At 43.1% G+C, this 120,736-nt stretch overlaps 1 protein-coding gene across 1 annotated transcript; it reads right to left on the bottom strand.

Annotated features, from left to right (window-relative positions):
• Window positions 1–22,958: 22,958 nt before the first annotated feature.
• Window positions 22,959–113,364, bottom strand: PAH (phenylalanine hydroxylase). Its single transcript, XM_005898615.3, has 13 exons — window positions 113,192–113,364; window positions 105,399–105,503; window positions 87,946–88,129; window positions 66,875–66,963; window positions 53,779–53,846; window positions 42,326–42,522; window positions 38,690–38,825; window positions 37,518–37,587; window positions 33,979–34,035; window positions 30,500–30,595; window positions 29,847–29,980; window positions 25,599–25,714; window positions 22,959–23,508 (listed from the first exon to the last, which is right to left on the bottom strand). The coding sequence occupies exons 1-13, from the start codon at window positions 113,249–113,251 to the stop codon at window positions 23,465–23,467; spliced, it is 1,356 nt and encodes a 451-aa protein (XP_005898677.1). The 5' UTR covers window positions 113,252–113,364; the 3' UTR covers window positions 22,959–23,464.
• Window positions 113,365–120,736: the final 7,372 nt, after the last annotated feature.

Genomic DNA, 120,736 nt, shown 5'->3' with positions numbered 1-120,736 from the left:
TACTATGGGGGATACTTTCTGTGAATTCTAAATTAATCCTCAAAACAATCTATGCTGTAATGTCTACCATTGCCCCTCCTATATTGTACAGATTATGTAACTAAGGTTCGAAAGTGTTAAGTGATTTTCCCAAAGTCACATAAGCCCATGAATAGACTCAGAATTTGACGTGGGCAGCCTGATCTCAGACAGTAAAGCGTCTGCCTGCAATGCGGGAGACCCAGGTTCGATTCCTGGGTTGGGAAGATTCCCCTGGAGAAGGAAATGGCAATCCACTCCAGCAATCTTGCCTGGAAAATCCCATGAATGGAGGACTCTGATAGGCTACAGTCCATGGGGTCGCAAAGAGTCGGACACGACTGAGCAACTTCACTTTCACTTTCACAGCCTGATCTCAGAGCCCCCCCTCCTAACCCTTTTGTTGAGCGGCCTCAGTATTTGGCTGTAAGACACAGCAAGGCAGATCCACATTCCAGGATGTCTACTTGAGTTGAACTGATGAGTTAATTAGCAAAGCAAGCGATCTGATTGATTTAGGCATATCGCATCCACCAGAGATGTAAGTATCCTGTAGACCAGAGCTTCTCAACCCCTGGAGAGTGTTATAATCACTTAGAGAACTTTTCAAAAAATACCAATTCCTGGGCCCCACTGAAAGATTCTTATTTAATTGCTCTAGGGTGGAGTCTGGGTGTAGAAAAATTTTAAAGCTACCTAGGTTATTCTAATGCACAGCCAGTGTTGAGAATCACTGATGTAGGGTTTTTAATGGACACTTGATGTTGCCACTAAGTCTTGGAGTCCCTTCGGGATTGGGTCTGTTTATCTTGACATTTAGTTCTGAATTAATTAGCTGATCCTCATACATTAGGCAATAATACGTTGTGTAAATTCTGACTTAGGGTACTGCTTTGCATTGAAATATGAGACTTTCCAAGGAGACTTATTTTTCTCTATTACCAAGTGTAGTCAAGTTTCCTTTGGAAAATGGCAACATCGAAATCCTTTCCTACTAATCATGTATTACAAACAAAAAAATTGCTTTGAAACATTGCAAGGCAGCCAACACCATTCAGTAAATTACACCATGTAACTGGCTTAGGCCTCATTAGGCTTGCCCTCTCTGGCTTTATCAAGGGAACAGCCACTTCTCTTTGCAATCCCTTATGGGAATGGATTTCTTCACTTTTCTCTGAAAGGTCAGTACGTCCCCCTTTCCTGTATTCCTCATCAACTAGTGGCAGCTCAGCCTTTTGTTATCTTCTGGTGCAGCTCCCTTATTTACTTCCAAATAAGAGATGTCTGCAATTTTAAACAATCTATGGTTATTTTGAATAAGGATCATTCTAGTGAATCCTGTTAGCTATCTAGCCAGCATTTCCCTTGCTCTTTCCCAGCAGGTCATGGTTTTTGCTGAGTGATCATTGCCCTCCCCTTCATGGTCTGAGTGTGCTCAGTATTCCTTTGTGCTCCCTCTTCCATTTGCTCCTCCAAATCCGTCTTTATCCTTCTCCATTCTGACCTGGGCATGCATTGGTGGGATTAATGGATCTCTGGCCCTGTGAATTTCAGCAACCGGAAGAAGAGTAAGGTTGCAGTATTTACTCTGTTGGCTTTCTCCATGGCTAAGTAATTGCAGGCTGACAGCATCCCTTTATGAATGGACAAAGATCCTCTTGGGTCGCCCTCACCATCCAATGCCCTGGGCGTGTGTTCTAATAAGAGCTTTGGACTGCTCAGGCTGAGGGGCAATGGTGGCTCTCTGTTGTTGTCAGCCCCTGGGCACTGCACTAGCCATTGCTGAGTTTCTTCAGCTTTGCCCACAACCTCATAAATGACCACTTGATTAAATTTTCCTCATCTAACCGGTTCTAATATGCCACCTACTTCCTGCTGTAACCCTAAGATGTCACATGACTCACATCTCCAGTTTTAAGGGCTGGATCCTGACTACTTTAGTCACAGCATCCCATTTACCAGCAATCAATTCAGACACCCCAGATGAAGGCACTCAGTGCATGGTACTTCCTTAACAAATGTTTCTGATCCAGAGATGGGCACCTAATTTACTTAGGCAGGCTAATTAGATGGAAGGTGTTTCCTATTCCATCCAGGCTGCCATAAGAAAACACCACAGACTGGGTAGCTTATAAACAACAGAGGAACTTCCCTGGTGATCCAGTGGTTAAGACTGCCTTCCAATGCAGGGACTGTGGGTTTGATCCCTGGTTGGGGAGCTGAGATCCCACATACCTCAAAGTCAAAAAACCAAAACAGAAACAATATTGTAACAAATTCAATGAAGACTTTAAAAAATAGTGCATATCAAAAAAAATCTGTAAAATAAATAACAGAAGTATATTTCTAACAGTTATGGAGGCTGCAGAGTCCAAGATCAAGGCACCAGAGTTCTGGTGAGAGGGCTCCAGTGAAAGCCTGCTTTCTGATTCTTAGCCAGTGTTTTCTAGCTGTTTCCTCTAGCTGTCTCCCTTTCCATGATCTCTGTGAGGTCTCTTTGAAAAAGTGGAAGTGTTAGTCATTCAGTCGTGTCCAACTCTTTGTGACCCCATGGACGGTAGCCCACCAGGATCCTCTGCCCATGGAATTCTCCAGGCAAGAATAAAGTGGATTAGGCATGCCCTCCTACAGGGGATCTTCCCGACCCAGGGATTTCACCTGGGTCTCCTGCCTTGCAGGCAATTTCTTTACTATTTGAGCCACTGAAGATCTCTGTAAGGTCTCTTTAAGGAATGCTGACCCCACTCATGAGGGCTCCATCCTCATGACCCAAGCAGCTCCCAAGGGTCCCATCTTGCCGGGGTCCAGCCCCGGCTGATCCAGGGTATTCGAAGCGGGGACGGCGTCGGCGAGGATCAGGATACAATAGCTTCAATTAGATATTAGTTAAAGATGTAAGGAGTAATAGAATGAGGATAGCTCAGTAGGAAAATTCAGTGGAGAAAAGAGGCTGAGTAGCTTGGTTTACGCGGGAGACCAATAAAACTTCAAGACAAGAAGTTTGCACCACTTACGTAGGCCGCAGGCGTCCTTCCGTTCTCCCAAAGGAAAGGAGACACTGAGGCCTCCCTGGTCGGATCTTAGAAGCCCAGGCAAAATTAGTAAGCATGGCGGGTTCCACACTCCAGATGGAGACTCAGCCAGAGTGAGAGAGAGAGCGACATGGGGAGACCAGTACTTTGAGAAACTGATCCCAATTCTTTATTTTCAATGGTCTACTTTTATACACTGAGATGTTATGTAAAAGTCACGCGGGGTCAGCAGTCCTGACTTTTATCAAAGTCAGGTGCTTCATACAAATGTATACAGAGGTCTTAGGGGTGTTACATCATCTTCTGGCCAGGGGGCCTGCTGACAATTTATGACCCTCTCCTTGTGACAGCGGTCAGTCAACCAGGACACTTATTTCTCCAGGGGTGATTATTCTTAAAACAGATGCCACCCAAATAAAGTTACATTCCTATAGGGTGAGGGTGTAGTGGGTTTTAGTTAAGGAAAGAATTTAGCCTAAGGTCTAACATGATTAATATCAAAAGTTAATACTTATTTCTTCTATATATTCATTAATGTGTGTAAGGGCAGGGGATGTGGAGACTTAGCAACAAACATTGGCTCAACAAATGAAAAACCCTTCACCAACACAATTTCTAATCAGCCCATTATACTTATACTAATAGTTTTCTAACTTTTCTAAGGAACCTGTTTTTAGAAGGTTTAAAGCATCTCGTGCCTCTCACGGTTGGGAGGCTGTGAGCAATCACATGTGCCGGAACAAGCCTGTCAGGCAGGCCAGAGAACCTTCAGAGGAGTTTGTAGGTTAAAACACTCTTGTTACGCCCAGGAGTTTTTATTAACTGGAGCTCTAGGTTAACTCCTTCTCTGAAAGAGGTGGTGGGGGACAGCCCCCCATAAAGTCAGAGGTGTAGGTGAGAGCACAAAGTAGTAAAGTAGGCAGGCTCTGGTTATGGGGGTAGATGCTTGAGGATTTCCAGGGGGACTCCTGAGGCTCGATCCCGCCTTTGCGTATGTCGAGCCTCCTTCCTCATGACCTTTGCCACGGGCCGAGTGCCTCACTCTGGCCCCCAACACCATCTTCTAAATATATCATCTTTGGGGTTGAGGGTTTCATTGTATGAATTTAGGGAAAATGAAAGTGAAAGTCACTCAGTTGTGCCCAAATCTTTGTAACCCCCCATGTCGCAAGTCCATGGAATTCTCCAGACCAGAATACTGGAGTGGGTAGTCGTTTCCTTCTCCTGGGGATCTTCCCAACCCAGGGATCGAACCCAGGTCTCCTACATTGCAGGTGGATTCTTTTCCAGCTGAGCCACCAGGGAAGCCCAGGAATACTGGAGTGGGTAGACTACCCCTTCTGCAGTGGATCTTCCCGACCCAGGAGTCAAACTGGGGTCTCCTGCATTGCAGGCAGATTCTTTACCAGCTGAGCTACCAGGGAAGACTCCATGAATTTGGGGGTAGGACATAAACATTCAGACCATTGCAGACGGGAAGAACAAGGCTTCAGCTTCTGTCAGTGGCCATCCTGTGTGAGCATAAGGGATGTCATTGTAAAAGACCAAGCAAACTCATGGACAGGGCTGGAGTAATAGCACCAGAATCCCGACTGTCACATCTGTGGAGCTAGTGTTATGGGAAATTAGAAATCCTCTCACAGGTGACTCAGTGTTATGGGAAATTAGAAATCCTCTCACAGGTTAAGCCAGTTTTAGTAGGTTTTGCTTTGTAATTGCTGCTGACAGCACCACAGCCAATACAGTTTTATCGGTATTTCTTTTATCTTTGTAGCAGCCAGAGGACTCAAAGCACTTCCTGTGCATTGTCCCATTTGATTTTCTCAATAAACATGTGAATGATTATCATGATAGTAATAACTAAGATAATATGTAAAAATAATATCTTTGTGCCAGAGTTATTCAAAGCACTTTATAATTATTAACTTGGTTAATTATCACAGCAACTCTACTCAGTAGGCACTATTATTGATCCTATTCCATTTTTTATTAGATGACACAAGGCACAGAGGTATAAAAAAACATGCATCAAGTCACCCAGCTGGTAAGCGGCAAAGCTGGATTTAAACCTAGGCAGTCAGATCCAAGGGTCTGTGTTCTTCATCGCTATGTTCTAGCACGCTGTGGATTAGGAGGAGCAGGTTTTGTGTCCATATTTCAAATGGGGAAACAATGGATCAGAGAGCCTAAGAGCTAGTTACAAGCAGACTCAACTTATGTTAGATCCAGTGCTATTTGTACTATGCGGCATTTCCCTCCCAGTGAACTTTCCATCCAGGGCATTTTAATAATTTATGGAACAATCAGTGCAAATGAGTGTTCTCCATCCTTCCAAACTGTCCTTGAGTGGAACTGGGAAGAGACTCCCTCTAGGGGCCATGGAATATAATGCAGCCTACGGATTACAGTCTTTATTCAAACTTTTATCTCAACACACTCCCTACAAAAATTTCACATACAGATGGCTAACAAACACATGAAAAGATGCTCAACATCACTCATTATCAGAGAAATGCAAATCAAAACCACTATGAGGTATCATTTCACTCCAGTCAGAATGGCTGCAATCCATAAGTCTACAAGCAATAAATGCTGGAGAGGGTGTGGAGAAAAGGGAACTCTCTTACACTGTTGGTGGGAATGCAAACTAGTACAGCCACTATGGAGAACAGTGTGGAGATTCCATAAAAAACTGGAAATAGAACTGCCTTATGATCCAGCAATCCCACTGCTGGGCATACACACTGAGGAAACCAGAAGGGAAAGAGACACGTGTACCCCAATGTTCATCGCAGCACTGTTTATAATAGCCAGGACATGGAAGCAACCTAGATGCCCATCAGCAGATGAATGGATAAGAAAGCTGTGGTACATATACACAATGGAGTATTACTCAGCCATTAAAAAGAATACATTTGAATCAGTTCTAATGAGATGGATGAAACTGGAACCTATTATACAGAGTGAAGTAAGCCAGAAATAAAAACACCAATACAGTATACTAATGCATATATATGGAATTTAGAAAGATAGTAACAATAACCCTGTGTACGAGACAGCAAAAGAGACACTGATGTATAGATCAGTCTTATGGACTCTGTGGGAGAGGGAGAGGGTGGGGAGATTTGGGAGAATAGCATTGAAACATGTATAATATCATGTATGAAATGAGTCGCCAGTCCAGGTTCGATGCACGATACTGGATGCTTGGGGCTGGTGCACTGGGACGACCCAGAGGGAGGGTATGGGGAGGGAGGAGGGAGGAGGGTTCAGGATGGGGAACACAGGTATACCTGTGGCGGATTCAATTTGATATTTGGCAAAACTAATACAATATTGTAAAGTTTAAAAATAAAATTTAAAAAGAAAAAAAATTTCATAAAACCATATACCCCTTATGGGGCTTCCCTGGTGGCCTAGATGGTAAAGAATCTGCCTGCAATGCAGGAGACCCAAGTTCGATCCCTGAGTTGGGATGATCCCCTGGAGAAGGGAATGGCAACCCACTCCAGTATTCTTGCCTGGAGAATTCCATGGACAGAGGGGCCTGGTGAGCAACAGTCCATGGGGTTGCAAAGAGTCAGACATGACTGAGCAACTAACACACACACCCCTTGTATATTTTGAAGTTATTATTTTATCATGTGTTGCCAAGAATATTAATTCCTCGTGTATTAAAATATTGACATTTAAAATAAAACTAAGAAAATAAAAAACAATAAAATAAAACCATAGACCATACTTCTATAGGTATCCAATGAAATCTGAATTCCATTCAAATGGTGAGTACCAAACTCACCATAATCAACTCAAAATATGTGAATAAACACTTTGCTTATAGTTAGAAAATTTGTTTCTTCCTGTTTAAAAAAAGTCATATTTCCATTCCATATTGCATACAGAGTTTTATCCCAATGATATACATGCTTCATTTTTTAAAGCATTTTGTTGATCTTTGCAATAAAAATATGAATATAAGTTAAAGGTGAGTGTATTTTTAAAAACTTTCTTGTTACTATAAGATCCTAAGCATTAAAATATTTCTTTTAGATTGAGTAAAATGTACAAATATTATTTGTAAATTTATAAATTATTAAAAAACTATAAAAGTTCACTTTAATTGGAAATGTGTTTATTAATTAGGTAAATTAAGATTTTTCTAACCTCCATTAGTTCATACAGAACTAATTTACTTATTGCTAGAATGAGTCAGGAACCAGTATTGCTTCTACTTGTGTGTTTAAAATTTTTTTTTAAATTTAGGTATTTATTGATATAAGTAGGCAAATGAGAATATAAGGTTTATTATAGTAATGTCTTTGATTTATTTGAACACCTTCAGATTATTTGCCAAAAGTATATAGTGACCTATCATCAGAACTTATTTTCATTAACAATTACATGTTTATTGTCTTTATAGCCCTTATCACACAAAATGATTACATTCTTTACTTCATGTCTCGCCTCCTGTGTCCTTATATGTCAGGATGCAGATGCCACAAGACTTTCTCATATTCTTTGGAATTGTGTCTGCCACATGGTAGGTAATTAACAAGTATTTGTTGAACAAATGAATGAGGCAGCTTGTTCCCTAAGAGAAGGCAATCCTAGTGATTCTGTTAGGACGGGGATGAGGGAAGAGTGGATGTATAGGTAACTGGGTTCTCCATGAGCCCAACTATCGACGCTTCCTTCTCCATACATAATCTCTTAAGTACACTGTTGCTTCAGTACAACAGAGATTCTCCTCCCATCCTCAGTGTGCAGCAGGGGCAGTGCTCCGATTCTCCTGTGCCTCTGGCTCCAGGGACCCTGGCAGTCACCCCCTGTCCTCTCCTCAATAGGTTTTCTTAATACACTTCCCCATAGACTAAATGGTCATCTGTGGTGTCCTCGGGTAATTCGAGGGTGTCTGGTGCGTCCACCAAACTTTCTTCATTTTCCAGCTGTGTGCCACATAGGGGAAAGATTCTAGAAAGCTCTAGTGGTACCTTAACTTTTATTTCCATGCCATTTGAAGGCCTATAAGTTACATTGTCATATTTGATTTTTATTCTTATCCCAACTTTGTGAAGTGGACAGGACAGGTTTTTTCATCCTGAATTTAAAGATGAGAAAACTGAAGCCCAGAGAGATAGAGAAACATGTTTAATTCTACAACATTAGCAGATGGCTGAGTATGGTTTGAATGACTAGTCTAGAAGTAGTATAGATTTGAATTTAAATCCACTTTGCTTTAGCAATTTATTAATGTGACTATTAGGGAAGTAACTTAGCTTCTCTGAACTTCAGTTGAGGAAATTAATTTAGTTATAGCTTTACCATTCACTAGCACATAGCATTGGAGAAGGCAATGGCACCCCACTCCAGTACTCTTGCCTGGAAACTCCCATGGATGGAGGAGCCTGGTGGGCTGCAGTCCATGGGGTCACTAAGAGTCGGACATGACTAAGCAGCAGCAGCACATAGCATTCCTTGCCATGAGGAGGTATTACTATTATCCCCATTTTAAAGATCAAAAAAACTGAGGCATATCATAGCAGAAGAGAATAGCCTCCAAGAGTGTGGGCTTTGGAGCCAAGTCACCTGAGCTCAGGTCCTATCTCTATCACTGAGGAGCTAAGTTACCTTGGGCAAGTTACTTAATACCTGCCTGGTACAAGGTAAAAATCAATGTATGTCAACTAATATTATTAGGCAACTTGTCCAAGGCTATAAACAAACAATGGCAGTGCTAAGATTCAAAGCTAGCCAATCTGATTCCAGAGACTATGCTTTGAACCATGACACTGTGTTATCTTTAGAGCCAGAAAGTCAGAAGTAGATAGGAAGGTAAATACAGAAGAGAGAAAGATAAGCTTCATAGGTTGTATGTTGGAGAGATATTAAGTACAGGAGAAAGAAAGGAGAGAAATTGTGGAGTATCAGGATGTTTTGCTATAAGAAAAGAAATAGAATTACCTTTAGGTGCACTTTACAAAGATTCCAGTAAGGAATTAAATTGTTCAACCATGCCCCTTTGCCACAAGAATGATGTTTCCTTAGAAAGCAATACTGTGTCACTTCCCTGGTGGCTCAGTGATCAAGAATCCACTGCCAATGCAGGAGACATGTGTTTGATCCCTGGTCCAGGAAGATCCCACATGTGGAGCAACTAAGCCCCTGAACAACCACTGAGCCTGTGCTCTGGAGCCTGGGAACTACAACTACTTACTGAAGCCCATGTGCCTAGAGCCCATGCTCAGCAACAAACAAATCCACTGCAATAAGAAGCCATGCACTGCAACTAGAAAGTGGCCCCATTCGCCACAACTAGAAAAACACCCGTGCAGCAATGCAGACCCAGCACCGCTAAAAGATTAAATTAAAATAAAGCAGTAGTGTGATAAGATAGGATGTAAGAGTTCACTCTGAATAGGGTCTCCAATATGGGGCTTTGGAGATAAGGGACAGAAATTTCTAGGGTAAATGTTACCTGTGTTCCACCAGCAGCAATGGGACCCGCATATATGGATGCTCATTGTATCCTGGGGACTGATCACCTAGCCAATCAAGGTATTTACCCTGTGAGTGCACCTAGGAGGCAACCAGGCTCCTTCTCTGTCTCAATGTACTTCCAGCTCAGTGCCACACTAATGCAACCCACCCCTGCCTCTGGCAGACTGCACCCAGGAATCCCTGCCTTCCTTTCCAAGGTAATCAGGGCCCTGCGCATACTCTTGGCCTGGAGAAGAGAGATGGTCTCCTTTCTCAGTTGGTGTTAGATGTTACCTGTGGCCACCTGTGGGTTACACTCGTGGCTCAGTAGTAAAGCATCTGCCTGCATAGGAGACAAGATTTCAATCCCTGGCTCAGGAAGATCCCCTGGAGAAGGAAATGGCAACCCACTCCAGTATTCCTGCCTGGGAAATCCCATAGACAGAGGAGCCTGGTAAGGCTACAGTCCACGGTGTCCCAAAAGAGTCAGACATGACTTAGCGACTAAACAACAAATGGCCACCTGCCAGGTGACAGTGAATAGGCTCTGTACTGACCTGTAGCCTTATGTCTTTCAACAGCTAGCTCTACCATTTGCCTGTAGTTTCAACAGCAACACCAACAATCATATCTAACATGTGCTGAACAATGTCTACATTTGTTTGTTGAAGCCAATTGTGTAGACTGTAAAATGTTACCTCCCCTTACCTCAGTTAGGATTGTTGTGCTGTAGGATGTCAACAATCTTCTTCCAGTGTCCAGATGGTATAAATTCATTGTATACTATATGGTATTCTATGATTCCTCTACAAGATGTTGTTGTTATTATTATTATTAGTTAAAATGAGGACTGACATTTCTTAGACATATGCCATTGTGTTAAGTACTTAATATGTACTTGCTGTTTAGTTACTAAGTCATGTCTGCAACCCCATGGACTGCAGCCTGCCAGGCTTCTTTGTCTTTGGGATTTGCCCAGCAAGAATACTGGAATGGGTTGTCACTTCCTCCTCCAGGGAATGTTCCTGACCCAGGAATTAAACCCACATGTCCTGCATTGGCGGGTCAATTTCTTTACCACTGAGCCACTGGGGAAGTCCTTAATATGTATTAGCATATTTAATTGCTAAGAAACCTTGTGAGGTATGTATATATGTATTATTATCCTGAATTTGCAAATGAGGAGAATCAGAGTTTAGAAAGATAAACTTCTCAAGGTTGCATAGCTAGTTGTGAAAGAGCTGGGATGAAACCCTAACCTATGTGGCTTCAGGCTACCAGCTCTACTGTGTGCAATTGTTCCTTCTAAGATACTCATGAACAAAAGAGTCCAATTTCCCTTTGTCTATATGCCTGGGGTCAGAGATTGTGCAGTACCTACACACTGGTCTAAATCCAGGTTCATATTTCCAGCCATATTATTAGGAAAGATCAGGGTCTGCCTGTCAGATTCCTGCCTGAGAGTGATTGTATTCTCAGTGCAGATGAGAAGCCTGTCTGGAGTCCCATTTTAGAACTTTGGAGAGTACACACTGTAAGCTACGAAACATTCCAGACACACAAAGTGATAATGGTCCAAATTGTGTCCATGCTTGATCACCAGGTAGTGGCAATTGTCAAGAGCTTATATATTTCCTTGGAATCAAAGCAAATTTAAGAAAGAGAAATGAAGACATCTGAGCAAAAAAAGAGAGCAATTATGTGATAGAATAAGGCTTAAGAATGGCCATCGTGGAACAAAACAATGTAGAAGCTTGTAGGAGAAACTCAAGTCACCACTATAATCATTACTGAAACATTATGTGCCTCTGTCTTACTTTGGGTTCTTCCAGAAGGTGAACCCGAGAAAAGGATTCCAGTACAAATAGTTTATTTAGGAACTGAAGATGGAAAAATTAGGAAAGAGACACAGGGAAGGAAAGGCAATGACTAAAGGGCGTGTGATCAACAGCTCTTACTTTGGGCAGCTGAGCTTCATCTCACTGAGGAAACTCTGGGAGCCAGTGTCTATATACATTAAAAAAAAAAACACTACCAACTCTCATTGGTCATTGGAAGAAAGCTGATGGTAAGTTATTAATTTCCAGGCACTCTTTTTTACCATAGGGCAGGCAAAGTGCCTTAGAATCCAGATAAAACTTTCAGGAAGAGAAATGCAGGAGCTGGTAGCTGGGAGTCAAGCTTTTCTGAACTGAAGTGGAGAGGATAGAGGGATATGAGTGGGTAACGGACAGTGTCTAAGAAATTTTGCCTTAGAGGACAAGAAACAGGTAGAAGCTACCACTTACTGAATGCTTAGATTCACTTAATGATCACAGCCACTATATAAAGTGGGCACTGTTATTGCTGTCATTTTGTAATTAACCAAAAGTACTGAGAGGTAACATAATTGCTCACATGCAAATAGCTGATAAATGCTAAAGCCAGGAATTGAATCCAGGGCATCTGACTCTAAAAATCATTATCTTTTCCCATCTATGTAGGTTCCTTAATCAATTCCCATTTGTCTAGCTCCATTCTTCATGGTTATGCTGGATATTTTTATCCAGAAAAAAAAAATCCAAGTTGCTTCTAACTGATTTCCGTTGCCCCTTGATTTAGCATTTTGTAGGTAGGGTTGTTGATAATTGATGCTGACACTTAGCACTCTCCTAAACTCTTTAAAGGGTTTATCTTAATAAATCTACGAGGTATTTACTATTATATTCCCAACTTACTGATGAGGGAGCAGAAACACAAGTGGTAATAATTTGTTAGAGGCCATATATTCAGTGAATGGGAAAACCCAAGGTTCAATCTGACTTCAGTGCCCTTGCTTAATCACTATGTTCTGCTGTCTTCTTAGTCAGCAAGATTTATAAGAACAAAGTTTTGAGTAGATGTAGCACTTGGCAATTCCAGGAACTACCTTTAAAAGGAGACAAAATTAGCGAGCATAGCTAATCCAAGGAAATGGCATCTCCACTCAGTTTTGATTCAGAAAGTATAAACACAAAAATTTAATGATAAACCTCTGGGTGAACATGCATATTTTTGAGCTCTTGTTTTAAGTCATCAATAGACAGGCTGACACTGGACTTAGAAATGTCATATTCATATAAATTTCCAGCTGGGACAAAGCTCCCTTAGCCTTGGGAGTAAATTTTGATTCTAGACAGAGGGGTTTTGTTTCCAAGGACTAAAAGGGAGAGATGTATCAGTAATTGACATCTTTGTGTGCTTGTTTCTTTCTCATTTCAGTGGTATTTATTTATTACAAAAAATACTGAAATAATGAGAATAAAAACAACAGAAAAAAATTGAAATTGTCTTTAATCACACCATTTTTTTTCTTTTCTTAAAACCACTATATAAGGTAAAGAACGAGAGCAGTCTCTGACCCCTATCCCAGTCTCTGTAATAACTCTAACCACTGGCAACATTCTGGTGCTCGAAAGTCTTTTCCCTCTGTGAGTATAAAAAATATACCTGTAGACTAAATATAGGCATACACAGTACTGACAGCTTTTTATTTTAATTAAAACATGATCATGCTTTTATTTTTTTCACTTAACCACACCTCCTAGGATTCCCTGATAGTTTTTACAGATTCACCTCATTTTCTTTTGAGGTGCTCCCCCAACAATCTTCCTTAAGAAGAGTATTCTCCTTTTTATGATTACAAGAAAAAAAAAAAAAAACTTGTAAGCACCAGAATGTCACCAGTGGTTAGGGTTACTACTGCGGCTGGGATAGAGGTCAGAGACTGCTCTCATTCTTTAGCTTATATACTGGTTTTAAGAACACAAACAAACAAACAAAAAGAATGTGATTAACTTTACTAACCCACTTCAGTATTCTTGCCTGGGAAATTCCATGGACAGAGGAAACTGGCGGGGTACAGTCCATGGGGTCACAAGAGTCTGACATGATGGAGTGACTAAACCACCACCCCCACCAATACAATATTCCAGTATATAGGTTATAATTTGTCTAAACAATCTCTTATTGTTGGACATTTGGCTTACTTCAAAATATTTGTTAATACAAAAAGTGCGATAGAAATCAAGTTGACATACTTTTTTACACTGCCCAATTCATCTTTTTAGCTCATTTAGCACTTGCCTGAAGGTGTCAGGTGGTTGGAATGCCCTCCAACCCCCAACCACCCAGATAAAACATAACCGAATATTTACTTTTCAGAGTCCCAGACCCCCTTCCACAAATAATTCCTGCTTCTGATTCTAGTTGAGATACCCACAACTAATAGTAGCAATAATTTAAATTATAAATCCCCAAAGGCAATATTGTGTATCTGCATCCCCATTCTGATACCAGGGGCATCTTCTCTCCCCCCTCCTCCATCGTTTCTCCCCGCCCCCTCAACCTTGTCATAGGTCCAGCCTTCAATCCCGACTTGTCTCCTGGGTCAGCCCTGAGCCCTTTGGGGATTCACAGAGACCAAAACCTTAGAAGATGCTGCTCAGTTGGATTGAAATATGCCTCTTGTGCTTTCTGCCACACACTCACCAACCACACACACACAAAGCAAGCTCCGGCTCCTTAACAAAGACAGTATCTGTGGAAAGCTTCCTTAGTCTTGGATGGAGAAGAAGAATTTTCTCCTTGAGCTCTGCCTCTGCACTTACAATGGAAGCCAGCAAAGAAGACCAATCTGAAGCAGAAGGATCTCAAATTCCCTCCCTACCTTCCTACAAAAAGCAAGGACCTCCAGACCTCAACCCCCAGCTGGCCCTGGTAACCCGACCTTACTCTCAGCTCTTTCTACAGGACCTGGGGATGGTGAGATCTGGAAAGACAGGAGGGAGGGAATGTGGAGACCACCCAGTGATTGGTGAAATGGGGACACTGAGATGCAAGACTAATATGGAGAGAATTCCACATCTAGCAACACCTCCCCACAAAGAGCCACATTTCCAGGGGCTAGAGACTGGAAGTGGAGGGGGAAATGGGGAGATTGAACTTACCGTCCTGGGAAATCTCAGCTCCACTGTGCAGAGACGCTTCTAACACATCTCTCTCCCTTCCCTCCCTTGGAAGCCCCTAGAGGGCTTGGGCAGTCTTTGACAAACCAGCCGCCCTCCGGAGAAAAGCAAGATCACCTCCGCCCTGAGGTCTCCTGGGTCCCGTGGCCGCCTTCTCCTCTGTCATCTCCCTGGGTGATGCCTCTCGGGTGCGGAAGCTGAACTTCCTGCACTGCAGACTTGGGTACTCAGCGGGGCATCCCCTTCTTGGCCCTCTGGCTCGGACTTTTCCTAGGGCTCTTAGCTCAAGGCCTGACTCCAGGCTCCCAGAAGTCGCAGGGGTGGGTGGGGAGGGCAGAGCAAGAGGAAGTCGATTCGGACAGCCACAGTCCTGGTCCTCCCGGGTGAAACTGGAGACTGCCCAGGGCTGGGAGGACAGAAGGACCTACGGATGGCAGCTATCCATGGTCCTGGCCGACATCAAAGCGTGGATGTCTAAGGCCAACAGCAGCCCAGCCGTATTACAGTAAAACGGGTAAAGCAGTAAAACGGAGCTATGGTATTGGAATTGGTTTTAATTAACCCAGTTGCAGGCAGGCTAATTAAGGTCTGAGTGCCGCGTTTCCGCACCTTCCCAACCATGTGCCAATTGTCAGGGTGAATCTGAAAGTCTTTCCACTTCCTGCTAGTACTATCTCCCCTTGTGAATTAAAAAGATGTTGATGCCTCCCACTCTCTTAGCCTGCCTCCTCCGATTCCTCCTCCAGCACCATTCCCAGTTCAGGCAGAAAAGCCACATGGCCCTTTCCTGCTTTACTCGCAATCCCCAAGCCCCTGAAACTGGTCCTGAAAGTTTCAGGGTGGAATGAATTTGGGATTGGCTTAAAATTCACTGCCCTGGCCTGTAAGTCCAGGGGATGAAGCTTTAATTTTGTCAAATAAAAACCGGATCTTTGGGTCAGTGAGGTTTGAACCCCTTAAAGTGACATATATACACTGCTGCTGCTGCTAAGTCACTTTAGTCATGTCCGACTCTGTGCCACCCCATAGACGGCAGCCCACCAGGCTCCCCTGTCCCTGGGATTCTCCGGGCAAGAACACTGGAGTGGGTTGCCATAAGTATAAAATAGATAGCTAGTGGGAAGCTGCTATGTAGCAATGAGAGTTCAGTTCGATGCTCTGTGATGACCTAGAGGGGTGGGAGGGGAGGCTCAAGAGGGAGGGGATATATATATATATATATATATACACACATACATACACATACACATACAGCTGGTTCGTGTTGTTATACAGCAGAAACTAATGCAACATTGTAAAGCAATTATACTCCAATTAAAAAGGTAAAAGTGGAGCTTGTGTTTTGGTTCCATCTGAACAGAGTCTGAGCTAGGACTGAAGCATGGAAAGTGATATCTTTCAGCTCAGTGAGCTCCTGAGAGGAAAGAGAAAAGGAGGTCAGGAAAAGGGATGGTACAGAGGTGGAAACATACCAGCTAAACCAACACTCCAGTGGAGGGCTCATGGAGGCAGGCACTGCCTAACTGCCCTCCCAGTAATCTTTTTAATGAGCCTGGTCCAGGGCTGAGCAGGAAGTAGACAGCCAAATAAACTACTTGTTGAATTAAACCCAGAAAGTGCAATAAATTTTGTGTTTTTAAGCTTTGTATACTGGTATACTGGTTGGGTCTCTCTTCTCTCTATCAAAGTATATAGCTCATGACAAATTTTGGAGGCATTTATTCTATAATCCTTTTATAAGGATACCTTCTTATAACATCCACATCTTTGAGGGACTCATTCTATTCTGCAAGAATTGTTATTTCCACCTGGTCTTCTACGTTGGCTGCTCCTTGGGTTGACTTTGGAGCAAAATGTTCAGAGGGGGAAATGGCTTGATCATAGTACCAGCTACTTTTATTTTTTTTTTTAATGATCTCTACTTCCTGCCCCTGGAAAGATAAAAAGCCTGCCCAAGGTGACCTTAAACTGGGCAGCAGAGTGAAGCTAAATTCTCTTGTGTTGGTTCCGCAGTAAAACAACATATCAAGAGAATGATGATTTCAATTCAATTTTGTTTATGTTAACAATCTTGTAGAATGAGCACAACATGATATTCCTAGCAGAAGGAAGTGTCATTAGTAGAAGAGTGAATGCTGGCTTTTGGAGGTTATGGTTTTAAACAGTGCTGGTAATGCCATAGCTCCAGAAGGAAAAAGAAAACAGGCAATGATGTGGGAATTGCAGAAATGGGATTAAAGGAGTGAAAGTCTATTGCTTTGAACTTCAAACAGGAAACTTCCATTTCAATCTGCAAAGTTATCTTTTACAAGATAGAGCTTTAGCTTTGAGTTGATGTACATTTCTTTATTTTATAGCTCACAACTTTTATGTATATGTGTACATAAATTTGGACTGTGTTGAAAGGTTTATATTCTGATTTAGTCAAACTCCTTTCTCAAGTGTAAACAAAATAGTCTTTATTGTAGGGCACTTCCACAATTATCCATCTCTTTGGAAAAAAATGGGCCAATTGGGATCTTGTTATTTGACCAAAACAACCACAATAATAATAATAACCAAATTTCATGGGAGTTCATTTGTGCTTTATGTCAGCATAATAATCTGGGGGAAATTGAGGGCAAACAGAGAAGGGGATGGCAGAGGATGAGATGATTAGCTAGCATCACTGACTCAATGGATGTGAATTTGAGCAAACTCTAGGAGATAGTGAAGGAGAAGGGAGCCTGGAGTGCTGCAGTCCATGGGGTCACAAAGAGTCAACGTAGAGACTGAACAATAGCAATAAATGAACATTTAAAATTGTTAGAATGTTACTAAAAATGATTGAGAGGTGTATATACACACATAATATGTTATTTGATTTATGTGGCAATCTTATAAGGTGAGCGTACCTCTTCCCCATTTTACAGAGGAGGAAACTGTAACTCAGGGAGATTAAGTGTCTGTCAAAGTAGGTTCAACCTGATGGAAAAACTGGCATTTGAATCAGGGTCATCAGAGCAGTGCTACTAAAAGATGCTATGTCTTCCGATCTCAAATGTGGGTGTGTACCGTTAACAAAAATATAATACCTGACTTTCATCTGTATAATGCATTGTTACCAGTGGGACCATGACCCACTGGTCCATCCTGCTTTGCCTTTACCCAGTCAAAATTTATTCAGCCTGTAGTGAGCAAGACAGTTTGCCGCTTCATCTGTGTACTTACTCCTCTACTTTTTTCCCCCCTTCTCCTTACTTTTGCTTAGTGAAATGATAGCCTTAAGGTTTCCCATCCTCTTCCAGGTCATGGCACCCCACTGCAGTACTCTTGCCTGGAAAATCCCATGGATGGAGGAGCCTGGAAGGCTGCAGTCCCTGGGGTCGCTGAGGGTCGGACACAACTGAGCGACTTCACTTTCACGCATTGGAGAAGGAAATGGCAACCCACTCCAACGTTCTTCCCTGGAGAATCCCAGGGACGGGGGAGCCTTGTGGGCTGCTGTCGATGGGGTCACACAGAGTCGGACACGACTGAAGTGACTTAGCAGCAGCAGCAGCAGCCAGGTCAGTGATTCCCCGTGCTGGGAGTGGGTGCTGTCCGCGGTGCTGAGACACTCACCTTCGGGAGGCTTAGATAAGTAGGGCCCTTTCCCTTCACTTACACCTTCTTCCCAGGTGGCGCTAGTGGTAAAGAACCTGCCTGCCAATGCAGAAGACAAAAGAGACTAGAGTTCAATCCCTGGGTCAGGAAAATCCCCTGGAGGAGGAAATGGCAACCTGCTCCAGTATTCTTGCCTGGAAAATTCCAAGGACAGAGGAGCCTGGTGGGCTACAGTCCATAGGATTGCAGAATCAGAGACAACTGAGTGACTTAGCATGCACTCCTCCACTCCAACCTCAGGCACATTTTCTCTTATCTGGCACTTCATGTTCATAACACCACCATTCTGTAATCTGCTGTTTTGTAATCCCAGACTTCCCTGTGCACTGGGGAATTATTTTCTCCCCCAAATGACACTCTTACAGGAGCCTCTTGTCTCCCTCCCTTTCCAAAGGACATTCTGAGGATGGGAAGTTTGGGAAAGGTTCAGCTTCCTCATTTGGAAATTTGATTTTTTGTTAGGCCAAAGAAATGGAACTTAGCAGTCTCCACAGCTTTAGTGCTGGTGGGCGCAAGGAGTATTTGGATGCTAGAGACAATTGAAAGCCTTACTAAGCCAACAGTTACCCTTTGCAAGTACTGCTGTTGTTCCAAGCTGATTCTCTCCTTCTGGGTGGTGTCAATGGCTGGAGGCTTTCAAAAAAATGCTTTAAAACATGCTCCCCCCACCCCCAAGTATGTCCTATGTGTCTTTATCTGTAGAGACCTTAACTCAGCCCCCAACTCATCTTTTGTAAAGACTCTTAGAGGTCAAAGGAATGGGGTGTGTGTGTGTATGATAGGATGAATTTCTTTTCAAAGAAACCCAAGGGCCACATATTTGAAGAGAGCCATAAGGGAAAAACTGAAAACAAAGGAATGTACATTCCTTATCGTTTCTTTCTAAGTCTAAACTCTATTCTCCCCTGACAACTCACAAGGAACAATGACAGTAAGCCTTTCGCCAGCACTCTCTCCATCTGAAAGGTGACTGCAGAAAAAGACAGGATGCAGCTGACATTTTTTGAAAACCTGTAGGAATAAAGAAGCCTCAGAGAAGACTTAAGTTTATTTCTTCTTGAATAGATAGTCTTTAATTTGCTTCTGGGAAGAATAAACTATAGACATCCAAAGCATGTACTAATTTTAATAACCTCTATGAAAGAAACTGATTTTGGGGCATCACCTCTCTCCTAAGAATGATCTGAGAAAAAATACACACTGCAGTTCATGTGAATCACCATTCACGTTTTACCCATTTAGACAGACCTGAAAACAAGCAGGTATTATTCTTCTTGCAGTTTCATCTCCTTTTGGGTCCATCTCTCAGTGAGGTACATTTTGTCTCTTTATTTTTCATAGGTGTTCTATTACTCAGAGATTGTTGTCATAAATGAAACAGTGTGTAAGACACATACAAAACAAATATTGTTAAAGAGTAACCCTGAACAATGATAACGTTATAGATGACTTGTATAGACCCTGGAGAGCTAGAATCAATTTTCTCTGCAATTGCTTCTCATTCTGAACTTATTCTTTTAAAATAATTGTGCTTCCTACAGGTGAAAAGGTAAACTGTGCCTTGAAGCTAGCAAAGTTAAAAGTAAGACTATAAATGAGGTAAAAATTCAAGGCACAGAAACTACTAGTTTCATTTCTAACATGTATCAAATCTACTATGGCTTATAGTTTTTGAAACTGAATGGGAAAGCTATTAAAAGGCAGTGATCATGTGTGTGTGTGTGTGTGTGTGTGTGTGCAGACTTCATTGAGAGGCGAAAGTTTTGATCACCTTTTTTTCCTTCTTATTTTGAACAGTCCATATTTTACTAAGCTTTCTTATTTTGTCTCCTGTGATTTTTTGCAATCTTTAGACAAGTCACTTATTGCTTTCTGACCATTTCAGCCCCACTGTGGATAACTCTGAAGTTTCACCAATGCATTTTTGTCCCCTTTATTAATTGACATTTATTAAGACCTTCCACGGTCTTCCCTGGTGGCATAGACAGTAAAGAATCCATCTGCTAAGCAGGAGACGCAGGCTCAGTCGCTGGGTGGGGAAGATCCCCTGGAGAAGGAAATGGCAAACCATTCCAGTATTCTTGCCTGGGAAATCTCTTGGACAAGGGAGCCAGGCAGGCTACAGTACAGGGGGTTGCAAAAGAGTTGGACATGACTTAGCAACTAAGCAACAACAAGCATTTCTAAATGTCAGTTTTTGAAGCAGTGTAAGATACAAACTACCTAGCCATAACCCAGCTTAAACAGGAGATAATATTTTTCTTTTAAAAAGTCATAGCCTAGAATAATATTTTTCAATAGATTTTAAATGGGAAAATCACAAGTTTAGTTGTTCTCAAATTTTTCTCGCAAAATAGTTTATTTGTGAGAGACAATCTCACGACACTCCTTGTGATTAAACTCAGAAAAAGTTTTAAAGATTGAAGAGTATTGTGCATCTACCATGTGTAACATGCCAAGGCTTTCCAGTGGTGAAAAAGATAATAAAGGTTCTTGACTTCATGAAGATGATATTTTAGTGGTAGATTCTCTGAAGCACAACTAAATGATATAACTTAGAAATTTAGAATTAAAATTTAGTTTCCTCCTTTCAGAAATTCACTGAACACTAATACTACACAGTTTTAATATTCTTCCATATATTTATTTTTTTGGACATAGCAAGATTAGCTGTCAGTAAAACATTACTATTGTTTCCTTAAAAACTGTTTACTGTGTATTGAACAAATAATAATACTAACACATGGAAATATATTGAATCCAATTGCTGTACCTTTTATATCCAGATGAAAAAAGCTAAGTACTGAGTAACACATGAAAATTTCAGAGACTAGCTTCCATCCAATACATAATTTCTTCCTGCCTAAGCTTTCACTTAGAACACACTAAATTATCTTCAGTAGGACTAAAAATCACTACAAAATAAAATAGCCAGTATAAAATACTTTATAATATTTCAGTACCAAAATCAAGAACTGTTCTAACTTACCTTTAATGTGAAGTAAAGAAACAGCTTGGAGAAGGAAAAGGCAACCCACTCCAGTATTCTTGCCTGGAAAATCCCATGAACAGAGTAACCTGTGCTACAGTCCTTGGGGTTGCAAACAGTTGGACACAACTTAGCAACTGAGCAGAGCAAAAAAATAGTTATCAAAATAGTTCCTTTGCAGGGTATTTGAACCCTAGATGAACACCAGAGAAAAAGTCCACTTCCAGTTTTAGAATCATAGCTTGTCAATGAGTTCTTCAAAGGCATGAGGAAATAGAGGAAAGAAAATCCCCCTTTCAAAGCAATGAAACCGCAGACACATTCAGACCAAATTCTTCTTTCCACCCGCCTGGCATACTTGGGCGGGTATTATTACACCCATTAATAGATTAGTGACAGCTGTTTAAAGACACGTTAGCATTTGAATTATATTTCAAGGCTGGAAGGGATCTTGATTCATCCAGTTTAACTCCTCATTGTCAGAGTAAAACCAACGTCCAAAGAAGAGAAGAGACTTATGCAAGATGACATTATTAGCAAGTGGCAGAACTGACCACCAGAAATCAGGGCTTCTCAAACTTGAGGTAGCTTGGCTGGGCATAAGAGAATAAACTGTAGTGCTTTAAAACACAAGTCTCTGTCCCATCCCCAGATATTTTATTTGGGTAAAGACCCTAACACTGGGAAAAAGTGAGGGAAGGAGAAGAAGGCGGGGGCAGAGGATGAGATAGTTGAATGGTATCACTGACTCGCAATGGACATGAGTTTGAGCAAACTCAGGGAGACTGTGAAGGAGAGGGTAGCCTGGCATGCTTCAGTCCATGGGGTTGCAAAGAGTCAGATGTGACTGAACAACAACAAGGCTCAGATTGTGCCTAGGATTTACTGTTGATAATGATACAACTGGTCTGAGAATCACACTTGCAGAAGTATTATAAAAATCATTGATGATTTAACTATTTCCATGATAAAATGATAAAGTGGGGTGAGAATTTCAAACCAAAGCTTTTAAGACACTGCTTTTGTCCCCACTGTTTCTTATATTTGTGTAGTCACATAAAATGCACAAGCAACAAAAGTCAAAATCTGTCAACTGCCCAGACTTGACTTAGATTATCACAATGATCCCCTGCAATGGATGGGAAATCTGAAACTCTGATCATTCTTTCGCGTTATAAGTTTATCCAGCTAATATATTTCTAAGGCAATGAGAGGATTATTTCATTCCAAGAAACTACAAAATTGAGAAAACTCTAAAGTTTTTCTTAATGAATTTAAAATTCTCAAATTTGTCGAAGATTTGCTATTTAATAATGTATTAATTCAATGAATATTTACTGAAAATCTACCAGTTGGGATTTTAATTAACATCTACTGCATCTTAAAGGGGCTTCTTGGGTAGTGCTAGTGGTAAAGAACCCACCTGCGAATGGAGGAAACTTAAGAGACTTGGATTCTATCCCTGGGTTAGGAAGATCCCCTGGAGGAAGAAATGGCAACCCACTCCAGTATTCTTGCTTGAAGAAACCCATGAACAGAGGAACCTGGTGGGCTACAGTCCATGGGGTTGCAAAAAGTCAGACATGACTGAAGTGACTTAGCATGTATGCATTGCATCTTAAATGTCTTCAAAATGTCTCCCCAAACAGACTTGACAATTGATTGATTGGAAAATGATACTGCAAGTTGAATCAGATGGAAAGTTCTACCACCTTCCATACCAGTGTTTATGATGATAATAAAACATACAGAAATATTTTGATATTACATTATGAATTTTAATATTTGTATTGATTTTAATAGGCTTCTGAATTAAAGAAAATCTACATAGGCAAAATAACAAAGCAGTAAGTAGAATCATAGTTCCCTGAAACAGAAAAAGACTTTTGTAGGTTAAAATTTATATTAAATCCAGAAATTCAATTCTGATAGGCTTGTGTTTCACAGTGAGGGATAGATCCCTTTAGGAATTCTCTACAGCAAATGAAAGTATTTAGGAAGGTTGAATAAAACAGGTCCCAAATTTTCATTAACTTTGATGAAATGTGACAGGTTATTGATTTTTAATTCAATTCAGAGTATGAGATTATCATCTCTAAATCACAGATGATCCCAAAAGATCTACCATTATGCTTTTGGGTATTATTAATATGCTGTCATTTCATATGATTTTATTTGTTGACCCGCCAACTTGCTCTCGAAAGGATTTAAGGCTGTCATTTTGAATTAAGACTTGTTTTTTACACTTTTTAAGATGAAATAAAAGAAGTAGGTGGATTTCCATTGAGAGATTCTCAGTTTAGGTTCTGTCCGTGACTTCACTTTAATTTCTGGAGGGCACTGCAAAGGATCTCAACTTCACCTACAAAGAAAAACAAAGGAGCCACTTATACTGTAAACAAACACCCTTCAAGTATCTGCAGTGTGTAAAAGGCTAGGGAATCAGTGGGGTGTGTGGATACACTAGGTACTACCCCAATCTTCAAGGAGCTGACAGCTTAGTTAGGGTGATAAAATCTGAGCCATTACAGATGATTCCAAGTTGTAGGAAGTGCTTAAGAGCTATTAATGTAATTAAGATTCTTCTTTCCATAGTCTATTTCTCAGGGAAGGAGTTAATAGTTTTCTCCCCAGGGAAATCACTAGCTTTTAAGTTTCCTTTTCACATGACCATCCACAGATGCTCGCAAGGGGCTAAGCCACAGAACCTAAAAGTAGGGTTCACATAGCCCCCCATCCCCACTCCATGTCAGGATTCACTGGGGCTTCATTACAAATACAAATCCCTGACTCATATCACACATTCAGGGATAGTCTTGGAGTACAACTCAGGACTATCCATTTCTAACTAGCTCTCCAAGTGATTCTGAGACACACGAGGTTGGAGAAGGCATGGTCCAAGCAGATAACTCAGCCTAGATCGCCAGACCACCAGACTAAGTAAGGTATGATGGAGTCACTTTCATTCATGCAGGTTCTCACATGCCATGGGGCCACAAGGACACAGACTCTTCATAGAAGTGGAAGGGGACTTGGAGACAGACCAGCCTTATTCCTGCCTAGGTCCTGAGGACAGTATAGAGATGATGGGGCCTTATATAAGGTCACAAAACTCTAAGGACCCTCCAGTTCCTAAATCTGTCATTCAGTGATTTTTAGAAACCTCTTATAAATAATAGTCTTTTAAAGTATTTTCGCTTTCTCAGGGGAAATGAGAAAGAGAGAAGAAAAAACAGCTATGGCCTAACCCTTCTCTCTCACACCCCAGCCTCCAGAGCCCTTGGCTGGCCTCTTCGGTGAACAGGTTATTCCAGCTGAGTGTTCAAGATGGCATCTATGGGAGGGAATCAGCCTTGGACTTTATCAAAATGGCTCATTATGGGAGGGAGGCCATACCTGATGTGAATGAGTATAATGGGCTAGTTCTACATATTAGCAGTGGTCTCAGGCAACATCACAGGGGTAGAGAGGGATACGCCAAGCCCACCAGCCCTTCTGGCCTTTGTTAGAACATTTTTACAGATAGAAACTCCCCACCCCTCGGACTAGAACTTCTCCCTTTAAGCTTGATCCTTTGGTGGTTTTTTCCATTCATTCAATAGCTCTTGAGTACTTAATATGATCTTTAGGAATATGGATAACTGCTGTGGATTTGACAGCAAACCTGACATGGCCCTCTGCTAAAGTCTAGTTTGAGAGACAGACAAGCAAACAATTATAAAATAAAAATAAAATAAAAAACCTATGATAAGTGCTCTGAGAGAGGGATCTATGGGAAGGCCAAAACGTAGGAGGGACACCCAAACCAGGCTTACCCTAAGAAGAGACATGTATGAAGATTAAAAGATAAACTGGGATGGGGTCCCTAAATGGGAGTGGTAAAGAGAGTATTTTAAACAAAAACTGTATAGGCAAAGGCCAGGGGAAAGCATGGGAACTAAGAGCTGGTCAGTGTTGCTCGAGGGGAATTTGAAGGCTAGAAAGAATCAGGAGATGAACACAATAGCACAATGACTTTTTAAGAACAACTATTATAATATTCTTGTTGTCCAGAAAAAATAAAAGGTCAATGGATGAACTACTCTGTGGCTGATAAAGTAGATAAAAATTTATCCTTAGGAGCTGGTATTCCAGGCAGAGTAAGGTCCAGTGGACACTTAGAGGGAAAGGAGTGAAAATGCAAAGGAGAAAGAGGAACGTGGCAGCAACAAGCCAGGGTGGAAAGGTGGTGGGTCATCAGAGGTGGCATGGGGTCCAGGAAGGTCAAAGCAGAAAGGACACTCAAGGCAATTCTGGCTTTTTATTGCTAAGTTTTTCTCTCTCAATAAGTCAGTGGCTTCCCTGGAAATGCTTTTCTTAAATATTTAATACATTTCTTACTGTTCCTCTGACGAAGGTAAGAAAACACAATCCTCTATGAGAGAATGGCCTCGAAGGGCATATGTTACTTACTACTGATGGAGTCAGCCAAAATCTTAAGTTGCTGGGTGTTGTCCAAGACCTCAATCCGTTGAGTGTATGGGTCATAATGAACTGAGAAGGGCCGTGGAATTGTGGCAGCAAAGTTCCTGAAACCAAAATCATAGGTCTGAATGAAGGCTACCATTTGGGGAAAAATAATTTTAAAAGATTTTTCATTGGCATTCACTTGGTTATTAGTAGCATTGAAACCTCACCAGGGGCTTTAGTACTGGGCTGAGAAGTGAAATGGAGTTTTAGGTCTTCTTTGGGAAGCCTTTGTATGTGGTAGGTGTGTCTGTGTGTATACAAACACACTTATGCACATGCCTCCAAAATGTCAGAAGTAGCTTACAATAAAAGCACAGTATACAATAAGACCAAATTCTTATCATTAAACAAAATAAAAGGAGTAAGTAAAACCTAGCCAAAGAATGTTATAGAAGAAAAAAAAAATCTCTGAGATGCTTGACCATCAATGCAAAGAAAGAAACATGGTTCCCAAAGTTGAAGACAACACTATGAATGAAACTCAACATGGATTGAGGGCCTCCTATGTTTGAGAACCATAGCAAGTTTCAACTGTTTTATACTCTTAACAACTATTATCACTAAATTAGTCTTCATAAAAACCTTAAGAGGAAGGTACCATTTTACTATTCCCATTTTATGATGAGGAAACCGAGGCTTGAGGAAGCTAAATAACTACTAAGGCCATGCTGGCAATACATTATAAAGAAGGGAAAGGACACGGGTAGTCTGAATCTGGCCTGGCCCTCCCTGGCGCATCACTCCTGGGCCTGGGAGGAATCTTTTATTAGTGACTATGGATGCATGAAGAATAAGTGGTTAAGTATCCTTCCCCATCTCTTCTTTGGAAAAAGCTTTCTCAGTGCAGCTGGTGACATGAACCAGAATAGTAGTAGACGCCTGTGGCTCTGCCTGCTCTTCCTCTCTTCCCTCTTATTCCCAGGCGCCCCTTATTTTTTCTGTGGGGAATCGACCTCCCCCACTGCGGGTATATGAATTGAACTATCAGTCTGAGGCCCACTCAGCCCTCCTCAGATCAAGCAGCCAGGTGTGTGAACAAACTCAGACCCATCTCTGCTAGAACTTGAATACCGAAATTGAAAATGGTTGGCATGGTTTCTTTTAGTCGGGATGCTCTGAGGGTATCCCAGAGATGCTCAGATCCCTTCCTTTTTTGAACTGTGTTCTTTAGAATTCTCTTTCATTCTGTGAGCCAGCTCTCAGCAGATGAGAGCTTTTGTGTCTCCTCTGGGCTCTAGACACTAGCAGTGAGTGAGTGCGCTCCGTCATGTCCAACTCTCTGCCACCCCATGGACTATATAGCCCACCAGGCTCCTCCACCCATGGGATTTTCCAGGCAAGAATACTGGAGTGGGTTGCCATTTCCTCCTCCAGGGGATCTTCCTGACCCAGGGAATGGACCCGTGTCTCCTGCATTACAGGCAGGTTCTTTACCACCGAGTCACCAGGGGAAGTGAACACTAGCAGAGCTGGTGGGATTTCAAAGAGAGGCCCATGTCCTGGCAAGGTCTTCCCTGTTGGCCTGGGGCTGAGAACTTCCTGAAGGGCCTGTCCATATGGGAATCTCAGTGCAACTCAGCAGTTAAGAGTACTGGCTCTGAGTTCCACTGCCTGAGTCCACACCCTGGGCCAGCCACTTACTAGCTGTATGACTCTGAGTGAGTTACTTACCCCTTCAATGTTTCTGTACCCCTATCTGCAATTTGTGATCTTATTTAATGACTAAATGAATTAATATCTGAAAAGCACCGAGAACAGTGTTTGGTACAAAATAGCTACCAGGCATCTAGAAAAGTTAAAGTGTTAGTCTCTCACATGTGTCCGACACCATGGCATGTAGCCCACCAGGCTCCTTGGTCCATGGGACTCTCCTGGCAAGAATACTGGAGTGGCTAGTCATTCCCTTCTCCAGGGGATCTTCCCGACCCCAGGGGTCAAACCCCTGTCTCATTCATTGCAGGTGGATTCTTTACTGTCTGAACCACCTTACCTGTGACTATAATTACCTTGGTGGATTAATGCATGAACTCACAAAAATCCATAACCCTAAAGGAGTCCCAGGAATGGCAAAGTGGAACCTTTAGGGCTACAGGAAGACTAGGTTCCCAGTAAGGGTGAAAATTTAGGAGAAAAATGGGAAAGAATGGCAGGAAGGACCTAAGGGCCCTGGAGAAAAGAGTAAAGGGAATCATTTGGGGTCAAAGAAAGTACATTTGTGGGCTACCATTTTACTGTTGGTTACCTAAGTCTGGTGCATTCAAAGCTGACATGCCCAGCTTCATGGGATCCCAGAAGCCTGTAAGACTTATATTTATTATGCATCACTGCTAAGATATAGCAAAAGAAGTGGTAAAAATGGATTCATGGTTGCCCTGTCTAAGTAGACCTTCTGCCCAGACTATCTCCTGCTGGGAGCAGTGTGGCTCTAGCAGGTTGATGGCAGAGCCATCTTCTTGGAGGGCTGAGAGTCTCAGAGTCTTGGTACCACTCCACCAGTCTGGTGCTGAATTGCCTCTGCGATTGGCACATTTGCCAATTACTCACTAATTCAGAGGATGAGATGGTTGGATGGCATCACGACCCAATAGACATGAGTTTGAGCAAACTCCAGGAGACAGTGAAGGACAAGCAAGTCTGGTGTGCTGCAGTCTGTGCGGTCGCAAAGAGCCTGACATGACTTAGCAACTGGACAATAGCAATACCGAGTGCTTGCTATGTGTCTGGCACTGTTCCTGAAGTGGAAGGAAAGAACAGAAAGGACAAAACTCCCTATCCTCATAGACCTTAAATCATACAAGATTTTAGACATTAATAAGTACTAGGGATAAAAGTAAATCACAGCGTGGGTAAGGACTACTTGGGGGGAGAGGGCTGGGTAGTGATTTTAAGGAAGTTGGTTAGAGAAAGACACACAAAAAAGGGTAAGTGTGGGTAAAGGCGTCAAGGCTGTAGAATCAAGATTTCCAGGAGAAATATCAATAACCTCAGACATGCAGATGACACCACCCTCATGGCAGAAAGTGAAGAGGAACTAAAAAGCCTCTTGATGAAAGTGAAAGAGGAGTCAAAAAGTTGCCTTAAAGCTCAACATTCAGAAAACGAAGATCATGGCATCTGGCCCCATCACTTCATGGGAAATAGACGGGGAAACAGTGGAAACAGTGTCAGACTTTATTTTGGGGGGATCCAAAATCACTGCAGATGGTGACCACAGCCATGAAATTAAAAGATGCTTACTCCTTGGAAGAAAAGTTATGACCAACCTAGATAGCATATTGAAAAGCAGAGACATTACTTTGCCAACAAAGGTTCGTCTAGTCAAGGCTATGGTTTTTCCAGTGGTCATGTATGGATGCGAGAGTTGGACTGTGAAGAAGGCTGAGCACCGAAGAATTGATGCTTTTGAACTGTGGTATTGGAGAAGACTCTTGAGAGTCCCTTGGACTGCAAGGAGATCCAACCAGTCCATTCTGAAGGAGATCAGCCCTGGGATTTCTTTGGAAGGAATGATGCTGAAGCTGAAACTGCAGTACTTTGGCCACCTCATGCGAAGAGTTGACTCATTGGAAAAGACTCTGATGCTGGGCGGGATTGGGGGCAGGAGGAGAAGGGGATGACAGAGGATGAGATGGCTGGATGGCATCACTGACTCGATGGACATGAGTCTGAGTGAACTCCGGGAGTTGGTGATGGACAGGGAGACCTGGCGTGCTGCGATTCATGGGGTGGCAAAGAGTTGGACACGACTGAGCAACTGAACTGAACTGAACTGAAAGGCTGAAGGGGTGGGGGGTGAGTTATGCACATACGTGGGAGATTAAAGTGACAAGGGACTTTGTGGGGTGAGAAGACACCTAGGGCTGTTTGACGGGGGTACCTCTGTGGCCACTCTGAACATAGCAGAGTTCAGGGGTGGACCTGGTGGCCGCACTGAGCAAGGATAAGGTGGTAGGCCTGTCTGCAGGGATCATCATGTTTGGCTAACAAGCTATGAAATGGGGTCCTGCAAAGGAAGGCACTTCTCTCAACAGGGAGTGGAAAGAGAGAGGGTGGGGAGAGAATACTGTCCGATGCACGCCGCTGCTGTAGGCACTGGAGTCCATTCTCCTGCCCAACCTCCCACAGGCCGGCGGCACCAGGTCAAGTCAGGAGGTCCCAAGGGCTGCTGGCCCACCGTGGTTACCATCTCACCTCACTTTCTCCTTGGCATCATTAAAACTCTCAGCCACATAATACAGAGGCTGGAACTCTGTGATCGTATACTCCTGGACAGCGGTCTTCTCCAGTTCCAGAGGAAGGAGCTTTGGCTTGTCTGATAGGCAATACTGCGGGTCCCAAATGGAAAGTCGTCATGGTTACGTCAGGGCTGCTGGTCCCTGCCGCGTCCCCTAGGCTATTTGTGCATCCCCTCCCACCTTATCCTGATTCCTTCCATACCCTAGTCCCAATGCAGATGAACTAAATTATTTGCACATACTAGACAGTAATCAGGATCAAAAGGAATATTTTACCCCAACCATTTTCAGGTAAGGTTGATCAACAGAGGGTGTGGGAGCAGCCACATTTTCTAGCATGTGTTTGTCTATGTCCCAATGCACAGTTCAATCCTAGATTCAGGAGGCCCCTCTGGTTTGGAGACCTATGTATCTGCAGTTCAATTTCAATTTCTAAATCCCACAGTCATGACCAAATCATAGCTGCTAAGAGGTCAATCACTTGAGGAGAAACTCCAAGGTTCAGTTTCAAAGTGGATATAAGAGGGTTTTGACAGCATAAAGGGAAAATGAATGGTCTGCTGTACCTACCACTCTCAAATCCATCCATAGTTCCTGTTCAGTTCATACCTGTAATTCACCAAAGGATGACAGGAGCCCAGCACCATATGCCTTTATGGAGTCTCCTTGCTTGCAGAGCCCAAACTCCACAGTAAACCAGTAAATCTGAAATGGAAAGTCAAGTTGAAAGCATACACAAGGAAGCAGCAGGTGACCCAGGGCCAGAGACAAGGTGCCCAGGTGTGAGTTTGTGCAGGTCTATGCTCTGAATCAGCCTGATCTGGGGTCATGGTTTTGTGTGCTATGCCTTACCCTATCCAGTTACCTGTTGAATTAAGAGTTGGCTGAATGCAAGATGCTGAAGCTGAAACTCCAGTACTTTGGCCACTTGATATGAAGAATTGACTCCTTGGAAAAGACCCTGATGCTGGGAGGGATTGGGGGCAGGAGGAGAAGGGGATGACAGAGGATGAGATGGCTGGATGGCACCAACTCAATGGACATGAGTTTGAGCAGGCTCCAGGGATGACAGGGAGGCTGCTGTGCTGCAGTCCATGGGGTTGCAAAGAGTCAGACACGACTGAGTGATTGAACTGAACTGAACTGAATGCAAGATATGATGGGAAGTTGTGGGAGAGCATTAAGGAAGCCCCCAAAGGATACTCCCAACAAGCCACTCTCTATGACAGGAACTCCTCCACCCCTTCCGCTTTCTTCTCTGTGGCATCAGCTAGAGGGAGTTGCTCCCCCAAGTTGGTTGGAGTTACCAGACAATCCCATCAGGCTCAGTGGGAGGTAGGGAATTGGGTCATGATAGAATCAGTGAGGGAGTATCCTGTCATCTGTGTGGCTGAACCACGCCAACTCCATTTTGTCAGCTCCATCTAAGCCTGAAGTCCTAACCCTATCCTTTTCTGCATGGTTGAACTTTAGTCTACTCACAAGGACTGCACCAAATAAGTTCCTCATCAACTTTTATCCTTCTTATCTGATATAAAAACTTCATCTGATATATAAAAACTTTTGCTGAGGCAGATGGGTAATGCTTCTCAAGAAATAATGGTCATGAGACCTTCCGGGGGAGGAAAAAACCCCTACTCCTGACAGTGTGAACCTGCTTCTCTCTTAGTAATCAGATTCTACCCTTAGCTTTGGCCCCTTTAATTAATTAATAAATTTAATTTGGCTGCACTTGATCTTGTAGCGTTGGCCCCTTTAATCCCCCGTACCCTTTTTGTGGCATAGAGTGTGGTTGCCAAAGCCTCTGGCTGCTGTCTACCCACCCTTTCCTGCATGTAAGTTACCCACAATACAGAAGGTAGTAGTTCTGGAAAAGCTACCAGGGATGAGACAGGTGCTAAAGTTAAACGAGCTGATGGATACGAGCCACTAATCCAAGAATCGGTTTAAAATGCAGACTCTTAATGGTGACAAATAAAAGATCTTATTTGTGGTAAAAAAAAAAAAAGTTACCCACAATAAACTTCATCACTGCATTTTATTGAGTTATCTGCTTCCTTATTTGGCCTCAGAGTTCTAAGGTTATTATTCAATATCCCCACCATCCAAAAATCTGTGTTAAAACCCTGTCAGTCACTGCACTCAGCCTCCCAAAAAACCAAGTCTTTTTCTTTCAATAGCTCCCAGTGCAACATGTCCCAGATAAATGGCTTGGGAAATAAGGTCCTAGAATTGATTCCTGGGTCAGGAACATCCGCTGCAGAAGGGATAGGCTACCCACTCCAGGATTCTCAGGCTTCCCTTGTGGCTCAGCTGGTAAAGAATCCACCTGCAATGTGGGAGACCTAGGTTTGATCCCTGTTGGGAAGATCCCCTGGAGAAGAGAAAGGCTACCCACTCCTGTATTCTGGCCTGGAGAATTCCATGGATTGTATAGTCCATGGGATCGCAGAGAGTCAGACACGACTGAGTGACTTTCACTTTCTTTCCTACTATACGGCCAAGAGAAAGCCAAGGCCCAGGGTTTCAAGGGAAGTCTGTTTATTGCACTAGAGAATGTGAATGGCAACTCACTCCAGTACTCTTGCCTGGAAAATCCCATGGACAGAGGAGCCTGGTAGGCTGCAGTCCATGGGGTCGCAAAGAGTCGGACACGACTGAGTGACTTCACTTTCACTTTTCCCTTTCATGCATTGGAGAAGGAAATGGCAACCCACTCCAGTGTTCTTGCCTGGAGAATCCCAGGGACGGCAGGGCCTGGTGGGCTGCCATCTATGGGGTCGCACAGAGTCGGACACGACTGAAGCGACTTAGCAGCAGCAGCAACTGCAGAGAATGTGAAACCTGGGAAGGCTGTCAGAACAGAGTCAGTCTGAGCTCCTCACATACAGATGAGACATCTTTAACCCAGAGAGGTCAAGTTACATACATACAGTGACACAGCATCTCAAGGGCAGACCAAGGGGCCCAAGATTATTCCCAGATCAGTATATTAATAATAAGATTATTTTTGAGAAGCTAGGTTGGTAATGAATACTTTTATCATAATTACAGCAGGTAACTTAATGCTCTGTGTTTGAGTTTATTTTTTTCTTACAAATGAGAGGTTCGATCAAGTTCTGCAGTTTCCTTGAAAGTTGCTTTTTGTATCACCACAGCATCTGGCGTTTAAAAACTTACATCCACACAAATTTAACTCTTTTGATCCTCAAGATCCTCATGATGTACTTTTGAGATGGAAATGATATAAAAAATTGTATCCATTTTTAGAGGTGAGGGTGCAAAAGCTACTTGCCCAAGGTCTCAGAGCAGCTGGGCAGTGAGAAAGGATCTGGGAGGTTTCAACCTTCTCTTAAATTAAATTCACAAACTTCTAAACAGATATATCATAATGGCAGGGAAGCCTGGAGTGCTGCAGTCCATGGAATGGCAAAGAGTCAGACACAACTGAGCAACTGAACTGAACTGAACTGAATGATATGTGTGCATTAATCTGTAGTCCCTAGTTCCGTTATATAGTTTTATTTCTTTTCTTCCAAGCTGAGCATATTATTTAAAAATGTGGCCTAGAGGTTAGGGAGGGAATCACTCAAGTTGGAAAGGGGTCTACAGGAAGGAAAGCCCCTGCTGTGGTGCTCATCCATGGTGTCTATGGATGACAGTCATCATACTCCTGGGGAAGAGAGTGTTTGGTTAGAAGGGAAAAGCCAGTTCCCACTTCTACCTTGGATCTGAGAAAGGAAAGATCCAATGCTGGCTCCAGTGTTAGGTAGAAAGTAAATATTTTGTTTTCAAAGATGTGAATCTAGACGACTACCTACCCACTCAAGGGGGTTCTCAACGACTATCATTATAGCCTGTTGGTGCTTTCAAGACATACTGTTTAAAGTTACATGTAAACATCTGCATGTAGTTGATTTCAAAATCAAACCACTAAGAAGAAGTCAAAATGTGAAATGTCACTTGTGCAAATGTAAGCAAGGCATTCAGATTTTTTCTTTTTTCAAATGATCTGGCTTTCAGGAAAGCAGCAAAGTTTCAAAGGCCCAAGACATTCCCACCATCCACCAGGGAGAGAGGGTACTTACTGTTGCAAGTTTTTCAATGTACTCATCAGGTGCACCCAGGGAGGCAAGGCCAATCTCCTGTAACGGCAGAGAAACCGGCACTGACATGGCTGGGGTCTGCTGACCTTCAACCTTGACTCTCAGATCCAACCTCGTATTTGACCACAGGAAGGGGATGGGTGGCTAGATACATTCAGAAGGGCCCAGGTAGACTCTCAACTGTTCTGTCAAGGCTTCCCTGACCACACTTCACAGAATCACAGATCTCAAGGATGGAGGAAGCCTTTCTCCATCACTTGGTCCTCTATTCACTTTACAAAAGAGAAAACCAAGGCACAGAGAAAAGAGATGACCTGCTCAAGGTCACACGGTAGGTTGTGTCTAACGTTTCAAGTCCTGATTATCCTTCCACAGTTCAAGTGGAATATTCCTGGTGCACCAGATGGGACTTCATCAAGCCCCCTGAAGATACCATAGGAGACTTGCTGTGAAGTGCTTGACATCTGTCCAGGTATATGCATAGCTGGAGAGTCTGAGATGTCACGGGCCACCTCTTATTACAGGTCCCAACTCAGAAGCCCCTAGTGGTCTCTGACTCTTTTACAGCATTTGCTCCAGACTGATTTGCAGCAGACAAAGCACATACATATATATACAAATATATATATGTGTGTGTGCATATATATTATATTTCTTTCCTACTAATATGCATTCATTCATTCCAAAAATATTTATTGAATGCCTTCTATGTGACGGGCAATGTACAAAATTGATAAAGATTCCTGACTTTTACATTTAAGTGGATAAACAGTAAATAATAAGCATGTCATAAGGTGATAAGTTCTTCGGAAAGAAGAACTTTCTCTTGGAGAAAGGGACAAGGGGGATCCAGCGTGCCAGAGAAGCAGGGGTGGGGTCGGGGGCTTTGATTGCCCTATCCTTCATCTTCTGTTTTTGGCTGTACCGGGTCTTTGTTGCAGCTTGCAGGCTCAGTAAGTGCAGCATGCAGCTTCTCTAGGCATGCGGGATTAGTTGCTCTGCAGCATATGGCATCTTAGTTCCCCAACCAGGGATAGAATCGAACCTTCGAATGCCTGCATTGGAAGGCAGATTCTTAATCTCTGAACCATCAGAGAAGTCCCGAGGCTGTGATTTTAAATAAGGCTCCAGAATGGTTTTAAAAAATCACTGTGTTGCTGTTGTTCAATCTCGAAGTCATGTCAACTCTTTGCAACCCCATGGACTGAGGCATTCCAGGCTTCCTGTGCTTCACTCAATTTGCTCAAACTCATATCCATTGAATCGGTGATGCCATCCAACCATCTCATTCTCTGTCACCTCCTTTTCTTCTTGCCCTCAATCTTTCCCAGCATCAGGGCCTCTTCTAATGAGTCAGTCATCACATGAGGTGGCCAAAGTACTGGAGCTTCAGCTTTAGCGTCAGTCCTTCCAATGAACATTCAGGGTTGATTTCTTTTAGGATCGACTGGTTTGATCTCCCTATAGTCCAAGGGACTCTCAAAAGTCTTCTCAAGCACCACAATTTGAAAGCGTCATTGGAAAGGTGATATTTGAGCAAAGACTTGATGAAAGTGAGGCTGTTATTGGCTCTGATGATAGCGGAGGAAAGAGCATTGTACAGGCCAAATGCACAGCCCGTGAAAAATCCCTTTAAGGAGAGGCAATGTCCTCCTCCAGGGGATCTTCCCGACTCAGAGGCTGAACCCACGTCTCTTACGTCTCTTGAACTGGCAGGCGCGTTCTTTACCACTAGCACCACCCGGGAAGCCCAAGTCTAACAGAAGTCATCATCAATAAATGCAGGTTGAAAGGGTTCCCTGTTCTCATAGCCACTATTCTTTGTGAGCCCAGATCTTGCCTAAAACAAGGAACCCAAAGTGGTTCATCCCCAGTCCATTCTGCACTCCAGTGGGAAACTAGTCCTGCTTTTAGATCAAAAAAGAATATGCTCAGGGAACTCAAAATAACTCTCTGCTTTGGAACTGCCCAGGTCAAAATTGGAACCAGGAACATGGATGAGCCAGAAGCTCCTGTCTGCTGACTCAGGTAACTTCCAACCCCTCTGTGGGGATCCCCAAATTGGAAATGGCTTAAGGAGGATGGCCATTTAGCCTCTGACTGGGAAGTAAAACTTTTAGTAATGAGAATAAAAACTTCCAGTCCTAGTTTGATAGCAATCTATGACATCTTGGCAGCAGGAACCACACTTCTGAAAGTCAGCTACTCCTGTGGTGACACTTGCACAGCAAAGGTTCACCTAATTTCTAAACACTCCCACTTCTAAAAGTCCAACAATCTCTGAACTTCGCAATTCCCCCAAGCCCACATAAGGTGGCTCAGTGGCAAAGAATCTGCCTGCCAATGCAGGAGGCACAGGAGACAGGGGTTCAATCCCTCGGTTTGTTAGATCCCCTGGAGGAGGAAATGGCAACCCACTCTGGTATTCCTGCCTGGAGAATACCATGGACAGAGGAGCCTGGTGGGCTACAATCCATGGGGTCGCAAAGAGTCAGACATGACTGAGCATCTAACACACATAAAAGCAGTTGTTTTCTTTGTTTAGAGAGGCTGTGTCTAAAAAGTACAGTTTTTCCTTGTTCAGTAAGCAGTTAATTTTGCTCTCTGTTTATTTCAGCTGCCATGTAGCAGCCTCCTCATTCAAGAGTAGAAATAGTTCTTTCTTTCTGGCTAAAGGAATATGCTTAAGTGATTCACATACAATCCCATTACTATGAAACTCATCCTTGGCCCAGCATTTGCTCATAGGTCATTCTATTTGATCGTTATTCCTCCTTGTGAGGAAGGAGACTATCAGGAAGGGCTCTTTATTGATCCACTTCTGTGGTGACTGGCAACTTGCTCCGGGCTACTCAGCACTACCATTCCACTCTCCCACCATCCCAGTTGCCCAGCCATGGTTTGGGGCTGCCTCTCAGTGCCAGAAGAGAATTTGTAGGATTCTTTCACTCATCCAAAAAGCATTTTTGAGCCTGCTTACCACTGTAATAGATGAATCAAAGCTTAGCTTGCTGCCTTGATGATGGTGAGAAGGCAGCTGGCTCTTTATTTTTTGCCATGAGTCAGCCTATTGGCACTAGAGTCTTGGCAAATGCCATCTTACTTACTTAAAACATATACAAAAATGATTGCCTGATAAGGTAGAAAGTGGCAAAGACCCAAAATATGAGGGGAAAGATCCACGAGAACTTGGAAGAAGACAAGGTTACTTCTGCATGGGGATCTGGGAGGTTTTCACAGATGAAAAGGCTCTTAAACTACATCCAGTAGGACAGGTGAAATTAGCTAAGTCAATAACACACAATTCCTAGGACAACCAAATCACCAGCTCCATGCTGTGGTCCCTGAAACTGGTAATTAGCCAGCCCCATGGGACCACATTCCCACCTGTGATGGGGTCACAGAACTATACCTGGATTCCACCCTCGCAGAGGACATGGGAGCCCCTCCATGGGTTCAATTTATCTGAGCAATCCAGGTCTCACCCTGTAACTAGAAGTCTAGAGAAATTAACTGCTCACCTGGGAAAACTGGGCAAAGCTGCGATCCGAAAACAAGGGTACATGTCCCAAGAGCTCGTGGCATATGTCCCTGAAAAACAAAAAGCACAGAGCTTGGAGGGGAGGAGGGCTATAAGCTATGCAGGACTCAGTCTTTCTACACAAGGAATGGGCAGAAAGCAACAAGCAACTCATTCAGTCTTATAACCTCATTCCTAAGAATAAGGGGTATGTAAGGCTTGGTATCAGTTGAAACAAGATACAAGAGAAAAAGAAGAAGGGAAAAGAAATGTAAGGGACAGGACAGAACACAGTAGCCAGGGGATTTTGAGCGTATGCCCAGTGGGATGCAGAACAAAAGAGCCAGTACACCTATGGGCAGCCATACACCTGAATGAACTGTGGATCACAAACACTTCCCATCCCAAGTCTTCTCCTTGGTATTGACATCCCTGGGCAGATACAATATGCTCAGTTATTCTCCATGAGAACTAAATAATAATAGTAGAAGTAATAATAACAGTAACAACAACAATAATAATATTAATGATGCTCCTGTCTTATCCTGGAGGGGGCTGACACTGGTTACAGGAGGAAACTTACATTTATTTAACACTCTAGGTGCCAGATTTACTAGTAATAGGTCTTTTCTGATTTCTAGTAATGAATTTTGTAGGCTGGGAAAGATCATTTGGGGTATCCTGCTGACTGATCACATAAACTACTTCAGTTCTAGCTGTCTAAGGAGATGGCTACATGCAAAAATAAGAAGCATAGTGGCCAGACATTCTGTATCTTCAGCTGAGACCCAACCTAGGCAAAGAGATGAGAATCATCTAGATGTGATCCAGGAATCAGGAAGTGTTGAGACCACCTGGCTGTCATTTGTTCCTATTCCCATTTGGCATTTCATAGCTTTGACTTTTCTACAGTCTCTTTGGAATTTGAATGTGAACTCTCATTCTCTCATCTGAACCTTTGATTCAGAAGATGCCTAAATCTCCAATCAGTACAGTCTATTTGGATGGGGAAAATCCCCAGAAGAGATGAAATTCCCTTGTTGCACTATCATCAAACAATGCAGGCAATGAGTCCTGTGGACCAGCCCACAGTGAGTCCCAGCCTTGTTCCTGGAGCCGGGTGAGATGCAACTCACTGTGGCTAGAAACTGATAGCAAAAGGACAGTACTCACGGTTCTGGTGTATACATGGGCTTAGACCCATGTCTGATGTACTGAGTGCAGTGGAAGACTCGGAAAGCCAGGCCACCCAAGAAATCCCGAGAAGAGAGCAGGCCAGCCACTGGTCGGAGGCGGAAACCAGTGCAACCTGGGAAGCAGAGGAGAAAGAAAACTCAGAGCCCATCACAGGGAGCCAGAGGGGCCTGAAGACCACTGGGGAGGAAAGCAGTACATTCAACTGTCCAAGAGCACGGACATGGACGCCAAGCAGAACTGACTTCAAATCTATGCTTTAGTACTTTCTAGCTGGGTGATCTGGGTCAGGCCACTTCACCTCTCTGAGCCTGTTTTCTCATGGGCAAAATGTGGGGAAATATTTCTTAAGATTATTCTGAGAATCAGAAGAGCTAATAAGTATAAAAGACTTAGAGCCTAGCACATGGAAACTTCCAGTAAATTTAAACTTTCATTACTGTTTGTTAGGGTGGAACACTTATTCCTTACTTCTCATGTTTCCAGAGTAGCAGGGAATTTTCATTCTGCTTCCCAGGAGGGAAGAATATGAAAGGAGCACTTCTAGCTTTTCTGTAGTGCTTTCCATATAGCTCATATAGGTATACCCCATGAGGAACAGTGACTTCTCTGACTGAGAGTTTGCGAAGAGGAAATGAATATTCTCAACTTCACCCTCTCTGCCCTTTCTCTCTTGACTGTCCACACAGGAACACATTCTAGTCTGCTTTTAGCCAGCCAATGACTAGATACTGTGCCACTGAATTAATTGGCAAGTTAGTTTACCTAAGCCAGGGGTGAAACATTAGAAAGTCCATTTTGCCTACACATCTATACCACATTCTTGAAGCAGCTTCTATTGGTAATAAAATACCAATACCATTTTGATCACCCATCCTCTGGCTCTTGTATCTGTCTCTCAATCTCCCTAATTTCAGACTTGGAAGGAGAATGGTAACGACCATGATCATGATAGTAATAGCTGCTGCTGCTGCTGCTAAGTCGCTTCAGTCGTGTGCAACTCTGTGTGACCCCATAGACGGCAGCCCACCAGGCTCCTCCGTCCATAGGATTTTCCAGGCAAGAGTACTGGAGTGGGGTGCCATCGCCTTCTCCATAGTAATAGCTAACACTGTATCATACCCACCATGTGTCAGACACAGGTTTAAGCACTTTATATACACGAATTAATCCTCATCGTAACTCTAGGAAGTAGAGCTCCTATTCTCTGCACTTTACAGATGGGGGACCTGAGAAGATGCAGCGATTAAAGCTCTGCCCAAGGTCACAGCTACCAGCACTCTGGCTTCAGAGTCTGTTTCTATAATCGCTACTTGATGCTTCTCTTCTACTGCTCATGGGGTTCTCAAGGCAAGAATTCTGAAGTGGTTTGCCCTTGCCTTCTCCAATGGGCATCTGGTCCCATCACTTCATGGCAAATAGATGGGGAAACGATGGAAACAGTTAGACATTTTATTTTCTTGGGCTCCAAAATCACTGCAGATGGTGACTGCAGCCATGAAATTAAAAGAAGCTTGCTCCTTGGAATAAAAGCTATGATCAACCTAGACAGCATATTAAAAAGCAGAGACACTACTTTGCCAACAAAGGCCTGTCTAGTCAAAGTTATGGTTTTTCCAGTACTCGTGTATGGATGTGAGAGCTGGACTATAAAAAAGGCTGAGCACTGAAGAATTGATGCTTTTGAACTGGGGTGTTAGAGAAGACTCTTGAGAGTCCCTTGGACTGCGAGGAGATCCAACCAGTCCATCCTAAAGGAAATCAGTCCTGGATATTCATTGGAAGGACTGATGCTGAAGCTGAAACTCCAATACACTGGCCACCTGATGTGAAGAGCTGACTCATTGGAAAAGACCCTAATGCTGGGAAAGATTGAAGGCAGGAGGAGAAGGGGACAAAAGAGGATGAGATGGTTGGATGGCTTCACTGACTCAATGGACAGGAGTTTGAGCAAGCCTGGGAGTTCATGATGGACAGGGAAGACTGGCATACTGTAGTCCACGGGGTTGCAAAGAGTCAGACACAACTGGGCAACTGAACTGAACTGTACTTCTCTCCTAGGCACTGGTGCAGTATATAGTCCACTGGCTTCCCTGGTTGCTCAGATGGTAAAGAATTTATGTGTAGCACTGAAGACCCAGGTTCGATCCCTGGGTTGGGAAGATCCCCTGGAGGAGGGCATGGCAACCCACTCCAGTATTCTTGCCTGGAGAATCCCTGTGGACAGAGGAGCCTGGAGGGCTATAGCCCATGGGGTTGTAAAGACTCGGACACAACTGGAATGACTTAGCACATACTTCTTTCCCACCCCCACCTGCCACCCCACAAATTGGTGGCACAATGGTAAAGAATCCAGCTGCCAATGCAGGAGACATGGGTTCAATCCCGGAGTCAGGAAGACCCCCTGGAGGAGGAAATGGCAACCCACTCCAGTATTCTTGCCTGGAAAATTCCATGGACAGAGGAGCCTGATGGGCTACAGTCTTTGGGGTTGCAAAACAGTCAGACATGACTGAGCACACACACACACAACTGCTAGCATTGCTGTTGTATTCTTCTTGTTATTGGCCATAGCAACACAGGTAATTAGCCAGAGAATATCTTTAAGACTCCTTTGTCCCTTGGCTTATGTGTCTTAGACCCTCAGGTTGAAGTTCATTTTGCTTGAGCCCTGCTCTTCTCTTTATCTGAATAGTAAAGACTCTAAATAGAAGGGATTCAAAAGGTCATCCAACTCACTCCCCATCTAGTCCAGCTCCCACTTCCCTCCCTACTAGGTAGCTTCCCTGGCTTCTTGCCCTAGAGCTGGCCACATCGTCTCTGCATAGCTCTGAGGCATAGAAAACTCTTCCTTCTATAACCTATAACCTATAACCTGGTCTGTCTCCCTAATTTCCCACATTTTACCTAGCACATAGTAGGTGTTTAACATGTGTTGACTGTTTATCTTGGTTTTGCTGAGTCAACAGCTCCTGGCAGAAAAGAAAACACTTTTCTCCCCTGAAATGATGGGCAGGTCAGTTCAATCACCTGTTTACCTACTGAGTTACTCAGATTGCAATGCATCCCAAACTCAGTGAGCACCTACTACACATGAGCGCTAGGCTTTCACGTTCAGTATTTGATTTCATTCTCACAATTTACCTGTGAGAAAGACTAAATGGTGGATGGTCTCCATTTGACAAATGATTAATCTAAGGAAGGTTCTCCCAACTAGAGAGGATCAAAACAAGATTCCAAAGACCAGATAAATAGACAGGGCTCAGATCTCTTGGCACCAATAGTACATATCTTACACAAATGCACACTGCAGCCAGCTCATAACATAGCAGGAGCTGCGGGGAGAACCCTGACTAGACACCTTGGGCTTTGAGTATTAGAAAAACCTTTCAGGGATATAAACATGGCAAAATCCACACTGGATGCCTTTTCTTGGATGACAGTGTTATACTGGTGGGGCCTGGCAGGGAGGCAGAGCCCAGCAGTGAAATATTCATTTTCCTGGGAAAATCAACCTGCCTGCATCAGCACGAACACAATCACACTTGCCTAAATTTCCTTCTCTTCCCCTTTCCATCCCCAGCCCCCAATCTTTTGACCCAGATGTGCACTTACTCTGCAGAAACTGAGAAACCTCTTCGAGCTGGGGAATGTTATCTTCGCGGAAGCCGCAATACTTTTCCAGAAGGGGGAAAATGTGGTTGTGCTCATAGCAAGCATGGGTCTTATACAAGGACTTCAGGGTCCTGAATACCGTCCCCCATGTTTTTTTTTCTTCCTCCGTGTATTCCACTCGAGGAATGGGCTGCCCACTAGGAAACAGACATGAAATATTTGTCAGCAGCAGGGCAGGTGCAGAGGAGAAGGTGAAGGAGCTTGGGCAGAGGGACATGGGTCCAAAGTCCCTGAGCTGCCACCCCAGAAGACAGTGGATTTCCTATTTCATAAGTTATTTGAAAGAGGAAAATTCCACTTCTTGATACAGGAAATTTTCATGTGACTTGGTTAAGCAAGGACAGAAGCTTGCAACCTTACCCACTGCACCAAGGATTTCTTCTCATTTTGGGAAACCACTGGGCTTTTCTGCTCTTCTATCTTCTACTCTTTACCCAGTGTGGAAATGCACTTACCTTCAGAAGTACATTTAACATTTAGCATTTAACATAAATGTGTAAAGTAGCAGGGATAGATAATAGGAGGATGGGGACTGAGACAAGTGAAGAATACATCCTCTTTCTGAACAAAAGCATCCAAGCTCAAGCAAAACAATAGTGTTTTGTATTGTCAACTAAAGCAACCATACCTGTGAGCTCAAGTGGATTTACTACATGTACCATGAGTTTGAGATCCCTTGTTGAGTGGGCATAAACTTGCTGGATTTGGTATTTCTGCCCCTAGGATGTTATAAGAATATTTAAATTCATGCTAGGTAAAAAATCTGCTTACCCAGCATCTGTTGCTATGACATAACAAAACTATGGAGAGTTTGCTAAAGTACATATATTAGACCTACCCCTCATGAACAGTATGAAAAGGCAAAATGATAGGATACTGAAAGAGGAACTCCCCAGGTCGGTAGGTGCCCAATATGCTACTGGAGATCAGTGGAGAAATAACTCCAGAAAGAATGAATGAACAGAGCCAAAGCAAAAACAATACCCAGCTGTGGATGTGACTGGTGATAGAAGCAAGGTCCGATGCTGTAAAGAGCAATATTGCATAGGAACCTGGAATGTTAGGTCCATGAATCAAGGCAAATTGGAAGTGGTCAAACAGGAGATGGCAAGAGTGAACATCGACATTCTAGGAATCATAAACTAAAATGGACTGGAATGGATGAATTTAACTCAGATGACCATTATATCTACTACTGCGGGCAGGAATCCCTTAGAAGAAATGGAGTAGCCATCATGGTCAACAAAAGAGTCTGAGATGCAGTACTTGGATGCAATCTCAAAAACTACAGAATGATCTCTGTTCGTTTCCAAGGCAAACCATTCAATATCATGGTAATCCAAGTCTATGCCCCTACCAGTAATGCTGAAGAAGCTGAAGTTGAATGGTTCTATGAAGACCTACAAGACCTTCTAGAACTAACACCCAAAAAAGATGTCCTTTTCATTATAGGAGACTGGAATGCAAAAGTAGGAAGTCAAGAAACACCTGGAGTAACAGGCAAATTTGGCCTTGGAGTATGGAATGAAGCAGGGCAAAGACTAATAGAGTTCTGTCAAGAGAACGCACTAGTCATAGCAAACACCCTCTTCCAACAACACAAGAGAAGACTCTACACATGGATATCACCAGATGGTCAACACCAAAATCAGATTGATTATATTCTTTGCAGCCAAAGATGGAGAAGCTCTATACAGTCAGCAAAAACAAGACCGGGAGCCAACTGTGGCTCAGATCATGAACTCCTTATTGCCAAATTCAGACTGAAATTGAGGAAAATAGGGAAAACCACTAGACCATTCAGGTATGACCTAAATCAAATCCCTTATGATTATACAGTGGAAGTGAGACATAGATTTAAGGGCCTAGATCTGATAGATAGAGTGCCTGATGAACTATGGATGGAGGTTCATGACACTGTACAGGAGATAGGGATCAAGACCATCCCCATGGAAAAGAAATGCAAAAAAGCAAAATGGCTGTCTGGGGAGGCCTTACAAATAGCTGTGAAAAGAAGAGAAGTGAAAAGCAAAGGAGAAAAGGAAAGATATAAGCATCTGAATGCAGAGTTCCAAAGAATAGCCAGAAGAGATAAGAAAGCCTTCCTCAGCGATCAATGCAAAGAAATAGAGGAAAACAATAGAATGGGAAAGACTAGAGATCTCTTCAAGAAAATTAGAGGTACCAAGGGAACATTTCATGCAAAGATGGGCTCGATAAAGGACAGAAATGGTATGGACCTAACAGAAACAGAAGATATTAAGAAAAGGTGGCAAGAATATACAGAAGAACTGTACAAAAAAGATCTTCACGACCCAGATAACCACGATGGTGTGATCACTTACCTAGAGCCAGACATCCTGGAATGTGAAGTCAAGTGGGCCTTAGAAAGCATCACTACAAAGCTAGTGGAGATGACGGAATTCCAGTTGAGCTATTTCAAATCCTGAAAGATGATGCTGTGAAAGTGCTGCACTCAATATGTCAGCAAATTTGGAAAACTCAGCAGTGGCTACAGGACTGGAAAAGGTCAGTTTTCATTCCAATCCTAAAGAAAGGCAATGCCAAAGAATGCTCTAACTACTGCACAATTGCACTCATCTCACACACTAGTAAAGTAATGCTCAAAATTCTCCAAGTCAGGCTTCAGCAATATGTGAACCGTGAACTTCCAGATGTTCAAGCTGGTTTTAGAAAAGGCAGAGGAACCAGAGACCAAATTGTCAACATCCGCTGGATCATCAAAAAAGCAAGAGAGTTCCAGAAAAACATCTATTTCTGCTTTATTGACTGTGCCAAAGCCTTTGACTGTGTGGATCACAATAAACTGTGGAAAATTCTGAAAGAGATGGGAATACCAGACTACCTGACTGGCCTCTTGAGAAATTTGTATGCAGGTCAGGAAGCAACAGTTAGAACTGGACATGGAACAACAGACTGGTTCCAAATAGGAAAAGGAGTATGTCAAGGCTGTATATTGTCACCCTGCTTATTTAATTCTATGCAGAGTACATCATGAGAAACACTGGGCTGGAAGAAGCACAAGCTGGAACCAAGATTGCCAGGAGAAATATCAATAACCTCAGATATGCAGATGACACCACCCTTATGGCAGAAAGTGAAGAGGAACTAAAAAGCCTCTTGATGAAAGTGAAAGAGGAGAGTGAAAAAGTTGGCTTAAAGCTCAACATTCAGAAAACAAACATCATGGCATCTGGTCCCATCAGTTCATGGGAAATAGATGGGGAAACAGTGGAAACAGTGTCAGACTTAATTTTGGTGGGCTCCAAAATCACTGCAGATGGTGATTGCAGCCATGAAATTAAAAGACATTTACTCCTTGGAAGGAAAGTTATGACCAACCTAGATAGCATATACAAAAGCAGAGACATTACTTTGCCAACAAAAGTCCGTCTAGTCAAGGCTATGGTTTTTCCATTGGTCATGTATGGATGTGAGAGTTGGACTGTGAAGAAAGCTGAGTGCCGAAGAATCGATGCTTTTGAACTGTGGTGCTGGAAAAGACTCTTGAGAGTCCCTTGGTCTGCAAGGAGATCCAACCAGTCCATTCTAAAGGCGATCAGTCCTGGGTGTTCTTTGGAAGGAATGATGCTAAAGCTGAAACTCCAGTACTTTGGCCACCTCATGCGAAGAGTTGACTCATTGGAAAAGACTCTGATGCTGGGAGGGATTGGGGGCAGGAGGAGAAGGGGACGACAGAGGATAAGATGGCTGGATGGCATCACCAACTCAATGGACGTGAGTTTGAGTGAACTCCGGAGTTGGTGATGGATAGGGAAGCCTGGCGTGCTGCAATTCATGGGGTCGCAAAGAGTCGGACACGACTGAGCAACTGAACTGAACCCCTCATATCCTGAACCTGTGAGGGAGGGGAGAGCCCAGGCTTCTGGATTCCAATATACTCCCAGGTGACACTCTATTATCCAATCGTCATTAGTTCAAAAGGTCCTTTTGAAAACCAGCTAAGAGTGAGCCATATTCTGAACAGCAAAAAATGAAAACCAAACAAAGCCTGACTTCAAAGGCCCATGACTGTTCTCTGGGCTGCTGGCCTGTTTCCTAACAGGGTACACAGTGTCTGGGACAAGGCAAGACTGTTTACCTTAGAATTATAGATCGTCTTCAGGCTTGAAACTAGGTCCCTCTTGCCCTTTCAGAGTTGTAGCTCTTCCAAAGACATTAAAGCAAAGTCACTGTTATGTTCCATGAAATGATGGGCAGAGGGTAGGGGGAAAAGACCAATTTTTCTTTAAGAATTAAAAGCCCAGAGGGTCTATAATGGTGTTGGAACTGTGAAAAGAACACCACAAAAGACCTGCCTACAGAGGCACCATTGTTTCAGGGGTTAAGTGCTGACCAAGAGAAAAAATAGGCTTTGGAAAAGGTCAGAGGTAAGTAGATTGCTTTGTTCTGCCATTGACTGAGTAGCCTCAGGCAATTTAGTAAACCTCTCTGAACCTATACAACCAGGACATGGGCTAATAACAAGTAACTCTTTGGAGGGTATGGTGGAGAGGTAAGTGAAATGCTATGTATAAAGTACCTAACACTGGTGCTGACAAACAATACCATTGGATAGTTGGAAATTATCACCGTAACAGAGTCTCATTTAGAAAACAGTCTCTGCTATAAGAGCAACAAATTTTCAGGAAATTGTAACATACTAGGCAATGAGATATCCCCTTGGTTGACATTTGCTGTTCCAGAGTTCCATACCCATTCCCATTCTTGCAGTAAAGAACCCTTCTCCCCTCTCGGTCTGCAGGTTCAAGTAAGAGGAGACTCCACCCTTCCTACCTTCAGAGGGGGCATGTGACCAGGCCTGGCCTATTAGAGTGTCTCATTTCCCTGGCCACAGTGATTGGCTGAGAGATAGGCCCATTTCCTGATCAGAGCCAATGAGACTCAGTGAAAGAACTTTTGTTGATTCTGTTGAAAAGAGATAGAACCTTTGGCCAGATTGTGGTGTCAGCCTAGAGGTGCTAGGTTCACTTCTGAGAGAGATAAGGCCAGTGCCTCAGAGCAAGGTCACTACAGAGGACACCAGAGTCAGGGGGAAGGAAGGAGAATGAGATGTGGAGTCCTAGATCCACCTCAACTATTCCCTTTACACTTTGTACTTATAGGAGCCAATAAAACACCCCTTTTGTTTCAGTTCAATTGTGGCTAAAAGATAAAAATTCTTATAGTCCATTTAGCATATTCTTTGATAAAATTCTAAAGTTTAAGCCCCACTCCAGAAACAATCAAACTCTGCAGCAGCTGCCTTCTAAGTGGTTCTAGACACAATCCCTAGCTCCATCTTTGACTTGGTACTTTGAATCTCTACTGTCATAGGGTCTCCTAGGTTTGTGTATTCATTCAACAAATATTTATTGAACACCCATGATGTTCTGGGAATATTTATTGTTGTTTAGTCACTAAATCACGTGACCTTGCTAGGCTCCTCTGTCCATCCATGGTCTATTTAGGAATTAAATTCTGCACATTTGCTTCCATCTTCTTCTACCAAGAGACCTAGGTTACACAAGATCCTCAGTCTTTGAATATATCATCAATTATTTTACCAAACTATGATCTCATGAAGTAAAATAAACCAAGATATTTGAGGGAAAGTATTAATTTGGCTTGAAATAAAAATTGTCAATTTAGCTTGAAATAAGATTTCAGCCCATTGGGATCTCTCTTCCAAAAAAAATTAAACAAAAACAAAAACAAAACCGTATTTTAAGGAGAAGATACTGGTTTTGAATTATTCCACCAACCAAAGATGGCATTCAAGATAATCCAGCACCTATAGTCCAGGAAAGTATCAGCTTCCTCACTCAGTCTTATTTTACACCAAGTCCCCATACATGTAATCATTACCAAGGCAAATAATTTGGTACCCCTAAACACAAGAGTAATTTGACAGTGCCTCTTCAAACTGATGTTTTAAGACTTTTGCTAAATATTCTTAGGGAGGAGCCAGAGCATCCCATGGTGGATGGGCCAAGAAGAGGTTGCTAACAGGGTTTAGCTGCTTTCTGACTGCCTCCAGTAATTCAGTTCTGGACCCAAATATACATCTTACAACAAAAGTCCTGTTTTTAACCATACCTACCCTCCCGTTCACTTTCCTCATTCTCTTGGGCCGATAAACTCCTACTCCATCTTCAGTTCTCAGTCTAAATGTCACTTCCTCTAACCAATACCCTCCAGTCAGAATTAAAGTTCCTAATTATATGGCCTTGTGACACCCGTGTTTTGACTTTGGTCATACGGATCGCATGTATTGTTCTTTTTGTCATTGTCTGTCTTTCTCAATAATCCCCAGAGGATATGGAGTTTGTTGGTCTTGCTCTTGGCATGTGTCCTGGAAGAGAGTAAACACATTGGATCAACTTGAGTCTATGACTCAAGGGGCAGGATTTTGACCTCCATGTGGGAGGATGACTGGGAAGGTGCTAGAGGCCAGAATGTGGGGCTGTTTGGCATGGAGGCTGGCAGAGCCCAAGGAAGAGGGTCAAAACTGGGTCTTGAAAGGCATGATGATTTCTGGGGTAGGAGGAGGAGGCCAGAGGAGACAGATGAAGCCTGAAGGAGGAAGGAGGGAAGGAAACCTTCAGAGAGCAAAACAGAGTTTATTCTCCTTACTGACAGAAGTTCTGTTCCATCAAGACACCATGAACTCTGAGTAAGTGAACACTGAACCGCTGCTCCTATGTGAAATGCAGGACCCAGATCACATTTTCAACTCATAATCCCAACCTTGTCTTGCATGTACCTTTGTTTAAAGACACCTTACTTAATGTATGGTTGATTCATTCACACTGAACTCACAGCCAGCAGCACTACAGCCCAGTCCTGAAGGAAGCATATCGAACACACATTTTTCCCATTAGGCATGTCAGAGCCATCCTGTACTCAAGACCATGAGACAGAATTTCAGCTCTATGCTGGAGGGCCATTTTAAACAACAAAATTACCAACCAAAAGAACAAAAAGTCAACAAACATGGCTCTAAAGAGACCGCAAAAGAAACACTTGTTTACAGTAGAAAAGCCGAAACAACAAGGCAGTGTTGCCTTGTTTGACCTCAGTTGGGAACTGATGCATCAGGAGACTCACATTTTTCCTTGCTCTGCACATATCTGGGGGTGAGTGTGGAAATCCCTTGTGTTTGCAGGGGTCTCAAATCAATGTAAGCAAGTAACCTTCAAAGAATGAGAATCAACTGTAACAGATGTTGAGATAAAAGACAAAAGCAAAGAAGGAAGGGATGGAAAACAGCATCAGAAGTTCAAAAGAGATGAGCGGAGATGAGGTCAGAAACAGGCTTTAAAATGGAGGACAAGTTCAGTCCCTAATGAGAGATATGCCCTTCAGTACATCACTTAACCATTTGGGGTTCATCTATATGAGGTGATTCCCTGGTACCTTAGCTGGTAAAGAATGTGCCTGCAATGTGGGAGACGTGGGTTTGTTCCCTGGGTTGGAAAGATCCCCTGGAGAAGGGAATGGCAAACCACTCCAGCATTCTTGCCTTGAGAATTTCATAAACAGAGGAGCCTGGGAGGTTCATGGGATCACAAAGAATTGGATGCGGCTGAGTGACTTTCACTTCACTATTCAGTTCAGTCACTCAGTCATGTCCAACTCTTTGTGACTCCATGGACTGGAGCATGCCATACTTCCCTATCCTTCACCGACTCCCGGCATTTGCTCAAACTCCTGTCCATCTAGTCAGTGATGCTATCCAACCATCTCACCCTCTGTCATCCCTTTCTCCTTCTGCCTTCAATCTTTCCCAGCATCAGGGTCTTTTCCAAAGTATTGGAGTTTCCGCTTCAGCATCAGTCCTTCCAATAAATATTTAGGACTGATTTCCTTTATTATTGACTGGTTTGATCTCCTTGCTATCCAAGAGACTCTCAGGAGTCTTCTCCAACACTACAGTTGAGAAGCATCAGTTCTTCAGTGCTCAGCTTTCTTTACAGTCCAACTCTCACATCCATACTTGATTAATGGAAAAACCATAGCTTTCACTGGATGGACATTTGTTGGTAAAGCAATGTCTCTACCTTTTAATATGTTGTCTAGGTTTGTCATATATTTTCTTCCAAAGAGCAAGTGTCTTTTAATTTCACCTCACTACACGAGGTGAAAGCACTACATGAAGTGAATTTCACTTCACTAAATCCTAAAAGATGATGCTTTGAAAGTGCTGCACTCAATATGCCAGCAAATTTGGAACTCAGAAGTGGCCACAGGACTAGAAAAGGTCAGTTTTCATTTCAATCCTAAAGAAAGGCAATGCCAAAGAATGCTCAAACTACTGCACAATTGCACTCATCTTCCACGCTAGTAAAGTAATGCTCAAAATTCTCCAAGCCAGGCTTCAGCAATACGTGAACCGTGAACTTCCAGATGTTCAAGCTGGTTTTACAAAGGCAGAGGAACCAGAGATTAAATTGCAACATCTGCTGGATCAGAAAAAGCAAGAGAGTTCCAGAAAAAAATCTACTCCTGCTTTATTGACTATGCCAAAGTCTTTGAGTGTGTGGCTCTCAATAAACTGGAAAATTCTGAAGGAGATAGGAATACCAGACCACCTGACCTGCCTCTTGAGAAACCTGTATGCAGGTCAGGAAGCAACAGTTAGAAGTGGACATGGAACAACAGACTGGTTCCAAATAGGAAAAAGAGTACATCAAGGCTGTATATTGTCACCCTGCTTATTTAACTTGTATGCAGAGTAGATCATGAGAAACGCTGAGCTGGAAGAAGCACAAGCTGGAATCAAGATCGCCGGGAGAAATGTCAATAACCTCAGACATGCAGATGACACTACCCTGATGGCAGAAAGTGAAGAACTAAAGAGCCTCTTGATGAAAGTGACAGAGGAGAGTAAAAATGTTGGCTTAAAGCTCAACATTCAGAAAACTAAGATCATGGCATCCGGTCCCATCACTTCATGGGAAATAGATGGGGAAACAGTGGAAACAGTGGCTGAGTTTATTTTTGGGGGGCTCCAAAATCACTGCAGATGGTGACTGCAGCCATGAAATTAAAAGACGCTTACTCCCTGGAAGAAAAGTTATGACCAACCTAGACAGCATATTCAAAAGCAGAGACATTACTTTGCCAACAAAGGTCCATCTAGTCAAGGCTATGGTTTTTCCAGTGGTCATGTATGGATGTGACAGTTGGACTATAATGAAAGCTGCTGCTGCTGCTGCTAAGTCACTTCAGTCATGTCTGACTCTGTGCGACCCCATAGACGGCAGCCCACCAGGCTCCCCCGTCCCTGGGATTCTCCAGGCAAGAACATTGGAGTGGGTTGACATTTCCTTCTCCAATGCATGAAAGTGAAAAGTGAAAGTGAAGTCGCTCAGTCGTGTCCGACTCTTAGCGACCCCATGGACTGCAGCCTACCAGGCTCCTCCGTCCATAGGATTTTCCAGGCAAGAGTACTGGAGTGGGGTGCCATTGCCTTCTCCAATGAAAGCTGAGCACCAAAGAATTGATGCTTTTGAACTGTGGTGTTGGAGAAGACTCTTGAGAGTCCCTTGGACTGCAAGGAGATCCAACAAGTCCATCCTTAAGGAGATCAGTCCTGGGTGTTCATTGGAAGGACTGATGTTGAAGCTGAAATTCCAATACTTTGGTCACCTAATTCGAAGAGCTGACTCATTTGAAAAGACCCTGATGCTGGGAAAGATTGAGGGCAGGAAGAGAAGGGGATAACAAATGATGGTTGGATGACATCACTGACTCAATGGACATGAGTTTGGGAAGACTCTGGCCATTGGTGATGGACAGGGAGGCCTGGCATGCTGCGGTTCATGGGGTCACAAAGAGTCAGACACGACTGAGTGACTAAACTGAACTGAACTGAACTGAACATGAGGTATAAAACTGCCTGAAAATATCTGGTGTGCCTTTGAGTACCAGCCATCTCTGGATGGGTTTCAGTAGCCAGTTTAACTCATGATCATCCAGAATCATGAGGCATTCAACCAATTCCACACTTATTCACCAGGTATAATATTTTTATGGAAAAGAGGTGGTTTGAGTTTCTCCCCCTCAAGTCCCAACAGCCAAGAAGGAGTGAATGCACCCCGTAAGCAGCTCCTTGGACATCAGGAGAAGTGTGGTCTCCTGACTTGGAGACTCCCCAGACACTCAAGGAAGTGGTTGAGAATGACTTTGTGGTTAAAAAAGCCTGAGTTCAAAACCAGGCTCTGCCACCTTCCAGTTCTATGACTTTGGCAAGTTATTTACGGGATATTCTAAAGCTTTAGTTTTTTCATCTGAAAAATGGGGAGTTATTATTAAGACTAAATGAAATTATGCACATTAAGCATTTAGCAAAGCCCCAGACATAACAAGGAGATTAAAAATGACCTATTATTATTGACTATCTGAAGAAGGACTCTTGTCTGTGTCTGATGTGTCCACCTGACCATGCTGGGGTCATGATGGGGACACGGGAGAGAGGTCACCACATTCTGTGATTCCTGCTTGCCACAAGCCAAAGTCCAGCTGGGTCTAGACATGACTAAGGTCAGCACTGTTCTGGATCCTTCTACTACCAGGATTCATTCAGATAAAGAAATTTTCTCTGGAAGCCTTTCCCTTGTGAAGGTCGTTTTTATTCTGTATACAAAGCGTTAGCATCTCCTTTATCTTCCCCATATTCTAGCAAAGCTGTTAAAGTCCCATTACCTCATGTTCTAAACCCTGTATGTTTCTTCTTGAGCACGTCTTTTCTCAAACCCTTAACTCAGGAATGGAGCTCAGGTCCCGAAACACTAAGTTTCTCATGGGAGCATTTCTGTAGTTCCCAAGAACTCAAAATAGCAAAACAATTCTCTTCCCAAATAACATTTAATATTTGCATTTTCCTCTGGCTAAAATCTGGCAGAATCCCAGAGAGAAAAAAATAAACTCATTCTAAAATTGCCCTTCGCATCTGGGTCAGATCAAAGTAGAACCCTGAGGCTTGGCTCTCCTGAAACCTCCAATGATTCACTAATTCAGTAAAGCAGCCAACTCCTTCTTGAATGTAAATACTTCTTTCTCCTTTTTCCCGGTTTAATGCAGAAACACCAGAGGCTCTTTTATTCAGGACTGAGGCCTTTTATAATTATGTCAGATGTCACTGCGTAATTACACAACAAAGCTTGGGAGAGAGCTGGGCCCTGGTGTAGGGGGTAATATTGTTTTATCTCGTGGTGAATTTTTAAATGTGTGTTATTAAAGGGAGGATTTAAACATACACAAACATACACAGAGGGAAGGATTCTCCAAGCTGGTATTTTCCAGCTTTGGGCAAAGGAGAGTATGGTCTTCTCCCCATCCCCCACCAACACACAGAGCAGACTTACTGTCTATAGTTGTAGGCAATGTCAGCGAATTGCTTCCGTCTTGCTCGGTATACAGGATCTTTAAATCCCTGGGAAGAAAGGAGACACTTTATTTCTTCAGGCTTTGAAACCTGGCCTATCTACACATTCTTTGAATGGAGGCCTTTGACCACTGACACTTCATCTCGCCTTCCCCTGATTATACTCTGAAAATAAAGCCTCAGTTAATCTGAGCATAAATTGTCCCATAAGATATCATGAGTGACACATTACTAGCCACACTTTCAATTCAATGCGAGCTCTGCCTTGGGATTCCTAAGCACAAATGGTGTCTGGGTTTTAAAGAAATCTCATCTATAGCATTTCTAATCTATAAATGTGCTAAATTAGGCAGAGTTCTTAGGGTAAATGTCTAGGAAGAAGATAGACAACAGCCACTCAAGTCCTGACCAATGGTATGAGTCCAGCACTGTCTCCTAACTTCTTAACAGACTAACAGGTAAACGCTTACTGGTATTTCAATCTTTAAAAATACCATTTACTCAGTGTCTATTATGTGCCAGTCTGTGCATGCTAGGAGTTTATAACTCTCACAAGAAACATGTAAGGTAAACCAGTGTGATGATCCCTTTCTTTCCAGAATAAAGAGTGGTTCAGAGAAGAGCAGTCCAGTAAAGTTAGGATTTGAATCACTCAGTTCCATAATCTTTTCACTTCACTTCAGGAAATATCAACCTTTACAACTTGGCAGGGGCCTGACTAACTAAGATTCTGCCCCAGGGCATAAACAGGATACTAGTTTCTCCTCTGAGGCTGACTTGCAGGCAGCCTTTCCCCAGCAATTTGTAAACATTTCTGAATGAAAAGAGGCCAAGTGTGTCTTTCAGTGTTGAGGGTTGGGGGAGGTCACATCTTAGAGTTGGAGATGATCCCAGTTGGTTAAAAGGACATTTTCCTTATGTTTTCTTCTTGGAGTTTTATCATTTCAGGTCTTAATTTAATGCATTTCAAGTTCATTTTTTGAGTGGTGTAAGACAGGGGTCTAATTTCATTCTTTTGCGTATGAATGTCCAGTTTTCCCAACACCATCTACGGAAGAGACTATCCTTTCCCATTGAGTATTCTTCACTCCCTTATCAAACACTAGTTGACTATATGTGCATGAGTCTATTTCCAGGCTCTTAATCTGTCCCATTACTTCATCTGTCTGTTTTTATGCCCATACTAAAATGTTCTGATTGCTATAGCTTTGTAATATAGCTTGAAATCAGGGCATGTAATTCCTCTAGCTTTGTTCTTTCTCAGGATTGCTCCTTGACCTTGGCCTAGAAAATGAATTTTTGAATATGACACCAAAAGCACAAGCAACAAAAGCAAAAGTAAGTAAGTGGGACTACATCAAACAGAAAAGCTTCTGCACAGCAAAAGGAACAATTAACCAAATGAAAAGGCAATCAATAAAATAGGAGAAAATATTTGCAAACTCTTCATCAGCTAAGGAATTAATATCCAAAATATACAAGAAACTCAAACAATAGACAAAAATCAAATAGTCTGATTTAAAAATAGGCAGAGGATCAGAACAGGCATTTTTCCAAAGAAGATATACAAATGGCCAACAGGTACATGAAGAGATGCTCAACATTACCAATCATCAGTAAGATGAAACTAAAATCACAATGAGCTATCACTTCATATCTGTTAGAGGGATTGGGGGCAGGAGGAGAAGGGGATGACAGAGGATGAAATGGCTGGATGGCATCACTGACTCGATGGACGTGAGTCTGAGTGAACTCCAGGAGTTGGTGATGGACAGGGAGGCCTGGCGTGCTGCGATTCATGGGGTGGCGAAGAGTCGGACAACACTGAGTGACTGATCTGATCTGATTATCAAAAAGATGAGTGTTGGCAAGAATGTGGAGAAAAGGAACCCTTTGTGTACTACTGATGGGAATGTAAATTGGTATAACTACTTTGGAAAACAGTACAGAGGTTCCTCAAAAAATTAAAAATGGAACTGCTATATGATCCAGCAATCCTACTTGTATGTATATACCCAAAGGAAATAAACTCACTCTTAGAGAGGTACCTGCACCTCTATGTCCACTGCATCCCCATTCAAACAGTCAAGATACAGAAATAAATGAAGTGTTCGCTGACAGATAAATGGATAAAGAAAATGTGGTACATATATACAAAGAGAAGGAAAAACCTTCTGACAACATGGGTGGAACTTGAGAGCATTTTACTAAGTGAAATAAGTTAGAGAAAGACCAAGTACTGTATGACATCACTTATATGTGGAATCTAAAAAGGCCAAATTCATAGGCAGAAAGTAAATTGGTGGTTGCCAGAGGAGGAGAGTGGGAGAAACAGGGAGCTGTTGGTTAAAGGGTCAAACTTCAAGTTACAAGATGAACAAGTTCTAGGGATCTAATGTGCAGGATGATGACTATAGTTAAAATACTACTCTTTATACTTGAAAGCTGATAAGAGAGTAGATCTTAAATGTTTTCACCACAGGAAAAGAATGGTAATTATGTGAGAAGATAGAGGTGTTAACTGACCTTACATATGGTAATCATATTACAATATATATAGTAATCACATATGGCAATCATTTTAAAATATGCACACATATCAAATCAGCAGGTCGTAAGTCCAAACTTACATGATGCTGTATGCCAATTATATTTCAAAAAAGCTAGAAAAAAGACCATTTTCCAAAAAAATTTGATTATAATCTGTATTTTAGTTAAACAAGATATCAGTGTCATCACTCTAGAACCTTGCTTTGTTCCCTCCAAGCATCTACCAATAAACCGTACCATCCATCACTTTAGCTTGCAATTTCTATGTCCCACCATCCCTCCAAACCAAGGCATTAATGAATCAACAACAAAGGTTTATGCCATGGAGAGTAATATTTAAAGACTCTTTTTAAAGGATAAGTATTCTCTGACTTTCAGATATTGTTTTCTGCTTCACTTGATTGGTTGGTTGGTTATTGTGTTCATGATGCTAAAGCTGAAACTCCAGTACTTTGGCCACCTCATGCGAAGAGTTGACTCACTGGAAAAGACTCTGATGCTGGGAGGGATTGGGGGCAGGAGGAGAAGGGGACGACAGAGGATGAGGTGGCTGGATGGCATCACTGACTCGATGGACATGAGTCTGAGTGAACTCTGGGGGTTGGTGATGGACAGCGAGGCCTGGCGTGCTGCGATTCATGGGGTCGAAAAGAGTCGGACACGACTGAGCGACTGAACTGAAGTGAACTGTTTTATAAAACCCAACTCCACCAGTAATTCCAAAGAACCAGGGGTCCATGTATATAATGTAGTTTCACCTGAGTATCCATAGCATACAGAGTCTGTTTGGCATATGGAAAGAACCACCAACACTTGTTAAAATAGACAAGGAAGAAAAGGATAAGGCGGAGGGAGGGATAAATAGAGGGGGAGAGAAAGGAAGGGGAGAAAGAAGTTCCCTAGTTTGTTTCCTAGGATATTTATAGTTCTTTTTTTGAGAAAAAGAAAAATCTAAATGTTTCCCACTGAAAAAGTAAAGTAAAATTTCCATATTATTTAGTTTTTCACTCCAAAACTAAATCTCAAATTAAGCAGTTATTCAGCTTAGAAAAGATTCCATAAAATAGTTATCACAAAGTATAACTATAGTGTTTTCCCTCAAGCACTGAATGATTTTAAATCATTAACTACAAGCAGGAAAGCTTAGGAATCTGAAAACTTAAAACTACTGCTAGACCCAGTTCTTCTGGATGAAAGTAAGTTGCTTTGGGACAATACAGTAAGAAAACTGGACTTCCCTGGCAGTGCACGGGTTAAGACTCCATACTTTCAGTGCAGGGGCCAAGGGCTCGGTCCCTGGTCAGGGAAAATCCCACATGCCCTGTGGTGTGTCCAAAAATAAATAAATAAAAATAAATTAAAGAAAATTGGATTCTATCATTTTATTTCCAAGCAGCGCTAACAAACACTTTGAGGAACCTGTCTACTGGGCTAAATGAAGAACACATCTCCAAACTTAAAGACTCAAAATTTAACCTTAATGCTTGTCAGTCATTAATGCTTGACTTACAGTCATCCTCATTACAAGTCCTGTTTAATGGTCATGGCTTTTCCCTGTCCCTAAATACAAAGCATAGGCACTTGTAAAGTTGCCTTGGAGAATATCTATTTTTATATTTTGATGTAGATATACAGAAAGTGAAGCCCATAGAGCCATTTGCCGAGGGGCCTTTAACTGCAGAAACAGCACCTCCACTTGGGTTTTCCCGTCCTGGCCAGGTGGTGAGATGTGGTTTGAAGTCTGAGATAGTTACCCAGGGAGAGGAGTGAAGAATTCAAATTCGCTTAACCGGTGGATTTCCACTTTATTATGATGTCTCCAGAATGGGATGCCCATGACAATTTCTCTTACCATTGGGCTCATTTTTCTTTTACCTTCAATGTATTTTGTCTAGGTAGTTTAAAGATTTCTCCACCAATTAAAAAAAAAAAAAAGCTTAACATAACATTGTATTCCAATAGGTAGCAACTATGTCAGAGGGATTATTTAAATAGAACAAAAACAATGATAGAATAAATACACCCAAATCCAATCAATGGTATGAAATGGGAACTCTTATTCTTCCGTGCCACTTAGGCTTCTAAATGTATTTTTAATGTGTAAAAATACACAGTATTTTTTTTTTTTACTGTGAATGTGGGTTTCTTTTTCCTTCCTTTTTTTTTTTTTTGCAGTTGGGTTTATTTTATTGTTTCATTTTTATTTATTTATTTGAAGTATAACTGATTTGCAATATCATGTTAATTTCAGGTATATGGCACAATGATTCAGTTATACATTTATATATATGTATAACTGAATAAATATACATACATATCTTTTTCAGATTTTCCCCTTATAGGTTATTACAAAATATTAAGTATAGCTCCCTGTGCCATATAGTAGGTCCTTGTTAGTTATCTATTTTATATATAGCAGTGTGTATATGTCAGTCTCTGGTGGCTCAGTGGAAAAGAATCTGCCTGCCAATGCAGGAGACACAGGTTCAATCCCTAGGTCGGGAAGCTCCCATAGAGAAGGAAATGGCAACCCACTCCAGTTGCCTGGACAGAGGAGATTGGCAGGCTACCATCACAAAAGAGACAGGTCATCACAAAAGAGCTGGACACAATGTAGTGACTAAACAACAACAACATATGTTAATCCCGACTTGAAAATTTATCTTGGCATGCATGCTCAGTCACTTCAGCTGTGTCCAACTCTTTGCAAACATATGGGCTACAGGCGACCAGGCTTCTCTGTCCACAGGATTCACGAGGCAAGAATACTGGAGTGGGTTGCCACACCCTCCTCCAGGGGATCTTCCTGACCCAGGGATTGAACCAGCGTCTCCTACACTGCAGGCGAATTCTTTACTGCTGAGCCACTGGGGAAGCCCAATTTATCTCTACCCCTTTTATAATTAGAAAAAAGGTAAAATAATATTAAAAACCCATCTCAAATCATTATGGGAATGGACAGAAGATTTATACAGTGAGCTATACACATCCAAATATAATACTATATTTTATATTGCATAATATTTTATATATTATTATATGTTATTTATATAATTAGGTATACTAATATTTTATAAAAATTTTCTATATGGCAAGTTTTCTAACTATGGTCTTTTCCAACTTCAAGTTTCTAAGAAGTCCATTAACAATGTTCAAAGGAACCCTGCCAACTAGGCAGCACAGACTTTTGTTTTGTTACCAGCAAAAGAGATCTGCAGCCTGGAAGCCCACCTCTCAGGCATTTGGCCTTGCATCCCCTGGGCTGCCAGGTGGCCACAGGGCTCTGTGACCACGCGGAAGACACTCTGAATTAAGCTACAGTTGGTGATGACTAATCATCCCATCTCAATTTGGACTAATAGCAGCAATTTCGGTAGGACTGCATATAATTTATTTATAATCACCCTGTCTCAATTAAGCTAATAGCAGCAATTTTGGTTGCACTGCATGTAACCAAGTATGTTTTGACAGGAAAATATATTGTTGGTGAAAGAGTGGTGGGGGGAGGCAGAAGAGAGGCATAGTGGATGGGACGATGGTGAGAGAAGTCTACAGGATGCAAAGTCGTAACATCACCCGCAGTCCACCTGGAATCTCTCACCTTAATCTCAGCAATTTTTTTACTTGGGGTGTTGAACAGTATGATTTTGCTTCAGTAGGGCTGACTTATAGAAAGACTGCATGCATGCTAAGTCACTTCAGTCATGTCTGACTGTTTTCAACACTGTAGAATGTAGCCTGCCAGGTTCCTCTCTCCCATGGGATTCTCCAGTCAAGAATATTGGAGGAGGTTGCCATGCCCTCCTCCAGGGGATCTTCCTGACCTAGAGATCAAACCTTTGTCTCTGGAATTCCAGGCAGACTATTTACCGCTGAGCCACCGGGGAAGCCCTTAAAGAAGATTCAGTTCAGTTCAGTCGCTCAGTCGTGTCCAACTATTTTCGACCCCATGAATCGCAGCATGCCAGGCCTCCCTGTCCATCACCAACTCCTGGAGTTCACTCAGACTCACGTCCATTGAGTCAGTGATGCCATCCAGCCATCTCATCCTCTGTCATCCCCTTCTCCTCCTGCCCCCAATCCCTCCCAGCATCAGAGTCTTTTCCAATGAGTCAACTCTTCACATGAGGTGGCCAAAGTACTGCAGTTTCAGCTTTAGCATCATTCCTCCCAAAGAAATCCCAGGGCTGATCTCCTTCAGAATGGACTGGTTGGATCTCCTTGCAGTCCAAGGGACTCTCAAGAGTCTTCTCCAACACCACAGTTCAAAAGCATCAATTCTTCGGTGCTCAGCCTTCTTCACAGTCCAACTCTCACATCCATACACAGGAAAAACCATAGCCTTAACTAGACGGACCTTTAAGTTGCAAAACATTTATTTTATGATCAAGTTGCAAATGACTTCTGTCCAACAGAAAGCACTCGTGGTTGTGACTTTATTGTTTTATAGGACATTAATCACGTGTACCCATCTTTGTAATCTCATTCTAGCATCCCATTTTTCAATGACCATATGTTTTCATCTCTTATATCTTCCTTTGCACTGTCCTTGTCATGTTATTGATTCCCTTACTCCAGAGTTCATAGATCTTTGAGAGATGTTTACTATCTACCTGTGTGACAGTTGTTTTTAACTTTTTAAAAGTTATGCTTTGACAGAGCAGCTTAGTACAAGCACAAGGAGTCTTTGATGACTCAACTCTCTGACTGATCCTTAGAACAGACCTTGACAGGACCCTGGGGTGGAGAAGGTTGGATGGGCAAAGGAAAAGGGAAAGAGAAGTATTAGAAAGATAGTCCTGCTTTCAGGAAAGAGCAAGGCTCTTCTTGGAGAGCAGGGAAACTCAGCATCTATGTTCTGGAAATACTGAAAAGTAATTTGAGAGATTTAAATCAAGAAGTAGAAAGAGACACAGAAAAGCAGTTGTATTGGCTAATGCTTTCCCCACCAGAAAGCCTCGCCTCATGCAGATCTTCAGTTTAGAAGCAGGTACAGGTGCCAGGATGGAGAAGGTGATGGCACCCCACTCCAGTACTCTTGCCTGGAAAATCCTATGGACGGAGGAGCCTGGTAGGCTGCAGTCCATGGGGTCGCGAAGAGTCGGACACGACTGAGCGACTTCCCTTTCACTTTTCACTTTCATGCATTGGAGAAGGAAATGGCGATCCACTTCAGTGTTCTTGCCTGGAGAATCCCAGGGATGGGGGAGCCTAGTGGGCTGCTGTCTATGGGGTCGCACAGAGTCGGACACGACTGAAGCGACTTAGCAGCAGCAGCAACAGGTGCCAGGAAAACCGGAAGAGGGACCTATGGGGTTAGGGTCTATGTGGCAGAGGCTGCTGAGGGTCCCCAAGATCTGAGCCCTTTTGCTTTCAGACAGCATTACTAAACCACTGTTCCTGGTCTCTTTTTCAGGGAGTAGCAATCCTGTGACTGAGCTGCAGGCAGTGGAACTGAAGTGAAGGGATGTGAGTCACCTTTCATCCTGGACCATAAATACCTCCCAGGAGCAATTCTCCCATGCCTGGCAGAATGGAGACGGCTCCCAGGACCCAGATGAGGGTGCCGCCACTAGATCGAAGGACACTTGATCTCTGCAGGAGTGTGAGAGGAAACTTCCCTTTTGACCTACACTGGAAATGAACTTTTACTGGGTTAATTCATAGAGATTTGGGGGTCATATGATAAGCATTTGGCCCTCTTGACCAATACTTCGGTCACCTGATGGGAAGGGCCGACTCACTGGAAAAGACCCTGAGGCTGGGAAAGATTGAAGGCAAAAGGAGAAGAGGGAAGCAGAGGATGAGATGGTTGAATGGTGTCATGGACTCAATGGACATGAATCTGAGCAAACTCCAGGAGACAGTGAAAGACAGGGAAGCCTGGTGTCCATGGGGTTGCAAAGAGTCAGACACGACTTAGCAACTGAACAGCAACTATTGACCTTGTTACTAGAGGGTTCACCTCAGATCTCCCTCTTTCCAGAAGTCCTCCCAAACCATTCTAGTCCACAGGGACCTTAGAACTGATAGTATGTACTATCTCTTTAAATCTGATGTTTAATCATATACTTTGTGTGTTACGATTTTACCAAATCAAGAATTGATGCTTTTGAACTGTGGTGTTGGAGAAGACTCTTGAGAGTCCCTTGGACTGCAAGGAGATCCAACTAGTCCATCCTAAAGGAGATCAGTCCTGGGTGTTCATTGGCAGGACTGATTTTGAAGCTGAAACTCCAGTACTTTGGCCACCTGATACGAAGAGCTGACTCATTGGAAAAGACCCTGAGGTTGGGAAAGATTGAGGGCAGGAGGAGAATTGAGGGACGACAGAGGATGAGATGATTGGATGGCATCATCGACTCAATGGACGTGGGTTTGGGTGGACTCCGGGAGTTGGTGATGGACAGGGAGGCCTGGCGTGCTGCGGTTTATGGGGTCGAAAAGAGTCGGACACAACTGAGTGACTGAACTGAACTGAACTCAAACTATGTTCCATGGAACACTACCATTCAAGATGGTGTTGCTAGGTATTCCATGAAAAGGGGGTTCCATGGGTAAATAAATTTAAGGAACATGAGGTTGAATGGGTTTCATTTTTATAGGATTTTCCAAACCTTCTAGTGAGATAATGGAACTTATAGATGCTTAAAATGAGAGTCTGGAATACAGACTTTATTCCTTGATCATGAGAATTTTTTTCAAAGACTACAATTTAAGAACTGTGCATATGACCATTAAAGAAGTCCTCTGAGGCAATGAATTTATTTCGAGCTGATACTGTGTTCAGAGTATAAAACTCAGTGTACCTAGTTCTGCAGCATCAGTGTGAAAAACTTGACCAGGAGAAAGTGCTCAGGAGGAAGGCTTTAGGGAGGCCAAGGTATGTGAGCTGGGCCTTAAAAGATGAAAAGACAGGTTTGCCAGCAGGCAAAGAAGTGAGAGGATAAGAAAAAATATCCCAAAAAAAAAAGAAAAGAAAAAATATCCCAGAGAAAGGAAATGACATGAACAGGAGCACAGAGGCTGGGAGATGTCAGAGAAAGGAGAGTCCATTTTAGAAACGGGGATCAAACAGACCAATTTGGGATACTTCCCTGGTGACCCAGTGGCTAAGACTCTGTTCCCAATGCAGGGGGCCCCCCAGTTTGATCCCTGGTCAGGGCACTAGATCCCACAAGACCCAAAGCGACCAAATTAATTCATGATCTAAAAAACAATAACTAGACCCATTTGAATTCCGCCTGCGAGGCTGTATCCTAGCCCCCTCTGGCATCCGTTTGGGAAAATTGGACACCCCACCCCATGACCGAAGGCCTGTGGAGGGCAGAAGGAACCAGGTCTCACTAATCATTTCCAGCCCCTTTCCTCTCCAGCCTGGGACACAGTCCACATACACATGAGGCCACACAGCCTGCTCGTCTGAGTTGTCTCCTCTGAAAATGAGAGAATTCAATCCTCCCAGGGAGGTTATAACATTGAAATTTTGAAAATGTGGGTAAAGCATTCAGCACAGCATCTGGCATACAGTCCTCACTGGAGAAACATTAGCTGTGGATGTTATTTGCTTAATCAATGTTTGTGGAAGGAAGGTGGGGTGAGGGGGAAGGCAGGAGAGAGCTGGGAGAAGAAGGCAGGTGAGCTGGCCCCTTCCACATTCCTGCTGAAAGGCAGGTGCCCTCTACCCTGCATTTTGGGAACAAGTCTTCCTTGTCCTCTTTTCTCAAGGGGCTGTTTTGAAAGCCCAAGAGTGAGATGCTGGGTCAGGTGTCAGTGGACACTGCCAAGGGCAGGGGGTCAGTCTGAACACCAGGGGACCGGGAGGAACAGAGGGTCCTTTTGGGAAGAACGCCCGAGCCACCCCTCGCGGCGAGGCCAGGCCCTGCAGGGCTGGAGGCTGCGGGGAAGCACCCTGGAGGGTTTACTCTGTCTTTGGCCCGCCAGTTCCCCAGATCTGATGAAAAGTCACAGAAAGGAACACAGAGAGCCTGGCCTCCTTGTCAGGGGGACTGTGTACCTGATAAATCGCATTTTTATGATAAAAAGCATGACACGGAGAGGCCAGGGAGCCAAAGACATGGGCTGGGTCTGTAATGAAAATGAATTCCAGGGAGTTTTAAGACCAGCCCTGAGGGCCTCTGAGGAGACACGAGGGTAAGGAGAGGGAACGGGCCGTTTCTGAGGACTGGCCTCTTACCCCGTTGCTCCGAGGGAGCCAGCATGTGGCCGGCGGAAGGGACACGGAGCCGAGCGGGAGGTGGGGAGCTTGGGAAGAGGAGAAAACATCCCAGGGACGGGGTCAGGGTGGCCCGACAGCATTTCTGAGAAATGGAGTCTTTGGAGATGCTCATCTCCCTGGGCAGGCAGCAAAGTGGGTCTGCCCCAGACGTGTCATGGGGCATGTAGAGCATCTCCTTGTGTGCCCCCTCTTCCCGGCTCCACTCGGCTGCTTTCTACCCAGGAAGATGGGACGAGATTCCAAATGCTGCAACTTTACCTCTAGTTTTTGCAGGGAGCAGGTGTTTAAGTAATAGATATGAGGAGCCCGAAATCCAGTTTCTATCCTTAAATAATTTCACAAATAAGAATCAAAGAAGCTCTGGGAAGTTCACATAAAGATGCACAGGCAGGAGGATTCACTGCCGAATCATCCTAAGACTAAAAGACTGAAACCTCCTACAAGCTTCCTGTTGGGGGCGGGTTAGGACATGATAGCACTGACTTAAAATATGTATATTCATGCTGTGTGCGTGCATGCTCAGTCGTGTTCGACTCTTTGTGGCCCCACAGACGGTAGCCCTCCAGGCTCCTCTGTCCAAGGGGTTTCCCAGGTAAGAATACTGGAGTGGGCTGTTGTTTCCTACTTCCGGCGATCGTCCCAACTCAGGGATCGAACCCGAGTCTCCTGCATCTCCTGCATTTGGCAGGCAGATTCTTTACCACTGCACCACCTGGGAAGCGCCATGTGTACTCACATGTGTCTAAATAAATAAATTAATAAAATATTGATGATTTTGGACAGTATAACAGGTGATTTTTTTTTCTGTTTTGAAGTATAGGAGCTGGGGGAAATTCACTTTTGCTTCTGCTTATAAAACACCTTCTCCATGTTAAAAAAAAATGCAGAATAGAACCAAGAGAAAAAGAGAAATAACTAAGATTAGGGATGATCTTCATATTCTTCCTCACGCTTTTCTGCACTTTTGAGTCCACTCTAAGGGGTTTACTATTTGAACTGGAACAAGCGACAACTGTTCATATTTTAAAAGGCTAGCCTGCCCAAATAGTTTGCTCTTCGTCTCTGTGAAAGGGCCTGAATTTCTGACACTGGTTAGACTTCTGTCCTCAGGTACTATGAGCACAGATGAAAGAGGTGAAGGATCCAAAGTTTAGGATGACTTAGGGAAGTCATTTACTTTTGTTGTGCCTCAGTCACTCAGTCAGTACAATGGGAACATCAGCTTTGCTTACTGAAAAGAGCCTTTGTGAAGAGCAAGTTCACAACCTGCTCAGCTGTAAAGACCACATAGCTGAGACGGAGGAGAAACAGAGTCCTGATAAAATGCAGAGGCTCTAAGTGAGTTACAGTAACCATCGCTAATGAAAACAGCCTCCAAGTCGTTTAAAGATTGAGGAACCATCTGCCTGGTTGGAGAGTAAATGACAGTCAACATGATGGTGGCATTTCTCACCTCTAGAAGCCTTGCTTCTCAGCCTCTAGAAGGCTGCTCCTTCTAGAGTCCTCTGCCCTAAAAAGGAGAATAAGACTCCAACCTTGGTCATCTACTTAAAAATATGAATGGATACAGGATACAGTCAAATGTTCTATCTGATACATCAGATCTTTTAAAATCTGACCATAACCCACCGCCCAGCTTCATCTCCTGACACTCTCACCCTCATGCCTATACATCAACTCAGCCATTCCCCAAATATTGTTGTTGTTGTTCAGTAACTGAGTTGTTTCTGATTCTTTGCGCCCCATGGACTTCAGCACGCCAGGCTCCCCTGTCTTTTACCATCTCTTGGAGTTTGCTGAGATTCATGTCCAAATATTCCAGATACTTTTCAGGACTCTGAGCCTTTGCATATGCTATTCCCTCGGCTCATAGAGCCTCTTGCTTCCTTATATGGCTGTTCTCAGGCTTTGAAATCCAGTTCCAGATCACCACCCCCCACTGCCCCACTGTACCTGGTGGAGTTGTTAGTAGTTTAGTGTTGCCCAAGCATTTGATTTAAACCTCTGTGGTAGGACCAAATCAGAAGTAAAGGTGATTTACATATGTGCATGTGTGTTTTTGTGCATGTATGAATACACATCCCTTACATACGTATATGATAAATAAATAATAGTTTCTGGATGGTGATCTGTATTTGCTTCAAAGATAACCATGATAATGATGATGTCTAAGTAGACACTCAATAAATGTTTGTCGTACAAGCAAACAAAGACACATTGCTGAAAGGGGGTGGAGGGGGTGGAGGGAGGAACTTAGGGAGCCTCATGGGCGGGGCCACGGGCTCACCGGGTGGTCTGCATCCAGTTCAGCTCCATAGCTGAGAACCTGGTTGGCAAAGTTGTCGAGTTCCTGAATGGTTCTTGGAAACCAGGGCACTGCAACACAGAAAGGGCAAAGGCCTGATTAGCAGATGGGTGTAACGTGGCCACCAAGATCAGAAGCAGGGGATCAGCTCCAATGAGGCAAGCCCATGGTGCTGGCAAGTGGGGTCCCAGATAACCCCCAAATTCCTATTCAAAAGTCAAATCTCATTTTCCTTGGAAACAAATTGTATATATTTCTTGGTTTATTCAACATTGAAGTTGAATAAGCCAGTAACAAAACCTGACGATAGCTTAAACATATATCATGATGGTCTGAGAGACATACACGTTGTGAGAGGATTCCCCCCATCTGGTTAATTAACACATCCATCACCATACATATTTATCTTTTGAGGGTTCTATTCTCTTTGCAAATTTCAACAATACAGTACAGTGTTATTGACTACAGTCACCATGTTTTACATTAGATCCTCAGGCCTGATCCATCTGTTTTGGGGGGCCATTCCACACGGCACATGGGATCTTAGTTTCATCACCAGGGATTGAACCCGTGCCCCCTGCATTGGAGGCACAGAGTCTTAACCACTGAACCGCTGGGCAAGTCTCAGACCTCATCCATCTTATAGCTGAAAAGTTTGTACCCTTTTACCAGCTTCTCCCTATTTCTCCACCATTAAGCCCCTGGTAACCAGTTATCTACTTTATGTTTCTATGAATTTTCTTTTTTTTTCTTTTTGAAGATTCCACATATAAATGATACCATTCAGTATTTTTTTTTTTTCTGTCTCGCTTATTTCACTTAAAACATGTTCCCTCACCTATTCCCTTTCCTGAAGATTTTCTCTGAATGATCTCAAAATTCATCTCTTGTCTACCTATCATGGCACAGTGGAGTGGTGTTTGATGGTTTACTTTAGCAGCAGAATATTTCATGTGATATATGTTCCAGATATATTTTGGAATATGCATTCTATGCATGCTAAGTCGCTTCAGTCATGTCTGACTCTTTGTGACCCTATGGACTTTAGCCCACCAGGTTCCTCTGTCCTGGGATTCTCCAGGCAAGAATACTGGAGTGGGATGCCATGCCCTCCTCCAGGGGATCTTCCCAACTCAGGGATTGAAACCACATCTCTTATGTCTCCTGCATTAGCAGGTGGGTTCTTTACCACGAGGCTTCCCTGATACAATTGATAAAGAATCACCTGCAATGCAGGAGACCCCAGTTCAACTCCTGGGTCGGAAAGATCCCCTGGAGAAGGGATAGGCTACCTACTGCAGTATTCTTGGGCTTCCCTTGTGGCTCAGCTGGTAAAGAATCTGCCTGCATTGTGGGAGAACTGGGTTTGATCCCTGGGTTGGGAAGATCCCCTAGAGAAGGGAAAGGCTACCCATTCCAGTATTCTGGCCTGGAGAATTCCATGGACTGTATAGTCCATGGAGTCACAAAGAGTCAGACACCACTGAGCAGCTTTCACTTTCACTTTCTTTCAGTGCCACCTGGGAAGCCTTCTATTGTAAGCACCAGTTAAGCCCAAGAACCCTCTTCTTGCTACCCATCTTCCTTTCATGTATCTCCCTCCCAAGGGCCTCCAGGAAACCTTGCAAAATATTTTGACGTCAAAGCCGTGGTGACATGGAATAAACACCATCCAGCAGTTTGGGATTTGACGATGCTGGGCAGTACCTAAAAACCCACGGGCTTGCTCTGAAGCAGTAGCAGTACAGTGGGAGAGAAGGCGGGGTCTGAATGGTGTGACCCACAGTGACTGGGTCCTGCAGAGCAGGTGGCAGCACCCAGATCTCTGTGGCCTTCAAGAAAGAAGGCACACTGAGAGCGGAACTGTCCCAGGAATGAATGAACAGAGATGAGGACATTTTGGACTGTAAGTTCCATGAAGTTAGGAACCAGACTGCACTGTAGTTCTATGTGCAGAGGGAACAGAGGGAGGAAATTTCAGGGAAAAAGATGCTAAACTTGCAGCCGGTTGTGTCTACCTTTTAGAACCCAGGCTCCAGCTGCCTACTCACCCTCTCTGTGTCTCAGTCTCAACTCTGTAAAAATGGCAGCAATATGCCAGGAATTGTGCTTAGCATTTTTGGTGAAATATGTCCTTTAATCTGGGGACTGCTGTGAGGAGTAAATGAGAATGTAGGCAAAGGATGCAGCCCAGCGTCAGGATGATAAAAGGTAGCTTTCCACTGCTTGCGTGTTATTTCTGTCTGGCTTTGCTCAAGTCAGGCAGGAAAGAACATGTGTGCCATCTAGTGGTGATACTGGGGAACTGTCACCCATGGTCTACACATTAGAGCATCAGACAGGAAACAGCTGCATTCCATCAAAACAAGATGATTATGTGAACACAAGTAATAAAGGTCCACTTAACAGCCTCCTTTCCATAGATTTTAGATGCTAATCTTTCTTCCTCCTCTGTTAATAATAAAAACTAACTAACACTGAGTATAATTCCAAATACTTTACTTAGTATTTGTACTATTGGTGGGTACTATTGTGTGTGTGGGTACTATTGGTGTGGGTGGGTACTATTGGTGGGTACTATTCGATGAGTTGGATCATCAAAAAAACAAGAGAGTTCCAGAAAAAAACATCTACTTCTGCTTTATTGACTATGCCAAAGCCCTGTGTGGATCACAACAAACTGTGGAAAATTCTTCAAGAGATGGGAATACCAGACCGCCTGACCTGCCTCCTGAGAAATCTGTATGCTGGTCAGGAAGTAACAGTTAGAACTGGAGATAGAACAACAGACTGGTTCCAAATTGGGAAAGGAGTACGTCAAGGCTGTATACTGTCACCCTGCTTATTTAACTTATATGCAGAGTACATCATGAGAAATACTGCACTGGATAAAGCACAAGCTGGAATCAAGATTGCCAGGAGAAATATCAATAACCTCAGATATGCAGATATGCACCCTTATGGCAGAAAGCAAAAAACTAAAGAGCTTCTTGATGAAAGTGAAAGAGGAGAGTGAAAAAGTTGGCTTAAAGCTCAAGTTTCATTCAGAAAACTAAGATCATGGCATCCAGTCCCATCACCTCATGGCAAATAGATGGGGAAATAATGGAAACAGTGACAGACTTTAGTTTTTTGGGTTCCAAAATCACTGCAGATGGTGACTGCAGCCATGAAATTAAAAGACGCTTGCTCCTTGGAAGAATAGTTATGACCAACCTAGACAGCATATTAAAAAGCAGAGACATTACTTTTCCAACAAAGATCCATCTAGTCAAAGCTATGGTTTTTCCAATAGTCATGTATGGATGTAAGAGTTAGACTATAAAGAAAGCTGAGCGCCGAAGAATTGATGCTCTTGAACTGTGGTGTTGGAGAAGAAGCCTCTTGAGAGTCCCTTGGACAGCAAGGAGATCCAGCCAGTCCATCCTAAAGGAATTCAGTCCTGAATATTCATTGGAAAGACTGATGCTGAAGCTGAAACTCCAATACTTTGGCCACCTGATTCAAAGAACTGACTCATTTGAAAAGACCCTGATGCTGGGAAAGATTGAAAGCGGGAGGAGAAGGGGACGACAGAGGATGAGATGGTTGGACGGCATCACTGACTCAATGGACATAAGTTTGAGTAAACTCTAGGAGTTGGTGATGGACAGGGAGGCCTGGTGTGCTGCAGTCCTCGGGGTCTCAAAGAGTCAGACACAACTGAGCAACTGAACTGACTGAACTGACTGTGTGTTATTTGTTCAGTTGTGTCCAATTCTTTGAGACCCATGGACTGTAGGCCGCCAGGCTCCCCTGTCCATGGAATTCTCCAGGCAAGAATACTGGAGTGGGTTGCCATTCCCTTCTCCAGGGGATCTTCCTGACCCAGGGATCAAACCCTGCATTGCAGGTGGATTCTTTACTGTCTGAGCCACAAGGGCAGCCTGGTGGTACTATTGGTATCCCATATTGAAAATGAAAAAACTGGGATATGGAGAGGTTAAGTGATAAACCCAAACACACACACTGTTGGAAACAGTGGATTCAGTATTCAAACTTGGGCCTGGATGATGCTGTGATCTCAGGTCTGGACCACAAAATCCATCCTGCCAGGTACAGGGGTGGGGAGCACAGAGGTTGGGCAGAGGGGCTGGCTCTGGAGCCTGACTGTCTGATTTTCTTTACAGTTTCCCACCTGGAGGTCTGCATGCCCCTAAGCCCAGCCCGGTTCTCAAGGTAGGCTCCCTACAATAGTAATAACAGGAACAGACATTGTGGTAGTAATTCCAGCTAAGACTCACAGAGCTTTTGTTTCGTGCCAGGTGCTGTCCTAAACACTACATACCCTTCCTCACCCAATTTTCATACCAGCTCCGTGAGGTTGGTATTATTATCACCCCCATTTTCATAAGAGGAAGCCGAGGGGCAGGGAGGAGAAGTTGCTCCACAGCCCTCCGCTGTCCCAGATGCTGGACTTTGGAGTCTGGGATGACTCAGCCCCGCATTTAGCTCCCTGAAGATGAGACCTGACTTCCCACTTTGCCACTTGAATTCTCTCCAAGCTTTTCTTTCTCCTTGAATCCAGGGCCTTGCATGATGGATCTCTGTTGTCAGCACTGAAAATGGGGTCTGTTCCCTCCATGGGTCTGGGAGGGCATAAGGAAGGATGTCCTATCGTAGTCAGTCAGGACTCAGGACCCCCTGTAAGACCCTCCCTGTTTCTCTAGTGTGTTGCTGCCCTGTCACTTCCCTTCCAAGACTGCCTGTCCCTGCTCATTCACAGCCTCTATTTTGCCAGAAGTTTATCCATAATTCTGGCAGTAACAGCTGCCCTTGGAGATACAGCAAGCCAGCCTTTCCTCACTGCACCATCTTCTGACTTGGGGGACCCTTAGCCCTCCCAAAGGAGTTTTCATGACTACGTATTAAGCACTTATACTGCCAGGCTCTGGATGTTGAGGAGTGAATACAGTGGATTCCTCACTCCTGTGGAGCTCACATCCGAGAGAGAGTGACAAGGAATAAGCTATAAATAAATTTTAAAATATAACAATGCCAGGAAGTCCCTGAAGAAGAAAAAATCAGTGCCAGGAAATAGAAAAGGAAGAAGATACTATTTTATATAACATCTCATGGCTCCAGACCCCAGGGCGAAGGTCAGAGAGACATTACACGAGCTTGCCATTGCTCAAGGGGACTGGAACAGCCAGAGTTTGACCCCAGCCCAGATCAGGGCCCCCGTTTCTCAGGGAGAGACAACCTAGCTATGGTTAAGGCCCTGATTACACAGGCAGACAACCTAGGCTTGAATGTGGTCTCTGGGGCAATATGGCATAGGAACCTGGAATGTCAGGTCCATGAATCAAGGCAAATTGGAAGTGGTCAAACAGGAGATGACAAGAGTGAACATCGACATTCTAGGAATCAGTGAACTAAGATGGACTGGAATGGGTGAATTTAACTCAGATGACCATTATATCTACTACTGCAGGCAGGAATCCCTTAGAAAAAATGGAGTAGCCATCATGGTCAACAAGAGAGTCTGAAATGCAGTACTTGGATGCAATCTCAAAATCTACAGAATGATCTCTGTTCGTTTCCAAGGCAAACCATTCAATATCATGGTAATCCAAGTCTATGCCCCTACCAGTGATGCTGAAAGAGCTGAAGTTGAACAGTTCTATGAAGACCTACAAGACCTTCTAGAACTAACACCCAAAAAAGCTGTCCTTTTCATTATAGGGACTGGAATGCAAAAGTAGGAAGTCAAGAAACACCTGGAGTAACAGGCAAATTTGGCCTTGGAGTACAGAATGAAGCAGGGCAAAGGCTAATAGAGTTCTGCCAAGAGAATGCACTGGTCATAGCAAACACCCTCTTCCAACAACACAAGAGAAGACTCTACACATGGACATCACCAGATGGTCGACACTAAAATCAGATTGATTATATTCTTTGCAGCCAAAGATATGCTATGCTATGCTATGCTAAGTCACTTCAGTCATGTCCGACTCTGTGCGACCCCATAGATGGCAGCCCACCAGGTTCCGCCGTCCCTGGGATTCTCCAGGCAAGAATACTGGAGTGGGTTGCCATTTCCTTCTCCAATGCATGAAAGAGAAAAGTGAAAGTGAAGTCGTTCAGTCATGTCCGACTCAGCGACCCCATGGACTCCAGCCTACCAGGCTCCTCTGTTCATGGGATTTTCCAGGCAAGAGTGCTGGAGTGGGGTGCCATTGCCTTCTCCAGCAGCCAAAGATGGAGAAGCTCTATACAGTCAGCAAAAACAAGACTGGGAGCTGACTGTGGCTCAGATCATGAACTCCTTATTGCCAAATTCAGACTGAAATTGAAGAAAGTAGGGAAAACCACTAGACCATTCAGGTATGACCTAAATAAAATCCCTTATAACTATACAGTGGAAGTAAGAAATATATTTAAGGGACTAGATCTGCCAGACAGAGTGCCTGATGAACTATGGACAGAGGTTTGTGACATTGTACAGGAGACAGGAATCAAGACCATCCCCAAGAAAAAGAAATGCAAAAAAGCAAAATGGCTGTCTGGGGAGGCCTTACAAATAGCTGTGAAAAGAAGGGACGTGAAAAGCAAAGGAGAAAAGGAAAGATATACCCATTTGAATGCAGAGTTCCAAACAATAACAAGGAGAGATAAGAAAGCCTTCCTCAGCGATCAATGCAAAGAAATAGAGGAAAACAACAGAATGGGAAAGACTAGAGATCTCTTCAAGAAAATTAGAGATACCAAGGGAACATTTCATGCAAAGATGGGCTCAATAAAGGACAGAAATGGTAGGGACCTAACAGAAGCAGAAGATATTAAGAAGAAGTGACAAGAATACATAGAAGAACTGTACAAAAAAGATCTTCACTACCCAGATAATCACGATGGTGTGATCACTCACCTAGAGCCAGACATCCTGGAATGTGAAGTCAAGTGGACAAATACTTAACCCTGCTTTAGTCTTCCTACTGGTAAAGTGGGGATAATAAAGTACCACTTTATAGGAAGACATAAGTTTAAAAGAGTTAATATGTGTGATCTGTTGAGAACAGAGTCTGGCACATAATAAATACAGATTCATGTTGGAAATAGGGATTCCCTGATGGCTCAGTAGTAAAGAATCCATCTGCAATGCAGGAGATGCAGGAGAAGCAGGTTCAATCCCTAGATCAGGAAGATCCCCTGGAGGAGGGCATGGAAACCCACTCCTGTATTCTTTCCTGGAGAACCCCATGGGCAGAGGAGCCTGGCAGGCTACAGTCCATAGGTTTGCGAAGGGTCAGACATGACTGCAGCAACTGAGCACTTACACATGTTGGGAATACTGGGAGTTTGGTTCCAGACCACCATGATAAAGAGAATATCACAGTAAAGTGAGTCACATTAACTCTGAGGTTTCCCAGGACATATAAAAGTTGTGTTTTTACACTGTGCTGTAGTCTATGAAGTGTGCAATAGTGTTACATCTGAACAATGTATATGTCTTAATTAAAAAAATATTTATTCGCTAAAAATGCTAAGTATCATCTGAGCCTTCAGCAAGTCATAGTAGTAACATCAGTAACATCAGTGATCTCAGATCACCATGACAAATACAACCATGAGAAAGGCTGACATATTGTGAGCACTACCAGCATAGGATACAGAGACAGGAAGCGAGCAAACGCTGTTGGAAAAATGAAGGCTGTGGACTTGCTCCATACAGGGCTTTCACAAACCTGCCATTTGTAAAAAATACAGTACCTGTGAAGCATGGTAAAGCAAAACACGATAGAGGAGGAATGTCGGTATTAGGACTGTTCAGCTACAAACTCCGGGGACTTTGCTTTTGTTTTTACTCTGCCCTTAAGGCAATGGCACCCCACTCCAGTACTCTTGCCTGGAAAATCCCATGGGCGGAGGAACCTGGTAGGCTTCAGTCCATGGGGTCGAGAAGAGTCGGACATGACTGAGCAATTTCCCTTTCACTTTTCACTTTCATGCATTGGAGAAGGAAATGGCAACTCACTCCAGTGTTCTTGCCTGGAGAATCCCAGGGACGGGGGATCCTGGTGGGCTGCCGTCTATGGGGTCGCACAGAGTCGGACACGACTGAAGAGACTTAGCAGCAGCAGCAGTAGCAGTAATATAATACAGGGAGCAGAGCATAATGTTTTCCAGTGAGGCTAGGAATCTGTCCACTTACTCTGTTGTGTAACTGAGCAAGCATTTTATCTCTCAGAGCCTTAGTTTCTTTAACCACAAAATGAATTAAAACTGTCTTTCCATATTACTGCATCATTACGTACATTAAGGTGGCTCAGTGGTAAAGAATCCGCCTGCCAATGCAGGAGCCGCAGATTCAATCTCTGGGTCAGCAGATCCCCTAGAAGAGGCAATGGCCACCCACTCCAGTATCCCTGCCTGGGAAATCCCATGGACATAGAAGCCTGGCAGGTTATATAGTCCTCGGGGTTTCAGAGTCAGACACGAGTGAGCATGCACACACTTGTGTTAAATGCTAGAGAAAATGGGACACATTCGAGCAGAGCGACTGGCCACAGTCAGTGTTCCATCGGTGTTAACCACTAGGACGGGATAAGTTCAGTGGTGATGAGGAAGAAGAAAAAGGAGGAGAGGAATGAAGGGGTGAAGGAAGAGGAGGAGGGGAGGGAACAGGAGGAAAGAAGGGAGACAGGAGTCAGAAGCACCTTCTCAGACAGGCTCTGCTCTGATGTTAACAGGTTTTCTGATCTTGGGCTCAGTTTCCTCTGCAAAAAATGTAGGCTGTTGGATTCATATCTGCTATGATCCTTTTGGGGTTTCATATGCCTATGTGGAGGGCTAACGCTGGCTAGGGCACTCATGAAAATACACTTTCAGTCAATCTATGTGTCAGCCTGACTTGTTCTCGGAAGCACAGTTACTGTGTTTCTTCAGCTCCCCAAATGCCTGACCCTACTGTTTCCCAAAGAAACAAGGCTCTGCTCCAGAGACAAGCTTCTTTGTCCCCACCCAGGTTCAGAGCTGGGCGTGCTGGTCAGCTTCCAGCTGAACGCCAGAGGGCAGCAGAACCAGCTTACTTTCAGCTTTGGCTGATTTCTCGTTTGCTCTCCTCTCCTTTTCTCTTCTCTTCTCTCCTTTTCTCTTTTCCTCTCCTCCAAAAGGAAAACGCTCTGTACTTGGGCCACATGGCTTGGTTCAGACCTCTTGGTGGGAAAAAAAATCAGAGAACTTGAGAGGGTTGCAAAGACTCAAAGGATTCAAGTCTTGGCAAAGTGAAATTGCTCAGTCATGTCCAACTCTGCGACCCTATGGACCCTATGTAGCCTTCCAGGCTCTTTCATCCATGGGATTTTCCAGGCATGAATACTGGAGTGGGTTGCCATTTCCTTCTCCAGGGGATCTTCCTGATTCAGGGATCAAACTCAGGTCTCTCACATTGCAGGCAGACTCTTTACCATCTGAGCCACCAGGAAATCCTCCAGGTGTTAAGTCTTGGCAAAGAGAAAACAAAGGTTGAAGCAGCTTAACAATGTCTAGGATGCCATCAGGGAGACTGTCAGGGAGACCCAGGTGTCACTGTGAGGCCATGGGGCCCTCATCGAAGTCCAGGGGCTCCTGGTAGCTTCTGGGCCCCATCATCATTCAGAAAAGGCTCAGAACACACTTGTCTGGTTAAGTAAGGTCCCGCAGTCCACTGATGGCCAGGATAGGACACTTAGCCATGTCCCCATCATCAACTTATGGGTTCTTCCAATTTTCCCAGTCTCAAGGTTATAGTAACTGCTTTTTTCCTTTAAAGTTACACTTTCTGAGAGCTTCCCGGCCACCAAATGCTGTGCTAAGCACTTGACTTCCACCGTCTGTTTTAATTTTCAGAGTAACCCTGGCAGGCGTTTGTGTTAGTCACTCAGTCATGTCCAGTTCTTTTCGACCCCATGGACTGTAGCCCACCAGGCTCCTCTGTCCGTGAAATTCTCCATGCAAGAATACTGGAGTGGGTTGCCATTTCCTACTCCAGGGGATCTTCCCAACCCGGGGATAGAACCCAGGTCTCCTGCATTGCAGGCAGATTCTTTACCATCTGAGCTACCAGGGAAGCCCTGGGGGGGTAGACAGGATTATTTTTGCATTATTAACGGAGCACACTGAAGGTCAGAGAGATGAGGTGACTTGTTCAAGATGACAGAGCTGGCGGGCCTGGAATCAGAACTGGGGCAGCTCGTGCACTGAACCACTGGGCTGGCTTAGAATAAAGTGAGGGTGGGGACCCTTGATTTTAGATTTCTGTTCTCCCATCTAGAGAGAGGGAGGAAATAACAAACTAAGACAGGAATTTAGAGGGGTTGATAGAAAATCCCTAGGACAGCCCCAGGTCTTCCTCACCTTCCATCAGGCACCCTGGCTTTAGAAGTGGTAGCTTTTTAACATGCAAGTTCTAAGTTCTTCCAAGACCCCTTCCTTTTCCCTTTCTCTTCTTCAGTGATGGTCACAGGCCTCTTCCCTCCCAACCAGACTCACTCACAAAGCTGGGAATAGAGACTGACCCCAGCGACCCAGGCTTCTGTTTGGAAAAGTGAAATCAGATTAGCTCATTAATGACCTTTGCAAATACCTCCGCGGTGGGCTGGCCTCTGTGAGCCCCTCCACGGCCTCACAGGCGGCGGGGCTCAGTGGTTAATGAATGACTCAGGCAGGCTGGTGCAACAGAGGGCCTCTGTGAAGCCAGAGGCATCCGGGGGTGGGGTGAGGGGGGCAGATCATTAATAAATATTGATTTGGCTCCAAGGGAAGCAGCCCACGGGAGAGCTGGCCCTGGACACCCACGTTGTAGTCTCATTAAGTCGGGGTCAACTGCTCAGCCCGGACGCCGAGGAGTGGCTGGTTCGGGGGTGCTCCTGAGCAAAAAGCATCACCACCACCACCACCACCACTCCACCCCCACAGGCCTGGCTGGAGCCTGCTTCCTGGCCAGGAAGATTTATAGCAGTTCAAGGTGCAGGTTGAATCCCATCTGACCCCCTCCCTCCACCAGATGCTCACCAGCCCCAGGGTGTAGCCAGCAAGGCACCCAGGCTTGCCCCAGACTTCTGCCTCCAGCCTGTCTCAGGGAGAGCAATAAATCCTCAGCTTCCAAGGCCCAAAATAGAAGGGTGTTCACTGCCCTGCCCGCCCCCCCCCTTCCAAGGCTCCTGGATGTCTTTTCTGAGGCCATGGCCTCCAGCCCAGCAGAGAAGCCTTCACCAAACTAACCCCAACAGAGCTGGTGTGCCCACCTCCTGAAGGATGAATGCCTTTAAGGGCATTAGGTTTCTCCTTTAAGGAGCTTCCATTTTCTTTCTGAAGAAGGAACACTCTCTGTGAAGGTCTTGGCAAGAATGGGTGAGCCAAATGCAGATGATGGTGCCAAGCCAGTTCCCTCCTCCTGGACCAAACGGAAGCATGGTGGAGGCAGGGCTCACTTATGAGAGTGAAACCAGGTGGGTAAAAGGCATCTACCAGGAAGTAAAGACTGAAAAGGTGTCAAAATGAATAAATGGATGGAATGAGTGAGAGATGCCAGTGAATGATGAACAAAGAAAAGGGCGTGTATTCCAATCACCAATCTAAACTGGAGCTATCCTCCCTACAGCCATTTTAAGATGTCACTTATCTTATTAACTTACTTATTGATGGGAATGTTCACTATGTTCCCAAATACTGAATTCCACATCGCAGTGAGATCTGATTACCAGCTACTTGCCTCTGGAGTTATGGTCAACCTACATTGGCTCAAACAGAATGTATCTAAAGCCTCTTCCATATAATGTCTGTCTCCCCACAGGAGCCCCTCCCCAACCCTTGCTCCCCTCTCCCCACCATGCTCAAGACTGGCCTCAGTGTAGATCCTTGGTGTGCCTGGCAAACAGCCACTCCCCTATCCCTACACAGACATGGCTGAACAGCAGCCTCCTAGACCATAAGACACATGAGTCAAGACACCACACGTGACTGATTTTCCCTAATGCATCCCTCCATGTGGCTGCCGCTGAATGGGTATTCAATATATATGAGTTGTATGGATGAACGATCCACTGAATTGGGGCATAAATGTGAATGAATGACAAGAAGGTGGTAAAGAAGACTCTGAGTTTGGAGAAGATATAAAAGAAAAAGGAAGAAAACCCCAATTGTCAGAATTTTAATAAGTAAGACCCATGTGATTTAGCAAATATGAAGGAGAGAGAGGATTCCAGGGAGAAAAATGCTGTCAAATGTTACAAATATTTCAAAGAGGAAGATGACAAAAAAGAGGCTACTGCTTTTGGTAATGAATGTTGTCAGAAGGATGAGGAAGAAGAGAAGGGAAAAAAGAAAAGGAGGGAAGAAAAGAACAAAGAGGAAAAAGCAAGAAATCTGAATGTGAAACTGGCCTTCCATCTCCTGCTGCTGCTGCTAAGTCGCTTCAGTCGTGTCTGACTCTGTGCGACCCCAAAGACAGCAGCCCCCCACCAGTGCTATTTCCAATATAACACAGAGTCACGTGCATAATATCAAACACCCAAGCTATGTTCACAGGAAGTCATCTTTGTGAATGAGAGATCATCCCCAGGGGCCTTCACATCATCCCACACAGGAAGCTGACTCCCTGGCTTCTGGTGGGGCCAGCCCCAGTGAAAGAGTGGCTGCCACCAACTCTCTATTTGTTATTAGCCTGGTGAGTGTCCACCCCAAGGAGCTGGTGGTAGCAAATAGCCTGATACTAAGCTGCAGTTGCTTCCCTGATGGGTCAATGGTAAAGAATCTGCCTGCCAGTGCAGGAGACATGGGTTCCATCTCTGGGTCAGGAAGATCCCCTGGAGAAAGAAATCCAGTACTGCTTGTGGAATCCCATGGACAGAGGAGACTGGCAGGCTACAGTCCATGGGGTTGCAGAGGGTCATACATGACTTAGTGTCTGAACAACAGCAACAGACCATAAAGCTCCCCCCTTACTAAGGCTTAAGGATATCTAAGATCAAGGGCCTCTTCAACTCAAGCAAGTTCAACACAATCCATCAAACATCCTAACATACAGAGTATTTTGCATGATGCCCTTGTGAGACCCAGAAAGTGACAGAGTGAATCTCAGCTCTATTTTACAGATGAGGAAGAAGAGGTAATGAGGTATCCCAGCTGGCAGGAAGTCAGATGAGATCAAGCCTAGCTGGCATTGTACAGAATAGGAATTCATATCCTGGCTCTTGACTCTTTTCAAGTAGTTGCTCTTTTTTACTTGCTATGCTGCTCCCTCAACTCAGCATCAATGGCAAATTGACATTCCATAATAAGCATTTCATATTCTCTTATTACCTCCTTCAATTGAGGGAACACATCTGTACAGAGAAAAAGGGTGTTCTTAGTCTAATTCTTTGTAATCTTCACCATCTTTTGGATTGATCCAAATAGCACATCATGGTAGCCTTTCTTTATCAAAGATCAGGACTTTGGAGGTTCTGACTCTGTCTCCACCATGAGATTCACTGGGGATCCTTAGAAAAGACTAGGCATGAGTTTCCTGACCTTTTTGCATGGATCCTTTATGCCAGGCACATTGTACAATCATATCACAGAATTTACACAACTGCATTGTCACCCTGCTTATTTAACTTATATGCAGAGTACATCATGAGAAATGCTGGGCTGGAAGAAGCACAAGCTGGAATCAAGATTGCCAGGAGAAATATCAATAACCTCAGATATGCAGATGACACCACCCTTATGGCAGAAAGTGAAGAGGAACTAAAAAGCCTCTTGATGAAGATGAAAGAGGAGAGTGAAAAAGTTGGCTTAAAGCTCAACATTCAGAAAACGAAGATCATGGCATCTGGTCTCATCACTTCATGGGAAATAGATGGGGAAACAGTGGAAACAGTGTCAGACTTTATTTTTCTGGGCTCCAAAATCACTGCAGATGGTGATTGCAGCCATGAAATTAAAAGACGCTTACTCCTTGGAAGGAAAGTTATGACCAACCTAGATAGCATATTCAAAAGCAGAGACATTACTTTGCCAACAAAGGTTCGTCTAGTCAAGGCTATGGTTTTTCCAGTGGTCACGTATGGATGTGAGAGTTGGACTGTGAAGAAAGCTGAGCGCTGAAGAATTGATGCTTTGAACTGTGGTGTTGGAGAAGACTCTTGAGAGTCCCTTGGACTGCAAGGAGATCCAACCAGTCCATTCTGAAGGAGATCAGCCCTGGGATTTCTTTGGAAGGAATGATGCTAAAGCTGATACTCCAGTACTTTGGCTACCTCATGCGAAGAGTTGACTCATTGGAAAAGACTCTGATGCTGGGAGGGATTGGGGGCAGGAGGAGAAGGGAACGACAGAGGATGAGGTGGCTGGATGGCATCACTGACTCGATGGACATGAGTCTGAGTGAACTCTGGGAGTTGGTGATGGACAGGGAGGCCTGGCGTGCTGCGATTCATGGGGTTGCAAAGAGTTGGACACGACTGAGCGACTGAACTGAACTGAACTGGCACACAGTTATCTTCATTTTACAGACAAGAAAAGCTAGGCCTACAGAGGGCGAGCAACTTGGCCATAAAACTACAGCCCAGGAATTGAACTGGAAAAAATGAAGACTCCAAAATCCACACTGCCATTCAAGTGTACCTCTGCCTCATTTCCTAATATGGAGAATAAAAATCACGTTATCTGCTTACTCTGGCCAGTTGAGTTGCAAAGCTTCAGTGAGACAACCTAAGGGGAAAATATTTTGGATTTGGCCCGCAAATAAGGAATTCCTGTTAGAATGAAAGCCTGCTTATAATCTTATAATGTTCCTCAGCTTGAAGCCCTGGAACCTAGGAAGCAGACTGGCCTCAGAAACCGCATTTACTCAGGATCTTCCCTCACCATGAATAGACATGCTTCTGACAGCTTACAAGAGGGCAAACCCTAGGGCAGCCTCCAGCTTCAGGGTTGCTGCCACCTCTTCACAAACAGGTTTGTCCTCTTAGCTGTGGGCATGCTTGTCACGATGAGGCAGGCTGCTGAAACAAAAGTCCCATCCCCAGCTGCCAGAGGACTTAGAGCGATGTTGCCACAGGTAGCAAGCATCTAGGTAGACTGGAAAAGGCTGCCAATCAATCCTGTATGTCTTTATGAACATGCAGATCCCAGGTCTCCAGCAGACCCAGGTCCATGGGCATCCCCGGCCCTGAGACACACGTGGGGCCAAGTGAAATGAAAGGGAGGAGGTCCCGAAGTGAGAGGGAGATAAAGGGAAGATGATGGAAATGGAAGGGTAGAGCAGAGGAAGAGCCAGAGGAAAGGCAGGTGCAGTGGTAGAAATGGAGAAATATCCTGACCATCTGGAGCCCCCTCCTGCCCTAAGCAGCTTCTCTCTACAGGATCTCAACTCTTTGAGAACCATGACCCCTTTGAAAATCCTCTCTCCTAAAATATATGCAAGCAGGTACAATTCTGCCCACAATCCCAGGGGCTATTCAGACTCCTCTAAGGAACCCTACCCTTCCTCCTCCCACGATGGATCTGAAACTTCAGCCTTATCAGCCTTTCACAGCAGTGATGTTGAAGCAGAAAAGAGAAAAACTCAAGTGGGCTGGGAGGGGAGAGGGGCAAAGAAGAGTAAGGGAATAAATATAATGTATAAGAAGGAGGCAATAAATACAATGTTATTTTGTCTTCTGCAATAATTTTTCCATCATTGCTTCAGGAATTAATCCAAATAAAAAAGACAAAATCATAAGCACCTCCAGGCTAGATAGGTAGTAGATAGATGAATAAGTAAATAAATAGCCTTTCTACTCCACACAGAAAATATAGTTGTCCTGGCAATCTGGACGTGCTTTGTTTCCACACCAATACTCCTATAGTGACCCCAGTTTGAACAAAATCTACCCAATTGCTCTTGGAAAATAACTCTCAAGTCCAACTGCTCTTGGAAAATAACTCCAAACAGATAAATTTCTCAAAAGGTGATGATCCTACACCTCTGTCTAGCCAAGACATTTTGTCCATCTGCTTCTCTTGGCTGCAATCTGGCTCCATGTGGGAATTTTACATCCCCCCCGCCCCACCAGCTAAATGTAATGTCATGCAAAAGATTCAAAGAGAAAGGTAAAAGGATTAGTAGACTAATCGATGGAAGATATTAACACTCTTTCATGTTGGGTTGAAGAAGGATTTGAGGTCATCAGGAGACAGGGGAACAGGAGAATAGACCTCAAGTATTCAAAAGACTCTATGGATTAAAATCCTATTAAATTCCTATCAGCCAAGAGCCATTTGAGAAGGTTGGGGTTTCTTTAACTTGTCACCATAATTAGCCTTCCCTTAAGCTGTTTTGGGTGGGGAACTTTAGCAATTAAGAAACTGAAAACTTTCATTTTCTAGCACCCATACGGCCTTTTGAATGGTTTAACAACTAGAATGGAAAGTGATTTAGCCCAATTGATTTGAGGGGTTCAGATCTCCCCCTCCTTCAGCCTGTTGTCAGACTCACCCCTGAGATCTGAGCCCCTCAGTAGAAAGGGCACTTTGTTGAATGAAAGAATCAAAGGTTCAGATCTATGAAGATGCTTTCTTCTCCTAATCATCCTCCCATGGAGTTTGACGGAAAGAACAATTCTGCAAAGGGATGGCTGTTTCCCCTAAAAAAAAAAAAAAAAAATCTGTTTCTGGGCCCAGACTCCAGTTCACAAAAACTAACCCAGAAACCCAAAGGGCTATGTCTTTCAGCAGGTGCAAGGGTCAGGAAACCATGCCAGGGAAGGGCAACCAATATGGGCTGGGGTAAAGAACCATCCAAAGAAACAAGGGTCCTGAGACACATAGTGTTTTGGAGGGTTAGTCTGAGCAGTGTTTTCCTCACTAGGTAAAATATCAACCCAATGTTAAACATCAATACCCTGCCACTTTGGGCCCTACCAGGGAATCAGACCTGTGTCACGTTCTACCTCTGATGAGCCCAACATTGATGATGCGGTGCCTCGATGCCAGAGTGTGGGCTTCCTCACTTTCACACTTGCTGGGTCCTCAGAGTTAAGGTGGAACTGAGGCCGAATTCTACCAGCCATGTCTCCATCACAGCACCCACCCCTCTTCTGCATTCACGTGGCTGCCCAGCTGCCCTTATCAGCCTGTGAGCTCCCTAAGGACAGGCCCTGCCAGCTCTCTCTCTCCCTCTGGCTCCAAACACGGTGCTCGGCATAGAGCGGTGCTCGACACCTGCTTGCCCACAACTGCACAGAATTCACTCTGTGCCTGAAGACAAGTTGTGGCCTCTGATTTTAACAGATGAAAAATTAAGAAGGATGTTGGGCTGCATGACCTCTGAGGTCATTTTCCAGTTCCCAGAACCTCTGAAAATGTAGTTGTGTACCGGCTGGCTTTTCATGGCTCCTATGCTCAAGTCATTATTTATAATAATGATGATAACACAAGAATAGCGAACCTCTATTAAGCCCTTAAATGTACTCTGGGCTGTCCTCAATACACCACTGGTGTTATTTCATTAATCTTGCAAGACAGAGGCTTCTTACTTGAATTCTATACAGTGACAAACTATGATGATCAATAATCTGCCCCAAATCACACCAAGTGGATGTCCTGGTTCCGGAGCCTGGGCTCCTAACTGCTCTTCCACATCTGCTTTCTGAGCCTCCAGTTCAGGCTGCCAGCCCTTCAGCTGATCTATGTACATCTTCCCTGCCTCCCTGAGGGGCTGCCTGCTTGCCTGTCAATTGCTTTGAATTTCTACCCCAGGGCCCCAGCTGGCCCGGCCTCCACCTGCTCCCAGCAGAGGCAGAGCTCGCCCCAGGATCCGGCAGGCCCTTTGCCCTGAGGGCCTGAGGCTCCTGTTGGGAGCAGGTGGCCGGAAAAGCAAGAGAAGGAGGTCATCAGAGAAGCAGCTCACTCAGAAGGTAGAAGAAGAAGGGAAGCCGATAGGGTTAATTTGAGGAGGAATGCCAAGTGCCCCGCTCCCCACCAGTGATCAGAGCCTGCATGCATGGCTGCCACTCTCAGCAAGGGCAGACACCCAGGATGGACTTCCTGGTCTTGGTTACAGCCACAGAGAGCAAGGGCAGGAAGAGAAGAGATCCCCTGGGATAGCTTCAGAGGAGTCTTTTAGAAAATGTTTCAATGGCCTATGTGGGGCAGGGGGGTGGGGGGAGGAGTGTGCAGTCTTATGTCTCATTTAAAATCCCATGGACGGAGGAGCCTGGTAGGCTGCAGTCCATGGGGTCGCGAAGAGTCGGACACGACTGAGCGACTTCACTTTCACTTTTCACTTTCATGTATTGGAGAAGGAAATGGCAACCCACTCCAGTGTTCTTGCCTGGAGAATCCCAGGGACGGGGGAGCCTGGTGGGCTGCCGTCTATGGGGTCGCAGAGTCGGACACGACTGAAGCGACTTAGCAGCAGCAGCAGCAGTAATTATTAACATGTTAACTTCAACTTCGAAGCCTGAAATCCTCTTGAGCTAGTCTTTAATGCTGTGGCCAAAAAAAGCTTTTGATTTTAGATTTTACAACAGAAAAAATTTTTTGATTATATAGGAAAAAATAGTTCATCTCAGCAATCACTTCTAAGTAGTGACCCAAATGAGTTGAAAACTTTGAAAACAGAAAAACCTGCATATGAATATTTAACAGCCTCATCCATAATTGCCAAAATTTAGAAGCAACCAAAATATCCTTCAATAGATTGAGCAAAATGGATAAATGAGATGCGGTACATCTATACAATGGAACATTTTTCAGTGATTACCAAAAAATGAGCTATCAAGTCGCAAAAAGGCATGAAGGAAACCTGCTAAATGAAACAAACAAACAAAAAAAAACCAGTCTAAAAGGATGTAGGGACATCCCTGGTGGTCCAGTGGTTAAGATTCTGCCTTGCAATGCACAGGACACAGGTTCAATTCCTGTTCGGGGAACTAAGATCCCACAAGTTTCAGAGCAACTAAGCCCTCATGCCACAACTAGAGAGTCTGCAACCAAAGATCCCACATAATGTAACTAAGACCGAACACGGCCAAATAAATAAATATTTTAAAAAAGCATATATAGTCTGTGGTTCCATATTCATACAGCATAACATTCTGGAAAAGTCAAAATCACGGAGACAGTAAAAAGATGGGTGGTTGCCAGGGAGAAAGGGGAAGGAGAGAGGAATGAGCATGTGGAGCACAGCGCATTTTGAGAGCACTGAAACCATTCTGTATGACATGAAATAGCAAACACGTGACATTATGTATTTGTCAAAATCAACAGGACTATACAACGCAAAGCATTATCCCTAATGGAAACTCTGGTCTTTAGTTATTAGTCATCTATTAGCACAGCTCATCAGTTCAACAACCACCACATACTATCATTTACCCAGCTGGGCACTGTTTTAAGCACTGACTATGCAAGATCTCATTTAATCCTCACAGAAGTCCTATGAAAAATAGAGGTCAGGGCTGTTAAAGAGACTTGTCAAGGGTCTCAAAGCCAATAAGTGGAAAAAAGCAGGGCTTGAACCGAAGCCTCTCCAAGGCCAAGCCCATGCAATTCCTACACTCTATTGCCCTAACTCCTCTCCAGGGCAATATTTTGTAATAGGGAAGAACAAATATGACTCCATATTAGATGTTTCTGTTATTTTAACCTTTGTGCTCTGCTGCCAGTGGTTAATCACACTGGCTCTCCACCTTTTGTAAAAGAATGTTGCCTAGAACTTAAAATATACAGAATAGCCCATTCTCAGGGCTCAGGCCTTTATACATATATGAGTAAAAAGTTGCAAAACAGAGAATAACATTTGTTTTGTTGGAGATTCACAGGAACATCATAACCTGACCTACAGGGACACCTATAAGAACAAAGGATTCCTGCACCAAGACGTTTACAATAGACAACTAACTTCTCTTTCTAACATAAAAATATAATTCGGGCTATTTTTTGTAAAATAGCCCAAATTCTGACTGGAGTAAGATGGTTCTTTGAGACATCAGTCTGCCATCTTCTCAGTCTGCTGGCTTTCTGAATAAAGTCACTATTCCTTGTCCCCAAGAACTTGTCTCCTGATTTACTGGTCCATCGTGTGACAGAGCAGAACCAGTTTGGATTCGGTAGCAATTTCAGTAAGTAAACAAGTGGGCAGAGCAAGTCTTGACAATTACTCTATTTAGTCATTCATGCACAAATAATTGCTGAGAGCTATGTAACTCTAAGGATATTAATGTAGGTAAGAGACTCTCCCTGCCTACAAGGAGCTTGTAATCTAGTGGAAGAGACAATGAAAGTCCTAAGAACAAGGAATCAAAGAGCTCCAGCTCATGAGAAGCACATGGGGAGAGACCATGAGACGCAACAGAGATTACTAAAGAATTTGTCCTGACACCATATTTAAATAGAAAGCACCCTGGACACCCTAACCATCCTACCTCTAAGCCATAAGATGAGATTTCTGCCTTGTAACTGTCACCCAACATAAAGCTACACACAGGCTTTATAGAATTGACCTTTTAAATCTCAAAAATTTTCATTTTACAGAGGAAACTGAGGCAGAGAAATTTTGAGAGCATAAAAATCCACCAATGAAAAATGTATAAAAATTGCAGTAGAAGGCAACTAAAGACAACTAATATAAGAAACAGCTATTTTGAGGAAGGGGAAAAGGAACAGCTATTAAATGTCTAACTATGACATCCCTATTCTGCATCCCTAAACTACATCCTCTCACTAAATCCTGGTCTTTCATGGTTGAGATTACCTTTGACATTATTCTTTTTTAAGTTTTTTTCATGTGATTGCACAGAGTCAGACACAACTTTGAAGCAACCTAGCACGAGCATGATTTTTAAAATCTTTATTGAATTTGTTTCAATATTGTTTCTGTTTTACGTTTTGGTTTCTTGGCCTCAAGGCATATGAGATCGCCGCTTCCCAGCCAGGGATGGACCCGGCACCCCCTACATTGGAAGGCAATGTCCTACCACTGGGCTCCCAGGCAAGTCCTTCTTTGCCGTTACTTTATGGTGAGGATGTAGAGCTATTTACCTTGTGAAATTCCTGCCTCTCACCTGTGTCTTTCTTCTTATCCCGGGAAAGCTCGTGCACAGTGGCACCAATGTCATGTCTCAAGATCTTGATGATGTTTGCCAGGGCAGGCACGCTGCGTTGATCCAGATTGGTGAAAAATTCATACTCGTCTTTCCTTAAACGTGAAGGTCTTGATTCAATGTGGGTCAGGTTTATATCATTCTCCTAGAAAAGAGAAGTTAAGGGAGTATGAAGGGGACAGTAACTGGAATTGACACAGACCAAACACAAAACCAGAGCAAACACAACGAAATGTGGAGAAGTGAGGAAGAAGAGTTCTCTTTTTTTTTCTTTCTTCCTTTTTTTGTCCAATATAAGAGTAGAAGAAAGCCTTTAACACAGCAAAAACTATTTACTTTTTCTTCTGCAAAACCAAATAACAAACCAAATGTTGGGGAAATAGTTCAAATGTCACAGAATTTAATCACGTGGAAATCTGCTCAAGGCCTAGAATTGCAAACATAAGATTTCAGTTTGGTACACAGAAGCAACACTATTCTGCTTGGATAGAGTCCACAAGAGTCAGGCTTATTGGGTTTAAATCAAGGTTCTTAACTATGTCAGCTATGAGACCTTAGAAAATGTACTTTTATATTTCTAACCATCAGTTTCTCCATCTGTAATTTTGTGGGTAGTTGTGGTGCTTGGTCACTCAGTCGTGTCCGACTCTTTGCCACCCCATGGACTGCAGTCTGCCAGGCTTCTATGCCCAGGGGATTCTCCAGGCAAGAATAGTGGAGTGGGCTGCCATGCCCTTCTCCAGGTATTCATGGTACCTGGTTCATAAATTTGTAGGAAACACTGGATGAGACGATACATACAGACTGTCAGGTACCTAAAACATGCTCAGTTAAAATTTTATTTTATCCAGTACAAATACCACTCATATTTTTATATAATTACTTTTCATTCCAGTTATGCTACAAACGTATATGTAGCACCTTCCAGGTACTGGTCACTTTCTAAGTGGCTGCGATACAGTAGTGAACAAAACAAAGATATTTTCCTTTAATAGAGTTTACATTCAAGTTTTGAAGATACAAACAACAAACAAAAAAGATAACTGATTTATGTATTATAATGATAAAGCCTAGGGAAAAATACAATGCAGAGCAGGGTGAAGGGAACAGGCAGTCTTGGAGTGCAACGGGGCAGTTTGCAGTATTTAATAGAATGGACACATGAAGTCTCATTGAGAAGGGAAGACTCATGTGCATTTAATGCCACAAATAATAATCACTTAATACAGCTTCTCAACTACAATGTCTCTAGCTGGTGATACTTTAGCCCTTATTGAGTTCATCAGTAAAAAAAGAGTCACTTACTTAAACTGGCCCTCAAATTTTAATGTGTGGTTTTCATTATTACTTATTCAAAACTCTGATTTCATTGACAGTGTTGTTCTTTGTGAAGAAAATCAAGGACTATCCTCTTTATTAATTTTTCTTTAAAAGAGGATTTCTCCAAACATTAAAATGGACAAAATGTACCCAGAAAAAAATGCTTAACTTGAATAATTCTATAATTGCAAAGAAATGAAATTCATCAACCTTAGAGTTCAAGAAGTGCATCTTTTTCCTCGATGGTTAGTGGCATATGGTTGAAGAGCGCATGGATAATTACAGTAATGATACTTAAATACAGTAATGATATTCAAATAATACCACTTTACAGTTTCAAATTATCTTCTGTGACCTTCTCAAGAATCCTTTGTAGAGGTTAAGGAAGATGTGAAGAATGAAATTAGAGACAAAGATGCTTTGTTAAAAGGGGCCAGAGAGGAAGCTGCTGTGTAACAGAGGGAGCTCAGCTCCGTGCTCTGTGATGACCCAGATGGCTGGGATGGGGGATGCTGGGTAGCAGGGAGGTCCAAAAGGGAGGGGATATATGTATACATATAGCTGATTCACTGCATTGGACAGCAGAAACTAATACAACATTGTAAAGCAATTAGTGTTGTTTAGTCGCTAAGTAACGTCCAACTCTTTTGCAACCCCACGGACTATAGCCCGCCAGGCTCCTCTGTCCATGAGATTCTCCAGGTAAGAATACTCGATTGGGTTGCAATTTCCTTCTCCAGGGGATCTTCCCAACCCAGGGATGGAACTCGGGTCTCTTGCATTGTAGGCAGATTCTTACCATCTGAGCCACCAGGGAAGCCACTGGGAAGCCCAAAGCAATTACACACCTATTTAAAAAAAAAAAGTGGCTGGAGAGAGAAGCTCATTTTCTCTAACCTCAGACATTGGTCTTTTAACCACACACCCTGTCCTGCCAGGGATATGATGAGCATCCCACAAATACCAGGTCTCATCATTCTTATTACTATTATGCCACATCCCTCAAAGTGAAAACATTATGGGAGTAAACACAATAAGAAGCAATCCTACACAGGCACTGCTTCCTGCTCCTTCTTCCCCATAATTCTCAGGGGTACATGATGAAGCCATTATACATGGGCACCAGCTGCAGAAGAACATACCCCTGACCAGGTAACCCAATGTGGGGACTCCTGACCAGAGACAGAGAAGATCACGTGGAGGAAGGAAGAGCAGATAGCAGTTGCTCTAAAGCTTTCTTTGCAAATAGAGGTGACTTTCTAATGAAAACAAAGAGCAATGTCATCCATCTTGGCTCTGGATGAAAGCAAATGGTTAAGCTCCGCCTATTGACCTAAGCTGAAACTTTAAAAGAAGTTTAAAGTAACTTTAAACTTTAACCAATTCCTGCTTTGTTAAGAGCAGAGAAAAAACAGCAAAGCCAAGAAATAGGAGTGGATGCACCTTGGCCATGTTCATTTGTGGAACAGCAAGGGAGGCCGGGTGGTATAGGAGGTGGGAAGGGGTGTAGAGTGAAAAAAAAATTTTAAAGGCTGGAAGGCAGAAACTACACTGATTGAGTTTCCCCACTTCTATCCCACCCCTCGTAACACAACACCACTTCCCAGGGAGAAGCCTCTCACCTTGGAAACAGCCAGAAGACAGCGTATGCTGTATATACACTACCATGAGTAAAACAGATAGCTGGTAGGAAGCTTCTGTACAGCACAGAGAGCTCAGCTCAGTGCTCTGTGATGACCGAGAGGGGTGGGATGGAAGGGAGGGAAGGAGGGGGAGCCTCAAGAGGAAGGGAATGTACGTATACTTCCAGCTGATTCACTTCATTGCGCAGCAGAAACAAAAACACTGCAAAGCAATTTTGCTCCAATTTAAAAAAATAAAAACAATGTATGCCCCATGACTCAGTTTTTATAATTCTAGAGACCTAACTTATGGGAGAACTTTTTACCAAAATTTGTAACCCGACTACATAATAGTGGGATATAAGATGGACTGTAGTCTATAATCATTCACTGGAGACCCTGAAACCATTAAAAACAAAGTGCCAGTAAGCACTCCCACAGTGATGGTCTCCAGTGATGAGTTTGAGCAAACTCCAGGAGACAGTGAAGAACAGGGAAGTCGCCCGTGAGGTCACAAAGAGTTGGACATGACTTAGTGACTGAACAACTCCACTGATGGGCCTCAAGGTGTTTTTGTCTCTATTTTCTTTTTGATCACAGTTCAACTTTTCGAAAGACAATATTTATTACTAAAATTTAACTTTCTCTTTTAAATGACAGACCCTTGGGAAAATACTTATGATGGATATAGGTATGTGATAGATAATTAAAATATGTTTTAAAACTTCTGTCCAACACAAGGAAAAAAGGCTAGAATGAAAGGCATCATGATGTTATGACAAGATTATGTGTAACTTCCATTTATTTGCCAACAGTTTCATACTATTACCCATGCAACGAAAATTAAAATATCTTTTTTTAATATAAATTTATTTTGATTGGAGGCTAATTACTTTACAATATTGTATTGGTTTTGCCATACATTGACATGAATCTGCCACAGGTGTACACATGTTCCCCATCCTGAAACCCCCTCCCACCTCCCTCCCTATACCATGCCTCTGGGTCATCCCAATGCACCAGCCCCAAGCGTCCTGCATCATGCATCGAACCTGGACTGGCGATTCGTTTCACATATGATAATATACATGTTTCAATACCATTCTCCCAAATCATCCCACCCTCACCCTCTCCCACAGAGTCCAAAAGACTGTTCTATACATCTGTGTCTCTTTTGCTGTCTCACATACAGGGTTATCGTTACCATCTTTCTAAATTCCATATATATGCGTTAGATGCTAAAGCTGAAACTCCAGTACTTTGGCCACCTCATGCGAAGAGTTGACTCATTGGAAAAGACTCTGATGCTGGGAGGGATTGGGGGCAAGAGGAGAAGGGGATGACAGAGGATGAGACGGCTGGATGGCATTACTGACTCGATGGACGTGAGTCTGAGTGAACTCTGGGAGTTGGTGATGGACAGGGAGGCCTGGTGTGCTGCAATTCGTGGGGTCGCAAAGAGTCAGACACGACTGAGTGAATGAACTGAACTGAACTGAACTGATACTGCATTGGTGTTTTTCTTTCTGGCTTACTTCACTCTGTATAATAGGCTCCAGTTTCATCCACGTATCTTTTTAATGTGAGTGAAATTTCTGGCTAAGATCACCCAGCTAAATTCTTCAGATGATTTCTTTCCCATTTGAATCAATTAGCTCTCTAGCTTAGCATGCAATTTCCTTAGTGGTGTTTCTCTGGTTTAATAGTGTGGATCCTTAGATAACAATAATTTTGGTTGCTAAGAAATGCTTTAGAAATGAACCTCCAAATCTGAATATGATCATAGTTACCTTTTAAGAAGTGAATTTTTATTATCATTTATTTGGCCATGCCACATGGCATTTGGAATCATAGTTCCCCAACAGGGATTGAATCCATACCCCCTGCAGTGGAAGCACAGAGTCTTAACCACTGGACAGCCAGGCAAGTCCCTGAATTTGTATTTTCAAACGAGGGCTCTATTCAAGTTAAAAATTGACCCATGCACACTCATCACATCTTCGTGGACATTTTGGCAGAGGCAAGAAAAGTTAGAGTTCAACACTGCAAAGACAATTTCACAATTTGCCCAGTAGTTAATTTCTGCATACAAGAAGGCAGAGCAACAACCTGATGACTCAGGACTCTTGAACAGAGTGTGGGGTCCAGAAAAAAGCAAAGTGAAAAGAATGGTCTATTTTAACAAGGGTTGACCAGAAACCCTTTTGTGCTCCCACCCATGAGGAAAATCTTCCTAAAGGGGGATTCATCACAAGTAGATGAAATACAGAATGAATATGATGAAATGTGAAAAGTGGATTCGTGCTTCTGGACCTTTTCTTGAACTCAAGCTCCTTCCTCTCCTCTTCCACTTCATTTCTCAAGGAAAGAAGAATGATAATGCAAAAGGTGCGGGCTTTGGGACTAATCTGAGTTCAAATTCTGTTCTGTACTCACTACCTTTGGATACATTAGTTAGACATTATGAACTTTTATTTTCCATGTTTAATATAAAAATCATATTATCTGGCAGCTTAATGAGCATTAGCAAGAGAGAAAGCACCTTGCACCATTGTGGCTTCAATCACAGTGACTCAGTAAGAAGTCAGTATGCCCTACCTTTCTCAACCTGGCACAGATATTATTCTCCTGGAAACTGAAACACATTAAGTTGACGAGTCACTTCCCCTTTAATATTTGCTGTACTTTAAGCTCTTCTCAGATTTTTCCCTGAAAGTATGTTTCCAAAAGGAGAATGAAATGCTGAGCATATTTTCAGATGAGATTAGACTGGAAAAGGGGAGCTTCTTGAGTTATTGGACCTCCTACAGGCTGTTGCCTTGGCATAAGCTCAAATGAAGTTATGTCCTTGTCGGTTTCAGAGCTTTCTGGGGTGGGAGGCAACACCAAAGACAGTCACAGATGATGGTCCATATCACTGGTCTCAGGTAAACAGACAGGAGCCTTTCATAACTCATTCAATCCAACACCTCCCTGGTGCCAGGGCTTAAGCACTGGGCTATAAGAGCAGACAAAGCAGGAAAAATCCCTGCCCTCCTGGAGCTTACATTCTGGAAGGAAGACACAAATAATAACTATGATAAATAAATAAAATATACAGTCTTCAGATGGAACATACAAAAATAAGCAGGGAAGAGGGACAGACTATTCCAGAGGTTCAATCGAGGTGCCATTTTAAACAATGGGGTCGTGAAATCCCCCAAAAATAAACAGGTGACATGGAGGTCTAGACCTAAAATCAGTGAGGAAGCAAGTCATAAGGGAACAGCAAGTGGAAGGGTGCTGGGGTCAGCCATTTCACAGTATGACTGAAGACCATCAGTGAGGCCAGTGTGACAGGCGCAGATGAGCAGGGGGCAGGGGGCAGTAGGCCACGAGGCAGAGAAGCAGCCAAGAGTAACCTATCGGCCATCATCTTAACTTTTTCACTTGGAGTGACATTAAGAAGCTGTGTATAAAATAGATAAACAACAAGGACCTACTGTAAGCAAAGGGAACTCTACTCAATATTCTGTAATAACCTATAAAGGTAAAGTATCTGAAAAAGGCTTCCCTGATAGCTCAGTTGGTAAAGAATCTGCCTGCAATGCAGGACACTTGGTTCAATTCTTGGGTCAGGAAGATCCACTGGAGAAGGGATAGGCTACCCACTCCAACATTCTTGGGCTTCCCTTGTGGCTCAGCTGGTAAAGAATCTGCCTGCAATGGGGGAGACCTGGGTTTGATCCCTGGATTGAGAAGATCCCTTGGAGAAGGGAAAGGCTACCCACTCCAGTATTCTGGCCTGGAGAATTCCATGGACTGTATAGTCCATGGGGTCTCAAAGAGTCAGACACAACCGAGAGACTTTCACTTTCATCTGAAAAAAGAATGAATATATGTATATGTATTGTATATGTATATGTAACTTAAATCCTTTGCTGTACACCTGAAACTAACACAACATTGTAAATCAACTATGATGCTGCTGCTGCTGCTGCGTCGCTTTAGTCGTGTCTGACTGTGTGACCCCATAGACGGCAGCCTACCAGGCTCATCCGTCCCTGGGATTCTCCAGGCAAGAATACTGGAGTGGGTCATTTCCTTCTCCAATGCATGAAAGTGAAAAGTGAAAGTGAAGTCGCTCAGTCGTGCCCGACTCTTAGCAACCCCATGGACTGCAGCCTACCAGGCCTCAATCCATGGGATTTTCCAGGCAAGAGTACTGGAGTGGGTTGCCATTGTGCTATGAGAGGTAGTACGGCAGAGGGAGAGAGAGATTTTGACTCATGTTTTCAATGAAGCACTCTGGCAGGTATTTTAAGGATAGACTGGGGACTTCCTGGTGATCCAGTGGTTAGGACTCTGCACTTCCACTGCAGAGGGCATAGGTTCAATCCCTGGTTAGAGAACTGAGATCCCACAAACCGTGGGGCACAAAAAAAGAAGAAAGACTGCAATGGGGCAAAAGCAGAAACAGTCTGGGGATGGCCACAACATCTGGGGTGAGAAATAACAGTTAGAAAAATAGAGAAGTCTCACAGAGGTACAGGCAGGGCTTCTTGTGTATTTTACTGATCTCTTCTTGTCAGAGGTCCAGTAACAGCCCCAGCTGACTAAGAGTCTAAAAATTAAACCTACTGGGCTAAATAGGAAACCAAAAACATTCAGGAAAACAGGAGCAGCACAATTATTAAAGTCTAGAGTGAGCTCAAGACCCTCCCCAACTCCACGCTAGAGGCGCGTTCTCAGGCAGGTTCAAGTTAACTTTCAGGATTCACCCCCTGGAAACCATCCTTTAGGATCCCACTCTCGCCTCCCCTGGGAGTATCTCTGTTGTCAGTTCCTGGTCTTCCCCTCCCTTGGTCTTGTCCCTCTTTGTTGGGTTATTTCTTCCCCATCTTCCCCTCCATGTGGTTGGAACTGTGTCCGTTTCAGAGGGAACCCCTTTCCTGGGGAAGAAACGGGCTAGCAGCTTAATCCAGGCTCTTCTCAAGGCTTTACAGGAAAGAGCTGTCCTGTCCCAGGTTCCCCTTTCTACCCCCACTTTTTTTTTTTGGCACCGAAGAGATAAAATCGAAATGGTCCAGTGGCCTGTTTCAGTCCAAGCTATCCATGAGCAATCACAACCCACGTACCATCAATGGACCACAGCACTCCGTCTACATTTTCACAACGTGGGACTGAACTTTATGATGAAAGTGTAGAAAGTCAGCTTCATGCTACTGTTTCTCAAATATGCCTGGTTTTGAACAGGTAAACAGCCGAAACCAGTGCCAGTTTTCCATTTGAGGTTCCTCTATTCAATAACTGGATCATCAAACCCATCAAAATGTTTGAGGCAGAACCATCTGCATGGACACACAAGAGAAGCAAGCTAAAGACCCATCAATAAGAAATAAAGTATAGTCATACAATGGAAAATAGAGAGGGGAAAAAATGAATGAGCAGAAATAGATGCACAAATCTCAAAAACAATGTCCCCCTTCTTCTCCCCAAAAAGAAAACTGCAGACAGACTATTACAATATGACTCCAATCTTATGAAGACTAAAAGCTTACAGGATAAACAACAAGGTCCTGTATAGCACAAGGAATTATATATAATATCTTGTGATAAACCATTATGGAAAAGAATATGAAGTCTATATACGTAAAGTATATATGTTCATATACAAATGAATTGCTTTGCTGTATACCAGAAATTAATACAGCATTGTAAATCAACTTTACTTCAAAAAAGCAAAACTTGCAAGACTATGCCATATATCCTAATGGATATCTTTATATAACAAAGTCTTAAAAGATGCATGGGAATAATATGTATCAAATTCAGATTAATAGCTACTTCTGAGGAGGGAGGTACATGGGGAAGGGGTACCCAGGGATTTAAGTCATTCCTGTAATGATTTACTGCTTAAACAGGAAGTGAGTTACATGGACATTCTTTATACTATTATCTATATTTGGGGGTTTAAATAAGATGAAAAAGTCATCTGGGTTGTAAGAACTTTTCCCCAGTGAAACGCAATGCTCTTCTTATTTTGATTAAATATGGAGTGTTCCCTGTAAACATGTTACTGCCACAACTGCTCTGCACCAAGGTGAAAAGGATAAAAGGAACCCTCGTGATTCAGTCTTGATGCTGTCCTGCTCACCAGACCCAGAAGTCACAGGCAGGACCTAAAGTCCAAACTTGAGAGTAGTAAACATCTTATTATCTGCCAAACCTCTCCTCTGCAACCCCGCTTCTGTTCCCAGGAACACTGAGGTTGCTGGATGGTAAAGGATTCAAGGATTCCATGACCTGGCCATGCGTTTATTCTCTCCCCTCAAGTCATTTGTCTCTTCATTCTGGAATTTACTCCCCCATTTACCTCACTAGTCAGTCCCTTAGGTTTCAGCTTAAACATTATGTCTGCAAGAAACTTCTTAACAAATTTTTCCCCCAGCCTAGATTAAGAATGCTCATGGAAGCCTGAGCTTCTCCACATTCTGCAGATGCAGAGAATGACTGCTTCACTCATCCCAGTCTCCTCAACACCTATATACGGTCTGATAACAGCTGATACTCACAGAAGGTTAATGGAATGCATGAATGAGACAGTATGAGCTGATTGAGTATCTTATGAGGGTGGGATGTGGGTCATCTGGGCAGAGAGGGAACACAGAAAGTGACTGTGACAAATACAGACTGTACTTGTAAACATTTAGACTGTAAACACATATATAGATTTGTTTTCAAATCTACTGTGAAAATGGAGGGTGAACTTGGAAGGATTTTCTAGCTCTAAGAGTCTAGCCCTGGGCAGCTTGCTTAGTCTGAACCTGTGTGTCTCCATCAGTTAAATGATGACAACTGAGCACACTCATCATGCACTTCAGAGCTCTGTATATGCGCCTGATGGCTTATTCCCGTCCTTAGGGAATTCGAGGTAAAATGATTAGTGGGGTTCTGGCAGAGGAAGGGAGACCTCTTCTCTGCAACTTCCCCCAGGAGTTTGATTCTAATTTTATAGCCCATTACTAAGCCACTTGCAATAAAGGCTCTCAGGAGACTATTTTTCTAAGTAGGCTCAGGACATGAGAGAGTAGAAGCTAAAAATAAAGAGAACTTTGGAAAATGCAGAGAATTGAAAGATCAATGTACTGAGGACAGTGGGATTTTTGGGGGTTAGCAGACAGAGGTTTGAGTATGTTCCTAATTGTTTGGCCCCAATCCACGAAACCATCTGCCTCACTGCCTCCGTCACCACACAACCAATGCGTGTAAACACCATACCTCTGTATCTCCAATGCAAATATCAAGCCTATTGCATTCTTTTTTTTTGAGTTAATGAACCTCTATTTATTTTTGTATTATTATTTTTTTTAATTGGAGGATAATTGCTTTATAATGTTGTATTGGCTTTTGCTATAAAATACGAATCAGCTGTGAGTATATGGATCGAACGTAGGTCTCTCACATTGTAGACAGATGCTTTACTGTCTGAACCACCAGGGAAGTCCAATATATATCAGATCAGATCAGATCAGCCACTCAGTAGTGTCCAACTCTTTGCGACCACATGAATCGCAGCACGCCAGGCCTCCCTGTCCGTTACCAACTCCCAGAGTTCACTCAGACTCATGTCCATCGAGTCAGTGATGCCATCCAGCCATCTCATCCTCTGTCGTCCCCCTCTCCTCTTGCCCCCAATCCCTCCCAGCATCAGAGTCTTTTCCAATGAGTCAACTCTTCGCATGAGGTGGCCAAAGTACTGGAGTCTCAGCGTTAGCATCATTCCTTCCAAAGAAATCCCAGGGCTGATCTCCTTCAGAATGGACTGGTTGGATCTCCTTGCAGTCCAAGGGACTCTCAAGAGTCTTCTCCAACACCACAGTTCAAAGCATCAATTCTTCGGCGCTCAGCCTTCTTCACAGTCCAACTCTCACATCCATACATGACCACTGGAAAAACCATAGCCTTGACTAGACGAACCTTTGTTGGCAAAGTAATGTCTCTGCTTTTGAATATGCTATCTAAGTTGGTCATAACTTTCCTTCCAAGGAGTAAGCGTCTTTTAATTTCATGGCTGCAGTCACCATCTGCAGTGATTTTGGAGCCCAGAAAAATAAAGTTTGACACTGTTTCCACTGTTTGCCCATCTATTTCCCATGAAGTGGTGGGACCGAATGCCATGATCTTTGTTTTCTGAATGTTGAGCTTTAAGCCAACATTTTTACTCTCCACTTTCACTTTCATCAAGAGGCTTTTTAGTTCCTCTTCACTTTCTGCCATAAGGGTGGTGTCATCTGCATATCTGAGGTTATTGATATTTCTCCTGGCAATCTTGATTCCAGCTTGTGTTTCTTCCAGTCCAGCGTTTCTCATGATGTAGTCTGCATAGAAGTTAAATAAGCAGGGTGACAATATACAGCCTTGATGTACTCCTTTTCCTATTTGGAACCAGTCTGTTGTTCCATGTTCAGTTCTAACTGTTGCTTCCTGACCTGCATACAAATTTCTCAAGAGGCAGATCAGGTGGTCTGGTATCCCCATCTCTTTTAGAATTTTCCGCAGTTTAGTGTGATCCACACAGTCAAAGGCTTTGGCATAGTCAGTAAAGCAGAAATAGATGTTTTTCTGGAACTCTCTTGCTTTTTCCATGATCCAGCGGATGTTGGCAATTTGATCTCTGGTTCCTCTGCCTTTTCTAAGACCAGCTTGAACATCAGGAAGTTCACAGTTCACATATTGTGAAGCCTGGCTTGGAGAATTTTGAGCATTACTTTACTAGCGTGTCAGATGAGTGCAATTGTACGGTAGTTTGAGCATTCTTTGGCATTGCCTTTCTTTGGGATTGGAATGAAAACTGACCTTTTCCAGTCCTGTGGCCACTGCTGAGTTTTCCAAATTTGCTGGCATATTGAGTGCAGCACTTTCACAGCATCATCTTTCAGGATTTGGAATAGCTCAACTGGAATTCCATCACCTCCACTAGCTTTGTTCGTAGTGATGCTTTCTAAGGCCCGCTTGACTTCACATTTCAGGATGTCTGGCTCTAGGTCAGTGATCACACCATCGTGATTATCGGGGTCATGAAGATCTTTTTTGTACAGTTCTTCTGTGTATTCTTGCCACCTCTTCTTAATATCTTCTGTTTCTGTTAGGTCCATACCATTTCTGTCCTTTATCGAGCCCATCTTTGCATGAAATGTTCCTTTGGTATCTCTGATTTTCTTGAAGAGATCTCTAGTCTTTCCCATTCTGTTGTTTTCCTCTATTTCTTTGCATTAATCGCTGAAGAAGGCTTTCTTATCTCTTCTTGCTATTCTTTGGAACTCTGTATTCAGATGTTTATATCTTTCCTTTTCTCCTTTGCTTTTCGCTTCTCTTCTTTTCACAGCTATTTGTAAGGCCTCCCCAGACAGCCATTTTGCTTTTTTGCTTTCTTTTCCATGGAGATGGTCTTGATCCTCATCTCCTGTATAATGTTACGAACCTCATTCCATAGTTCATCAGGCACTCTATCAGATCTAGGCCCTTAAATCTATTTCTCACTTCAATATATATATATATAGATATATAGATATATAGATATATAGATATATAGATATATAGATATAGATATATCCCCTCTCTCTTGAGCCTCCCTCCCACCGCCACCCATCCCACCTCTCCAGGTTTGCATTGCATTCTGATGTTGTTACTAGCTGAGGTCTAATAGACCATGAGCCCACTGGCAGGCAGTATCACCACTTAGTGGGATGATGACTTTGGTGTTAATCAGCTATGGAAAATACAGTCGTGCTCATTAAGGATGGAGGTGACTACAAGAGTACCTAGCAAGGTACTCACAGGTACAGGTGATTCCGCCATATAACATTTCTCCTCCATTGCCAATTTTGGAGGAACTAGAATGGATTTTTCCTTTGTCTTTATTAAGGAAAGGTAAGATTATTTATACCATAATTTTTGCATTGATTCTGCCCTGCCTTTTACTAGCTGTTTTGATAGTAATAATGCTTGAAATCAATGTCTTCCAGTTCTCTTCTACAGTAGAGATGATGCCTTTAAGTGATTTGAAATATGCTCCCTGTAATTTCATGCTTTGTCCTTTTGCCTGTGAAGTAACAAAAAATAAGCAGTATTCTTCTGTCTGACTCTTTTTGACCTCATGGACTGTAGCCCGCCAGGCTCCACTGTCCATGGAATTCTCCGGGCAAGAATACTGGAGTGGGTAGCCATTCCCTTCTGCAGAGGATCTTCCCCACCCAGGGATCAAACCCAGGTGTCCCACATTACAAGCAGATTCTTTACCATCTGAATCACCAGGGAAGCCCCATTCTTTTTCCATGATGGCACTTCAAATATTTGAATGAAACTATTGTTTCCTTACCCCATAATCCCTTTTCAAATCAATTAACCTTAATCTTAATCCTTTAGCTATCTGTCAGAGAGCTAAGAATGTAAGTCTCTGATGCTCCCTGACTCTCCAAAATGATACTGCATAGAAATAATGAGAGCAAACATTTATTGAGCTCTTACTATGTGACAGATACTATCATTAAGTACTTTGCCTGTATTAATTCATTTAATTTTCACAACAGCCCTACAAAAAAATCTTATTACCTTCAGTTTAAACATGAGGAAACTAAGTCACCAAGAGGATAAATAACTTTCCTAAGGTTACCCAGTTCACAGGTGGCACAACTGGATTTTCAACCCAAACAGTTTGATTCCAGACAACATAGTCTGAATCCCAATGCTGTGGGTCCCAAATCTCACTCATAACTGAGAGTCTGGACCTCCTAACTCTATAATAGCATAAGTTCAATGGGATACTAGTGCCTGCAAAACGGTAATGTGTCTTTCTTGAACAAGGTTCCATGGTCAAAAACATTTGGGAAATGCTGAGTAAGGTAACACTGAATAAGTTTCCACTCTGCAGGGCTTTCCAAACTCTTTAATATTTTCACAAGCATGAGGGGTCTCCAAAATCTAGATGCAGAATTTTCCAACCCTATTTAACCTTGGAACTCTCATCTAATAAAACACCTAATAATATGTGGCATTTGATAGACTATTGTTTAGGAAATACTGCCCTAAAGTGTAGTTTAGATTCATCCTTATTCTTTTTATTTTTATTTTTTCTGGCAGAAAATGATTTCATTTTATATGATCCAGAAGTTTAGCATCATCTACACAATATAAATGGCTTCCCCACAGGCTCAGCAATAAAGAATCTGTCTGCAATTTAGGAGACACAGGTTTGATCCCTGGGTGGGGAAGATCCCTTGGAGGAGGGCATGGCAACCCATTCCAGTATTCTTGCCTGGAGAATCCCACGGACAGAGGAGTCTGGTGCACTACAATCCATGAGGTCACAAAGAGTCAGACGCGACTGAGCGACCAAGCACACATGCATACAATTTAAAGGCTTTGTATCTAACACTTACTTCTCCATCTCACTGAGGGTATCATGATAGATGTGAAGTATACAAATACACTGTGGCCACCATAACCCCTTGGTTCTGCTACGCTGTGCTTACTGTGCTGTGATTACTAGCTCAGTCGTGTCTGCCTCTTTGCCACCCTATGCTATTCTGCTTTTTTTAAAATGGTCCTGTCTTGACTCTCGGTCATTGCAATTTGCTGTAAATGCTCACAATACACACTAAGCCATTCATTCTATTTTTTTTTTATTTTTACTTTTTTGGGAAAAAAATTTAAATCAAGGCTCCTGAATATCTCTAGGCTTCTAACATCTTTCTCCTCTTCACACAGTCTCAAAGATTTCTCATGGGTTTCATAGATAACAGTTGGAAGCAGTAAAGGAACAGACATCATGTGAGAATCTTCTGTGGACTCAGAGTCATACCATGCATTTTATGTAGCATATACAACCTCCAGGACCTAGGGAGGTATGGATCATTAGTTCCAGTTTATAGATGAGTAAACAAAGGCACACATTAAACAACCTGTCACAGTCAATGAACTTTGGCATTCACCATCCCACGTGCAGGCCATGTTTCTTGGGTGCATTTCATCCTGGTAAATAGTTACTTGTGGCTTATTTATTAGGTTGAAAACATCCTGTTAATTTACTATTATTTAATTTATTAACCTTAAGCTCTGACTCTCACAAGGAAAATGCTTATGAACCGTGTAATACAAAGACAAAAATGTGACATTCCTGTATTTACAGATATAGTCTTTCTCAGGATCAGCTTGCCATTCAGAAACCTCTCTGTCTCTCTTTTCTACACTCATTTCTTGCTCTCAGGCAGATATTTTTCTTCCTCACTTTGGATAGCCAGGTTTAATTTCATTAAAATAGACTTTATTTTTTAGATCAACTTTAGATTTACAAAAAAGTAAGAAGCTAGTAGAGAGAATTCCCATATATTCTGCAGCCAATTTCCCCTAATATTAGTGTCATGTATAAGTACTGAAGATGTGTTAAAATTAATGAACTGATGTTGATACACTTTCACAAACTAAGGACCATACTTTATTTGAATTTCTTTAGTTTGTGTCTCATGTCCTCTTTCTGCTCTACAGTCCCACTCAGGGCACTACATTATATTGAGTTGTCATATCCCCTGAGGCTCCTTTGGACTGGGACAACTTCCCAGACACTTCTAGTTGTTGATGACCTTGACAGTTTTGAAGAGTACTAGTCAAGTATTCTGTACCCTGTTCATTAACTGGAATTTGTCTGATGTTTTCCTCATGGTTAGACTGGGGTTATGGGTTTAGGGAAAGAAGATCACAGAGGTGAAGGGCCATTTCATCAAGTCACTCTGTATGGCCCACACCTAAGGAGTGAAGAGTTATATTCTTTTCCTTCTTTGACTCCAGAGTATCTGTTTAAATTATTTGGCATTCTTCTGGCTGGGAGATCTGTCTCTTCACCTATTTATGTATTTAGTCACCAGGTAGAGTCACCCCTAAAGTACTAGGGGTAAAAAATTATTTGGTTCAAAAATATTTCTTCTTGCAATCCAGGGCAAAAGCATTTTTGAAAGTCTATTTTCCTTTGCTCACATTTAAATATAATTTCATTCTTTTTCATTTATGATTTTATATTGGAGTATAATTGCTTTACAAAGTTGTGTTAGTGTCTGCTGTACAACAAAGTGAATCAGCTATAACTAAACATATATCCCCTTCCTCTTAAGCCTCCTTCCCACCAACCACCCCCTACCGCATTCCACCCCTCTAGGTCATGGCAGAGCACTGAGCTGAGCTCCCTGTGCTCTGCAGCAGCTTCCCACTAGCTATCTGTTTTACACATGGTACTGTATATATGTGAGTGCTACTCTCTCAATTCATCCCACTCTCTCCTCCCCCTAGTGTGTCCCATGCTTGTTCTCTACATCGGCGGCTCTATTCCTACCCTGTAAATAGGTTCATCTGTACCATTTTTCTAGATTCCATATATTATTTCATTCTTAACTGAACACTTTATATATATAAACTGAGCCTATAGAGGATATAAAGATGACTCACACAAGGTTCCCTGCCTGAAGAAACAATCCTTGGGATCAATCAGAAATGTATGCATTTCACAAGGTAAATAAGTGCTGTGAAAGTGTTAGTCTATAGTCCACAGTTAAAAAGTGCTTTGGGAACATTGAGAGAATAGTACAGTCATCCTTCTGTATCCGTGGAGGACTGATTCCAGGACCCCATGGGTACCAAAATCCCTGGATGCTCAAGACCCTCATATAAAATGGCAGTACTAGCATAATGAATACAGTCAGTCCTCCCTACCAGTGAGCTGCACATCTGTGGATTCAACCAACCCCAGATAGAAATTTTAGTTGAATCTGAAGGCGGTATGACTTGTAAATATGAAGGCCAACTCAATTACTTCAAGCAAAGTTTGATACAGGAAGAGGGAGTCCAGTGTTGGCTTCCTGGGTGTGCAACCATGATTCTGAATGATCCTAATTATGAAATGGAGAAACCTTAGCTCACAGACAATGAAAGACTTATCTAAGATCACACAGTTGGGTAATGTAAGAGCCTAAGCTGAAAATCAAGTCTTCCAGTTCTAGACTCTATGTTCTTTTTTTTTTTTTTTTTTTTTTTTTTTTTTTTTTTTTTTTTAGATTGGGGGCAGGAGGAGAAGGGGACGACAGAGGATGAGATGGCTGGATGGCATCACTGACTCAATGGACATGAGTCTGAGTGAACTCCGGGAGTTGGTGATGGACAGGAGGCCCGGCGTGCTGCAATTCATGGGTCGCAAAGAGTCGGACACGACTGAGCAACTGGTCTGATCTTATCTGATCTGATTCTTTTAATTGTATATTTCATCCTAATCCACATATTAATATAAATGTACAAATACAGTACACTCAACTTACAAATGAGAAGAAAAGAGTTAACTGATTTCAAACTACTTAAAAGCATCTATGTTCTTTTCACTGCATCCAACCAGAAGATAACACAGAAGTCTGCTATGCCATTATTTAAAACAGAAATGAACAGAGCACTTACCTCAAATAAACGTAATACTCTGGCCAGTGCACCAACTTCTTCTTTGAGTGAGAAGATCAGCGATACAGCATTTTGATCAGAGTTGCCTTCAATATAGCTCATTTCCTATAGGAGTAAATGCACTTGGGTAAAATGCTTTCTTCACAGCTCAACAATTCAGTCCTATGAAACCCCCAAGGAAGAAGTGAGCATGAACTTTCTCTACTAGTTAAGCCTTGGAATACAATGAGCTACATACATGCTATATAGAAGTATATGTGCAAGGGAAAATAAGTAAATCAAGGAAAGTAAAACATTAAATGATGCTCACAGATCATATTTCAATTTTAGAAAACTCTAATTATTCACTGGGGCTTCCCTGGTGGCTGAGATGGTAAACAATCTGCCCTAAATGCAGGAGATCCAGGTTCAACCCCTGGGTTGAGAAGAGTCCCCTGGAGAAGGGAATCACTACCCACTCCAGTATTCTTGCCTGGAGAATTCCACGGACAGAGAAGCCTGACCAGTTACAGTCCATGGGGTCACAGAGTCAGACACAACTGAGTAATTAACACACACACAATTATTCACTGATGTCACCAGTCACTCTAAAGATTGCCTTTCAGTGACACTTACAAGTACGAGGTACAATCAGGGCTCTGAGAGAAATAAATGAATAAGAGGATGCCCCATTCATCAGCAGCCCAAATTTTTACGTAATAGACACATACACAATAAGTAAGGTAAGTAGAAAAAGATCTTAAAGGTGGTATGATGGTTCAATAATTGTCCAGGAAAACACTGAGAAACAGAGGGTAGAAAATACTAAAATTAGAACACACACAGGCTTTTAGCTCCAAAGACATGGGTTGGAATCCTTTCTCTTCCATTGACCTACCAGAGCACTTTGGGACCAACAGCTTAACCTTCTTAATTTCCTCATGTGAGAAATCAGGCTAATGTATAATCATGCCAAGCCCTATCAAAACAGTATTCAGATGATGAAAGAAAGACAGAAAATATTTAAAATATAATATTAATAAAAGCATTCAAAATGATGGAAATATTAAAAATACCCACAAAAGATTTCTTGGCCTTCAGGAAAGAGCTCGCAGGAGCATTAACTTGTTCCCAGATGCTGGGATCTGAGATACCAATTGTTGAAAAGGAGTCACAGAATACATAAGAGCACACAATTAACCCACTGGAAGATAGACATCTTAAAACAGCAAAGAATGTCAAGGATCTAATATTTTCTCCAGCCATGTGACAGCAAATTAAGGTGGGATTAGGGTTGCCACTCCAGAAAGGGTTGGCCAAAATCTTAAAATGTTAAAGTTAAGGATTAAATTAGGTTTTACAATAATACACAAAGTTCCATGTGTGCTTTCAAATAAACATCATATACCTAAAACTGGGAACAAAAACTCCATGCAGAACAATTACTCTCTTATAAGCAAGTCAATGAAATTAGTGGAATGGATGTTGCGTTATCTCAGTGAGAAGACTGTGCTGGGCAGGCTCTTGGTGACTTGGCATCTTAATCTCTGTGTGGCCACTGATGAAATTCTTTTAATTCAGAGAATTCAGATTTTCCCAGAACCTCACCTGAAACAGTGTGGGCGAAGAACCAAAATTATCAGTAAGTGTGATTAGAGGGAGCCTTAGATGAATAGCAAGACCAAACTGTTATATATCTTTGTATGGACCACAGTACTATCTTTCTAAAAAATTTTTTTTGATCTACCATATATTAAAAGCCCTATAAAGTCATGTCTGACTCTTTGTGACCCCATGGATTGTCTGTCCATGGGATTCTCCAGGCAAGAATACTGGAGTGGGTTGCCATGCCCTTCTACAGGGGATCTTCCCAACCCAGAGATTCAACTCCTGTCTCATGTCTCCTGCACTGGCAGGCAGGTTCTTTACCACTAGTACCACCTGGTTAGTATACTGTCCTAAGCATTATAATAAGCACTTGATTTGGATTATCTCATTTAATTTTGATAACAATCTAGAAAATAGGTTTTCTCCAAGTGCCGTTTTTATTGATGACAAGAGGAAGGCTTAGAGAATTTAAATAACTCATCCAGAGCTGCACAGTTAGCAGTGGAGCCCATGTCACTGGATGCCAGCACTCTGTCCATGAATCACAACTTCCTGTGGACTCTACTTTCTGTCTCTGACCCTGCCAGAGACACACAAATCAGTCTCTGATGTCAGTCTTCTGCCTAGGAGAGAACACTAAGCCTTCAGTTCTTCCCAGTTTCCTTGAAATGACGAAACATTTCTATTTCTAGTTCACTTGGCAACATTATCCTCTCCTGTTGGCCTCCAGGAAACAGAACATTTCAACAGAAGTCACCTACGACTAGTGCGATTCAGATGTGAATGTATGGAACTCTGTCAGCCACCACCTCCCCACTTCCACCCAGCCAGCCTGACCTTCTCCAGAAATGGCTCTCAGGGTCAGGCCTTTCTTTGGTTCCCACTGACAACAATCCAGCCCTCAGTGATTGGCAGTGATTGGATGCTCCTAGCAGAATTTAGGGCTTCCCTGATGTCTCAGACAGTAAAGAATCTGCCTGCAATGTGGGAGACCAAGGTTTGATGCCTAGGTTGGGAAGATCCCCTAGAGGAGGGTATGGCAACCCACTCTAGTGTTCTTGCCTGGAGAATCCCCATAGACAGAGGAGCCTGGTGGGCTACAGTCCATGGGGTCAAGGAGTCAGACATGACTTGGCAACCGAACAACAACATAGCCAACAATATACAATACCTCTTTCGAATTTTCAAAAGTCTCGTTGGTGCCTCATCTCCTGAGATTCACCCTCAGGAAACTCCTTTCCAGAAAACTGACTTCCTCCTTCCCCTTTCAACACCTCATTACAGGAAATGCACTGCATCCTACCCTCTTCCCCTTTCAAATCCATTACCCTTCCTCAAAAGCCCCACGGGTAGTACTTCTCTCAGAAAACTTCTGTACTCCTCAGCCAAGGTGAATAATCCCTCCTCAATCTAGGTATTCCGTTTGTCTCCTGATGCCCACATGGGACTTGAGAATAACTGACTCACAGAGATAGGCTTGTCCACAATCTCATTTTGGGGAAACTATGGGCCAAAGAAAGTGACTCACCTGAGAGCACACAGGCAGTGCATGGCAGGTTAAGAACTCAGGCTCCTACTATGGAGAACAGTATGGAGGTCCTTCATAAAACTAAAAACAGAATTGCCATATGATCCAGCAATCCCACTCCTAGACATATATCTGGACAAAACTATATTTCAAAAAAATACATGCACCTCAATATTCATAGCACCACTATTCACAATAGCTAAGACCTGGAAACAATCGATATGTCCATCTGACAGATGAATGGATAAAGTTGTAGTACATATATATATACCAGCATATATATATATATACTGGGAGAAATATCAATAACCTGAATATGCAGATGACACCACCACCCTTATTATTTTGAAATGAGGAAACAGACTCAGCAAGATTAAGTGGCTTGTCCAAGGACACTCAGCTAATGAGCGGCAGAGCCTGTAAAGTGAACCTAAGTCCAATAACTCCAAAATCCTTAATCTAAATCCCAGTGACCCAACTGGAACAATAGCTCCCCTTTTCAAAGCTTGAGGGACCTGAACTGAAAGGAAGCTTATGGAATTTTGTGAAATGATGTGATCTTGGGTGGATTCTGATTCCAGTACTGTTCTGTGGACCAGCATGGGATCTTGGACAAATCTTTTCCAGAATGTGTTTAAACTGGCTCATAACCTGTAATTATTTGCTTCAAATAGATATGTGAGTTGACTTAAAAACACATGTACACTCAGGATGCATAAAGGTACAGAAAATTAGTTTAAAAACTAGAAAAGGAGAAAGAAAGCAGAGAGAAAAAAAATCTTTACTAGCAACCAAGAAGAAAAGAATTTTGATCACTGAGAATTGTACAACTGCCCTCATCTCACATGCCAGCAAAGTAGTACTCAAAATTCTCCAAGTTACGCTTCAACAGTACGCGAATCATGAACTTCCAGATGTTCAAGCTGGACTTACAAAAGGCAGAGGAACCAGAGATCAAATTGCCAACATCCGTTGGATCATCAAAAAAGCAAGAGAGTTCCAGAAAAAAATCTACTCTTGCTTTATTGACTATGCCAAAGTGTTTGACTGTGTGGATCACAAAAAACTGTGGAAAATTCTTCAAGAGATGGGAATACCAGATCACCTGACCTGCCTCCTGAGAAATGTGTTTGCAGGTCAGGAAGCAACAGTTAGAACTGGACAATGAACAACAGACTGGTTCCATATCGGGAAAGGAGTACATCAAGCCTATATTTTGTTACCCCGCTTATTTAACTTATATGCAGAGTACATCATGAGAAACGCTAGGCTGGATGAAGCACAAGCTGGAATCAAGATTGCTGGGAGAAATATCAATAACCTCAGATATGCAGATGACACCACCCTTACATCAGAAAGAGAAGAAGAACTAAAGAACCTCTTAATGAAAAAAGTTGGCTTAAAACTCAACATTCAGAAAATTAAGATCATGGCATCCGGTCCCATCACTTCATGGAAAACAGATGGGGAAGCAATGGAAACAGTGACAGACTTTATTATTTTGGCTCCAAAATCACTACAGATGGTGACTGAAGCCATGAAATTAAAAGACGCTTGCTCCTTGGAAGAAAAGCTATGACCAACCTAGACAGCATATTAAAAAGCAGAGACATTACTTTGCCAACAAAAGTCCATCTAGTCAAAGCTATGGTTTTTCCAGTAGTCATATATGGATGTGAGAGTTGGAATATAAAGACTATATTCTGCTGAGTGCCGAAGAATTGATGCTTTTGAACTGTGGTGTTGGAAAAGACTCTTGAGAGTCCTTTGGACTGCAAGGAGATCCAACCAGTCTACCCTAAAGGAAATTAGTCCTGAATATTCACTGGAAGGACTGATGCTGAAACTCCAATACTTTGGATACCTGATGTGAAGAAGTGACCCTGATGATGGGGAAAGATTGACGGCAGGAGGAGAAGGGGACAACAGAGGATGAGATGGTTGGATGGCATCATCAACTAGATAGACATGAGTTTGAGTTGGTGATGGACAGGGAAGCCTGGCGTGCTACAGTCCATGGTAGCACGTGTCAAAGAGTTGGACACGACTGAGTGACTGAACTAAACAGAGAAATACACTTAACAACAGAAATAAGTTCTTTTTGCTTTTGTCTAACAAATACATTCTATTGTTAATATATTTGGAAAAAAAGCAGTTTTCATAACTACAAGCAATTAATCTACAGCAAAGATATTCCAGGGGTACTCACAGCTGACCTTAGTGCTTTTGGGGGTCATGGGCAGAGGTGTGTTTTCACATGTGTGATTATACAAACACACATCTACAGTGTAAGACACCCAGAAACAAGAGCAGAAATCCTGCTGTGGACACACTAAGCCGGTATATTGCAGAATTTATCTACAGGAGGAAGCAGTGTGGTTGCAGAGCACAGGGTATTGGAGTCAGACCTGGGTTTGAACACTGATTCTGTGCCATTTAGAGCTATGATTTCTGAGTTTCCTTCATCTTTTAATCCGTCGCCCCATTCTATTTTTCTTCACAGCACTTATCCTCCACATGAAATTATAAGTTCATTTGGTTAAATGTTACAGTCTTGTCTCCTCCAAAAGAATTGAAGTTTCACCAGGGCAGACCTTATACCAGCTAGCTGTGCCTAGCTTAGAGTAGGTGCTCAATAAGTCTTTGTTGAGTTGAGTGAACGAACGAGCCGGACATCTCTTGCAGGATTGTTGTGCTTGCATGTGTAGATCAGCCTTCTATCTGGACTACACCTAGGGCATTCTGCTTATCTGGGTTAGAGCTTCAGGAAGGTATAAATGTGTCTTTTTGTAGACTGTCAGAGCTGGAGTCCTAGAGACTCAAAGGTGTTAGTAGCTCAGTCCTGTTCGACTCTTTGCGACCCCATGGACTGTAATCCACCAGGCTCCTCTGCCCACAGAATTCTCCAGGCAAGAATATGGAGTGGGTAGCCATTCCCTTCTCCAGGGGATCTTCCCGACCCTGGGGTCAAACCTGGGTCTCCCACATGGCAGGCAGATTCTTTACCATCTGAGTCACCAAGGGAAGCCCTCCTAGAGACTATTTTCTACCCACCTCCCCCACCTCCTAGCCCCCTCCCCCTGTTTTACAGATCCCAAACTGAGCCTCTTCACCCAGTTAGGGGACTTCTTGATGATACACAACATCAGCAAACTAAACACAGAGTCCACGTCACCTGATCCTGGGCCCATCACCTTTCCACTAAGAAGTTCCACCAGCCACTGGGCTTGACTCAGTGTGTGTTCCTCCTGCCAGTATTCTGACACATTTTGTTGAACAAACAAATCATTTCTGGCTAGATACCCCTGGCACTTCTCCTATATTCCAGAAAGTGTGCTAAGAGCTTTAAAGATATTATTTCACTTGATTCTCATACTAACTCTAGGATATGGGTATTTTTATTCCAACCTTTCAAATGAATAGACTTGCGGCTCTGCAAAGTTAAATAGCTTGCTTTCAACACACAGGTGTTACAGGGCACTCTCTAAACCTTCCTCTTTACACACCACCTGCCCCCCACCCCCCGCCATCATTGATAGTGACAATTTGTGATTCTTAGGCTTCTAAGTGCTCTGTAAATGAAGTTTTCAGTTCCCATGGCTCTCTAACCAGATTGTTGCCCCTAACCTCCTGCCATGCTTGCGGGGATCCCACAGCCAGCAGCACAGAAGCTAAATAACGCCACAGCTGGGGTCTGTTCTGGGATCTGACACCCATGGCGTCCCTCTTCAACATGAAGTTCTGTCTCCCAAGTCCTACATACCATTTCCAAAGGAAGTCTTTCTCTTGGGATTAAAAACAACAAAAAAAAAAGTCCACTTTTCCGCACTCTCTAGTTATACTAAAACATCAATCATCCTCTGTCCTCCAGCCCCCCGGTCTTTAAATCGTTCTTAATAATCCTACAGATGACAAATCCCCATAGACCCACCTTATCTCCCAGGGGTGGGCTTTAAGTCTGAACCCTAAATTCTGGGAATGTGGCCAGTCAATTAAAGAACATACTCTGCAGTTGTTCACCTCAAGGGACAGGAAACACTTTCTAGAGAATAGAATGCACCCTGGTCGTTATTCTTGCCACATTTAAGGTTCTCCTACATTCCAAGTTCAAGGCTGACTCTCGAATATTTTCCTCTGTGTTTAATTTTCTCCTTCCCCAGGTGGGAGTAAGTCTGGGACATGGCGTTTTCTCCCAAAGGTGAAAAAAAGGATACAATTTCTTACAATTTTGCCATTTTGATTCCTGGCTGAGAACACGTGTAAACATCACAGAAGAGTAAATCCGGGTGGACCCCAACTCCCATTCCAGATTGTTAAGGACCAATGTACAGAAGAAAAAGAAGGCGACAGAGACTTATGTAAAGACACACAGAGAGTCCATCCGTGGCAGCTCTGAAAGCCGATCCCCAACTCCTGCAGCTCATTCCCTGAATGAGCTCTCTCCTTGGGAATGTCCTCTCCTTGGGAATGTCCTCTCCTTGGGAAACGTGTTGAGCACATGTGTCATCTGTCAACTTCCTAAACGTTTCCATCCTCCTCAAATGAACTCTCAATGTCCTGGTGAGTTGATGGGAGTTTGAAACACCAACACTGCTCTGACCTCTTTCCACGGCGGGAGGGGTGCAAACTCCCCTCCCTGCGAAGCTAAGGGCCCCCCACCACCCCACCCCAGGCTCACCTGTCCAAAGTCGCTGAGTTTCCCGCCCAAGGCTCGGCTCTCCAGGACCAGAGCTGACATACTGGCCTTCTCTACAGTTACCGGCCGTCAGCCGCAGGGAGATTTGCAAACAGCGCAAACAACACGTGGTGCTGAGGTTTTTAACCTGGCTTTAGGGAGGAGCGCCTCCAAGATGTCTCCTGACGCGTACCCGCCGCAGGAACGCCCCGCGATGGGCGTTGTGCTGACGCTGCAGGGCTCTGGGTCGGGACCTGGGCCACCCAGAGGGGAGGGGCAGGGGGAGCGGCCCGGGAGGGTGTGGCGGGCGCGGAGAGGCCGAACTTGGCTGTCCTCCTGGGATGTTGGAAGGCCAGCGAGGGAGGCAGGACCACCTGTGCCCTGGCGATTAGACAGGTTGGGCATTTCCAGGACTCTCCAAAGCCTGGGCACAGATTCTCTGCCACTGGAGTAAATCTGTGGCTGCCTGATGAAATTATAAGAAGCAGAGTCAGTATCTTAGTTGATGTTTGGGGAGGGGTTCCTTTCTATTAACCACCAAAGAAACGACTTTTGGGGTCTGACTTCAGAAAACTAAATAGATGACGTTGTGAATACTGGGCACTGTTGCTAAGGAGCAAAGGTGAGAGCACGACCTGGGTTGAAATGCAGCCAGTGTGTCACTGAGCTGTTTACATCTCTGCTGGGAGGGAGCACGCAGAAGAGGATGGTAGCGCCGCCTTACCAGGACGTTTTAGTAAGACTGTGGGTAAGAGAAAACACGAGGTGACACCTTTAACATTAAGTAGAGTTTTTGCCCTCTGAGCCACTCCCCCTCCACCCTCCACCCTCACAGGTGGCCCTAGTGGTAAAGAACCCGCCTCCCAATGCAGAAGGCATAAGAGACGAGGGTTCGATCCCTGGGTTAGGAAGATCCCCTGGAGGAGGGCATGGCAACCCACTTCACTATTCTTGTATCCTCTGTCCATGGGATAGGAGAATTCCTGGAGAATCCCATGGGCAGAGGAGCCTGGTGGGCTAGGAGCCGCAAGGTTACAGAATCCAAAAGGAGTTAGTACTCACGCAGAGTTCTTGCAGTATAGTTCAACACTCAGTAACTGGGGGATACTGCTTAAAAGTATACCATAGCAGATGCTTACTGCGGACCTTTCTTATGTGCCAGGTGGTGATGGAGATGCAGGGGGGACCCTGCCTCCCCCACCATGCTTCCACCATTCTGGAAGACAGACAGCAAACATATAAGTAAGTTTAGGCAGAGTTAAGCCTTCTGAAGAAAATAAAATAGGGGGATGGGCTAATCTGCAGGAAGATGTCATTCACCTCCACTTTTTCAGTTCTGACACTGAGACGAGACATTCATTCCCAGCAGGCAAAACAACACTGCAAAGACAGAAGTTCAGAAAAGATGTGAAAACAAATCAAGATTGTCAAGGCCTTGAGTCTCTGCCTAATATTTAGCCAGGAGAGTGTAATGGGCTAAGGGAAAACAAGTCAACAAGCCAATAAGAGAGGCTGCTAGAAATCCACCCATTCCCCTCCCATAATTCTTTGAAGGAATGACCAGGCACCTGCCAAAAAATTAAAAAAAAAAAAATCTCAGATTTGGGATTCAAAACAAACAGATTGACTCCTGATTCCACCTCTAACTTTGGCCAAGTCCTTGCCTCAGTTTGTCTTTAAAATAGGGTTTTAACAGGGAGCCCAGCTCAGTGCTCTGTGATGACCAGGAGGGTGATATGAAGGTGGGGTGGGAGGGAGGCTCAAGAGGCAAGGGGTATATATGTGTTTATGGCTGATTCGTGTTGTTGTACTGCAGAAACCAACACAACTTTGTGAAGCAATTATCCTCCAATTAAAAATAAATAAATAATAAATTTAAGAGGCAAAAAAATAAAATAAAATGGGGCGGGTTGTTAAGGATTCTTGGAGCCTCTATTACCTGTCTGGCTTTCTACTGGTTGCTGTGAATACAGACGGAAGTATAATTTATGTCCAAAAGGAGTCTTTGGGTGTGTGATTAATATTCCCTGTGGTCAGATGGAGAATCAATGTTGTTGAACATAGACGAGCAAGACCTTGACTTCCACCCTCGGGAGAATCCATATCCTGTATCGGACTCCAGTGCTTTCCTAGTGTGATAGACATGAGGTTCAGCCCCTAGGTCTAGAAGATCCCGCGGAGCAGGAAATGACAACCTGCTCCAGTATACTTGCCTGGAAAATGCTATGGACAGAGAAGCCTGGTGGGCTACAGTCCATGGGACCGCAAAGAGTAGGATATGACTGAGTGACTAAGCTTGCACATACACACAGACGTGAGATGAAGAGTTTTCCTCCACCCCAAGATTGCCTTGCAAACATCACTTCATCCCTTGATGTTGCTGCCATACTAAGGAGAGCAATGAATGTGACAACCCTGTTATGTTGCTATTTAAGAGGCATGCAATGAATGAAAGCAAGCAATAACAGCTTCTTACTTAAATAAGTGCACACTGTATAGTAGACACTGCCAAGCATTCCCCATGCGTGGTTTCATTTTTCCCCTCCAAAACCTTGACCTATGAATCCCCACTTTATAAATAAAGAAACTGAGACACAGAAAGTTTAAATAAGTAGTTCAAAGCCAAACTACATTTCACCCAGTTCCAAGGCACTGGCTCTTACATACTCTTCCTTCCCTTCTAAAATTAAGAACAGCAATGATTTTTAGGACAACAAAATAATAGCACTTCTTTTTTCTTTTCTCATCTACTAAAAATAAAATTCTTAATTTCCTCTCTTATAATAATGACCCAGATCTGTGTTGGGAGAAGAGCACAATTAGTTGTCTGCTGCTTTAGGGAAAAACATTTAGTAGCTTCTTTTCAAAATTGTTTTGGCTTAAAGGGGAAATTTATCCATGCAATAAGATTAAAACTCACTTACCATGAGATTGCTGATGACATGAATTTTGTACTGTTTTTTTTTTTTAACTATCATTTAAATTGGGATGGAATACAATGTGTTGCTATTGTGAACAAGGGTGGTGGTGAGCCCTAAGAAAATTAGTGTAAAAGGAACAGCCAAGAATTCAGCCTGTGTGGAGAGGGCGTGGAGAAAGGGGAACCCTCTTACACTGTTGGTGGGAATGCAAACTAGTACAGCCACTATGGAGAACAGTGTGGAGAATCCTTAAAAAACTGGGAATAGAACTGCCATACAACCCAGCAATCCCAATGCTGGGCATACACACTGAGGAAACCAGAATTGAAAGAGTCACGTGTACCCCAGTGTTCATCGCAGCACTATTTACAATAGCCAGGACATGGAAGCAACCTAGATGTCTATCAGCAGACGAATGGATAAGAAAGCTGTGGTACATACACACAATGGAATATTACTCAGCTGTTAAAAAGAATGCATTTGAATCAGTACTAATGAGGTGGATGAAACTGGAGCCTATTATACAGAGTGAACTAAGTCAGAAAGAAAAACACTAATATGCAAGACAGTAAAAGAGACACAGATGTAAAGAATAGACTTTTGGACTCTGTGGGAGAAGGCAAGGGTGGGATGATTTGAGACAATAGCATTGAAATACGTGTATTACATATATGAAATAGACGACCAGTCCAAGTTTTATGCATGAAACAGGGCACTCAAAGCCAGTGCACTGGGACAACCCTGAGGGATGGGGGTGGGAGGTGTGAGGGGGGTTCAGGATGGGGGACGCATGTACACCCGTGGCTGATTCATGTCAACGTATGGCAAAAACCACTACAATGTTGTAAAGTAATTAGACTCCAATTAAAATAAATAAATTCTTTTTTTTTTTTTTTACAAAAAGAGAGAGAATTCAGCCTGTCCACCACTGAGATTTGCTGACCGACCAGGAAGAGGTAGGCACCATGTCGCAAGATGTGCAGTTGTATACCTGGTAAACTTAGAGTTGACCTTCACTTGGAAGTTGAAGATTTCCCAATCACTGCAGGTTATCAAAAACTTGTCATTTAACCTCACAGGTAGAGAGTTGAGTTAATCATAATCTCTGAGTTCATGGCAAGTAATCAAAACCTCCAAGGCCTGTCTCTTGTTTTATTTATTCATTCTCTTTTATCTTCATGCCACATTCCCATTCCTTTCCCCTAGATACGACATCCTTAACATGTTTTAATATTTAGTCGTGGATTTATTAGCTACAAGGAAATATTGGTGTGTGTACGTATTTTTCATGAATATGAGTGATGTCATAATATAGATTTGTTGTTGTTGTTGTTTAGTCATTAAGCCATGTCCAACTCTTTTGTGACCCAGTGGACTGTAGCCCACCAGGCTCCTCTGTCCCTGGGATTCTCCAGGCAAGAATACTGGAGAAGGCTGCCATTTCCCACTCCAGGGGATCTTACTGACCCAAGGTTTGAACCTGTGTCTCCTGCCTTGGCAGGCAGATTCCTTAACACTGAGCCATCTGGGAAGCCCCAGTATAAATTTACTATAGCATATCCATGTATATAGATTTTCTATAGATTTTCTGGTTTCTAACTTTTTTCTTTCTACATTCTTGGAACATGGTCATGCTACTGAATGTAGTAACTCTTTGCTCCTTTAACTAGTGTAGTATATTTCACACTGTGTAACTACCATATTTGATTTTTCCATTCCCCAGTGATGAATCCTAGGCTGTCTCTAACTTTACACCACCCTCAACAGTAATACTGTGGTAAATATCCTCATCCTTGTCTTCTCACATCCTGTGTGAGAATTTTTTCTGGGATAGAAGGATGAGGTCCTGAATCGTAGGAAACACGCATCCTTAATTTCACAAAGTAATGCCAGATTGCCCCCTTTGAATGGCTTGTATGAGTCCACATTCCCACCAGCACAGCAAACGGGTTCCTGTTGCTAGGTATCCTCAATATGGTCTTTTCCAAATGTCTGATTCCTTGCCAGTATGTTCAATATGAAAAGTTATGTTCCCCAGGGGCTCAGCTGGTAAAGAACTGCCGGTCAATGCAGGAGACTCAGGTTTGAACCCTGGGTCAGGAAGACCTCCTGGAGAAGGGAATGGCAACCCTCACCAGTATTCTTGTCTGAAAAATTCCATGGACAGAGGAGCCTGGCAGGTACAGTCCGTGGAGTTGCAAAGGGTCAGACACAACTACACATGCACACACACGTCTAATGAGTGGGTTTGAGCATCTATGTACTTAAGAACTACACTCTGAATGCTGCTAAGTCGCTTCAGTCGTGTCCGACTCTGTGCAACCCCATAGACGGCAGCCTACCAGGCTCCTCTGTCCCTGGGATTCTCCAGGCAAGAACACTGGAGTGGGTTGCCATTTCCTTCTCCAATGCATGCATGCTAAGTTGCTTCAGTCGTGTCTGACTCTGTGCGACCCCATAGATGGCAGCCCACCAGGCTCCGCTCTGAATAGTTCTTTATCAAACACTTTGCCTATTTTTATATTAGGATTCCTGGCTTTTGCATTTAATTGCAGGAATAATTTGTGTAGTCTCGATATTAGGCCTTGTGCCTTTCTCAGATCACTAAAGATATCATCTTGTCACCAATCACTCTCAGTTAACTGTCAACTGGTGTCTTTCCTTGAGAAAAGTTATAATTTACATATAATAAAAAATTGATCTTAAAAATGTTGTGGCTTGTGCTATTGGGATCTTTTTAAAGAAGTCCTTCCTTATTCCTATGTTGCTATGACACTGTTTCTTCTGTCATCCTGAGTTTTCTCTTTCACATTCAGATCTTTAATCTTTCTGGATCTCTTGTATATGAGATACAGTAATGACCCAGCTTTTTTTTTTTTTTCTCTCTCCAAATCACAAGTCAGCTTTTCTATAACAAGTGCAAAAAATTTCCCCCAATTTTTATGTCAGAATGTTCTGAGTCAAGATGAAATTGCCGTTTGTACCTGAGTCTTTCTCTAAAGCTTAATTTTATTCCATTGGTGTATTGCATTATGTCTCTTCTTGTGTGTCAGTATCATACTACATTTATTATTACAATATGATCTGGTAATATATCTTAATATTTGGTTGTCAGGTCCCCTTTCTTGCTTGTATGTTTTCAAAAGTTTATTTGGGTATCAGTACACACTTACTCTTCCATATTTCATCTGAAACATTGATTAGTTTGACCCTGAATGTGTGGGATAATCTGTGGACACTTGTATTAAACAGGAGCAGTCAAGAGTAGACATACATGCTAGATCCAAATTTATGAACGCAGCCAAAGTTTCTCCATCAATAATATACTTGATGTAGGTTTTTGATGTTATGACAAGCATTGGATTTACAAAATCTCTCTGCCTTTGTGTGCTGAGGCTTGTTTTTATTATAAAGCATTGAATTTAGCAAATGCTTTTTCTCTATCTACCAAGAAAATGATGTGATGTATTTCCTTTCATCTATTAATATAATGAATCACATTGGTAGATTTTGTAGGTGTTAAACTCTTCTTATATGCCAGGATAAACCTTTGATTATAATATATTAATTTTTATTACACTAGTAGATATGGTTAGCTTATGTTTTACATAAGATTTTCCCATCTCTTTTTAGTAGTGAAATGAAACTGAAATTTTATTACTTGTACCATCATCTTATTTTGAAATCAAGATTATAGTAATCCTGCACAAGGAGTTGTACAACTTACCCATTTTTATAATTTCTGGAATAACCTATAGAAGATAGAAAGTATTTGTTTCTTGAAGATTTGGTAGGACCTCTTGTAAATATGTTGGACCGAAATTTTGGAAAGCAGGAAAAGTAATATAGTCCAATTTATTTTACTTTTATTGGCATATTTATATTTTATGTTTCTTCTCAGTTTGTATTTTTTTTTTCAGAAATTAATTCATTCTGTCAAGGTCTCAACAAAACTAACATATTACTGTTTATAACATTCTTTTCTTATTTTGGGGGGTTTTTCCTGTGGTCATGTATGGATGTGAGAGTTGGACTGTGAAGAAAGCTAAGGGCTGAAGAATTGATGCTTTTGAACTGTGATGTTGGAGAAGACTCTTGAGAGTCCCTTGGACTGCAAGGAGATCCAAGCAGTCCATTCTGAAGGAGATCAGCCCTGGGATTTCTTTGGAAGGAATGATGCTAAAGCTGAAACTCCAGTACTTTGGCCACCTCATGCGAAGAGTTGACTCATTGGAAAAGACTCTGATGCTGGGAGGGATTGGGGGCAGGAGGAGAAGGGGACGACAGAGGATGAGATGGCTGGATGGCATCACTGACTCGATGGATATGAGTTTGAGTGAACCCTGGGAGTTGGTGATGGACAGGGAGGCCTGGTGTGCTGCGATTCATTGGGTCACAAAGAGTCAGACACGACTGAGCAACTGAACTGAACTGAACTGAACTGATTGTGTCTATATTTATTTTTCCTTTTTTACTTTGTATTTTGTTTATCTGAATTTTCTCTTATCCTGCCAGATGTTTGCCCAGTAAGAGTCAGCATTTCATAAGACTGCTCCTCCCTCTTGTTTGTGTTGTCATCTAGTTCATTGTTTTTCTCCACTTTTATTTATTATGTTGTGTTTGAACT

Source organism: Bos mutus, chromosome 5 (genome assembly GCF_027580195.1).
Source record: "Bos mutus isolate GX-2022 chromosome 5, NWIPB_WYAK_1.1, whole genome shotgun sequence".
Taxonomy (NCBI): domain Eukaryota; kingdom Metazoa; phylum Chordata; class Mammalia; order Artiodactyla; family Bovidae; genus Bos; species Bos mutus.
This window is presented reverse-complemented; position numbering and strand designations above follow the sequence as displayed.

Excerpts from the sequence above, each read along its gene's own strand:
- PAH (XM_005898615.3), bottom strand. The coding sequence starts at position 113,251 with ATGTCAGCTCTGGTCCTGGAGAGCCGAGCCTTGGGCGGGAAACTCAGC. Across the intron at positions 105,504-113,191 it reads AACTCAGCGACTTTGGACAG|GAAATGAGCTATATTGAAGG; the intron begins GTGAGCCTGGGG and ends TTACTCCTATAG. Across the intron at positions 66,964-87,945 it reads GGATAAGAAGAAAGACACAG|TGCCCTGGTTTCCAAGAACC; the intron begins GTGAGAGGCAGG and ends TCTGTGTTGCAG.